The following is a 129,554-nucleotide window of genomic DNA, read 5'->3' as shown; positions in this document are numbered from 1 at the left end:
TTCCTTCCTTCCTTCCTTCCTTCCTTCCTTCCTTCCTTCCTTCCTTCCTTCCTTCCTTCCTTCCTTCCTTCCTTTTCCTTCTCAAATTTTAGACAGATGTTGCCGATAAACCTGGCTTTCACACTGCTAAGAAGAAAGAATGTATGCCTGTCTAAAGCAGTGCTGCTGAGTAGTAAGAAAAGTAGCACAGTTACCACCTGAGGATCTCCTCCTCCCCACACCCCCATAAATGTTGTATTCTTTCAGGACAGGAGACATCTTGGCAGACCACTTTGGGCATATACCCTAGGAAGCAAACTTGCTTGCATTTGTGATTTAGGAAGGAAAATCTATGGTGTCAGCTTCAGTATTGATTTGATCTTTTCTCGTCTCAGGCTTGGAAATGTGTTATTTTCCTGCTTGGGAAAAAAAATGCCTGCATTTCTATCTGTTGTCTTACGGTGAGAAACTTCCCTAAGGACCACTGGAACTGTGCAAACCACTCCCAAACAAAACCTCTTGTGATATTCTGCTCATTTGGGCTGTCTGTTTTTAAAATAGCTATGTTGTTACAGGTAAAGGAGAAAATTGCCACAGGAATAAGTTGTTCTAACAGCAAAATTTTATTATAATGTAATGGTTTACATCAATAGGTTAAAAGAAAAAAAAAAAAGAAAAAAGAAAAAAGAAAAAAGAAAAAGAAAAAAAAAAAAGAAGAGAAGGGAGTCTGCACCAATCTGGTTGTAAAAACCAAAGCATTGTCATAGTCTGCTATCAAAAGATTAATTATAAAAAAGGGACAATCAAAATACATTGAGGTACTTACCCTATTAAAGCGAGAACTAGTAGTATAAGCAGGCATAACAGAGATCTCCAAAACAAAGTGTAATTTCTTTGCAAAATTCTGTATAGAAACACAACTACATTGACATGCCAATGAGGAAAATGTGATCTAAAAAAAGGTCTTCACATCATTTTAACCATTTAACACAGGGGCACTCTTCACCTAAGTGATTCATTTAGGTTAGGATTACGGTTGTCCCACGCTGTTATCAAGTGTATGTAATTCACCCCATCAAAAATTGACACATCCCAGGTCAGAAGAATTAGTTAAGAGAACCAAACTGAATGAAGTGAATCTGATTAAGGTGCTTGGTCTAGAAAGTAAAGTTTCCTTGGAGAAAGAGACAAAGCTGAGTTCACCTGTCTACAAAAACAAGGAGAAAAGGCTGTCAGGCACTTGCAGGGAATGGTTTGGCCATATAACAATAGTTTATTTTTTGTGTTACTTCCTCCCTGAAAAGAATCATTTTCAGAATGAAATATCTTTCAAATCTTTCAAAATATATTCTGTGGTGCTACACAAATATCTCTGGAAGAGTCCCTGTGGAATCAGAAGACTGTGAACACAGGAAATCCAAATCTGATTAAGGGAGATAATATGTTCTTTACTTCTGTATGCAGAAGAGTTTTACTTATCATTCCTTTGTGATTACATATGTCCTATCCTTACAAAATAAGGTAGCATGATCCCTGACAGCATCAGAGGAAGATGAATCATGTCTGCAGAGAGGGTTTACTCTATATTCCAGTTCTATCAAAGGATGCAAAATGATAAAATTGTATTACATTGAAAGGTCAGTTCTTTCTCCTTTAGGAAGAAAATGTGGGATCTGATTAGCAGGTTGAAGACAGTTGTGATAAAGGAAAAGAAATATACTATTGACTGATGCATTCACTCAAAACAATGTGAAAGGTTAAATGAAGCATTTCTCAGAAACTGATAGTCTAGGGTTTTTACATTTGAGTTATCATAAATAAAGTAATACAGTAGTGACTTTGACCAGTGAAGAGTAGAAATATGGCAAAATTCACTGACTATGGCATTTACACACTTTTTATTTTTTCATCCATCTGTTCTCCTGAAGTGAGTTAGATACACATCAAAACTAATTCAATTATCTGAAGGACTCACCATACAGGGGACAAAGAGCATAAAGGACATGTATCGAGTATTAATTCAGTTAATTGGAAATGGCTGAAAAAAGCCTGTTTCCTCCCTTCTAGCCCCAGCAGTCTTAATTCTTTATTCAACATTGCTCCAAGATCACTAACTTAAAGCTCTGGCTGTTTGCTAGCTGAAATGAGATCTCAGGACACTTCACTTCCCAGTGTATAATGTCCACTTTACAGTCATAAACATACCCAAAAAGTGCCTGTCAGAAATACTTCGTATGCAAATTCCATTAGTGCAGCAGAGAAATATATTATTTTTTTGGCCATTAGACATGCAAATAGGGCTAAGTATGAAATATCCTGCTCATGTAAGAGCAACACATTGGGTGAGGGTTGGAGTGAACAGAGGGCAGAGGATTTTCACATTTCTGGAGTATTAAACAGGATGAGTTAAAATACAAGTCTTAAAAGAAGGTGCAGATTTTGTCAACAATGTTTTTTCTGAGGAAAGTTATAGGATATCAGTATTGAAAACTGCATTTCCTCTACCATTGGAAATACAGTGCATTTAATTACAATTAAATGAATGAACTAGTACAAATTGCTCTAAATTCCTTTGACTTCCATAGAAGAGAAATGATGATTTACACCAGCTAGGGTCCTAGTGCAAATAATCTGTTATATGCATGCTACAGACTGCTATGCACTCTCTCTGGACAAAGAAGTGATAGGAAACATGTTTTATCTCTAGCTGAAGGGTTTAGAACACACTTTCAGTTCAAAAGTTCAATGCTAAAGTATTATTGGATTACCTGTGCATTCAGGATGTTTTATGGGGAAAAAAAAAAAAAGGAGAGCGGACAGCATGAAAAAAAAAAAAAGAGTAAAAATGGCATGAAGATGCGAGGAAAAATGGCATGAAGATGTGAGGCAAGGCAAAGAGGCACAGGGAGACTGTTCCTGTTGTTTAGTGCCTGTTTGTGCTAAAGCACAAAATCCTTTTTCTTTTCTCTCTCTATCTCACTGGAAAAATCCCAAGTAAATGCAAGTAAAACCCCCCAAAACAACTGCTGTTGCAGTTAAAAGGCACTTTTTAATCATGATTTATCATGCACACTGATCATCAACATTGGTAAAGAGGAAAATCTCCATGAGGAACTCTCTCACCTCCAAGAGATTACAAAATACAAATCACACCATTTATTGTTGCAGCCCTCAGGACCTAAAACACAGAACAAGTATTTGTGCCTGGTTATGGAAAAGACTTCATACTTTGCTGCAGTGGATTTTGCTGCAACAAATACATCTACTGAATCAGCCTTCTCTATGCAGGTCTGGTGTCCTCTGCTAGGACCTTGGTGTCCTCCTAGGCATCTGTTATGGTTGGATGCGGGACATCAGGCTACCTTAATCTGTAGGCTGCTCCGGTGTTGACAGTCTTACCTTCTAACACCTTAGAATGGCAATGGGGAACATCAGTTGTAACATGGCATGGGAGAAAATTTACAACTGCAATGAAATGTAGATTCTTAAGTTTTCACTGTCTCTCACATATGCAAGAATTTGACAGTAGCCAAAGAAATGACCAGTGAAAGTTTTTATTGCTTTCCTGTGTCAATGAAGAGAATGGCTGTTTGATGCACAGCTTTTTGAACAAGTCTGCAAGAGGGGAGACACTTTGACTTCCTCTTGTTTCACAAGGCGGAGGTCCCAGTCTTAGCATTCAATCCATTTCATGTTCCTTCCCTCTTAGTACATGGTCAAACAGCTGGGAAATTAGTAGACAGAAAGTTAAAAATTGTAATTATTATAGGAAGAGCATGTTAGAAAAATGGAAGGGATCTGTCCTTGTGACAGTTCATTATGAGACTTACTACTGCTTAGATACTGTAAAAGGTTTCACAATTTCATACAAAATGGGGAGATAAATCATAACCACAACTAGAATCCAGAAAAAGAATACACATTGAATTGCAACATCTTTAGCAGTAGTTTTTATGCCAGAAAATAACAGTCTCCATTTAACTGTAATTTCAAATGCAAATACCAGTGTCCTTAGAATGAAGCAGATGTTGGGCTTTTTTTTTTTTTCTTTTTTTTTTTTCTTTTTTTTTTTCAGTGGAATGAGCAGTTGTTCATCTCTGAATCCTTGTGCTCTGGGGAAATATTTGAATGCCTTCGTGAAAGAACCACAGTCGTCGCTGGGTTTTGCAGAACATTCCCAGGCAGGCTAATTTTAGCTCCATGTTTGGAGCAATTATTGAGAAGTAGTAGACTGTTACTGTGATAATTCCAGATTTGGGTCAAGTTAGGGGAGTTTTATTTATTGTTCTGGGAGAACATTTTTCTACACTTGACTGTAATTTTTTCCAACAGTGAACAGAGGACAGATGCTTCTACACATAAGTTAGAAGTTACTTTGACAACTAGATGAAAACCAAAATACTCTGGGGGTGAATATCATACTTCATTAATCTAACTGTAAAGGTAGCTACAACTGGTTTGGTTTCAGGTGTCACTGGAGAAAACAATACACAGCCAAGAGAACATCCTACTGTCCTCTAGATCTAGATTTTGTCTTTCTTCCTCACTCACCCCACAATACATGTTTGTGTATCATACATACATATATTTTAAGCTATTACATTTTCATTTTCTTTCCTCCCTCACTGCACAGCACATATATGTGTGTGCAGAAAAAGGCTATGTCCCCACCAACCTAACCTTCCCACCATCCCTGGTGGCGCTGAGGTGGTGGTAGTGACGGGCTTCATGCGAGCGATACCTGAAAATACACAAGAATTTGACTAACACAGAGGGCCTGACCTTCTGTTCTATTTGGGATTCTGGCATTTAATCATCTGTCTTTGTGTGTATGCGTTATAATGCTGCCTTGTTTGCTAAACCATATTTCAAAGCATAGCACATTCAGAAGGTCTCTTTACTGCTCCAGCCAGCACTCTGGGGCGAACACTGCTGGGTTTGGCTCTAGGAGCCGGTGCCAGTAGCATCTCGTGACTGACACAGTGGCTAGTGAAGGTGAGCACTGTTCTGGGAGAGGGATGTGCCCTCTGGGTGGCCTGGAGCAGCTGGAGCAGGTCTCGCTGCCTGGGATGAAGAAGACAAAAAGAGATGAAGAATGAAATGGCTAGAGCATGAACAAACAGAGGAGAGCCATTCATTAAGCACATGTGAGTAGTTATTTCTAAAGACTTAGGGACCACACATGAAGAGAGACTATGGACTCTGTTGTAGAAACATAGGTGTTTCAAAGATCATTTGGACCTTGCATGGGAGGAGCATGACCTCTCACTGAAGAAACACAGCACAAAACAGTGCAGTTACACAACTATTCAGGGCTAAATCTGCCCCTGAACAGAAATGATTTTGTCGTCTTAATTAGAACTGAGATTTAGTCTTTGATGTTAAATTAATTTTTTTTTCCCCACCCTTTATTTTGATCATTTAGAGAAATAGCATAGGAAAAAAATTGGCTTGATTTCCTTCTGGCCAAATTCTCTCCTGAAATAAATTGGCAGAACTTCACATGAACCAATGATTCTTTGTCTGTTTGAACCATCACAGAAATTGGATCGGTAGGTTTTATGAGATTTCAAAGGAAAGTTAAAATTATTTATGATGATGAAGATATACATAATAAGAAATCAAAACACCAAGTTATGCTTAAGGGAAAAACTATATTATAAAATGATGTTTAGTGACATAAAATGTCATGCAAAATCCTGTTAGATACAAAGAAAGGACACATTATTCATTTTGTATTTTATAGATGCTGAAAGCTGGCCAAATGTACATTTTATGATTTTTTTAATACAACATATAAACTATTTTTGTATTATATGTCATAATCCAAAGCTAAATGAACATAAAATGAAATAAAATAAAACAACTTGTACCTTTTCCCTCTGCTATTAACACTGAGTATTTATTCCTGATTATTAAATATGAGAATCCAGATCCTCAGCAGCCATTTGGCAGAGTCCATTTCACTTCTGTAAAGTGACAACAACATTGGCTCAGGACAGGGGACAGAGGCTGAGCCCAAGATTTGGAATAGACTTTGTTCTAGGCTACACATGCTGGGTTTGAAATCTGAATCACATTTAGGTCTCAAGAATTCAAGAAAACACATTTCCTTTGCAGGATTACATGCTGAACAATGTACAATTGTGTTTTTGTAACACATGTCCTGGAGTTATACAGTGAAGATGAATATGCACATATGAGGTTTCCATCACTGGATAAACCACTAACTCATGTGCTTGCCATACCCAGTTTATAAACCAGCATTTTGATACTCAACCAGTAGCAGATAAAAAAATGTTTTATAAGACAAACATTAATGTTACACAATTTAAAAACAAACAAACAGACAAACAAACAAAACCGAGGGCAATCTTCTGAGGGTTTCCGTACAATAAAACTATTTTAAGGCACTGGTGGACAAAGGATTTTAACTGAAAATCTACTTTTAAAACTCAATTCACAGCAGTTATTTCAGCTAACCTTGATATACTAAAAGAGTTTTTTTTGTTGTTTATTTATTTATTTATTTTGCCCGATTATTTAACTATAACATTTTCTTCAACTCTGTGATGTCTTGTAGCTGGTGTTTTTAATGAAAAATCCTTGAAACTGACTACCTTTTTTCCTCACACACTGCAAATGCATGATTGACAACCCCCCTGGAAAGATAGGACTTCACAAGATATAAAATGCAATACAACATAAATAAAATACATAAGTCAAGAGTGCATTTCATCTCATTATGGCTAGGATAAACTTAAATATAGAAAGCAAGGACTCTGCATCGTTCATTTATGCAACAGCCTAACTTCAGACTGGCTAGTCTTGATTTTCCTTCCTGGGAGAGGAAATCTCATAACCCAAACGAAAAGCCATGTTCATTTCTTTGATACAGGCATTTTCTCTGTGTCTGGGCTCTTGGAAATGTCATTTACAGTTTCCAAAGAGGATGAGTTTGCTGCTCAGACTGAGTGTGTGTGCAGTGGGACATAGGATCAGAGCTGCATGCACAGCGTCTGTCTGCTTTTCTTAATTGTATCAGAAAGTGGAACAGAGGACTCTTGGCTTAACGTTAGTGTGACAAAAAAAGGTTAGTGTATTTAATGTCAATTTTGTACAATGAGACCACTGTGTTCATTTATTTTTGTTTGTTTTTGTTTGTTTTGTTTTGTTTTTGTCACAATACTGACTGGCATGACACATAAACAGAATTTAAAATTAAATAAATAAATAAAAGGAAAAAACTCCAACAAAAAAAAAATCAAAATAACCCTCAAAACTTGAGTGGATAAATGTCACTGCAAAAAATAAATAATAAAAATAAAATAAAATAAAATAAAATAATAAATAAAATAAAATAAAATAAAATAAAATAAAATAAAATAAAATAAAATAAAACAAAACAAAATAAAATAAAATAAAATAAAATAAAATAAAATAAAATAAAATAAAATAAATAAAATAAAATAAAATAATTAAATTAAAATTGCTGTGTTCACATAGTTTAACCAAAGCAGGATCATTTTTAACATTGTTTTTGTACACTGCCACTCTCTATTCCCATATACCTCACAATTTCTTAAACTAATTATATCAACTTGTATAACAGACAACACAGAGTCATGGTCTTGAGGGCACTGTGGAGCAAACAATTTCACTGTGTTTTGGTAACAGTGTGTTTAACCAGCATTGTTGGAGATTTAGCTGCCTTTTTCCTGCACATGTTATTTTCCAGACCCACCCTAGGCTGACACTTACCTTGTTTCATAACTACAAAAGGCACTTGCCTTACCTCTCCCCCGCAGTCCAGTGGCTCCTTCTCCTGCTCTATCTGTGCTTGAGGCATGAATACTTGCATTTCCATACTGAGCTGCTGCATTGTATAGCACTGTACATTCTTTAACAAATCATTTGTGCTGCCTTCCAAATCAAAAACTGCTGTAGTGGTGGCATCAGATGATTTTTGTTCTAATCAAAATTTTAGTTTCATTGCTTACACACCAGCTAGCATGACAGCTGCACTTAATGACTTTTTTTTTTTTTTGGTGTGTGTGTGTAATTTTATTACAACTTGGGCCTGAAGGTTTCCCATCTGGTTTCTATATGGACGTCTTCTAAAACACTGAGAGTACTTGGCAGCTGTTTTGCTTTTCATAAAATCCCCTAGCCTTTCATTCTTATCACAAATGATCTATTTTTATGATTTTGACATCATGCTACAATATTATTCCTTACTGTAGTGTTGTTAAACTTAATTTGAATAATATATTAACTCTGAATGCCCATATATATCTCACCTCCTCCTCTTCCTCGCAATGATGATGCCCAGGACTTTTTAACATCAGTCTTCTTAACCACTGTTTTAGGATCACAATATACCTTAAATTTGATCCAGGCTTTCTTGCTCAATATTGCCCTATCAAGCTACCTCCTAAGGCTAACTAAAGCTACAGTTACTAATTTTTTTTCCCCTAATCGCATTTCCTTTTGCCACTATTGATTGCTTCTGCTATACTGCAAAATTATTCCTGATTTATTCTTGGTGCTTAATTCTGTGGTGTTGGCAGCTCTTGTACTTAGTGAAATTTTACCTCCTTTGCATGATTCCCACACTAAACTTGTATCTTGCAGAAATAATCTGAGTCAGACAGTTCCAGCTTTTGTACTGGAGATGGTGGTGATGGTTCCTCTTGGTTTCTTTGGCTTCAGATTCAGTCATCTGAAGACAGCAGCACTGCTCCATTCAGCCATGGTGTAGGACTGTTCAGCCCTCAGTCCAGGGGAAAGCTGAAGGTGGTGGTCTTCCTGGCCTCGGCACACTCAGCCACCTCCTGTAAACATCTGTCTTGCTTTGTAACCAGTCACACATTCCTTCAGTTGCCAATTCTCTTCCTCCCATTTCATAATTGCCTCCTCCCCACCTCTGAAAGAGCGGTTGCTAATTACTGAGCACAAACTGAGTTTTCTTCACTTTAGCTAATTCAGAACACAGTTTCCCCCCATCATTGAATATCAGTCCTCTCTGGTCCTTGTCCCAAAGACTAGGATTATGGATTTTCACAGCTACTTCTGCCAATTTGTACCTTGGTTGGGACTAGTAGAAAGTAAGGGTTGACCCTTTATTTCCTCCTGCCTCAATCTTCTATCCAGGGCCATTCTACTAAAGCTCCAGAAGCACCAGTAACACATCTATACACATCTATTTATTTATCTATTTTTATTTTCAAATTACTGACCCAGAAGCCAGCAAGTTCACTACCCAAACCTTGATTGAGTTAGTCGAATAGACTGCCTATGTTCTCTACCAAAATTGTATCACAGAAAATTCTGCTCAGTTTTCATAGCTTAACCAATACAGGACTGAAGTGGTTTATTGTTTTATTAATTACTCAAAATTAGCTGGCAGTCAGTGAAGTGCAATTTATGAAATGCTAATCAACACCTACAACCTTCAAAACACCCTTCTAGAACCAATCACAAAAACCTCTAATCCCACATGTGTGCACATGTTCACACCCCACACCTGCACACACCTACACCCATAGCAGATGTCTGCACACCTACACTCCCATCCCCTGTCTGGGGACAGTGGGTTGCCCCATTTACCCCTGCTCCCATGGTCAATGGGGACTCTCCAGCCCCATATGTGCCCCTGCTGCTCCCTACTGCCTACCAACAAATGCAGAGCTGGTGAGAAAACATTGTTCCCTAAAGGAAAAAAAATGCACAAAAACCTCTAATGATACCAGCCCCACATAGTTGCAAACATTTAAGTACATTGCAACAATGCCAAATTTTTGGTCTACCATGTGTCTGACCTGAATCTTACGCAGATGTAAAACTCAATTTTGTCCTCTGATGCCAAGGAACATTAGTTATTGGTGCTCATCAAGTCACTCAGGAAAAGTTTCCATTCTGTATTTCAAAAGAATTTTCTGTATCATTACCAGGACTTTGGCAGCTATGGACCTTAGTTAAGAGTCACTGGAAAAGCATTTTAACTTTTGTTTTCTTTTGGTGAGGAGGGATCCACTGTCTCAAGAGTGTAGAAAACTGGGGCCAAATATTGAATATCCTCCTTGTCTGTAATCCTCAATGAAGTAAAAAACAAACAAACAACAACAACAAACAGGATAGACAATTCTGCTGGGGATAAAATAGAAATGACTAAAGATGCCAGCTGTCATTCTGACAAGCAACAATTTCTCAATTCCTGGACATTGGTTTATTTCTCTTGGTCACAGAAATTTTTTTTTGTTTTGTCTGATTACTCATGTCTGTTTATGCTGCTGTAGCACCTGTCTGATTATTGCACTTAGGAATCTACCTTGAAATATTAGCTCTGGCAGATTCCATACTTATGCATTTTGTTGGATAAACCTGCAAAGCCAGAATAAAATGCACTTTGAAAGATACAGACAATGGAATTTTCCTAATTTCTTCTCTCTCTCTCTTTTTTTTTTTTTCTTCTTTTTTTATTGTAGGGAAATTGCCTGTTGCTTCTGCTAGCAAACACATCATAGTGATAACCTTAAAAGGTGAGTTCTCTCATCACTGTGAACATGACCACTAAAAGGACAATTTTTAAACATTTTCTCAGGGACCTGGAGCTCCTATGCTTGTTTACTTATTTATTCAATATCCTGAGTTCCACTGGGAATTCAGTACTGAAGGCGTCCATATGGCTAGGGACAGAAGAAAGCATTGTTTCAGGATGTAATCAGGTATTGATTGGCAGGAGGGTAGAAATTCCATTTCTTATTAGCTGAGAACTATTTTCATGGAGAATAAAATCTACTTTAATTTTGTGTTACCTCAAATTCAAAATCATCGATGATATTTAAGAAGCAGAATTATAGTGAAATGCATACAGATCAAAGCCCAGACTTCTCAATTCAGAAATGTCTATGAGCTGTTCTACAGCCTGCTGGATAGGGACATGAACCCAGTTCAGCTTTGTATTCTACCTGATTCAGGCAAAAAATTTGAAATTGGATCTTTACTTATTACCCGAGGTGCAACACTGTAAAACATGAACTCTCTCTCAGATTTTGTAGTCTCTCCTTGTAAGGCAGTTGCTCCATTTTCTTTATCATTTGGTTGTCCTTTCTGCACCTTCTCTTTTTTGTCTCCTTGTGACTTTGCAGTACTAAAGAGTACGTGCCTAGAGGTGCACCTCTAGTGGCAAAATAGTGGCAAAATGATGGTCATTTTCTTTTTTTCTCCTTCTTCCTAAAGATGCCCAGAATTTTGTTGGCTGTCTCAGTTACCATTACACAGTATGCTGAGGATTTCAGAGAACTGCCAATGACAACTCCAATAACCTGAGGTAAAACCACCAGGACCAGCTTCAGCCCCAGGTAGGTAGAGCTTAGATTATTTTCCCTTTGCCTTACATTTGGCATCAATTAATTTTTTTTTGTTTTTTAACTATTATTTTTTATTTTTATTACTGATGGAATCAAGATCTCTACATTATCTAAGATGTTGAGATTTCATTGTTGGATTATTTTCCAAGTCATTTATGATGTTATTGAATAAAATCACTTCCAGCACTGATCCTTAGGGGACCCGATTGCTGATTTTTCCCCCATCAAGGAAGATGATCATTAAGACATAATTTTTGCTTCCTACCCATTAATAAACTTCAGTCAATAAAACAATCTTTCTTCTAGTCCCATGGCAATTTTGTTTCTTTAATAACCTTTAACTTAAAAAAAAAATTAAAAAAAAAATTCAAAGGCTTTCTGAATAGACAGATATATTAACTCCACCAGATCAACTTTTGCCTGCTAGGGAAGAGAAGGAGGGAATCACCTGGGACTGTGACAGTATCCTCCTGGGACTCCTGCAGGTCCTTAAGGCAGTGTTTCTGTACAGAAGCCTTTTGGACTCTTTCTTGACATACCATGCTTATCGATCATGTCAGCTCTTGGAGATAAACTCCATCTTCATACCAGAGATGGAAATCAGGCTCACGCAGAACACCCGGCTTCTGTATATCAAGTTTAATCCTTGACTTTCAAAAATGCTCACAAAATAAGCTGTCAATTTGATTTGAGTCCACTCTAATGTGCCTTTATCTGCATGACAAACAAGACAATTTTTTCCTAAATATAGGGGAAAAGCAATCACCTTGGGCATCTTCCAGAGACAGTGTGACATGCCCAGAAGAGAGTTTCTCAAGCTGTGCTTGAAGTTTGGTCTTTCTTCTCCCCCTCTCTTTGCTAACGCCATCCCTTTTGATTTGAGGTTGCCAGAAGTGCAATGCCATCACTTTTATCTGATCATTTTAGGATTATCTTTCTTACATTTTCTCATGCTTATGTTCTAGAAATTGTGGCCAGGCATGTTTTTCAGTGACAATCACTGTAAAGTCGATCCTTCCTGGGTTTTTTCTTTAGCATCAATTTATAGCTAGGGGCTATAACTCATGATGAGGTAAAATAACTTCCTATACAGCCTGCTTGAGTTAACCTGCAAAAACAGGCCATCCCCAAATGCTGGGGGGAAAAAAAAAAAAAAATCCAGATTTGTGTTTTTTCTCATGTTGATACTTTGAAAAAAAAAATAAGTCAATCTACAAATTCTGAACATTGACAATCCTGATGCTTGATTTGCTGACTCTGTGTCTGCGAGATGTGTTTGGTGTGTTTCTCCCACCAAGTGTGCCCAGAACCATGAAAGCATCATTGCTACAGCCTTGTCATCCTGCATTTCTGAATGTTATAAAAACTGTTTGCATCCAGGCTGACTTCCCAGAGCTTAGAAGATGGTTTTCCATCCTTCTACAACTGTATTTCCAATTATATCAGAAAACCACAAAGTGAGGCTGGAGGCTCAGATGTAAAGTAAAATGTATCAGAAATTTGTAAGAATCACTTGAAAGTGATGAAAATTCATGGCAGTTTAGTTACTGAATGAACTATCCTTACTGGCATATATTCCCAAGCTTCTGGCTGTTAAATTGTTCCTGTGACTTCCTGAGCTTAAGATCACAGACTGCTTTGCCATGTCTCCTTACCTGACTGGGTTGTATGGTTTTCTTTACAACCTCATATTTGGGCATATTTGGGCAGAAAAAAAAGTAATTAAATAAAAATAAATTTAAATAAATGTCTCTCCCTTTGATGGGACCTTTTTCAAAGGCTTGGGTAGCAGACACATGAAGGATAAATGCCATTTGTATCCTTGAAAGTCTTCTGTCATGCCTTCATTCATAAAGTCTGATGTGTCCTAGCAGTATCTGGTTTCTAACTGTGCATCTTTTCATGTTGAATACCAAGCTTCTTACTCATAACTATTTCATGAGGTTACAGTCCTACATTTTTTGTGTTTGCATTAACTTTTTTTTTTTTTTGTCTTTTTTTCCCATATGAGGGATTCAGCTTCTAATATATTTAAAACATACTAGCGTGATTTGGTTGCATCAAAGAATGAGACAATTTTATTTTACAGCTTTTCTTTCTAAGTGTAGCCACTTTGGGATAATCAAAATCTACAGAAAGCATTTATCTTGCTGCTGTCTTCCTATTTTTATTTCCAAATTTCTTGACATCTTCACAAAAAATCTTTCACTCTCAAGCTGCTTTGTAGTTCATTTGCGACTCCAAAATTCTGTTGCAAGCTCTTATATATCATAAAGAAAATTTCATTGTAAAAATACCTGAGGCAATGAAAGGTAATGTAGTGATACATACAAGTAATCCACACATTCTTTCTTCTTCTGCAATAAAACTGATGGGTAGGGGTTCAATTGCTCTACTGCATCCCAGAGATGGAGTATGAGAACATACAAAACTCCAAAAAGAATGGAGCAAAGTCTGTGTTTCAGGGGAAAACAACCAGTTTCAGTTAGCATCAAATACTTCAGACAGCCACAGGCACAAATGTGCTTGTTTGTTTTGTTTCTTTTTCTTTCCAAACTGCCAAGAAAATATTATTATCCACCCCTATTTCAGTGCCTGTTTTATTGATTGTATTGTTCTGGCCAGGCATATTATAGATTTTACAGAGCAAAGGCAAAGTATTACCTTTAAGAAAGTCTCCTCCAAAAGCAAAAAAAAAATAAAATCTGTTATTCTGACTGCTGGGCATGCTGAGAGAGCCAAAATAAGAAATGACAGAAGGGTGATACACAATCTTGTGAAAAAATTGGAAAATAACCTCTTTTTTTTTTTTTTTTTTAGACAGAACAATATCGTAACATGCCTAGTGCTGCTTTAACCCAAAACAGAGTAATCATGAGTGAAATATACCAAAAGATTCTACTGCAGAGTGATGTTGAACTTGTTGTAACTTATACCTTAGTAACTTGCACCTGAAGTGGGTTACTCTGTGACCCTAAGCAATTTCATATATTTCCCAGACTAGATTATGTTTCCATATAATTGAAATAAAAATTAATGTAGTGAATCTCTTTAATTTAACTGTCATTTTCATATCACTTAGAGTTTGATGTATCATTTTAGCTCTGGAAATCCGGCAGCCAGACAAAAATGTCCCTAAAAATGTCCAAAGAGAAAAAAAGAAAAAAAAAAAAGAAAGAAAAAAAAAATGTTCTCAAACAAGTATTTGTGTCATAAGAATCATAAGAATGCTTTATCAGTCTTATGTGAAAAAAATCCTGCTCTCATATATTAAAACAGCTCACAAAGAGTATTGCTATTACCTTGATTGGCATCTATACAATTTGCTGATACAAACCCCATTTATGGGATTATGTTTTCATATGGATGAACTATAGCTGAAAAATTTATCCAGCAAATATGCAACTTCTTTTCTGCCTTGCCAAGAGATACTAACATACATTTTGTGCAAGTTCTTTTTTCAATACCCATAGGGTGGACATGCAGGTGATTCAGAGTGAGTTTTTTGTTTTTTTGGTTAAATCCAGTAAAAAGCTGAGATTTTTGCATGCAGACCATTTAGTATCTTCTTAAATACAGTTGTATAATTGCACACATTATTTATCAAAAATAGTCTGAGAAGTTTTTAGAATGACCATTCTGAAGGCCATGAGGGACCCCTCATGGCTTCAGTGGAATAGAAGTCCACTAGAAGCCCAATAGAAGCTCTTAACCACAAGCCCTGGAGTAGATAACACAGGTCGTTTGACTAACACCAGTTAGAAATAGGACCAAGGTTGTGCTCTACAATTATTCACTGTCCTGTTCTTGGAAGGCCTCTGCCTCTGTTTTCCTGTTCCTGCCAGTGAGAGCTCGAGAAAGGGGAAATTTGTTGGTTATAGACTTCCAACATCGCTCAGACTCCCCACTCAAAACCAGCTTCTCCTTGACTCCTTTTTTCTAATGATGAAACACAAAAATACCCTCCTCTTGCTTTATATCTTTTGCCATTCTGTTACTGTTGTAGTATTTGATCACATTTCTCATAGCTAGATTTCAGCTGAGATGAAAAATGATGTTTTTAAATGTCTGGAACATGAAGAATGTGAAAAGCAATAAAATATTGGCTATGGTTTTTGTTGCTAATTTGTGCTTATAAGGAAGCGAGAATGTGAGAGAAAAGTTTTTGCTTTACTTAAAGAGTTAATGGGTTGACTTTTTACCTGAGAAAAAAATACTGAACTCAAGATTTTGTTTAACCAGTATCTATATCATGCCACTGTCCAGCTGCTAGATATGTAACAGTTATTCAGAAAATTCCCAATGATTTGGTCTGATTCCTCTTTAGTGCTCTAAAGAAAGATTTCGAAAGTAGTCCCTACGCATCTCCCATAAACCAGACACATTTCTGACTACAGGCAAGCATGTTTCTAGAAGCAGAAATACCTGGGAGCTTTGATCTCTTTTAAAACGAGTGAAGGTGGTTTATCTCAAGTTGAACAAATATGGATAATCTTCCTGGCTTTAAATATGTTCCAGCTGAGATCCTTCTCATGTCTTTAATGGATGCTGGTAAGTCTTTAATAGTTGATGACTTAGTCCCCGAGTAACACATCCAAAAGATCAAGTAGCTCTGTAGTGCAGCTAAAACTGTGTACACGGTGGAAATAACCTTATACCATGAACATCAGCTAAGGAACAGCACTAACAGCAGCTCTGCTGTGCTGCCTTGCATTTTAATATGCGTGAGGAGAAAAGAAACAAATGTTTCCTATAGCATGGAAATTCATGAACATATTTTAAGCACTTCTGTATCTTCAAGACTGCTCCCTTCACAAGCTGTTCTTGGTAGTTTTGAAACTATTTATTCCAAGCAGGCTCTTAGATGGCACATTCCACAAAGTCATCTGTTGCAATAAGAACATCTGCAGGGACAAATACAACTTGTCCTGAATAATGCTAGGAGAAATTGACCAGTGAGGTGAATCACACCTTCTGTGTAAAGCCTTGCAGGTTCCTCCGTGGACACGATCACCTGTGCTATTTCAGTAAGCTGCTCCATAGTTTCAAGTGTCAAATGAGATTGTGCTTTCCTGTACTGAGGTTGTGTTCTCTTGTATGGGTAGAAGAGACCAACTTTGGAGAAGAATGTGAAAATAATCTGCCACAAACCTAATACATTATTTACTGTATTTGGGTCTTTGTTGCTCACCGCTGTTGTATCTAAGCACTATAACAAATATGTCCTCGCAACATCTCTGTATTATTTATGGTTCCCTTCTTTCTCCTCCCTCCTATTCAACCATGAGGAAAATCAATGGACTGCAAACTTAAAGGGTCACTTTCTGCTGAAATGTAATAGAATGCACGCTGTGAGAGAGAAGACCACAGAGAACCTGCAACATTTTTCTTTGAGAAGTCTACATAAGGCCAGGCAGTGTTTCAGTCCCCAAATGTGTTGGTAATTTTCCTGTTACTCTTCCCTGCTAACACACCTTCAGAGGAGTGGGGCAGGCAGCAGGCACCAGCTCTGCCTTTCCTCACCCCCTAGGGTTTGCCAGACAGGCAGCACGGCGTGAACATCATGCATGAGGCTTTACAGATCGTGGAAACTCCACGTGGGCCTAAACTAAGGAAAACAAGAAAAAAAAATCAAAAATTCAAAAATTCCCAAAGTCGTTGGAGAGCTGTGCAGTATGGAGCTCAGCTCCTCAGGATGAGGTACTGGGCTGGCATTTGTGGTGCCACAGCTATGTGTAGGCAAAAATAAAAAATAAAAAGAAGGAAATGGTGGCCCTTGCAGTGGATTTAAATGCCTCTCAAAGATGCCTAGTCCTGACTGACCAGGAACATAGATATGCATTATATTATAATTTGTAAAGGTTGGAAGGTAGGTATATAACCTACATTAAAACAAGAAGTTATGCTTGTAAGCATGACACCTCAGAAGCAGCGCCACTTTGTATGCATGTGCTCTCACTGCCATGCCCAGAGCAGGGTCAGGGACACAGCACTGCAATTTTCAGGTTGGTGTCTCTGAACCTCTCTGAGACTGGAAACAGCAGAAGCAATTCTGGAAAGAATTCTTATGGAGAACTTCTCTCCATAACAACAAAAATTAAACAACTTTGCATGTCCAGCCAAGCCCTCACAAAGCAAATCTGCCAGGGGACTCCATAGGATATTGTACAATAAAAATAAATTTCCTGTATGACTTCTGCTTTTTGTAAATGCTCATGTTTGTATGGAATTTCATACCACTCCCAAATGCACTGAAGGAACAATCTCCCTATGCTCCTTCACAACTCTTTCTGTAATAGATATATCTGAAGCAAACTAATTCATAGCATCCTCTTAAAATGCATTGCAGTCCAAAAGAAAAACATCTCGGAAAAAAAATCATTGCAGATCACATGATTTAACAAATAGACTGTGTAGCACCTCACTGCTGAGCTCTGTAAAAAAACTCAGTGTCACAAATAATTCTCTATGATGACCAAAAGGAGGAAGAAAATCTCAGACAATCAAGACCACCTCTACTTTTTCTGTGAAACTCCTGTTAGCTTTTTAGTGAAGCAGTAGCTGAGGCATCTGGATTTTCCCTTTATTTCTTCCCTTTCACCAGTCTTTTCTGTTTTTCTCTTGGCACCAAATTCTCCTGAAAATGCTTCTCCACATTGAGTTCCCTATAATTTCTCTGCAAAATGCTTCCTCCCAAATAGATATGTTTCCCTTTCTCTAAACCTCTGGGAAGGAAAATGCATATCATCCTGGGGCAGCCTCTTATGCCCTCTTAAGGAACCCCTACCTCTCTCTACAGACAGTCTAAATTTTTCTAGCTGAAAATTAAAATTATTTCTGCATGCTATTTAAAGACGTGTGAACTACTTTCTTATTAAAATTTGCCATATGGCTACGAATGTTACTAGGCCTCTGACTTTTGATTCTTTTGGTTCTGAGAATCTTATATATGACATACACAAAACTATGTCAATGTGAATTAATCAACAGAGAGATTTGATTTTCGGGAATTCCCACATTGTGCTCATGTAGTGTAGTAATTAGAAGTGTCTGATCATTACTTGAAAAGCATACAGAATTGTTATTGTTACATTTGACACGTATTATTTGAGTAGCTGACTGAATAATAAAAGAAACATGAACTAGCACATTCAAAGAAAATTCATTCTCCAAATGCATTATTCAAGAAATATTTTTCAGCCAGTGTTAGAGGTGATATTTGGAAAAGAGCAGGACAAAATATTGTTCATTGTCGAGACATATTTTGGTATTTTTTCTGTTTTGCAAATTTGTCATTCTGCAGAATATTTGAAAAGTTCTGTGAATGTGGCCTCAGGCTGTCAAACTTAGTTCTTTTAGAGCTGCTCATTTTTCATCCAGTCTGAAGATGGTTTTATAATTCCAAAAAATCCCAAGAATATTACAGTTCCAAAAAGGGTATTTGCACACCAGCTGCAGAAATGCTGTGCATTTTGTTTGTTTCTGAAAATACTTTCAATGTCAGCTAACAAACAAATAAACAAAAAAAACCCTAACAGTTTGTGTTCAAGCTGGTGTAAAATGTCAGAGCAAAAGTCAAGAATTGCAAGGTGCTCCCCTAACACATTCTGACATTAACATTTTTTGATTTTATGAATATGTGCCCTATAGCTTATAGTTGTTTTTTTAATCTTTTTTTTTCTTGTACTTCTTTTTTTCACCATTTTATTTAGCACTCACTCGCGTTGAGGATTATGTTTCTAGTCAATTTTATGGGCTGTTTTCACCAGAGAACCTGACTCTTGAGAGTTATAAGCTGGCATTTTTTCGGCAGTGGTTGGAAGTGCATGGTGTCAGGCCCCCTGAAGATATGAGCTTGAACATCTTCTCCAAATGCCTATAACTTGCATGTTCCTAACTCAGGTGCTGGCAGACACAGCTCAGGGCTGACATTTTGCTACTTCATGAGCTGACAGTCTTAGACCTAAGACACCCTAGCTATGGGTGGTGGAGCTGAGACAGAAAAGCAGGAGGCAGTCTTGTCACTCTGACCACATTTAGGGGCATAATCAAACTGAGGGACAGTAGGTGGAATGACCCTGCCCTAACAGGTACCACTGACATAAACAGCCCTCCTACACCCTTTCAGAAGCAATAGCCATAGCCAGCCTGAGCATCCTAGTTTTTGATGAAATAGGTGTCAGGACCACAGATGATTTTCAGTGATGATGGAGATAATGAATATTAAGAAGTAGTACTGTTCAGAGCTCGGACTGAAATATCTGGTCTGAAAGAAATGCTTTCTTTTCCTGAACCTTCTCTGCCTTTGATAGCAATTAATCATCATGGATAGTTTTGATCTTCTTCCCTGAATCTATACGCATATTCCACATACCATCTATTCCTGGCAGCCTTTGTTCCTTGATATATTAACAGCTATATTGAATATCACTGATGTACCAAGTCTCAGGTTGTACTAGCAAACCCTTTGAAAACATAATCAAAGTGATTAAGTGTAAACAAGTGCACGTGGAAAATAAAGACATGATTGGCGATAGCCAACATTGCTTCACTAAGGGCAGATCATGCCTCACAAATCTGGTGGCTTTCTTTGATGGGGTTACAAAATTGGTGGAGAGGGGAAGAGCAGCTGACATCATCTACCTGGACTTGTGCAAAGCACACTGTCCCCCATGATGTCCTTGTCTCTAAATTTCAGAGACGTATTTGGCAAATGGACCACTTGGTGGGTAAGGAATTGGCTGGATGCTTGCACTCAAAGAGTTGCGGTCAACGGCTCCAGTTGGAGATCAGTAATGAGTGGTGTTCCTCAGGGGTCAGAATTGGGACTGGCACTGTTTAACATTTGTTGGTGACATGGACAGTGAGACTGAGTGCATCCTCAGCAAGTTTGCAGATGACATCAAGCTGTGTGGTGCAGGTGTGGTCCCTCCACACTGGAGGTAAGGGATGCCATCCAGAGAAACCTGTACAGGCTTGAGAGGTGGGCCTGTGTGGACCTCATGAAGTTCACCAAGGCCAAGTGCAAGGTCCTGCACCTGGGCTGGGGCAATCCCGAGCACACATACAGGCTGGGCAGAGAATGGATTGAAAGCAACCCTGAGGAGAAGGACCTGGGGGTGCTGGTTGATGAGAAGCTCACTGTGAGCTGGCAATGTGCACTTGCAGCCCAGAAAGTCAAACATATCCTGGGCTGCATCAAAAGAAGCGTGGCCAGCAGGTCAAGGGAGGTGACTCTCCCTCTCTGCTCTGCTCTTCTGAGACCCCACCTGGAGTACTGTGTTCAGCTCTGGGCCCCTCAGCACAAGAAGGACGTGGAAGTATTAGAACGAGTCCAAAAGAAGGCCATGAGATCAAAGGGCTGGAGCACCTCTCCCATGAAGACAGGCTGAGAGAGTTGGGGTGCTTCTGCCTGGAGAAGGCTCCAGGTAGACCTTACAGTGGCCTTCCAGTACCTAAAAGGGGCCAACAGGAAAGCTGGGGAAGGACTCTTTGTCAGGGAGTGTAGTGACAGGACAAGGAGTAATGGCTTTAAAGTAAAGGAAGGTAGATTTAGATTAGATATAAGGAGGAAATTCTTCACTCAGAGGGTGGTGAGGCACTGGAACAGGAAGCTGTGGATGCCCCATCCCTGTGGATGTTAAAGGCCAGGTTGGATGGGGCTTTGAGCAACCTGGTCTGCTGGGAGGTGTCCCTGCCCATGGCAGGGGGGTTGGAATTAGATGATCTTTAAGGTCCCTTCCAACCCAAACTATTTCAAGATTCTATGATTCTATGACTGAGGAAGACACAGACATTGAAAATAAGTGCTCAGCAGATGATACTTGTTCTTTCTGACAAATTATTTAATGGTTGTCTGTGTATTCATCAGCCTGATTTACCTTGGTCATTTCCCTGTCCCAATCTTCACCTCCTTTATGTTAATCTGATAGCTAATACTGTACAAAGGAGGACTTCTCTCTAAGGTTTGAGTTTTTTCACAAGGCAGAGTTATCACTTGTGGATATTATAGGAAGTAACAGTATTGTTACGGGAAGCATCCTTTAGATGACTGCGGATATAGAGGGATGCCTTTGTGCATCTGTTGTTCCCAGCTGGAATGATTCTGAAACAGCAAAACCGATCTACCCTCTGGCTCTTTGTGAAGTGCAAGTTAAAGAGATCCATCCCACTTGTTCTGCTCATGCAAACATACTTGCTTGTAAACCAGTCTTTTTTCTTTTTCTTTTTTTTTTTTTTTTTCTGCTAATATTGGTTTAAATCTAGGGGTTGAAATACAGTGGAGCCAAACATCCACTTTTCCATGGATTTTAATATACTCAACCATTTCTCAGTTAGAATATAATCAATCAGTAGTAACATAGTACATTGGCAGAAATCCCATATATTATCAATATTAAGAGGACCCTTTTATATTACAGGCTGCATTATGTGTAGCAGTTTTGTCAGCAGCAACCGGAATTGTAACTGGTTGATTTGATGACATGATAATCTGGAGATGATATGAAATATAGGTTCAGATTTCATGCAAGCATATATAAATCTATCAGCTTTGATAGATTTGTGATATTTTACATCACAGTTCGTTTTGCCTTATATGTTCAGTTAAACAAAACCCAAAATATTTCCTTGCTGATGCCATAAAATAAATCATGAGCTGTAAATAGGACAGATTATACTTACAGTTGGATGGTAGTAACATTTTGATTTTGATTTTGCTGATGTTCAGCAGGTCTCTACTTTGAATAAGTTAAGCCAAAACAGAATATTTAAGTTTCTCACACTCTACAGTACCTAAGGTAAATTTACAATGATTCTCAGTACACTTCCTTTTATGTAAGTACAAACATTATTGCAACCATCAAAAATACATGAAGACTTTCATATTATCCCTTTTCCATTAATTTTCTGGTAATTCAAGTATGGATATTAATTATTTAAGGCAATTTTTGGATCTCTGAAGTTAGAAAATTATTGTGAACAGCACTGGCAATTGTAAACCAAGTCCAGTCCAACAATACTTAACACTTGGTTTGAAGTGTCAGCTTCTTCAGTCACAGTTGTGCATGAAGATTTTCATATTTTAAATAAATACTTCATGTAACTCTGGTTTTAAAGAAAAATAAAGAATATGTAAGATAAAAATTAAATAAATATGAGCTTACAACTCATACCTTTTTAAAATTATAATTCATGAAATTTGAATGCAATGCTTGAGATAACACACAGAACATGTATTCCTAGTAAAGCCACATTTTCACTAAATTTGTACATATTTAATAGAATTTTTGAAACCATCTATGTGACAAACACACAAAAAAACAACCCACATATTCTTCTTTCAGTATAAACTAGCTTGTTTCATTATTATAGTATGTTTTGCGCATCTCTAAAAATGACCAAATCAGACTTCATTACAGTGCATGAAACACCTTCACATTTGTTTTTCTTTCCCTTCCCTTTAACTGCAAAACAACCCTGTATCATCAGTATGCCTGCATGTGACAGCTCAGCACTGTTCAAAAATTATTTGAAGATTGTTAAAAAAAATGAGTAACACAGGACACTTTCCTCAAAAATTTACTCCATCAGTTTTCCTGGGATGATAACTCTTGTTATGGATTTATGACTCTTGTGAAGAATTTTCTTGTTCAGGAGATAAAAAACAAGCAGTTCAAATGTTTTAATTACCTACTCCACTGACACAGGCATAGGTAAAATACATGATGAACCTTCAATGGTAAATTACAGCCACCTATGGGTTTTATACATGAACATGAAAGTTTAACAATGCAGAAATGGTGGGAAGTGTCAGACATGCTGCCACCTCTGGAAAATGCAATATAAAAAACAGGTTTGATCAAGTCAATGTTCCAAAGCATAGGTACTTACTGGTATGGATGCTGCCATGTAGTAACATCTTGAATTTTCAGATACTCATTTTGTACATTTTATAAATGAAGCTATCATGGAGTGCTCTGGAACATATTTCCTTTTCTCCCATAGCATGTAAGGATAAACATTTGCAGAGGTACTGGTTATCCTGGTCTGAAGAATTTCTCAAAATAACTGTTTTGGTTGTTTGGTTGGTTATTTTCTTGGTTAAACAAAACTAGCCAATTTAAGAGAATGCACCTGGTCTGGAAAGCTGTAATGCCATTAAATGCCTTATGTCTCGACACAGTGTACGACAAATTGGCATGAGTTTCTTGTCCCATACTTGGGTGTATTTCATGCCCATCTGCTTATTTTCTTTGATGTTCCAAGTAATAACTGACAGTCACTTGGGTCTCTTAGCTATCATCTGCACAAATAAAACCTGACATTGCTTTCATAAAATAATGTCAATAGTATATCAAATTCTCCAACATATTCCCTGCACAGCTGCACCAAATGACAGAAACAAAAACTGCTTTCAAACATAATTTATAAAATCATAAAAGGAGTGAACTGTTCTCCCTTTTAAAAGCAAAGCTTAGCTAACTTGTAAACAAGATGACAAATCACCAGCAGGTGGGTTTAGGGTTTTTTCCAGAACAGACATGGTCACTGTGATTTATTTTTTTTTTTCTCATCTAGTACCTCCTTACCTGAGGCAGCAATATAAACACAAGTATAATCAGTAAAAAGACTCATCATTATAAAGAAAAAGAAGTTGTTATGTCTCTCCCAACTTAGGGGGAAAAAACATGCAGAAGAAGAGAGATCCTAGTGCTTTACAAACACAATAGGTTCTATTCTCTTCTATATTTTAGGTAAACCACCGGAAATATGAAAAAAAATCAAAGTTTTTTGAAAGTAATATGTGCAAGTTTGTCTTGGAACATATATGTAGTTGTGTAGGCACATAGTTTTGTAAAAAATTATGCAGTCATTGGGCAGGTACTCTTTCCTTTCAAGGGATGATTGCTGAATAGCTATTTAGCATTGTCCTGCACGTGTACTGTATGCTACATCTATAACTAGATTTTATTTATTTAATAGAAAACTGCATTGCAATTTACTTTACGATGCAACAGTTTCTTAAAGGACAGGAAAGGTTATAGGCAAATGGAGGAATGTAGAGTAATTGCTACATGTGGTCTCCCCACAGGCTCACAAAGCTAGCTAGGGGCTGAGGGCCTAGGTGTGTTGGCCTCTCCTAAGGATCTGAACATGGCACTCACGTCTCTGGTACCTCCCAGAACTTCCCCGATTCACAGCAGTCCTGAACTGCCTCTGTTTGCCTCTCAGTACGATTTTGCTCATTGCAGTGAGACCCTGATCTTAGTCTGAGTCTCCATAGACCTTTGTAATGTAAATAATTAATAGTAGCAATAATAAAAAACTTGCTTACTGCTACTCATGACAAAGATAAGATTTGAATTCAGATGAAAAAATAATATGCCAGCACGTAGTTCTGAGCCTTATAGAGTAAGACAGATCTTGCCTTTGATTTGTAAGACATGATACTTGCACTGTAACGTACAAACTTCTAAATTCAACTGTTAGGTAGCATTTACCATGAATAATGGAGGAGTATACAAAGAACCCTTGTTTGTAGAAGTGTCTTGCAATGTTAAGATTTACCAACAATTTGACATTGTGAACATGGGGGAATTTAGTTAGCAGCCCTGATGAACTGTTTCTGTATGGACTGACAATTACAGGGGTCAGACTACAGCAGATGCTCCTTAGTTCTGAAGCTGTATTTTATTAAGTAGCAGTGTGCCTTATACATCACTCTGGGGTTGGCTCTTCCCTGTTATCTTTTTCCAAAACAGGGCACAATACTCTTCACAAATCACACAAGTTTTTCAACTATAAACATAGCATGTTCTTACTTTCTCAGTACAAGTCAGTTGGTAGAATTACAATTATAATTTACCTAGGAATAATCTACGTCTTCAAGCACAGCAAATATTAATTATCTTAATTAGCTGGCTGCACTGGGCTTGCGTGGCAGGGGGTTGGGATCAGGGAGGCTGCAGTGGTGGCCTCTGTGGGAGGAGTCTGGTGGCTTCCCCATGTTTTTTGGGGCCCAGGTTCAGCTGGCTCTGAGGTGGGACTGCCTGCTGGCCAGAGCCAAACCAGTGAGCAACCCTGGTCGGGCCTCTAGGAGAGCAGGTTGAAGAAAGGGGAAAAACAAACAAACAAACAAATAAAAAACTATGCTGTGCAACTGCAGCTGGGAGAGAGGAGTGAGAAAATGTGAGAGAAGCAGCCCTGCAGACCCCAAGGTCAGTGCAGCAGGAGGTGCTCCAGGCATGGAGCAGCAGTTCCCCTGCGGCCTGTGGAGAGGCCCCTGGTGGAGCAGGCTGTCCCCCTGCAGCCCATGGGTCCCACACGGAGCAGATCTCCACGCTGCAGCCCGTGGAGGAGCCCACGTGGAGCAGGTGGATGTGGCCTGGAGGAGGCTGCGGCCCATGGAGAGCCCCCGCAGGAGCAGGCCCCGGGCCGGAGCTGCAGCCCGTGGAGAGGAGCCCACGCAGGAGCAGGGGGGCTGGGGGGAGCTGCCGCCCGTGGAGGACCTGTGCTGGAGCAGTTTGCTCCTGGGGGATGGATGGACCCCGTGGTACGGAGCCGTGTGGGAGCAGTTCTTGAAGCAGGGGCAGCCTGTTGGCAGGCTGTGGGCAGCCCCCGCAGGCTCAGTTTGGGAAGGACGGCATCCCGTGGGAGGGACCCCACGTGGAGCAGGGGCAGGGAGTGACCGAGAAGGAGCAGCAGAGACGAAGGGTCAGGGACTGACCGCAGCCCCCATTCCCTGTTCCCCTGCACTGTTCAAGGGAAGGAATTGGAAGAGGGTGGATGGGGGGGAAGGTGTTTGTAGTTTGCTTTTAAGTTTCTCACTGCTCTAATCTGCTAGTGACAGGCAATAAATTATATTAATATCCTTATGCTGAGTCTGTTTTGCCCATGATGATTGTTAGTGAGTGATCTGCCTGTACTTGTCTCAAACCTTGAGCCTTTTCCATCTGGTTTTCCATCCTATTTTTTCCATCCTTTTTTTTGTTTGAGGAGGGGGAGTAAGAGAGCAATTGTGCTGGAGTTCAGCTGTGTAGCTGAGTAAAACTACCATAATTCCTCAGCTAGGAACTGTGACACCAATATATAATACCTTCCCTCCCACCAAGGGATGAAGTAATTTTGCATCAGTTTTGAGCTGGTGACATATTTTCCCTTTATCTAGTGAGTTCTGGGCATCAGTCTCTGCTTTCTTCCTCTTCTCTTGTGGAAGAACAGCTGTTAAAACAGCCATATAATTAATATAGAACATACCAAAGAAGCCGGGGACTATACCTTTGACTTAAGAAAGCAAAATATATTTCTATAAAAAGTTCAAAATGATGCAGTTTGGGCTTTAAAATCTTTGTTTCTGAGGTGTAACCCTTCCAGTTACAATTGGATGGTCTATATGGCAGCTAAATATACAACGCTGATGTTGCTACACAGTGGATAAGTTGCACAAATATTTCTTCATCTCTATAGTTCTTTTCCAGCTTCAGCATCCTAACAAGCCAGCATATGGCATCAATGAGATAATATCTTAAAAATGTAAAGGATGGTAAGGGAGGGTCTTCTGGGCAGTAGGGTCATTGTGCTTGGAGATATCTAAAGATAGGACAGACAAGTTTCTGTCACGCATGGCATGAAATATTAATAGCAGATCCTGCCTACAAGCAGAGGATGAAGACTGAATGATCCTCCTTTCTGTCAGTCTCTGACTTGTAAGACTTTGTTGCTAATGTGGTATGATCTGCATTTGGTATTTAATTTACAACATTTTCCTTAGGCTTTTGATAATAACTGCCAATGGAACCTTCTAAATGATATTTGCTATGTCTTCCTTCCTCAAGAAAGCAATAGTATCTCTCATTAATGCAAGGAGAATCAGAAGGAAAAACTGAAAATTTATTCTAGGTGAACCATCATTACACATAAGATGGTTCATGAAAGTAAGACAAAGTTTAGAGATCAGAAAAAGAAACGTCAGAGTACAACAGATTCACAGGTTAGGTAGCAACTGGTGTGCATTTAATTAATACCTACCTGCTGAAACTGGCCATGGGTAGATGAATTAAAGTCCATCACACTAAAATTGTTCATTTAGCTTTCAATATCCTTTTGTACAATCATTCTGCCAATGCCTTTGAGTTGTGATGGTTCCTGTCACAATTGTTCCTTTACTACATGAGATCTCCAGCTAGTCTTAAAAGGATTTTTGGAATAATTGCTAATTTAATGCATCTCATCATTATTATTTCTTTCATTGTAAGGTCTAGCATAAAAGTCACATACAGAGCTGCTTTATTGGTTTTTATTTGAGCTTTTTATTTTTTTCCTTTTTGTTCCATAGCTTCTCAAATGTGGCCTGATAACGTAAAAAGCTGAATGACACAGGCAGACCCGCAGCATTAAAATTCCTTCTAGGCATCCAGTTGCATTCTACAGAACGTGACTTAGCCAGTTACAGACCTAGCTATAAGCAAATCATTATAAATCATATAGTATCTATTGAAGAAGTATATTGATAGATGCATAGTTGTAAAACAGCACCTAAGGTACATTACTTATATGTGTGTGTATATATATATATATATATGTGTGATATATGTATATATATATATGACACTTGGCTAGTGTCCCTATAGAATCAGAAGAAAACGAGAAAAATAATAGGGATCCAGGACACTTTAGTCAGGCAATAAGAATATCCTCTGTACATTTATCAAACAATTAATGATCTGTATCCCCTTGTAAAACAATTAAGTATCCAGGATGAGTTGTAGCACAATCGTCTATCCCATACTCATATTTAGATTTACCCTGATCCATTACCCCACTAAAGATTATGTAGGCGTGTAGGCGTTCTGGAATGCTTCATTTCACCTCATACTTGTAGGCTATCATTACTGCATCCTTTTTTTTTTTTTTTTTTTCCTCTTTATTACAATCAACTCCTGCTCCTGGAGCCTAAGCATCAAGTACTAGCTGCCTGAGATGGAGCTTTTCAAAATACTGCATAAATACATATGCCTAGGCTTAAAATACATCAGTTATTTCATGAATGCCAGTGGTATAACAAAGACCCATTACTTATCTTGAACTCAAATTTTAGTATACCTGTGGAATATTTGCTGGAGGTGACTTAGTGAGACTAAAGATATGTCCACATCTTAAGAGAAGGTACAGCTTTGAGGAAAGATATGCAGATATGCAAGGAATCTCTTCCATGATAGTCCCCTTGGCAACATAACCTGCAACCTTAGGTATTGACACCACCAGAGGAGCCTGGTGTGCTGACTCGAAGATAAATAGCATGGAGCGTGGAGCGAAGTGAAGACACCACAACCAGGCTCTGTGATATCACCACAGGAATGGAGAACCTGATGGTTCTCTAATGGAGAACCTATGGAACTGATAGACTGCATGGCCAACCCTGAGCTGTATTGATAACAAAATCATGTCCTCTGGGTGAACTTTGCTCATTATAATTTCATTATAATGCCAAAACACACCTCCATCCCAAAGGGTACCTGTCTCCAAGGTGCAACCACCCCTCTCTGAGCATGGCACTGTGAATTTCTCTATATGAGCCTATACCTATAAAGCAAAAACAAGAAAAAATTATACCAATTAAAATGAAGTACATATGACTAGAGTAACTCAAGCTCCACCTGAACGTAAGAAAATAGTATAAGAATGTCTCAGGAGAGGAAAAATGCTTGGGAAGATATCATCGCAGACAAGTCAGGAGGACATTACTGACTTCTGGGATCAGTCAACAGGGTGAACGTCTCCCCCACAGGGATGCCTGCTGGGTAAGATCTGAACCCTCAGTTATACTGAGTGCTTCCCCAGGAAACCTAACGTTCTCTGTAGAGTTGTTTCATAAGTTAACTTATATGTAGTGGGTTGTGCTAGTCATATTCTTGGTATTTGCATGTGCTTTGCAGACAGTGTGTTTATCACTGGCAATACAAAAGGACCTGCACTCCTGTTGCTTCAGTAAACTACACCAGTCATTGATCTACTAGACTGAAGCTGTATCGTGCTGTTTTTGCATCCGTGATCATGGTAACTCGACTGACAGCAGCAGTGGGGGCTGGGGCTGTCCTCCTCTGTGCCACTGGCCAGATGGGCTCTCTGCACCTTGTGGAACTGCAGAGCGATGTGCCAGTATGCTGGGATACAGGCTGTCATCCCTGATTGCTCTTTCATACGATCTCTGTCTCATTCAGTGCCTGATACAAAGAGGGTTCTCTGCACTTTTTCTTCCCCCCTCCTATTATTCTGTATGTAGCTCCAGCCTTAGTTCAAGCTTTCCCCTGGAGACAGAAACAATTGTTTAAGATTAGGCTTTTCTATGGCATTCAACACTACACCGTATGCTAACAGCAGCTTTGAGGCAATCCTTAGGAATAAGCACGTCTACAGCTTTTGTGCACTGTTCAACTCCACACTGTGCATTAAATCCCCCTGTGAGACAGTCCTTTAGAATAAATGTGTATATTATCCTATATAAATGGATAATAGACATGTAGATTTTTCAATGAATGAGCTGTGCCTTCCACAGGCTGGTGAGACTGCTATATACCATCTATGCAGAGGAAGAGAGGTGCCCTCCAGCTCTACACCCCACATTGCCAGCCTCCTGTTTGTCCCCGCTATTTTCAAGGAGGCTAGTACATCCCTTTCACCTCCTCACCCTCTCACCTGGGCACTATGATGTTTAGTCCCTTAGAAAACCAGCCCTTCTATATACCAGACAGGAAAAAAGGACTCCTTTCTTGTCTTTTCTCAGACATCGTGGAAAAACATAGGGGAAAAGGGAACTTTAATGTAGGAACCAATCTATCCAATTCCTTGCAGTTACAGTTAAGGGTTTTATACGTATCCTAGTGACTTGATCATATAACACAAGCCTAAAAGCATTTTTCTTAACTGCCACAGTTCAATTTCATTACATACGAGTACTCAGAAATCTCTAGGTAATTTTCTTACTAGAAAGCTGAAAAGTCTTCAATCATTATCCCATATTGCAGCATGCTATTTTACAATTCTAAAACTATAACTTTAAAATATTGGCCTACGGGCTCTGTCACTAACACTTGTAAGTCCTGCTGGAAACTCTGAAAGGAACAACACTTTCATGAGTAAAAAACATGTTAACAAAAGGATGTATCTTTATAATACTTTTTAACCAGTTTAGGAGTTGATTGATGTCGGAATAACTGTGCACCATAGCATATCTCTTGCCTTTGGCGGTTGGAGAGGGAGAGACAGGTTCAGAGCTTGAATTTCTGCATCAAAGAGTGGAATCTCAAAAGATTTGGTTATGCTTGGATAATGATCATCTTAACAATTCAGTAGCTACTGTACTTCAGGCATGGCCATGCAGCCGGATTCCTTTATTCTACCCAGTGCTATCACTTTTTCAGAAAGTGAGTTGAAAGAACTGCTTCCCTCCCCTTTACAGAGTTCCAGTGTTTTGTTTTTTTTTCTTTGTTTGTTTTATTATTATTATTTTATTTTTATTTTTTGGGGGTGGCTGGTGGAAAAACAACAAGCTTATTGGTAACCTGTTGATTTTCAGCTAAGCTTTTATGAACTATATAAAAGAGTTGTGGTGAATGGAGCCAAATCCAGTTGGAGGCCGGTTACTAGTGGAGTCCCCCAGGGCTCAGTGCTGGGGCCAGTTCTCTTTAATATCTTTATTGATGACCTGGATGAGGGGATCGAGTGCACCCTCAGTAAGTTTGCAGACGACACCAAGTTAGGTGCGTGTGTCGATCTGCTCGAGGGAAGGAAGACTCTGCAGGAGGATCTGGATAGGCTGGAGCGATGGGCTGAGGTCAACTGTATGAAGTTCAACAAGGCCAAGTGCCGGGTCCTGCATCTGGGGCGCACCAACCCCAAGCAGCGCTACAGGCTGGGAGATGAGTGGCTGGAAAGCTGCCTGGCAGAGAAGGACCTGGGAGTATTGGTTGGTAGTCGGCTGAATGTGAGCCAGCAGTGTGCTCAGGTGGCCAAGAAGGCCAACAGCATCCTGGCTTGTATAAGAAGCAGTGTGGCCAGCAGGTCTAGGGAGGTGATTGTCCCCCTGTACTCGGCTCTGGTGAGGCCGCACCTCGAGTACTGTGTTCAGTTTTGGGCCCCTCGCTACAGGAAGGACATGGACGTGCTCGAGCGAGTCCAGAGAAGGGCGACCAAGCTGGTGAGGGGTCTGGAGAACAAGTCTTACGAGGAGCAGCTGAGGGAGCTGGGGTTGTTTAGCCTGGAGAAGAGGAGGCTCAGGGGAGACCTCATCGCTCTCTATAGGTACCTTAAAGGAGGCTGTAGAGAGGTGGGGGTTGGTCTATTCTCCCACGTGCCTGGTGACAGGACGAGGGGGAATGGGCTAAAGTTGTGCCAGGGGAGGTTTAGGTTGGATGTTAGGAAGAACTTCTTTACTGAAAGGGTTGTTAGGCATTGGAATGGGCTGCCCAGGGAGGTGGTTGAGTCGCCATCCCTGGAGGTCTTTAAGAGACGTTTAGATGTAGCCCTTAGTGATATGGTTTAGTGGAGGTCTTGTTAGTGTTAGGACAGAGGTTGGACTAGAAGATCTTGGAGGTCTTTTCCAACCTAGACAATTCTGTGATTCTGTGATATTTCCCTAAACAGTTATGTAAGAATTTGCTGGAAGTAAACTGCATGTCTGCACATCAGAAAACAAATAAGCCCTGAGTTAACACTTTCTTGTGATAATCAAAGTAAGCATTTTTACAATGCAGCTATTGTTGTCTTTCTTCCGTTTGGTAAGACAAGATTACTTTAAGGACCTCATCTTGGGAAGAAGCAATTCTTACAAAAGTCTGTTCATATCTATTTCAGAAAGTCATTTTTTCAGCTAGGGTTACTCTAACTGACATTTAAAAAGTGTTGGTCTATTGTTAAACATGAGTTCTATAAAATTACACCAATTGTACACCAGTGCTATTGCCATGTTGCTAAAACAATTTAGCTTTGCAAGTATCTTGGATCATGTACAGAGACACCCAGAGTGTCCAGTCTGTATGCATGCCAACATAGGAAGCCACCATATTTACATTTTCTAGTCATTGATTAACAGAAAACTATATTAATGTCTCTAGGTCAAGGTTAAAATACCATATATCTTATACATGTGCAATACACATAGCAAAGTGCATGAATTACACATGATCTACGTAGCACGTATGACTTACAGCATGACTGGGTATGCCTCTCCTTACCACAATTCAGGAAATAGACTGGAAGATATTCCAGAAGTATCTGGAGGATACTCCAGAAACATCTTTCTGGCCCACACATTTCTTTTCATGATCACTGTCTGCTATTGTGAGCTTGTATGTGAGGGGAGAAATGAGACGAAGACCTGCGTGCATCAGTGGTCTCATCCCAGGAAGAATCTGTCTCTTGCCTGAAATTCAGGAATTTGAGAGCATTCTGCTGAGAGTTAGGACGTATGTCCTACCTCTGGTTTAGCCTTTAAATGAAGAAAAAGCTTCTGCTTAATCTCAGGCTTCTCAGAACTTCTGATTGTATTACTTAAAAAGATATCAAACTAATTTCCTGACTGGGGGGGACTATGTAAGGTTTAGTTGTGTTTTGATCTCATCCACAAATTTAAATGTTCGCCTCAGTTTGAAATCGGGTGAAAGATGAAGAGAATTTTTCTAATTAGACAGTGTAAATTCTGAAAAGTCTTTCCTGGGGATATTTCCCAAGAAACTTGTTCAGATATAATTATGTCCAGACCATTTGGAGTTTTAAACACACACCAAAAAAAAAAAAAAAAAAAAGGAAGATGACCTGCTGTTTTTTTGTTGTTGTTTTCTTTCAAAGCAAAACTAAAATGCATAATTGTAAGAACAGATCTGCAAGGGATGAGGTTCATGACTGTTGAGTTGTTATTGAATATATAGCAATGGAAAATAACAGAATGAAAAAAAAAAACATTTGCATATAACATCAAATAGATCAAGGGTTGGGAAACTTTTGCAGAACCCAAAGACCTTTCAAATAAGGATAAAAATGTGCAATGTGATTGAACCAAAAGCTAAATACTGTTGTAGATCCTCTGCCTAGAGTTATTAGACCTAATGAGCCAAAAATGCTAATAGGTCAAGGTCTAGTTTGGTCTAAAAGCCCTAAGCAATTTACTAAATGAAACAGCTAACAACCTGTAGACTTACAGTACAGTTGATGATGTGTCTGGCTCAAAATTTCAGGTGAAACCCACATATAAGGCAACCCACAAAAAAGCTGAGCTAAGAGAAAATGGCAGTTAGCATCTGATAGATGCAGAACATTTTTGGGGAAAAAAAAATCTACTTCAAAAGAAGGTCATCAGCGTTCAGAAAATGAGTAACAGGTTTTCTGCCCTGATTGTTCTGTGGGCTGTTGATGAGGTGAGACTTGTTCCTGTGTTTCAGATGACAAGATACTATGGAGCAAGTCTCTCTAATCTTACAGTTTTAAATTCGTATCTGAACTTCTCATCAATGTTCTCAAGATGCTCTCGTCTTGCCCCCTGCACATCTTCAAAAGACAGGAATGAAAACCCACTTGTTCGGTCAACCCCCACAGAATTCTCCATGCCCTACGAAGCTTTCTCCATCAGATGTCCAGAAGGCCATGTCTGTGCACATTGTAGAGGACAACTGGTAGGACTGAAAAAGAATTCCATTGTCTCTTCCATTTTTTTTTTCTTTCAGCCAAAGCTTCAAAGTAGCACAGGTTATTGCAGACTGTGTCCACAAGGACTTCTGCAGCCTTCCCTCCCCTACAGGAACACCAGTAGCCCTGACGCTCCATCCTGTAAAATAGTTCCTTGAGCTAGTTACTAAGGTAAATCAAGAACAAGAGAAGGACCACAGAGAGAATTAAAGTTGCTTACATAACACATATTTCTATTCAGTAATCATTGATATTCTACTCCTTACATAACAAAACACAGGGTTTGGTCCCTATTTATGTGTACAGCTGCATTTTATTTCAGAACAAGACAGAATAATTTGATTCAGTTTCTTATTTTCCTATTTCTCAACTGGCAATAATTCAAGAAGCTATCCTATTTGCTTTTTAACATGCACAATGTATATTTCTTTAGCTCTTTTTTTTTGGATATACTCGTCAACTATAGTCCCAAAGAAAGCGTATCACTTAAGTGAAGATAATTTAGGTCACTTGAATTAGGTCAATGAGTTTTACGACAGCTTGAACTTTTGCAGCTATTGTTCATCTCTGCTTCTTCCCTCATCCATCACAACTAGCAAGGAAAGGATTATTAGAGAAATACATGGTTGCATGTAGTCAGATTTAATTTATAACTTCCCTTATTAGCTTTAACAGGAACTGAATTATATCTTACAATCACTAGTATATTTTTATATAATCGTACCACTGTTTCACATGCACACTGCATTCCATTTTTGTATTTTTTTATTATAATTATTATTTTTGGAACACAACAACACAAATATAGTTAAATTAAAATTTATGTACTACCATCATCTAATTCCTTACAGACATTAAAAGCAGGAGTATAAAACAAATAAACAAACAATAACACCCCCCGCCCCCCCCCCCCCCCCACACACACACCCCTTAAAGTATATTTAACATCCCTGCTCTGGTCAGAGATGAAAATTCAAAATTTGTCAATGACTGCCAAACTAGGGATAGAATATCTCCTTTTTCAAACCTTATGCAGGTGACAAAACAACACACAGCTCTTCAGAATCCACTACTATTCTTAATTAGATAGATAGATAGATAGACGGACAGACAGACAGACAGATAGATTCCTTCATACAATCAACAGCAACACTTAGAGATGTCAAGAGGGAAAGTCTTCCTTTCATGTATTTCTTGAAAGGCAGCTTACAGTCATTAATGCCTGAAAACTACAAATGCCAGTTATTAGCTTTCAGCTGACATTATTTTAACAGGTAAGGTTATTCTGGTCCTACAGTTTTCACAACAGCAGGCGAAAAGTGTTTAGTGAAAGAACATCCTGTCTCTGATCCCTGCAAGCAAACCCTAAGGGGAAAAAAAAGTGACACCAAAAACGTAGCACTAAATGCACTGAGAATGACATTTTTTTCATCAAACGCTTCTATATCTGCTCTAATATTGCTATGGTGAAGAAATAAAGTTTATTAAGAAAAATATATTAAACATTCTATTTATTTTTATTTAAGAAAGCTATTGATATTTCTTTGTCACCTGTCAGCACAGGGAACTGCCAATGACAGTTCTGCATTGCAGTCACTTCCTGGCTTGTTTTCTATTCCAGGAAGCCAAAGCAGAACATAAAAAAATAATAATAAAAAAAAATCTATCAAGACTATCAAGAAATAATTTCAGTACTCCTAAGGTAATTTTTCTCTGTGGAAAAACTAAATGTGTTCCAATTAACACTGCACTTCTTTGAAGGGAAGCTGGTGTTAGCAGGCATGAAGAAAAGGTCAACAGAAACCTCTGATCCAGCAAAATCAAAGGGACTGCAATTTGAAATGAATTAGGCCATGTAAAGACCAAAAAACATAGGCTACCAGAGTCATAGTCCTCACCTCTAGTTTTGTTTTTGTCCATAGAGAAATAACTTAATTGATTGTTTCTTTTTCTCCACTGATTCAGTTGCATGGTACTACTGTCACCTGCATAAAGGAGGAAAAATTCACCTTATTCATCTAGCTTATATTTTGTCACAACATCCAGTAATCAGATGGCCTAAGAATTATGACAATTACTTATTTCAGCAGATCTGAAAGAACAGTCTAGAGGACCCAATAAGGCCTGAAGCTGGGGATCTTCTAAAAGCAGCCATGAGAAATACTAGTCAAATACTTAAACAGAATTTTTGTGATCTGAATCTATCGCAATAGATCACAATGTTTGCAAAGCTGACTTTGGCTCTTCTGTGCTTTTCTTAGACTTGTGCATCTGTGAATATTTAAAAGATGGTTTAAGTAGAAGTTTGAGAGTTTGAATTTGTCTTAAATATTTTGTTGATTAGTAAGTTTTAATACATGAGCAGTGGCAATGTTGAATTTTGCATGATATCATTTCTGTAACTCCAAGATAGACAGGACTTATTTGAAGTTGAAAAGACTGTTATTTCATTTGGGGAAAGATAAATACCCAAGAAAATGCTGAGCTATCAAAACAATTCTGAGATACAAATTACATCCTGAACTAATCATTCGCATTCACTGCCAAAAGCATCTTCCTTCCTTGCTTACAGTATTAGAAGTAGCAGCTGCTGTTGAAATCTCCCCTGGAGATTGTTAGGATCTGCACGAGAGAAGCTGTGTGCTGGAGGCCAATTTTGAAAAATAACAACTGTAACTTTGTTGTACATAGATAACGATGCAAAAAGGCAGTACCTACCTTCAGACATGTCAGCTGATGGTGGTCTTTTTAATAATGATTTATCTAGCCACCCATCTAGACAAACCATTTTACAAAGTGCTTCTGCAGCAACAGGAGACTCCATTTCCCTGCTCCCATACGTTAGTACATAAGGCATTCACTGCAAGACATAAAGTATTAACTGTAAAAAATTACCCTTACATTGCTCCTCTTGCTGAGGTCGCATTTCCTTCTAGATGACTTTAGAGACCTAGTTTGGTTCCCAAAGTCAATGAAGAACTCTTTTAATTTGGGTCCATTGATGTGACTGTTTATGAACACACATTTTTTTTCCCGAGGCCACAAACACTGCAGACGTATGTTCACGTGAGGAACCCTCTGATAGGCAGAATTCCACAATATACAGTATAAGCCTTGGACTGCAGGGGTTGAAGCAATGTTTTTTATTGCTGTAAGATTTTTCATCCAATCTTCAATGACAGTTACAGGGGAACTTCATTTTAGACACCTTAATAGTCGGGAAAAAAGGGAATGAGGTTTCCACTCAAATTATGTTGCTTCATGGTATCTTAGTTTACCACCTAAAACCAGACACTTGAACAACAATTGTTTTGCAAAATACAGTTCATGTTAGCTTTGGTGTAATTAAGGTCAGAGCTAATTTAATCATTGTTTATTTTGAGATGAACATCCAAATAAATTTCTGTGGGATAAATTAAATATTGATAAAGAATAAGGTATTTCAGAGTAGGAATCAGTAACAATAAGAAAAGTCTGTTTAAAAAATAAAATTCAGAAGATATCAAAAAAATAAATAAATTGAGAAAGAGTGCTTTCTTTTAAAACCACATTATTTATCAAAGTTCTTGTGCCTTCTCTACTCACTCTTATTTCCATATACTGACAGATTTAGTGAAGGCTAATGCTCAGTTTAAGTTTTCATTATGCTACTGATTTAAAATAAAATAATAATAATAATAAACATCAGATTTTTTGTCTATCTCCATACTGTTATATGTGGAAGCCACACTGGATTCTGAGAAAAGCAGATCATAGCTTCAGTGATTTTTTTGTGCAGTAAGTAATTAGTAGTATACTGCTCATGTTCCTTGCTTTGGACTTTGATTATTATGTATTCTTTATGGTGATCAATTCTTGAATTAGAGTATTGAGAAGAGGTAATAAAAATCTCTGAATCAGAGAGTATATGGTAAAATGCGTAATAATAATAATAATCCCAAGTATTTACAGCATCAAATCTTACTCCCAGTTTGGAATATTATTTCATGGAGAAATAGGATTTTTTCCTCTTTTGTATTTTTTCCTCAATACTGTATTTTGTAATAAAAAGAAAAAAAAAATAATCCGAATTACCTAAGTGTGAATGTAATTGCAACGAAACATCTTTACAAAAACAAATACAGTTAATTACTGAAACCTTAATATAAAAGCACTGGAGAATCTACCATGAGGGGGTCAGGGGAAGATGAAGAAGGCTACTATTTTTTTTCCTTCTCCAATTACCATATGCTTTCTATTACATAAATCCAAATCTTCGGAGGAGATGATGATCTTCATAAATTTCTCCTGCAGTATGACTGCAGTTTGGCTCAGTTAATGTTGCCCTCGTAAGCCATGGCTCTCATGAGGGAGACTAGAAATGCTGGTCTGGGAGTTAAGCTATTTGGATCTCTGTCTATTGGCATTGAAAATAATCTACTCTACTTTCACTGCCTCTAGTATGAGTATGTGCTGCTTGAAAACTGTAGTGACAGGAGTCAGGGTTTGCAGAAGGAAAAAAACAGCGCTTTGTCTGCCTGTGCCTTACTTAGTGCAGGTTCCTAAAATACTCCATATCCAGCACAATAGCTGCTTACCTGTAAACATAGTCTTCCCCATATTAATAACATCTAGTGTGAGCTTGCTAGTCATTTCACGTTAATCAAAGCCTGGAATACAGCCAAATGAAGTTAACAGATTTACTCTGGTGTAAATACAGTGTAACAGAAATTACTTTTGCATGCAGGTTGACTTGTCCTGTTTTCCAAATTTCTTTGCCCATGCATGTAGTGAACCACTTGATATGCTACTCATAGCTAAAACCTATCGTGCAGAAATTGAAATTTGAATCCATTTTCTCTTACCCAGTTGCTCCCATGTGTCAAAGGAGGTTAGACATATGCTGCTGGTATTTCTTCCCAGACATATCTTTTCAGTTGTACATTTGTCTATGTCCAAAACTATTTCTATCTACTTCTCTGTATGTCAACTCACTAGAAATTTTAGCTATACCCTTGTTACAAACATAACACTGTATCATGCAGAACTATAGGTAACCTTTCCTGCTTTTTTTTTTTTTTCCAAGTTCTGCTTTCACAGCAAATAATGCTCTCTGCCAGAAGAAATTAAGATAAAACAAATGCTAAATGTTATACTTATCCAGCTGTGCAAAGTTCCTATAACAGAAACAATTACATACATTAACCAAAACCATTCAAGTAAACTATTTGAACTGAACTGCTGATATTTTAAGTCAGTGGAATTAACAGTGTTTGTTTGTTTGTTTGTTTGTTTTTTCTGCTTATAAAAAATGGGGACAATGTCAACAAGTAAATGATATTTTCATAGTATCTGAGAAAAGTTATGTTTTATATTGTAAATGGCTGTTCTGATGGTGAAAAAAATACAAATAAAAAAAAAAGTCAATGTCAAGTCATTAGAACAATAAAAAACTAGAAATTCAATATAAGTCCTCTAAAGAAAAATATTAAATAATTAAAAAATTAATTTGACAAACACTATTTCCACAGGATATTTACCCAGAGGAGATAATGAATATTTAATTTAACATACATTTTTATGGAATAAAAGAATAGCAAGGTAATTCCTTTATTATCAAAAATTAGGATGAATGAATCTCAAAAGTAGCGAGTGATACACAGTTGGGAACCCAGTGCTTAAAAATGATATTGCTAAGAAGGTCATTATGTTAATCTCATGGTGCTTCCGAAATGAAAATGACTGGGTTCAACACAGCATTGTGTAATTAACAATTTAGTAACCCAGTGGCTACTGTATCACTGGTTTCATATCAAACATTTTCTTAACCCATATAATGCTTTCTGTGCCCATACATGAAAGTACTAGATTTTTACCATGCACAAAAACACTGGAAAGAAATCATGCCTGACAACAGCTGAAATTGCAACACTGACAGTGCCCTTCTCCAGTTCTGATGGATACTCTGAAATATAAGAAAAGCTATCTGGAGAGAATCTACCATCATTAAAAACCTCGTACTAGATATTAAATAAGAAAAGCAAGACAACTGTTGTCATAGTTTCAACGTGAACTTCTCACGGACTTAAGTGTATTTAAGATTTCACTATAAGTAGCTCAGTACAGAAATGGCTCAAGTTAGAAGGAAGACAGTGAGAAATCTGTTTAAAATAGATGGTTTGAGAAATGAAAGAATGCAATAAAGGGAATGTTCAGATCATTACATATTTACTCACTGGACTGTAAAAAAATAAAATCTAATGACATATAGTCAGAAGAATTCTATGCAATTAATAAAGTGAGACTAATCCTCAGATGACACATGTTACAAATTGATTGTGGTTATGAGTTATATGGAGATTCACTGATTTATGGCAACTTAGCTTAATTAACATACATTTCCAAATAGAAATTATTCCTACCAAATTATCTACAGTATTCCGAATTTTCAGGTCCGATGCTTCCAAAAATGGAGAGTTTGTAACTCTGTTCATTATTTCATGCATGCTTCAGAAATTTTAGATAGCAAAGGATGAGTTAACTTTAAAGAAATGCCATAATAATAGCAGTCTGAAGAGAGAAGTTCCTTAAAAATGACTCATAGGTACCTAGATGCAGAAAAAGGCCATTGATCATAAATGAATGGAAGATACCATTATGTATGACTTAAAAGTTCCCTATTACAAAGGTGGTGTTTCTTAGATGAGGGTGAGTCTTGTTAAACTCAGATTAATGAGGTGACAAATACACAACCATTACTATATCCAGAGACTTGTAACTGGAAAGGTTTAAGACATCCACAGACTTCTCTTAAAAGGAGACAGGGAAAAATCAAACAAACAATCAAAAAGCCCACCACCAAAACCAACAAAACAGATCTGGGGGAAGGTCAAGAACATTTAATAAGCATGTCCTTGTTTTTCTGCCAGTAGCAGATTTACTTAAAATCATGCTATAAAATATAAAGGAAAGTAAAGAGTGAAAAATAAAATAAAATAAAGTTGGAAGTTGGAAGAGTTAGAAACAAAAGGAAGAAAGGAGGGAGACAAAGGTGGAAGTGACAAGCCCTTATGAATTAGAACTGAAAAATCAGAGTATTGGTCTCCTAGTGTCAGTTTCCACTAACTGGTTTTACATATTTACTTATGTAAGACAGGTGCCACAATACTTATGTAGTTTGTACAGTCATTTTAAAATATCATGAGAAAGCTATTTTCACCAAGTGATGCTTCCAGTTATCCTTTCCCTTATGGCAATACCTGCTTATGCTACTGCACTGAATGGTCACATTTGTTCTTTCTCCCCAGTATCAGGCACCCACCATTTTACTGGTGCTTTCATATTTGCTGCAGAAAATCAACAGTACTGTGCAACATGACTGCTAATTAAGCCTGCTTAACATAAAATAAAATGAAGTTATTTGTAGTCCAGATCAGTTCTTCTGTTAAACTTCTGGTGCGTCACCATAAAACAAACAAACAAAGAAACAAACAAACAAAAACCCAACTGGAATGAGAAAAAAAAGAGATGGGGTTGGGGTGGCAGCAAATGACAGGTGCGAAGTACTTTAATCTGGAATCACTTTAAAGGAAGCAATTCTCTTAGGCTGCAAGGAACAGTAAATGACACAGAAGCAGCTCTGAAGCCTAATGAGAGAAAAAAAGCCAAGTGTGGGGAGATCAGACTGCATTTTTAAACAGAGATAGTAAGTTACATGGAGAGGTAAAATAAGCATAAGTGTAGACAGCACTGCTCAGGTACCGTCCTCCTGCAGTGCGTGACACACAGTGTGCAGCGATGTCCTCAGCCCTCCTGAGAAGGAGCACAGGATGAGTAAGCAGCTTACACAACTCAGAGCAGCAGAAGCAAATTAACAAATCTGAGGGACACACAAAGAAGCAGCTAGTCAAAAATCATAACCATAAAGCATGGGGCAAGCTAAGGACTATAGGGTTAGTGGCTAGAATCAAATTCAACACACTGTGTAAAGGCAATAAAGCAAGGCAAATGAAATTCCAGGAAGTGAGAAGAGAAACGCTGAGTGACCAGCTAGATATCTTTTTCCTGGTGCTCAACAAGGGCACTAATGAGGCCATATTTGAAATGTTGCATTGATTTTCTGTCTGATTCATTATCCTACAGATAAATATGACTTTATGGAAAAGCTACAGATTTGGCAGACAGCTGACTACATACATATCTGTAAAGTAAGCAAGACCAGGAAAGGGGCTGTAGGGCTAGCATGTGATTGTCCACACTTTAACCCTTAGCTTGCTTTCCAGGCACTGCAATGTTGAGGAGTTCAGCTAAATAAACTCAGGGCCCAGTTTGATGCAGCACAGTTGTGTAACTTTGCCTCTGTTTCACTAAGGAAACCATTACAGACCTTCAAGAGATGTGTAAGTTAAAACAGTACAAGAAAAGGGAAAATACAAAAGTGAAATTTTGTAGGTGGCAAGCTTTATAGCCTCTTCTAAGAATGGGTTTCATTTTCCATCCATGCCAATTTATTTACTCTCTCTCAGTCAATGTACCTCCTGGATCTTCTGGTCAGCCTTCTACTTACGCACAAGTTCCTTTCTTCACTCTGGGGTCCCAAATTCCTGTCAGCCCTTTACAAACCTGGTAAACATCTCTGTAGGGAGGATGGAGTTTGCCTTCATGCAGAGAAAGACAAGTATTGCTTCAGCATCTGGTAACTGGGTTGTGAATTCCAGCACAAATTCCTGAGCCAGCGGTCCCCTAGCCAACAATGAACAATTGCAAAACATACAGATAGACGTTTAGATTTAGAGATGTTCTTGAACAGATGCATTTGAAAAATTATAGGAATATGTCATGGTCTTTGTAAGGATGTTCTATACTTGTACCAGGTATAAGAAGATTAACAGAAACAAAGTAGAAGAAACTTTGAAAGTATATAATTGAAAGACTATAAGAATAGTTTGGTTTTAAGGTTTAGACCAGATATAAAAAGACATATAACAGTTTAAGAGGAGACAATAAAATATCAGTTCTCAACCAATACATGTGAATATTTCTTTATACTATTCAAGATAAGAAAACTGTTTTCAAAACGTGACAGTCTCTGTGGTAGTTCTTTAATGTAGTTCTTAAGTGGGTGAAATGTGATAGATATCGTAAAAGAGAAATGCATTTAATATTTGTCCCTGGACCACTCAAAAGTGGACAGGCGTTTTTAAATGCCATGTTAAGCTGAAGATAAGACTAATAAATTAGAAATAGCTTGAAACTGCACTCCAGGAAGTCTGTTTAGGAATTTCTTTAGCACAAAATAAAGAGCGGTGAGATTCACCCCTATGGAAGGTGCCTTCATGAAGGCAATTACACGTCACATAAGTTCTAATTAATCTCCATCCACACATGGGTGACTTTTGTCCAAGAGTGACTATAGGAAAATGTATTCTGATTAGCCCATGGCTAGACTGATGGGTTTTCTATGACTTTACTGCCCATATGTGAATGATCCATATCTGAATTATTTCTGGCCTTGGTTAGTGGGAGAATTGATTTAATACGAATACTAGTAATTTCCAGAACAGTAAAGCTAACCTAACAAACATTTTCTTGGATTTAAAATGTCTTAAAACAATTTGAGATTTCTTTCTTTTAAAACACATCAGCTTCTCCAGTAGTTTTATAAAAATCTTGTTAATCCTCAATAAGCTGACATAGCATGAAATTCATCTTTATTACCATAGTAAAGCCATGAAATCCTTCATCTGCTGCCATGATCTATACAAGCCAGTATATGGAAGAACTAACTAATGTTAGACTTTTCTGCAGGTACGAGTAGAAGAAGAGCAAGATTATCCGCATCATCCACCCAGCTAGCATGTCACGGAGTCACTGGACCTAGCTCTTATCTGATTTTCTCCCGTTGTGGTCAGTGCTGCAAACAGTCAGCCTGTTAGTTTCAGTCAAGCCCCATCTGGGGTTCCTGGATCAGATGAACATTTTGAAGCTGCCACCTACCTCCTTGCCCTTCATATGCTGGGCATAGTAATATTTCTGGCATGCTGTTTGAGTATAACTTACAAATCACGTATCAAATGAGTTCTGACAGTCAGTTACAATGCAAGGCATGCTGCCTTTTGAGAAGTTTATCCAAGGAGGAACTCAGCTTCAGAGTTTTGGCTTTTGGTTCTCTGTTAGCTCCCCTGCTGCAACCTGTGCAGTACCAGAAGCAGTGGGATGGTGCAAGTTATATTATGACTTACTCCCAGCACCTGTACTTTTAAACAGTCACTTAATACAAGTTTAAAAGTATAGATTCTCCCATTTTTCCACCAGTGTGTGGAAGAAAAATAAAATCTATTCAAGAAAAAATAATAAACAATTTTAAAAATGTGACCTTATGGTGAAATTTATACAGCAACACATCTGTAAAAGAAAAGATTTCAGCTGCAGTTCCTCAACAATGAATGACCTAGTCTCAGCTTCTGTAGTTCTTTCTTTTTCACACAAGAAACCCTACCTATTTATTAAATCCTAGACAAGATTTTCTTTGAGACTCTAACAAATCCTGAAAGCTTCATGACCTTTCTGCAGAAGTTTGATTTTCACCTATGATATTCATGAGCAAATACAGGCCCTTGCTCTAAAAGAGATATAAACAAAGCTGACCTGCAATGTTTATCAGCATTTTTCTGTTAATGAGAACAATGAATAAAACAACTACTTATTATTTTAAAATAATAGATATCATAGATTCCTTTTCGAGAGGAATAGAGGGGTTCTTTGTCAGAAAAAAAAAAAAGTTAAATGAAGGTAAAGGTATTTTAGACTTTAATTCATTAATGCCTGTAAAAGTATTTATATCTCCACTTGGAATGTGCTGCAGGGACATAAAGCATTATTACTAAGCATATTACAACAGCTAAAAGTCCCATACACATTTTTAACATCACAAACTAAAACAGCTGCATATAATGTTTATCTGTTAGAAATAAAAACACCACCTGGTTCTTCCTCACTGTTAAAAAGATTGCAGAGATATACCATAGAATATATGACAGATTCATTTTTAGAGCTTTTGAATTTATTGTTTGGTGTCCTTTATTCCATTAAGCAGTGGTTTAAAGGCATATGATTAACATAAAGCATTTTTATGAAATATTTTAGGGAAGATAGCACTGTCTCAGCCCAGAACAATGCAGAGGCTTCATCACAGACATTTGCTGGCCTGAACTGCAGTACCTCAGTTACCAGGTGATAGTGAAGACCTGCTCTGACATGAGAGTGGATGATCCTCAGGGTTTCTTGCAAGCTTCTGCCTGTGTGCAGTTGTCCTTCCTCTCTTACTAACTACCAACAGCCTCACTCCTTTACCTCAGTCCGTTCGTGACCCCAAAACTGGCCACCAGCCCCAAACTGACTATCACCCTTTGGTCCCCTAATGCTACTCTCTAGCTCCCCATGAACAATTGGATTTTCTAGTGCTTGGTGTGCTTGTCAGAATCAAATAAATAAATAATAAGGCTGGGTGCTGTTCAATAGGATTAGCATGCAACAGGAAGAAGCCCATAAGTAATCAGTTTTCAAAAAAAAAAAAAGAAAAGGCACCAAATGACCCCACCTAGTAATTTCAGGACCAACTTCCTAGTACTGAATCCAGATCTCTGTCAGCCAGAGGTGCTGGTGGTGCTGAGAATACCTTAAAAAGGAAAAACTAGCTCATTTTGTAAAATTGATATCTTACAAATATGGATAGATACTTAGATTAACTCTGTTTTAATAGAATTTACGAATAATAGCGGAAATTCTAAACCAAGCACATCTCTGCAGCTCCAAGTGATTAAAAATTAGTCATGAAATGCCAGAATGAGTAATTTAACAGTACAACTACTTCAGCCATACTACAACAGCTAATGCTTTTTTAATATGCTATTGCTGTTATAAAAATGCAAGCCACTCATTAACTGTCTGTAACGATTTTTATGGATTTATTGCTTAATTAGATTTGCACCTTTATTTGACAGGGGTTATTGAATATAGCGTGTACTCCTCTCAAGTCGGTGTAAAAGTCTAAGCCAGTTTTTACAGGAGCCTATATTAAAAAGTGATTCAATGATAAAATATAATGTACTAACTCACTTCAGGGAGTTTTAGTACAGACTATTTTAACAAGTAGCTATTTACATGTTTTCATCACTTTCCCAGACATTTTTCTGATGAAAAGAATACATTTTTAAATACTATATGAGGAGTTTTTCTCCCTCAAAATAAATAAATAAATAAATAAATAAATAAATAAATAAATAAATAAAAATCTGCTCCTCCTCTGTGATGCTGCGTTTAAGTCAAAATGTTGAATTTACAGTTCCTTCCACAAAGAGAGACAATGGGTGCCATGAATGTAACAATCCCACAGCTCTTCTGGGCCAGGCAGAAAGGGAACATGCTTTATCAGATGACTTCTAACTTCTAACTTAGCCTCTGATTTTAGAGGTTACCCACAATGGAGGGAAATAAATATTTTTACAAATACCTGTGAATTGCAGAGAGAAACATCCAGACCAATATCTGGAGTAGGACAACATAATCCCTAATTAGTTGCACTGACTTTTTCTCATGTGGACTTTGATAATTGGATGCCAACCATAATCAATAGACATTGAGCCCAATTCTGATTGTCATGCTCATTGCTTGTATTGCTGTGTTGAAGTAAACAGGATGCAGATTTAACCTCTGGTGATAGCACTCTCCCACCTGTGCTAATTCTCTCTTGCTACCCCATTATTCAATCTCCCTACAGGTCCTGCAGTGAATTTAGCATCAGCCCAGTATATTGCCATTCGGCAGTAACTAGCATTTGTCAGTCAGCAGACATGCCTGCAGTGTGAGCATATAAATATGGGCCTCATAAGCATTTCCAAGTCTCATGGAATTATTCTAGTCAGTGTGATATTTCTGGCTTGTGAAGTACTGTAATTCTCACATGAATTTTATTGACTCTGGCACAGATAAGGAGAAATACAGATAATAAAATTACAGAGGATATGAAAACTATGAGGTAGAAACACAAGGATTAATGACACAAACTGTGGCAAGTCTTCAAAGTGGTCTGAGGTCTCTGGTGCTTAGAATGAAATCCCATTTTGCTGAGGGCACAACAAAATGCCTATGCCTCACGGCAACTGTGTTTGGAAAGCTTAAAATATTTTTTTTATGCTTCCCTTAGCATGGGCATGAACCTCCAACTTTGATTCATAGTCTAAAAAGATATTCTTTTTTAAAGCTGGGTGAGAAAAAAAAATTAATTAATTTTACATTTAAAAAAAAAAAGTGCTTTGAAATTTCCAGACTAAAAGAAAAGATTTATATAAAGTTAACAGAAGTAATCAGAAGTTTGAATGCAAAACAAGTGGGAGTAGTTTTCAACACAAATGTAATATTTGGTTATAGGAATGGCTGAAAAAATGAAAGAAGGGTTATAAATACATTCAAACAAATATTTGTGTGAATAAATTTGTGGGCCAAAAAAAAGGTAACCAGGATGAAAATTGATAAAATTTTAAACAGATTGTTTCTTAAGTTTCTTCAGGTAGAGAGAGATCCTTGGGAAGCAGAAACACTTAGAAAATAGCCATCAAAATTGCTACAAACACTGGGGCGTGCACAGCACTAGGGAAGCAAGAGTGAAAAATGTCATGCATTTCACATCAGAAGCTCTAAACAATTGAAAAGCCTGTATGAGAAAGACTTGCAGGTAACAAGTATTTCATCAGAACCTACAATAGGATAATGGTAGGCAATCTTGCCTACAATAGGACAAAATTATTTCCATCGTCATCCTACTGGACTGACTGTTATGACATGCCATTTGACTGAATTTGTGGAACTAGGCTAGACTATCTCTCCCTTGGAAACCAGGTTTGAGCAACAATATTTTCAATAATCTTCTGGTAACATTTTTTCGAAAAGTAAACCAGAGTGATATAACAACAACCTGTTAGGTCCTAGACTATATTTCTGTATTCATATTGAGAAGCTCTTGAAATGATGAATGCAAAGATCTGGCTGTCTGGCTCCCTTGTAAACTCCCCTCCCAGCAACTCCTAGTTCTCTTCTCCTAGGGCCATACATAACGGTTAAGATATTTTTTTCTCCTAGCCTCTACCATACTCTGTTTACTAGACCCACCCCAGACACTAACAAGTCAGCACAAAGAAGGCAGAGATGTTGGCTAATGCATGGGCAGTGTCCCTCTGGGCACAGATTTGAGGGACAGAGGTCGTAGCCTACCATCTCTCCCTCCACACAGGGTCTGCTGTGACATAGATTGATGTTTGTGTTCAGTGAGATTATTCAGGTGAATGAATTTATTTACAGTGATGACCAACTGTAGCCTTGAATGTATGACCATGTTGCAGAAAATAACAGGCCATTTTAGTATAATGACTGTACAAAACGGTGAGCTGGGTGTTGTTACTGCTAGAGGGGACCAACAGTTCCTTCGGTTTCATTTTTATCTTTTTTTTTTTTCTTTTTTTTTTTTTTTCCAGTTATACAATCTGGTATTCAGGACGCTTTATCATTGTGTGTGGAACCCTTTTGAAAAGCAATAGATTTCAGAACCTCAAACTGCACCATTTCAGTTATGGTTACATTTATGAAAATAAACTTTTGAAGGATCTTTTTTTCTTTCTTAATAACTTTAGCTTCATTAGCAACTTTGCAGTTGGCACTGATGTTTGATAATTATAAATGTTTTTACAAAGAGGTGGCCTACATAAGGGCATTAGAAAGAAATCATATCTGTAGCTTACCTTTGCCAGAACTGTCCACTGACAAAGCACAGACTTGCAAATTTATTGCCATAGGACATGATCACATCAAAAATACCATCCTAATAAAATAACATTTAAAAATTTTTAAACATCATGGACAACAAACACCTTTAAAGAGAGAACAGATGCAATTTAAAATATATGGGGCCTACCCAGTACCCATTCAAACACAGAAACACTGCAAAGCTTTCAAATCACATCTCAGTCACTTAAGCAGACATTCCTCATATTATTTGCAGAAAAGATGAAAAAATAATGTATGTGTGACTAATTAGAGAGGCTAGCATATGATTTCTAATGATGGAATGTCCATGAACAAGTAGGTATTCCTCAGAATTATATATGGCCTCTGTCAGTCACAATTACTCAGGTAGATAGATAAAGTCATGTGATATTACTTCTAGTTCTTAACTGGATAAGTGCAATTATAGAGCTGATGAAACTCAATCTCTTAAATGGAGAAAACAGATATTTGGCATTAGAAGTTAAAAACTATATATATATCTTTCCCATTGTGGTGCTTGCTTGAGGCACGTTTCCTTGAAAAATTAGACTATTGCAAAATTTATTGACTACGTTAGAAGTTTAAATTTAATTTTGTCTCATCGTATTCATATAAAGTAATTCTTCATGTCTGGTTTTAACTGCAACAATGAGGCCAGACGCTTTTCTGATTTATTTGGTTGTCTAAACTCTGGCATAGAGAACAAGTGCTTTGGAGCCCCTGTGCCCCACAAGTATTATATCGTTTCAGCATGCATGAATTTAAAATACACTATCAGTTGCACATGAAAGTTTAAAATCTACCTTCTATAACCACATATTTATACAAACTTTATTGGAAATCACATATAAAATTGGAACAAATATAACTAAAGCACATGGATCATTTGTGTGAGTATTCCCAGACACGATTTTATTTTAGAAGCTCGACATTAATTTATTCTTTAAGGGATACTCTTTCTGACCTGCCAGGCCCCAGCATTCTGCTTTCAAAACTCCCTCAGGATCTATCCTACACACTTGACCTAGCTTATGTGGGAAGCCATAATCTTTTATGCTCCGCTCCTAGATCTCTTTAGGCCAGAAGGGACCTCTCTGGCTGTTTCATCTGTCTTCCCACATAACACGAGCACAGAAGACTCTACCAGTAATTTCTGCTTCAGCCCATCACTTTCATTTGAATGGTAGCTTCTCTTTTATAGAAGACACAAAATCCTGAAAGCCAAAACAGACTGCAAAAGTGGCCATTTGTCAATGCTGGCTAAAGCTCCTGGCTCCTTTAAGCCTCAAGCAAATTACTTAATCAGAAGATCCCAGCACTACAGCTGCTCTCTAGGAATAACCTTATTTTCTGTCACTTACTACATAATTCAGAATTTGATGTTCTTTCTTCCACACTGCTTGAGTCTTTTCCACTGGCCACTTCTTAAGTGACCTCACAGCAAGGAGTAAATGCTTCTGTACCACCTCTCATGGTGGGCTCTGTCAGTCGTGGTTGGAAGTAATACATGAGAAAAACCTTCTTTCCACAGCATCTGGCATTTTCTCACAGGGCAGAAAGCTCTTCCTGATCTTCAAATATTTGGTGTCAGGGTGTGAATGGCTGGATAAGTAGCAGAGTCGTACTGTATATTTCTGTGGAGTGTCTCCTCATTGTATATTTATGGGGCTACTTTTTGTTTCTCTCACTGACAGGGACCTTTGTTTGCCTTAAAGATTATCTCAGAATGAGTGGAAGGAGAAATGTCACCAGGGAAAGGGGCTGGAATTGGAAGCAAGATAAGTGTAGTTGATTTGTCTACACTGTTAGTTACTGCTGGAAGAGAAAATAGAGGTTTTATTCTGCCATGTGTTGAATGCTCTGGCTATTATTCAGCAGAACACTTAACGCCCAGGCTTACTTTTAGACATGCTAAGTGTCATCATGGCCTTTGAAAGGATAATGACTGTCCTAAATCCTCACCTCCTTATTTTTCCACTCATGAAGTTATTTACATGATTATGGCATTTAGCAGTTGAGCCAGTATATACTGAAGGTACATGTCTTTGCTGCATAACAGGAACAGAGAGAAACCAGAGCAGTCTAGAGAATGATTTCATACTAGCAAAACAGAGCATGGGCAAGCCCGGTAGCATGACTCATAGTTACCCCACAGTATGGGTTTATCTCACAGCATTTCTGCATTGTACTTCATACACATCTGTGACTCCATACACCATCCCTACAGACTTGAAAAGTACCAAAAGCAGTATTATGTAAAATATTTCCCTTTCTTCAGTTTGCATTTCTCATTCACACCATGCACAAACTTTCCTTCTAGAAAGGACATTTGCTGTCTATAATCTCATTTATACGAGTCACCCTTTATGTCACCTATTAAGGCCATCTGTAATTCAAAAAAACTGTACAAAATTCCAATAAGAATCAAGACCTATCTGTACCAAGTTCCTTAAAAGTATATAACCAGCCTGTACCTCCAAAGAGCTCATGGATAGGAGGGGATAAAAATCTAGAGATAGAGTACATAAAAATAAACAGCTATGAAATAGGGGATCATCAGGTTAAACAGTGAAGTGTACTTGTAATACATTCACAAGTAGATGTGATATCAGGCATCATTAATTAATGACAGGATTTCAAAACCAATTTCATTTCATTTCATTTTCAGAATTTCATTTCTAGATTCTTATATGAAATGTTCTCTGTCTTTAAAGTACATGTTCATGATTAAGTGTTAAAAACCTTTAAGCAACAAAAATAGTACAGTCTACGAATTAAGCAGGTTCATCACTAATTAAAGGCAATGTAAGTATAGCTATAAGAGTCTGTTTTATTCTATGGCTTAGAAAAGAGCATCTGACAAAACACAGAACTGGGAAAACTGTATCTTACTGTTTACATTGCTTGTTATAAATACAACATTGATATTATCATTCCTTGCTTGGTTGTTGACATGTTGGCATAGTTCATTGTGATGTTCTGGAAAATATCTGAAAAAGCAAACTGAAGAGCTTAAACAAATACACATCAAGGAAATTGTGAGAATATTTTGTAGCATGTTTTGGGGGTTTGGGGGTTATTTTACTGCAGGAGAAATCATCTGCTCTCTCTCAGATATTTAATGAACAGATTCACAGTAAAAATTAAGATTAAAATCTTTCTAATCTAACAACTGAAGAATACCCCTGATAACTGAACAACTGTTAATGAATTCATTAGCATAGAACAAAAGAAAATAATAGCCTCATTTAGCAATTTCACACACTATTCTGTGTTTTCAGCAACCTTTTAAAATGTATAAAAGTGAAAAGAAGAAAATCTTGAATTTTAAACAATATATGAATAAACAGCATGACATTAAAAAGTTTTAAAATACAACCTTATTCAAAGATGCATCCAACTAGTCTCTCAGTGTGTTACTGAATAAATCAATAGTGATGGAAAAAGAGAGAACCCTGCGCTTGACATTTGGAATACTTTAAAAAATAATCAGTTCTGTAGTTGAAATATTTTGTTTAGGTTATAGCGTGGACAGTATAGTATCTAAGATTTTCTAATGATGTGATGTGAGATTAGCTTTCTTGCAACTGAAATACAGAATCTGTTGATGGCGGAGTGGTAGCTCTCTGAAGAAATTCAGCTAATCTAGACCAAATAATGCTGCATTTTTTTTATAGGTGCCACACAAATTTGTCTGAGTAGAGAACTACAAAATCCCATTTCACTTAATTCACATAGCAATGATATATGGGTGGAGGATGGCTATGATCATGCCCACTTTTCTCTCTTTCTTCTGCCCTTTGTATTTCACAGAAAACTGCATTTCATATACACTTACTTTATCTTTCTCAGATTCTGTCCAATGTATCTACTTCACTGTTGCTGCTTATAATGTAGTATCTGAAGGAAGTATGGTACCTGTTATCTTGAATAACTAATGAAGGTGATTTTGATCTGAATTATCTTGAAAGATGCAATTTTGTTGATGTTATTAAGGCAGTTCCAGTTTGTTCTTATGTCATTAGCAGCATCCTATCAGTAGACACCATTATTTGGGATCTTTCTCCAGCCCTCAAATAGGAAGCATCAACATCAGGACTTTCCTAAATGCAGCAGCCTACCATCATGATCAATAAAGAATGATGTAAATACAACTATTTGTGAATGGCATTTCTAAGCAATCTATGCCAAGATTTAGAAGGTAAACAGAAGATAAATAGCATGATCCTGCCAAAGAATACTAGAAAATATCTATACTTCACCTATTCAAATTCATGAGCTATAAAAGGTCAGCAGCCCATTTGTACATGAGAAGCACTTCTGTTTTGGGAGTACCTATTAAATATTTCAGGCTCTTAAGGTGCCTCTTTCCTATCAGTAAGCTGCTATTTTCCTTCTCCATTAAAAACTGAGGACATAATATGAACGTTTAATTATCATGTAAACCCTAGGGAAAAATATACTTCTCCTCCTAAATGTATTCTAATTAGGTATGACATTTTCAATTGAGGTTACAAATGTATTTGTATATATACACATGTATATATATAAATATACACACATGCACTCCGTATACAGGTGCTGCACAAGTCAAATGACATTGTCTTATAAATATAAATATATGCAGATGTACATGCCGGTATTATGGACATGAGGGTGTAAAGAGTGAAAGGGGGTGCCTAGTCATCTGTAGCCAGCATATAGCAATCTTTCCTGTAATTCAAAGAGAGTAATGGATCTGGGTCACTTTTATGAATCCCTGTTCCCACCTATGCTGAACTGAAACTATGATGAAGAAAGCTTACTATGGAAAGGTATTAGCCTCTTGTAACCTTTTGTTATCTTCAAGCATGTTTTAGAAAAGATGAATCTGAAAGGCAAGTTTCTATTATCATACTGCAAAACCTGTGCTACGTTTGACCATGAGATAAGGATTGTGAAAGGTGAATAAAAGAAAACCCAAACACGGAATACTGCTCCCACAGAAATGCACAGCAGTTTTACTTCCAACAGCATAATTGAAAAGCCAGACTGCTTCTCCTGCTTTTGGGAAACTTTACCCAAACTGCAGAATCCTGTAAAACAAGCCTGCAGCCAAATAAGTCAGAAGGAAAATACTGAATGGCTACAGTAGAATTCTGTAGCACAGTGCTACTAGTGAATCGGGTAGACTAATTATATGTGCATATAAGCACAGAGTTTATGGAATGTAGAAAAAGAATGAACAAATTATTTGAAGCATATTCTTTTGCTTTGTATCTGTGTAAAATACCATTCTTCACAGAATTATAGTTTTGGATGTAAACAGACAGAATTCCTCACATAAATTATTAATCGTTGATGATAATAAAATGATAATTTGACCAGCTCTGATACCAAGAACAGATGACACATTTTAAATACCCTGCAGCCCAATATGAGCCACAATGGTAGCACTTCCAGCAATAAAATCACTTTCTCCTAAAGACAGTTTGGCTAGGCCCCTAATGCTATTCCCACCAGTACATCTTCTGAGAATATGATGCTTTTGACTGGACAATGCACCTGGTTGACAACAAATCATCACATCTCAGACCAACTTGCAGATTTTTATCAACTCAGCCTTGTTCAGAAGGCTATCTGGAGCTGTCATCCAACATGTGCAAACAAACAAATGATAAAAATATTGCATATTGACCAGACTGAGTGAAGAGTAGAGGGCAATTTGTACTAGTGGGCAGTATTTGTGGCTGATGCTGGGAGCTTGTTGCCATACCCCAGTAAATCAGAAGATATTGTTGGAGGAACAACATTTTGATTCTCAACACAAAGTTCCTGGAAACAGTGAAAATGTCAATCTTCTCCATTACCTACTTTTTCTGTATTTCCTCCAGTCCCTAATATTTCAGTTCAGATGCATCATTTTCCTAGTCCTTTCATATTTCCAGAAGTTTGACTTGCTACATGCTTCTGACATGATTTGAGCTCTCACTATCATTAGTAAGAACAGAAGTGTTTCAGCTAACAAAAGGGCTGCTCATTTGCAGACACATCTTAGTAGAGGCCCCAAATGTTGTTTTTATTTGTTTGTTTGTTCATTTTGTTTTGTTTTATTTTGGGCCAGAGAAGGTTTTTTTTGACTGTTTGTGTGTTTTCTTGTTTTGTTTCATTTTGTTTTTAATTATTATTATTATTATTTCCCAAAACACAGTGTACTTCATGTCCAGAATAAAAGGCTATTGTAGATGCTTCAAGATGAGTTCTTTTGGTGAAGTAAAATCATATCATAGAATCATAGAATGGCTTGGGTTGGAAGGGACCTTAAAGATCACCCAGTTCCAACCCCCTACCATGGGCAGGGACACCTCCCAGTAGACCAGGTTGCTCAAAGCCCCATCCGACCTGGCCTTGAACACTTCCAGGCATCTTGGAACACTTGAGCATCCACAACCTGTTCCAGTGCCTAACCACCCTCACAGTAAAGAATTTCCTCCTAAAATATAATCTAAATCTCCCCTCTTCTATTTTAAAACTGTTTTCCCTTTTCTTATCATTATCTGCCAAGTTAAAAGTCACTCTCCACCTTTGTTATAAGCATCCTTTAAGTACTGAAAGGCTGCAATACAGTCTTCCAGGAGCCTCCTCTTCTCCAGGCTGAACATCCCCAGCTCTCTCAGCCTGTCTTCATAGGAGAGGTGCTCCAGCCCTCTGATCATCCTCATGGCCCGCCTCTGGACCTGCTCTTACAGCCCCACATCCTTCTTGTGCTGGGGGCCCCAGACCTGGATGCAGCACTCCAAGTGGGGCCTCACAAGGGCACAGTAGAGGGGGACAATCACCTCCCTTGACCTGCTGGCCACACCTGAAGTGTCCAGCAGGTCAAGGTAAAATCCTGAATTCAGTAACAAAGCTCACACTTATTCCAATGAGAGTGGGATTTTACCGGCAATGAACGCTGAAAGATTCATCAGTAAATATTTTCTTCTAAGATTTCCCATCAACTCATCAGCACAGAAGGGTTAAGCAGCTCAGATAAATATTCAAAAGGTAATGGCTGCCTAGCTGGATGAAATCTACATGTGAAATCTCTGCATGGAAAAATATAATAAGTGAAGTTCACACACTTCTGTCTAGATTGAATTAGCTACAATATTACTATGAGGTGATATATAGTGATTGAAACTCTACTCATATGAGGTGCAAGGATAACAAAGATTGATGAAGTAGCATGGTATTAAGCATTAATCAGGTTAATAAGACTGTTTCCACTGTAGAGACACAAATGATAAAGAAATTTAGGTGGAACGTATTTTCTTCTTATTAAAGCTTACATTAATCTCTGCATTTGGGGAAGAAAAAAAAAAACAACACCAACAGCTTGTGGATATCAATAAACTAACTGTATAAAAATGAAGCAGAAGCAACTGTTCAGTGAACTTTCAAGAATGTTTTGCACGGTATTTATGCTTGGTAGATCACCAGATAGCTGCAGCCATCAGCAAACACTGAGAAGCTGCCAAGCTAAAGCTTAAAGCATTCAGTAGCCTGAATGCACCAAACTTTGTACTTTGAGGGTTTATTAAACTTTAAATAAGTTCACTGGAAATTAGAAATCCCATTTATTTTGGTACTGTCTGTGTCGTGCTCCCAGATATATAAAACTTCTTCTAAAGACAGGTTGTCTAAACAGCCCTGCTCCACAAATTTAGTTGCACAAATTTCATTCTATAATGCATCTATGCATCAATCTTGACTGGCTTTGCTCCTGAAGAGCCAGCCTATTCCTAACTGCAGCTGCACATCAGGGAGGCTGGACATGCTCTTCATCTCACAGCATCAGTCCTTCTCTCTCTCTCTCTTTCTGGCTCAACTTTTTCTAGAGCTATGTAAGCTTCCTCAGTGAATTAGATAATCTCAAATAATAATTAATATCCTCTGTTGCCTTGTGTGTGTATATTTATGTTGTGATGTCCTGTGTTCCTCTCGCCTTGAGAAGAAAAACTATGAAGCCCGACTGGTACATAAATTGTGTGCTGAAATGAAACCTGTCATGTGAGGACGCATCATAAAAAGCTGATCCCACTAACGTCAGTGGAAGTGTGGTGTGCACTGCTCTGAGAAAATCCTAAAAGACATTCGGGTTTGTACAGGCAACATTTTCCCATTTTCTGTTGATTTAAAGCTGGGTTTAGCTTAAGGCTGGGCTATCTGTAGGAAAACTGTATTCAGTCTGATAAGGTCCCAGCAATAAATTACTCTGACATTGCTGAAGAACATTCTGAATTTCTGATTCTTCCTGTGATCTGTTGGACTGCAGTTGCTGGTCACTTTTTGTTTCATGGATGAAAAGAGAGCATACAGAACTAAACTTGGCAGCACTGGAGGTGGCATCTTGCTTCCTAACGATCAGACTTTAGTAAAATTACCAGATCTCCATCAAATTGCTCTGTGCCCTCAGTTAAAGTTAATTGCAAACCCTTGTCCAAGAATGCAGATTATGCCCCAATGCTATCATAATGGACTTGTACCAGCATCTAAAATTAATGATAATATATCATGTTTAGTGCCAGGAAATTTTAATATTACTATGTTAACAGTTAGTGGCCTTCTCAGAACCATTATTTGCTACATTTACTTGGGTTATTATCTATTCTCTTGAATTTAATTCTTTTTATTTTTTTAGCACCTCGTATACAGATCCTGAGATCTGATTTCTGCATGCGCAATCATTGAGAAATCCCTTCTTTCATTCCATATGAAATTTGTCTCTGTATGAGTCAGTGCCAAAATTAATGTTAAGTTAAAGTCATGAATGACAAGACTTTGGATTGCGGAAAAGATAAAATGCACAATATTTGAAAGGAAATGCAGTGCTTTTGGAAGTTTATTTATTTGGTCACAATAGCCCAGAAGTTTATTTCATCACTTGTAGCTTAATATTGGCTGGTTGTGCTAAAAATAAATAAATAAATAAACAAATAAACAAATTAAACTATTTGGCTGCTTTTCACATGAAGGGGGAATGTTCCAACATTCATTTTCAATCAGTTTGGTCTGGGTCTCTTGGAGGTATAATGGTTATCCAGGAATGTAAAATCTGTTTTTAGTGAAGTATTATTTGTGTTTAATGAAATTCAGTCCAAACTGAAAATAACTTTTAAAATGTCCCCAGGATAGCATGAATTCCAGTAATGGCAAAGTAACACTGAAAAATTCCCTTAAGAAAAAGCTAGGTTTGATGTCATTAGCAAAGTAAAGACTGTATTAAGGAGCATCTCAATAGTTTAAGCACTATATAGTCTATATTACTAGATACATGAACAACTTGAGCTTAAAAAAAAAATACTTTACAAGATGCAGCCCCCCAAAGCAGTTCAGTTGTATGAACTTACTGGAAATATAAGACCTGTTGGCTTTAAACCATCTCTTATTTTCAATAAATTGGATAGAAACATAAGGCAGTTTCACCTTTCACTAACCTTCTACATTTCTTGCCTTCTCTTGCAACTTAAGACAGTGAACCTTCTGCTAGCTACCATAAATCATCCAACCTTCCGCATTCATTTTCAGAAGAACTCTTTTAAGACTGTATCTTTCATCAACCACTGCATCATCACACATGTTATTTCAGTGATTAAGTACCCTTATGAACCAGAACATGTTACTAAAAGCCACTAGAGCATTTCAAAAGTGAGTAATTCGAAGGAAAGGTATAATAAGATAGACACTCAACAAAGGATTTTATTCATTAAATTGGGCAATTTCCTCATTATGCATGTTATTGGGGTACAGAAGTCAAATTCAGTTTGGGAACTGAGTTATAATGCAAGTAAAGTGATAAAGTAATAATGAAAACAAAACGTTTCAAGTCTCAGTATATAAAAGCATTTTATCAGGTGTTTAGACAGATCTGTGGATTTTATTACAGGTTAGTTTTCTAACTGTCATTTATTTTTGGAAGTGAGGCAGGCTTGCTTCATGCTTCTATATTCCAGATATATTTGTTTCCTCTTTGTTTGTTTATTTTATTTTGTTCTGAGATAGAGTTAGTTTTATTCCTAGTAGCTGGTATGGTGCTGTGTTTTGGATGTAGGATGAGAATAATGTTGTTAACACAGTGATGTTTTAGTTGTTGCAGAACGGTGTTTACCCAGAGCCAAGGCCTTTTCAGCTCCTCGTGCTGCTCTGCCAGAGATGAGGCTGGGGGTGCACCAGGAGCTGGGAGGGGACACAGCCAGGACAGGTGACCCAGGCTGCCCAGAGGGATGCCCCATACCTTACAATGTCATGTGGAACAATAAAACTCGGGGGTGTTGGCCCCGGGGAGGTGGCAGGGGGCGGCTGCTGCTCAGGGTCTGACTGGGCATCAGTCAGCAAGTGGTGAGCAATTATATCATGTATCGCTTGTTTTGCATATTATTTTATAATTATTATCATTATTTTCGCATTCCTTTCTGTCATATTAAACTGTCGCTTTATCTCAACACCCAAGTTTTACCTTTTTTTTTTTTTTTTTTCCAATAGTCTTCCCCATCCAACTGTGGGGAGTGAGCAAACAGAAGTTTGGTACGTAGCTGCCTACAGGGTTAAATATATTTTTAACATATTCTCAGTTTTTTACTGATATGGATACAATGGATGCAAAGGCCCTCTTGATTTAATATCTAGTACTTTTTTTCTAGTGACTTCCATGACAGCTATATGTGGCTTTCTGTAAATCTTAAACTTTTTAATTAGAGTCACATTTAGAAAACACTTCAGGGCTGATTGATCAGGATTTTCACCTTTATAACAGTGCTGTGATTTGATAAAGACAGAACATGTTGATGCAGAAATAAGAAATGGAAATTAGCCCCTATCTGTCAAAGAGAAGATACCTTTTATACATATCAAATATTTAGCTTATCCTCACATTCTCATTAGATATTCAGCATTTTCTTGTGTTAAATTTTTTGTAAGTACTTAGCAAATAAGTATCTTTCATGCTTTATAACTCTGAATTTTCTACAAATGATTAAAATGTCTCTATATTATTTAATCAATTAAGTATTAATAAAACAGCTATTGTGAGATGATCATTGGACAGATGAGACTGGAAGTGAGAAAACACATAAAAAATAAATGAAACATATGAACCATCCCTTGAAGTACACATGGAATCAAAAAGCATGATAAATAAAGCTATGTTAGAAAGGTGAGTAAATTCAAGGCAGTCACCTACAGGTAAGAATAGACACTGTATTAGACATATGAAAACAAGAAAGACTGTAGGTAGAATTAGAAAAAGAGATATAGTTTCTGAAAGGACTTTCTTCAATTCCTAGAAGGTGCTGCTGAGAGACTAGTACTTATCTGTGATTGGAAATACTGTTGAGAAACTACAATTTAACATTGCTGTCTCCACTCTGTCTCATGTGTTTCTGCCTGTTGGTTCATACAACTTCAGCAGAATTCCTTTTGGTCTTGAAAGCATTGATTAAAGCAGATTCTTCAAAAAGGGGCATATAGCACTAGACATTGCAATAAAATTACAATTAATCTTAATCTTTCCCTGCTTACAACTGCACCCAGCATCCTGGCCATTCAGTAATATAGTCTATCACCCTAGTGTGCATGGAGGTTATGGATAACATATTTTATTTGGTATACAAAAATCACTAAATGTCCTGTCCAAACAACAACTAGTCAAACCTATTTCTTATGAATTTGCAACTGTTGGCTTTCGGTCTCCTATCAAGGAGTGGACAAGTCCATGTTACACTTACGAGGCATCTTCCAATTCCAAGGGGAAAAAAAATAATATTGTCTTAGAAATATGGTCATCGTGATTTCCCAGCTGTCTTATGTCAAACGCCAGTGTGATCACTGATTTCTGCCCATCTTCTCTCCAGCAGAAGAGTAGGTCTCTTCTGCTTGCCCATGAATTTACACAGAGTTGTAAGATCCTTCCTTCAAATTTGACAGAAACTAAGAAATAGGTCCTAAAGATTACAGAAACAGAGGAAAAATTAATGAAACAGGTGGATGGATGAATGGACATCCAGGCAGCAGTACCACAATGAACCTTACTCTATTAGGAAATAAAGCCCAAAATATAAAGGGGCATATAACATTTCAGAGGACGAAATCTCCCCGGCATTTTCTTGCATCTGCTTTAAGGCTGTTCTTACTTTGCTGAATGGGTGAGGAATGTGGAGCTGAAGAAAAACACTCCTCACACACAGAATTATCAGTCAGAATAACCTTAATGCTGAGTATGGGGTTTTTTCATTACAGCTGCAATTTGTATTCCTGTTGGGTTAATTTCTTGTTTGGAAATGTTTTTTGCATGACCGAGCATTGTGCTAGCAGAGAATGATTGTGCCCTAGAGCTCTGCCTCTCTGCATTTCGTCATATTACATAACTACTTCATGTCTATAAAAGCTATCTTCTCGTTCCATGTCTACATACCTCTGCCCCTGAGAACTCAGCTCACTCCATGGCTGACAGATTTTTACAAATTCCCCCATGTTTCCTTCCCTCTTTTCCATTTAAGCTGGGAATAAGACTTATATTTTCCTTCTAGCCCTGTCTTCATTTCAGAATGTGAGCAGGCCTACTCAGGAAATTTCCTTGAATTCATTTAGTAGTTTTGTTGCTTGTGCCTTCTTATTAAGTGAGAGAGATTTTCTTGGCGAGAAAAGTATTTTGAGGACAGGAGCCGAGTCATGAAGTTAATGAACAAAGACAGCATTAAGTCCAGCACTTATAATAAGGCATTGCAAATAAAACAATGTTAATCCTTGAAAACTTCTAGCAAACAGAAAAATTGTGTCCTTCTTTCAAACAGAGAAACCAGCAAGGGAGAAAAGGACATGTAAGAAGTTAATAAAATCTACCATTCAAAAGTAAGTGGAGATGCATATTCATTAAGAAAACAGTATTGCCTAAAACATTCTAGGAACTAAACTATTATTCACTTGACAGTGCTGTCTCACAGATGCATAAAGACATCTAATGAATGGATTTAGCTGTCTGGTTGCAGGACATTTTTAACCACTAAATATTTGCTAATAACTCAGTGCTAGAAGAGATTGCATTGCTGGTGGCATAAATCAAAGTCTTGTTATGAAGCATATTTCCAATAAGCTACCCTTTCTGTGAAATCAAAATTATTAACCTGCTTTCCTTGGAATAAATGCTAGTATGCAGCCATGAAGTAGAAACACTACCCAAAAACTAAATTTTAAAATGTATTGGGCTGCTAACTTCCTACTTGTGAGGACAACTTTGATGGACAGAATGAGAGGAAGCACACAAGCAGTGTGACAGCACCAGGGGCTTTGTCACAGTTAGATTCCCCTCCAGCCAAGGGGGAAAAAGATGGAAGAGAAAGCAGTATTCATGGCTGAGTAAAATTCTTATATGTTAGTTTTCATCTTCACAAACGGGGTTGGCAATTGGATGAGAAAAGTAGTTTGAAGTAGCAGACTGCCAACATACGGCTGATACAGCATCTCCTTTGAGAAGCTGGAGGTGGCAGTGCAGTTTTAGCAGGTTGTCACAGGTGAAGCTGGGAAGGGGGATTTGGTCAATCTGAAACACAGATCTGACTCCTCCGTTCAATAGCACTTTTCAGGGAATGGAGCAGGGGTGCAGACTGATGTTTTTCCATATTTGCTCATTAAGACAGCAAATGTGCTGATTTCCCTCTTTCCCCTGCACAGCCACAGCTGGGTCCCAGTTTGAGGAGAATGTGCTAGGGTGTGAAGACAGGCACTTATGTGAGATTTTTACCTCAGCGGGGCAAACATCTGAGCTTTATCTAATCTGTTCTGGGGCAAAAGACCAGAAGCTTTATGAGTAACATTTATGAAGTAATCCAAAATTCGATGTATAAGGTGGAAATTTTGTAACACTGTCTCTGCAGAAAAACTTTGGCATGAAAGCACAACCACCTATGTGAAAATGCAAGTTCAGAGGGAAGAGGTTGATGAAAATGGAGACAGGCATACCCCAGCTATCAAACTAGATCAGGACTGTAACTAGTCCTTTAACATGCCTACAGGAGGAATCAGTATGAGTGGCCTCCCGTAAGTCCCCCTCCAACCATCCCTTGAAAATGCTATTTCTTGGCAATGTGCAACAGTTCAAGTTAGTCCTAGGACCTAACTGATTTTATTTTTGGAGATAAAAATAAATCTTGCAGAGAATCTTGGCCTGAGTCCAGCTGCAGATTATATTTGTCAACTTGTGATACTCTTTTCCAAGCTAGTTGAAGTGACTTCTTCCATGATAGTCCCATAATACTGATCTGTGACCTCTGATAATCCTTCTAGATGAAGCTAAAGAAGGTCTTTAGACCCTTTCCAATGCTTGTCTGTGAAAATGAACTTCTAAAGCACTAGCTCTGGACTGATTCATAGTCTAATGCAATTAATGTGCTGCTCTGTGAATGCATTAGTGAAAGCGGCACAAACAGAAATGCATCCTGAAATCTTGTGAATTATCAGTCAGATTTGTTCAAGTTCCTCACTTTCATTGCACTTGAAATTGTCGTGTTTTACTCAGGCGTGGTAAAAGCAAAGAGTTGTGCTGTGATGTCTTGAATAGCTGACATGAGTAATGGCCTTCAATATAAAGGCATGAGATAAAGAACTCACAGCATATGATGTTGTGGTATTGCTCTGCATCTCTTATCTGCAACTAGCCACACTATTTAAGGGGTACTACACTGTTGGCTCTTGACAACAGCACCTCCCAGGAGTGAATTGGCTTGTCTATAAGCTTTTGTCTACATTAGAAGAGAATACATAAAATATTGGTCAGAGGATTGCACCTAGTGAAATTCCTGTTCTATTTCTTGTTTTATTTTATTAAATGGATTAATTAGAAGCTCATCTTCATAAATTCAGGTAAGCTAAATGTACATCTTTCTTGATTTACAGAAAAGAAATAGCATCCTAACATGGATCCTTCAATCTCACCATCAGATAAACAATGTTTAGCATATCTGATCATTGCAGGCATTCACAGCCATGACTGGAAACATGAGAGCCTTGGTGGAAAATTCCCACTTGAACTCTCGATTTTTAATTAGTTTTCACAAAGCTTGTTTGTGAGGCATTGCATATGTTCAGGGATTAAGAGGAGCATTCAGTAGTAGGCAATACACACCAGTCAAAGGTATGAGAAGAAAACTGGGGTCTTGAAAATGATCCTATCTAGCCCAGTATTAAGTTTCAGAAGTTGATGTTCAAGTAAAATTTTAAAGGCAGGACATTTTTTAGACTGTCTAAGAAAATACTAGGAGGCCGAAATGTTTTGTAAATATAAATCTCTTGTAAAATCAGTGACTTTGAGAAAGGTTTAAGACTGGAGCCAAATTAAAGTTTCATGACCAGCCTTCACAACGGCAAATTAAAATCCAGGTCCCACTATAACAGAGGGGAAGAAACTAGGATAATGATATGAGGGTTATATATATATATATATAGAGAGAGAGAGAGAGAGAGAGAGAGAGCGCCTGGATTTTAAATATGATGACTCATGCCTGATTTCCATGTTACAGTGCTGTTGTACAGTGTATTGCTGTCTTGGACTTCCGGAGGGCTGACTTTGAGCTGTTCAGGACACTGGTTGGCAGAGTCCCTTGGGAGGAGGTTCTGAAGGGCAAAGGAGTCCAGGAAGGCTGGGTACTCTTCAAGAAGGAAATCTTAATGGCTCAGGAGCGGTCTGTCCTCACGTGCCCAAAGACGAGCCAACGCGGAACTAGACCGGCCTGGCTGAGCAGAGAGTTGTGGCTCGAGCTTAGGAGAAAAAGGAGGGTTTATAATCTTTGGAAAAGAGGGCAGGCTACTCAAGAGGACTATAAGGATGTTGCGAGGCTGTGCAGGAACAAAATTAGAAAGACCAAAGCTCATCTGGAGCTCAATCTGGCTACTGCCGTTAAAGATAACAAAAAACATTTTTACAAATACATCAACACAAAAAGGAGGACTAAGGAGAATCTCCATCCTTTACTGGATGCAGGGGGAAACTTAGTTACAAGAGATGAGGAAAAGGCTGAGGTGCTCGATGCCTTCTTTGCTTCAGTCTTTAGCGGCAAGACCGGTTGTTCTCTGGATACCTGGTACCCTGAGATGGTGGAAGGGGATGGGGAGCAGGATGTGGCCCTCGCTATCCATGAGGAAATGGTTGGCGACCTGCTACAGCACTTGGATGTACGCAAGTCGATGGGGTCGGATGGGATCCACCCGAGGGTACTGAGCGAACTGGCGGAGGAGCTGGCCAAGCCGCTTTCCATCATTTATCGGCAGTCCTGGCTATCAGGGGAGGTCCCAGTCGACTGGCGGCTACCAAACGTGACGCCCATCTACAAGAAGGGCCGGAGAGTAGACCTGGGGAACTATAGGCCTGTTAGCTTGACATCAGTGCCAGGGAAGCTCATGGAGCAGATTATCTTGAATGTCGTCACGCGGCACTTGCAGGGCAACCAGGTGATCAGGCCCAGTCAGCATGGGTTTATGAAAGGCAGGTCCTGCTTGACGAACCAGATCTCCTTCTATGACCAAGTGACGCGCTTAGTGGATGAGGGGAAGGCTGTGGATGTGATCTACCTTGACTTCAGTAAGGCTTTTGACACCGTTTCCCACAACATTCTCCTCAAGAAACTGGCTGCTCGTGGCTTGGACTGGCATACGCTTTGTTGGGTTAAAAACTGGCTGGATGGCCGGGCCCTGAGAGTTGTGGTGAATGGAGCCAAATCCAGTTGGAGGCCGGTCACTAGTGGCTTCCCCCAGGGCTCAGTGCTGGGGCCAGTCCTCTTTAATATCTTTATCGATGACCTGGATGAGGGGATCGAGTGCACCCTCAGTAAGTTTGCAGATGACACCAAGTTAGGTGCATGTGTCGATCTGCTCAAGGGAAGGAAGGCTCTGCAGGAGGATCTGGATAGGCTGGACCGATGGGCTGAGGTCAACTGTATGAAGTTCAACAAGGCCAAGTGCCGAGTCCTGCATCTGGGGCGTAGCAACCCCAAGCAGCGCTACAGGCTGGGAGATGAGTGGTTGGAAAGCTGCCTGGCCGAGAAGGACCTGGGAATACTGGTTGATAGGCAGCTGAATATGAGCCAGCAGTGTGCTCAGGTGGCCAAGAAGGCCAACAGCATCCTGGCCTGTATAAGAAGCAGTGTGGCCAGCAGGTCTAGGGAGGTGATTGTCCCCCTGTACTCGGCTCTGGTGAGGCCGCACCTCGAGTACTGTGTTCAGTTTTGGGCCCCTTGCTACAAGAAGGACATGGAGGTGCTCGAGAGAGTCCAGAGAAGGGCAACGAAGCTGGTGAGGGGTCTGGAGAACAAGTCTTACGAGGAGCGGCTGAGGGAGCTGGGGTTGTTCAGCCTGGAGAAGAGGAGGCTCAGGGGAGACCTCATCACTCTCTATAGGTACCTTAAAGGAGGCTGTAGAGAGGTGGGGGTTGGTCTATTCTCCCACGTGCCTGGTGACAGGACGAGGGGGAATGGGCGAAAGTTGCGTCAGGGGAGGTTTAGGTTGGATGTTAGGAAGAACTTCTTTACTGAAAGGGTTGTTAGGCATTGGAATGGGCTGCCCAGGGAGGTGGTTGAGTCGCCATCCCTGGAGGTCTTTAAGAGACGTTTAGATGTAGCCCTTAGTGATATGGTTTAGTGGAGGACTTGTTATTGTTAGGACAGAGGTTGGACTAGATGATCTTGGAGGTCTCTTCCAACCTAGATGATTCTGTGATTCTGTGATTCTGTGATTCTGTAATCACCAATAGCTTGTCTCTGCTGCATTTTTTTCACTTTTTTTTTCTAATTATAATTCATACATTAAGTTGGATTCCTCTTTTTTCTTATCCAACACCTATTCAATGTGTGATCATAGACTTCCATATAGCTTACACTTAAATATTTTACCTGATGTGCTTGCCAGTTGTTTTGTGTTTAGTTAAATATCCCTTGTATTAATTGTTCATGATTATATTATGTTGCTTTTATTTTTGTATTTCCAAAAGAAGCTGTAATACTATGAATAAATGTCCATCTCATGCATTTCTTAAGCCTTTAAATACTGGTATTCTTAATAAGAAACTTTATATTATTTAATATAATAATAACCTCTTTTATTTAACAGTATCACTGACCCATTGGTCATAGGGTAGAATTCTGCAGCTTTAAATAATACATAGAAAAATTAAATCAATAACTTAATCCAACAACTCTACTAAAATATGAACCTAATAGAAACTGAAAGTTAAATGCAAGAAGAATGCCACAGAATAGAACTCAACACTGTTTAGGAGAGGGAGGTTTTTTGAATATCTCTGAGATTTCTTTCTTTCTTATTCATTTTGCATTGTGATCCAACCAACATTAAAATATATGTATTTACCTTCTCACATCACAACTAGCCTTTTCCAAAAATTAACATTTTCCAAAGATTAACACCTAAATTCTTAAATAATCTAAATTATTAAAAATAAAATGCAACAGTTTCAACTATGATACTCATTTAATATGAAAAAGGATCAGTTTTAAATCCTCCCTCTATCTGGAGCAGATACCACAGACTCAAAGTTAGTTATTCCATATGCCAAGTAAGTGCAAATGCCACTCAAACATTTTTCTCCTTAGATTTGGACCAGAGACTGCACTCTAGATCTTAGGAACCTTTCTCCATCAAATGGATACATTTTTGTGGCATGTTTGGTTTTCAATAAATCAGCATTCAATGAAAAAGTGGCTAAAATTTCCAACTAGAGGATTTATTAGTAATGCAAGGGGTCAAAGTGGGTGTTTCTTTGTTTTGTTTTTTTTTTTAAATGTCCTTTGATTGAACTTCGTGGTCATATGCATGGTGTCTCATAATGATATTTTGTTGATTTGTTTTTTCCAATAATTATCTAAAAAATGTTACCTAATACAAAGCTGGTTTGACTTTTTGTTGTATCATGGATCTACTTCAGAAATCTTTAATTCCTGAAGTACGCGTATACATCAGGCATAGCTTTTCAGTTTCTGAAATGTAACAGGACCACAGCTAAGGTAGATGCAGGGATTTAAAGGCATTCTTTGAAGGTGAAAGTATTTTCCATCTCATATATGGAGCAGACATTTTGTTAACAACCTTGAAATCAAAGATCACATTATTCCTTTGACTTTTTGGACAGGTATTATCCGATCTTGCATCCTGAAATGAAGCATAGCACATGACTCTTTAATCTATTTTTTTGATATTCACATATATGACAAATGTAACTTGTGGAATATAAGTGTCAACTGGATCCAAGAATTTTAAATAAATGATTGCTTCTACAAACACACATGTATATCTTTAAAAATATAAAGTCAAAAAAGGAAACAAACAAACAAACAAAAAACCCACATTTTCTGAATATTTATTCAGATTCCGGCTAGTAGGACTTACCCGAAAGAAGATTTTGCGGGTGTATTTGCTTGTTTTCTTGTTTTGGAAGCTACTGCCTCATACTGAAACTTTTCATTAAACTTTCATCATGCAGTTTTCTCAGATGGAAAATAAAATTTCTGGTCAAATAAAAGGACAGTGCTTGCTCTACCTATATCCTAGCAGGGAGTCCAGCTCAGTTCTCCAGAATCCCAGTTAGGAGCTGTAGTCAATGTGCTGTAGAATTAGTTTTCTTTAGTGTTCTCTGTTGGAGTAGCTCCTCTTCAGGTAAAGAATTAAATATACATTGATTGGAGTTTCAGTCTTCGAAGAAAATCTTAACCTGCTTCTCACTCAGCACACGGAAGTAACCTAATTTCTTGGTGTCTAGTTATTCTATAGTATGGAAGAGGCTTTGTCTGTGTTTTTTGTTGAGGAAAAAACAGAAAAGTCTCATTTACAGATTGATGTGGAGCCAAAATTAACAAAGAACCACTAAGACTTTTGCACATGGAATTTGGGGGCTGTTTGGCTTTGGCTTTTACTAGAGTAGAAAACAACAATAATAGCAAACAAATAGGCAAAATAAACTACAAACAAACAAAAATCCACTTAGTTTCTGCCAAAGCAAAAAGGAAGAGAATATCTAGCTTAAATTTCCTTACACATCCTTACACATCTCGACTTTGCATGTTCATGTATAAAGACTTTATATTTTACCAAATTCTCCCCTAACAACTAATTACATAATGTTGTGTTTGTGCCACTGTTAAAACTGTAGAAACAATGTAGATACAGACAGTTTGCTTCCCTGAAGCTTGCATTTCTACAGGTCATTTGCTGATGATTTAATTTATCAAATATTCCTCTGAAGATATAAAAACATCCCAAGAACAATGTAGTGTTTCAACATGTTGTTATACGTGTTTCCAAATGTCATAAAATTTCCCAATAGTCAGATAGGCTTCCCCTATCTCTATTACCATTCCTTGACGTGCTTTGGCATCCTGACCTTGCAATCTTTTGTCTGATAATTTTCAACTCTTCTCTCTTTTGATCTTAATTGCCTCTCCTCTGTAAGTTTGCTTGCACACCACTTCTTATAACACTCGAGGCAGAACTGGCAGACATGTCACTGCTACACAATGGGGGTTTCAGCTGCTTCTAATTTGCTCCCACAAATACAGAAGTGTTTTCCAGAGGCACTATTTTGTGTGATTATGTAAAAATATGATTGTCTAGTGGAAATAAGGGAATGACAGGCATAACTACCTTCCAACACTGGAGTAGATAAATTATTCCCAAAATAATGAATCCCTGCATACTATTAAAATGTTAAATAGAAAAACTAAGACAGACAAACTAAGTCTCTCCCTCTAATTTTCCATTTATAAAAATAACAATGCAAATATTGTGGGATTTTCATGTCTTGATGTGATTGTTTTTGACCTGCTTTTTTCCTTATGCAACTAATCTTCTGTGATTTTCATTATTACAGTCTGTATATTCAGCTGTAGTGTAACTTGAATCTTTTGCAGAAAGTTTGCAGTCCACAACAAGAACTGAGATTTTTGTGCCTTCTCAGTAATGATGACCAACCAAAATTCAGACTTAGGTCATATAGCTGAAATCAGGACAGGCCAAGACTTGTAATGAGAATACTGAATATTTTATTCAAAGTGGTTGATTAGAATCACAGAATCATAAATCATAGAATGGTTTGGGTTGGAAGTGACCTTAAAGATCATACAATTACAACCCCCTGCCATGGGCAGGGATGCCACCCTCTAGACCAGGTCCCATATCCTTCTTGTGCTGGGGGCCCCAGAGCTGAACACAGTACTCCAGGTGGGGTCTCACAAGAGCAGAGCAGAGGGGGAGAATGACCTCCCTCGACCTGCTGGGCATGCTTCCCTTGATGCAGCCAATGATACGGTCGGCTTTCTGGGCTGTAAGCACACTTGGGATGTAATCAGACCTGGACTCCAGGAAAACTGAGTCTACATGAACTACTGAAGGGATTAGATGAAGATGAATACCAGGTCAGGTTGAAGGTCAAAGAGACAGGAAAGCTAAATAGTAGGGCATACTTCCAGATGAAGAATAGGGCCAAAGACAATAGCCATCACAGTGCCTGGGCAGGTCTGAACATACAAATAGCTAAAATAAGGTCAGATCTGAGGGCCAAGGTAAGACCAGGGTGGGGGAACAACAAACAGCAGGAATCTGACAAAACCACAGCTTTCAAACTATCAAATTACATCATGAAATTGGTACATTCCTTAAGTTCTAACTGATGAAGGAAGAGACATGTTTCTGTATTAGGAAAAATTGCTGTAGAAAGACATTGGAATATCATTGCCAAGGTGGACCTAACTGGGGCTGACAATCATGGTTCTATAGTCTTTACCTCAAATAAATAAATAAATAAATAAATAAATAAATAAATAAATAAACAAACAAACAAATAAATAAAAATAAAAAATAGGGACCAGCCATTCTGTTTTATTTTGAAATTATAATCTTCTGCTTCTGTATTCCTTGCCACTCAGTGAGCAAATACTCTTCAAATTACCTGTGTCAGTTACTGGAAGTTATCATTTTTCTATGCACAGGCATTCCCTCTGATAGAAATGATGTCTTCTCTTATTTTTCATAGTAATTGAGAGTTTCAAAGTTCAGAAACCATCAGCAAAACACACAAAACAGCAAACAATGAAATGATGAGACATACATAGTCTCGGTTAACTGCTGCGATTCCTACCTTCTGGAAGATGGGCAGAGACCATCCTCCTTTATACTCAGATGCAGAAAGGACATTTGTAGTTCAGATTCTCCCAAGAAGTTCTGAAAAGCATACTAAAGCAAAAGAAAACAATGAGCATCAAAATAATTGAAGTTTGGTTGCCTACTGGCTTTTGTTTTATTTTGCTGTTGTCGTCATTGTCTTTTACCCTCTGCAGGCATTGCTGTGCTAATTCCAGCTGTCTGAACACCTTCCAAGCCTCACTATATTACTAACATGTCCCAGAGTCAAGAGCAAGCCAGGGGGGATGAGGTGGCATGTGTTGTGATCAGCTTGGAAATGTATATGAATTAATTAGCCAGCTAGTATATACATGCTAGTTGCTAGGCCAAATAGATCAGATAATGGTTGGTTTCACCATATTGCCTGTATGTCAGGGGGCTGCAGTGATGCTAATCTCTCTCCTTTATTCACCACCAATTTTCTGCGATCTTAAGGAATTCAATGCCTTTGATCTTGGTTGAACTTGGCCAGCAGACATAAACATCCCTTCAGGAAAAAAAGTCTGAAAAGCTGGCAGATGGGTAGTACAATTCCATATGCCTCATTTCCTTAGAAAATCAGGCCAAAAAGTATTCCAAACCCACATCTTAAACACTAATTTTGCAAATAAAATTTGTTCTTAAGAAGCTGAATGTAGTTCATTGTACAGCTGACTAAACAAAATAAAATGGAGGGTCTGTAGGAGGACTGTATGTAAACATGAAAGAAGCAAAGGATAACAGTAACAGGTTGGAAGGCCCAGAGGGAAAAATATCTTTTCATTTAAGAAAAAAAAAATGTCACCACAAACTGTGTAGTCACCGTTTTATATGGAGAAGATAGAACAACTATATGGGTGCTAACAGAAGGTAAAATGTGCGAATGATCAGAAGCAAAATATGTTGACACACAAATCTCAGAAACAGACCTCAGCCTCAGTGGCATGTAAAGCTCCTGCTTTGGTTGACATGCATGTTCATTATTTCTTCGCTGACTCACATGCCAATTCCTTCCTCACAGGACCTCTGCCCAGTGACATTGCTTTGTGCACACAGTACTCTTCTGCGTTTAGCACAACCTTGGGGCACTCAGAATTATCTTATCCCTATACGTTTTAGACTTACTGATGGCAATTAAAACTCAAAGATGTGAAATTTTAAAACTGTCACAAAAGATTGCTATAGTCACACTCAGCCAGATAACAGAAAAGAGACATTAATATCTACTTTCTTATCATTATCTATAAATAATGTTAGGGCACATACATGGGTATTTAGTGTGCAGAGAGGAAGGGAAAATATCAACAATTGCTCCCATGTTACGCAATACTGTAGTATACTGTCAACATCAATATGCTGGCTACAAAGAAGACTGCTGTTTATTGTTTTTTTTTGTGAGTGTGTGTGTTTTTGTGTTTGTTTATTTTTACATAAAAAATACAATGTTACAGCATCTGTAACATGTCTAATAGTGACTGCACAACAGGAAAACAGTGATCAGCTAGAAAACAAAACAAAACAAACAAAAAAAGGCAACCACAGAATGTGTGTGCCTCTATTCAGCATTGTATACAAGACCTGTGTCATATGCAGTACCATTCATGTACTTAGCCTGCTGATTCCATCCTTCTGATGATAGCCCCTTCAACAATCCTTACAGCCTTGTAACCATCCTATTTGTCCTAGTCTATGATTAGTAATGGTATTATGTGCTTCTTTTATGGAGAGTTCAGGTTCATATGGGCCAAAAAGGTTTGTCATGTCCATGCAAAAAAAGATCAACCATTTGTTTATAAACAGTAGTGGTATAAGATAGAATTGTTTATACTATTCATGGTGATAGCTCCTTATCTAAACTCAGAGAAACATGAAGGGGGAGTTCAATTCTTGTGTCAGCAAAAAGTTTACTTTCATTTGTTAACAAATCTAAGTAGTATTCTCAATGTCTGCCTGCAGCACCAGATGATTTCTGTAACTGTTAAAGCAGACCTGTGATTCAGTCCTGAGCTGCGGAAACATCACCAGAAGCAGACAGACATAATATGTCCGATACTGTCCTCATCTGTTATTTGCTCAAAGGGTGCTGCAGGTATGGGGATATGGGCTAATCTGACAGATTTAAGGACATCACTGCCACAAACAATTTCAAAGATATTATAGTTTACAACTGTCAAGTTCAATATTTTCTTTCAGAGAGTAAATAATACTTTGTTTATGATGGAGGGAAAAAGTTAAATATATTGACAATCTATTGACAAAATATACTGAAAATGAGTAGTTTCGAGGCAGTTTGTGAAAACAAAAAGAAGAAAAAAAAACCCTTCTCTTAAAAAAAAAAAAAAAAGCTTGAACATTCCTTTGGACAGCAAATGCATTCTTCTAGAAGTCACTATCTAGAAAAAGGGTCAAATGCAGATGTGTTAAAAATGCTATGATAAGAAACTGTCACTAGCATTGTAATCTACAGAAATGCCAGTAGGGATACCATTCCAGGATGTTGTTCTAAGTTACCTATTTCTAGCCTTACAAGCAGAAAGCCATACTGCCAGGTAGGGCTTGTTTATGTTTGTTATATAGGGGAGCTATGGCACGCTAAACAAGAGCACAAACTTTAAGCATGCTGGCTGCTCTCAGTCTTCATGGACATGGGCATACTCAATGGGCAACCTACAGATCTTCTGTACTAAATCGCACTCATGTGCTTTGAAATGTGGAATCACTGGTGTGCTGTAAAGCTCATCTACCTGCTTGCTGAGTTATGACTTCCTCAGGCAGAAAAGCTGATTTGGTATGATCACCTGCATGACAGTGCTCTGCAGCCAGCACATGGTATAGAGGCTGTGCAACCACTATTTAAAGGAGCATGAGGCAAATATACCTAAATGCATAGTACTATTGGGAAGACAGGAAAAGGGGGAAGTGGACCCTAGCCTCCTTTAGTGCTGCTGAATAGTATCCATATCTGCAGGTGTCAGTAAGTTCATGAAATCCTTCCTTAAATATTTTACTGTTGGGATAGGTACCACTTGGAAGTATCCCCGTCAGACACCACTATTTCATAAACTGGCTAGCATTTTGTAAAGGCAGCAGCAGCATTTTTGGGGGTGCTGGTATGTGTGCAGTATGTATTTTGCATATGAAGAGCAGCAGACTGTTCAAAGAGATGGCTGAGATTTGGCCCATGTATGGCTTCTGTCTCCATGCTATTTACCTGTCACCGTGGTCTGCACAGAGAGGCCCATTTCTAATCTGTGACACCAGTTCATGCTCTTCCTTTGGACATAGGCTCAATCTGCAAAGGCTGGATCTGCCCAAAATCCAAGGGTATGTTCCCATAACGTAAATTAAAAAAAAAAAAAAAAAGTCAGTTTATTGGCCAATGGCTTCCTGACACTTTCAAGAAACGTTTAATTATGGGTACTATAATCAGACAGTTGTTTATCTCCATATTCAGCATACGTTGATCATTTCCTCACAATGTGAAACATAGCTGGTACAGTTGATTTAGCCTCTGACTGGCTGACAAAACATCACCAACTCATGGCTAAAACCTGTTGTTTATCAAATAGTTCTCCACAGGCATTTGTGTATCTCAGCGTTTTGTTTCACCTCAAGGCAGGTGATCCCATACCCTTTTTAGAAATACCAATATCTAGAGTTCCTAGGTTTAATGTTCACTTTAAAAAAGGATTGTAGGCTGAAGTGGGACATGATAAAGACTTTGTGATGAATACATCCCATCTAAATTTTCACTCATCCAAAAGCAGAGAAGTCACCCTGACTTCATGAGGTGTTTGCTTGGCTGGAGAAATGCAGTTAGTCTTTCAAAGTCTCAGAACTTTTTTGTTAAGCCCAAACAAGCTTTCACAAGTCACTTAACTAAATTACTAGGATTACACTCTCTTACTGAACATGATTAAAGGTCAACAATGTAGCTGCAGAGTGCTATAAGGGAGTAGGTTAAAAGGGCTTTTAATAGGACAGGGGCTGTCATTGTTAAACAAAATCAGTTTGAAGTCATTTTACATCTAGTAATTGTCTCTGCAATTAGAAAGATTACTTCTGTCTGTTGGGATAAGCCTCATAGTACCGAGGAGATGTGTGCTTATCTTTTGTTTTGCTCACTTTCTCATCTCTTTTTAAAATTTATCCAGATTTCATGTAAAACAGATGTAATAACAAAATAAGAGTAGGTATAGACTCTCTCTCCTCTTCAAAAACAAACTGGCCCCTCATACTATCAATGTTTGCCCGTATGAACTTACCAGTTTTTTCCTCGCTCTGCTGTCAAGCACTTTGTTTGACTCCTCTTCCCTTGCAGTTCCTTATGGACACTACCTCCTAGCTGACAGGGGTTTCATTTCTCTCCTAGAATAAAGGCAAAACAAGAAGCATTTGTGAAGAACTGGGCTGAATATGCTGTTCTAGCTAGGGGAAAAATAAAAGGAAAACAAAACAACAGCAAAACATATAAAACTTATGACCTCACAGGTCAAAAAAAATAATAACAACAACAACAAAAAAAAAAACACCTTTGGTGAAGTTTCCTGGACTTAGGAGGAGAGTTGCTAAAACACATACTCCCTAAATTTGGAAAATCTGTTCACAAAAATACTTACAAATGCAATTTGCACGAAACTATCCAAAGTAATTAAAGCAAAATGAAATTATTAACTAATGACCAACAAGCACTTTAAACAACAGAGCACATGTTGTCTGTCTGATGCAATTCATTATCGTTTAGCACACATACAATGTGCAGATGTCATATAATGAAGGTTGGTGAAAGATTTAAATCATGATGAGGAAAGAGTCTTAGGATATCCACATTTCTTTGTTTGCAATTTGCTTTTATTACATAAGTGATAACAGGTAAGAGGAGATACCTGGTTATTTGAAAACAGGTGTATCTGCAAATATCTAAAAGGCATCCACTAAACTTGTGTTTTGGTAACTGCTAGTAATAAATTATATTAACTACTCAGCTTCCTTTAGTAGTCCTGAGAAATTCACAGTCATGGGATTGAGCTTTTAGAAATCTACATTTATAAAGTGCTTGCACACTCCTGGAGCAATTAGGGTTAGCTATGCAAATGTCTCACTAAAACCCTGGTTTTCTCTCAGACAGAGCCCTACATAGCTGCATGTGAGCTCTAAAGATGGTCATGTTCAATTTGTTGAATTCAATGCTCACCAAACTTTGAAGTTTCCAGGAGACAATATATTTGTTGAATCAGCCTCCTGATCTTCCACTGGCTGTAACCAGGGCTTTGTCAACAACTAGGAAAACTAGCATCATAGCCAGGTTTAGTATTTCTGTTGTTATCACTCACTCTGTAACTGAGAGTAAATCACCCCAGGAATCCCCCACAAAATAAATAAATAAATAAATAAATAAATAAATAAATAAGAATTAACACAGCATATGCAGATAATCAGGCCCCTGTGTTTTAACAACCTTTAACTTCTAACATTGTCATAAATACTATGGTAGATGAGTTTAGTGTTTTCCTGGTCAGAGTGACCAAATCAAAAGGTTTGGATGATGAACAAATACAAAAATAGTAAGTCATCAAGAGCTCTCACAGGTAATTTCCACGGCTTTACAGGTCTGTAAGCAACAGTGTGATACAGAAGATAGTCTTAAGCTGGAAATCAAGCTACAAAATAGAAATGTCACATATGTCCCTACATGTTTTATCTTAAATATTTACAATAAAAACATGCTGTCTGAGGCATCAGAGTCAAAACTATCCTGCCAATTTACCACCTACTCAAACAGGATTATGAAACGGTATCACTGTTTGGCTCATTCCCCTGTGTAGCTCACTTCATACTCTATAAACATACAAGCAGCTTCCACTTTCTTTTAAGAATGCAAGAAGAGTTTTCCCCCTCCTTTTTTCTTTTTTTTTTTTTAAGTTAAAAAACTTATGTTTAGAGTGCTCATTAAGGAAAACTGAGACTGGTTTCAATCATCCTGAAGAAACCATCCTCAGCTCTTTTCTCTACCTACAAAGAGGCAAATTGACATCTGCTCCAGCCCAGCAGGGTGAAATAATCATTAAATTAAAGGTTGCACTCCATTTTGTGGAACTTTCTACACACCAACATCCTTCCAAGATGTTACAAAAAAATTGAAAACTCTTAACGAGGAAGACAATGCAACAGGGGACAGCTGAGAGTTCCTGCTTTTCCTTAAATGCACAGTTTCTGTAGGTTATCTTGTGACCATCTATCTATACATTGTTCATACCACCTTCCTGCAGAAGAAGCAGAATAAAACTTCCTTTACCACTTCCTGATTCAACGCTGTAACTTGTAGACTACAGCATACCAACAGAAGCGGAGAAAACCTTCCTACTCCAATGTTCATGGTCACCAATTAGTGGTTCAAGCCCCAGAAAAGAAGAAAATAAGAATATAACTTCAGAAGTGATTTCAGGACCATGGTAGTGTTAATAGTAATTTCCTTTATAAGTCTCCAGAGGGACAATATTGAAAGATAAATCCTGAGTCATAGGATTTCAGGCTTCATCTTATATTACATATCTGTATACCAAGTAAGCTGACGAGATGATCTGCTGAGTGTACTGCCTTTGGTGATCCCATTCAGAGTCAGCTAATTCTCCCTTTATATAGGAGGCCTAGGCAATAACTGATGGGTTTGGATTCTTCTGTCTTATCAGGCATTTGAAAGAGTGATGTTGCTTTATCTGGCTTATAGATTTTGTAGTCCCCTCGAAGCCTGACCCAAAGTCCACAGGGTGCCTATTCTTTCAGTGGTTCAGGTTCCAAGTCAATCCCAATGACATCAGCAGGTGCAAAGGCAGCAGAGTTATCCTCTCATTCTGCTACACCTCCTAAAATCTTGCCAGCATTTGGACAAAGATGCAACCATCCAGAGTTTTCAGTCAAATAAAAAATAAACTATATCTCTGCTTTTTAGGCACATAGGCTTGTAAAGTTATGCTGACTCAAGCTGGCTGTGAGAGAGAAAAACAACAGAGGGCTCTCTAAAAGCATAAAGTTACTCTCTCTGCTATTATATGGAAAATAAAAGGGCTAATGACTTCTGAGCTGAAATACTTGTATTGATGATTATTTTCTGGCTAGGTCACTGGTCTCTGCTAACAAAAAATTGCACAGATAACCATATGTGAAATATCTTAGATTAATCTGTTAAATAAGAACCAGTAAGCCCCATAGAATAAAGAAACGATGATTCTTAAGTGTTAGGAAATGTTCAAATGTAACTCATGATGCTTGTAGCAAATACATTCTTAAATATAGTTGGAGAGATTCTGACAATTCCTTTTTCTCTTGGTAGGCATTAATGAAGCTCCAGGACAGCCCCTCAATAGATCAGAATTAACTGTCTAAAAGAAAAATAAAATGTTTCATATCAAATTGCTTTGGTGAACATTTCTGAGCTGCTCTAGTTATGATACTGAAGAGGTCAGTCTAGATATGACACTGAAGAGGTCACCAGAGATGAGAAATTATGCTGCCAAACATAATTCTTTGAGAGTTCAAGAAGGCAAAAGAACAAACATTAAATATGCAAGTATTTCCAGAAAGACATAGCTTTGACAGTGCTGTCTAAATGAGTAAACAAAAGCAAGTAAAATTGGAACAAGCTGATAAACTAGCCTTTTTCTTTCTTTCTTTCTTTCTTTCTCTTTCTTTCTTTCTTTCTCTCTTTCTCTCTTTCTTTCTCTCTTTCTTTCTTTTTCTTAATTTCTTCCTTCCTTCCTTCTGTCCTTCCTTCCTTCCTTCCTTTCTTCCTTTCTCTTTCTTTCTTTCCTTCCTTCCTTCCTTCCTTCTTTCCTTCTTTCCTTCTCTTTCTTTTTTCCTTCTTTCTTTCTTTCTTTCTTTCTTTCTTTCTTTCTTTCTTTCTTTCTTTCTTTCTTTCTTTCTTTCTTTCTTTCTTTCTGTCTTTCTTTCTTTCCTTCCTTCCTTCTTTCTTTCCTTCTTTCTTTCCTTCTTTCTTTCCTTCTTTCTTTCCTTCTTTCTTTCCTTCCTTCTTTCTTTCTTTCTTTCTCTTTTCTTTTTCTTTTTTCTTCTTTTATGTCTCTCTGGTTGTATCAACAGGACTATCAAAACTGCCACTCAACAAGCAATTTTCTCTAGAGAAAATGAGAGCCAAGACATAATATTAAACAGGTGGCTGGAACCTGTGTTTTCACCATTCATCAGCTGAAGAGAGGCTGCTCGCTTCCTAAAGTGAGGCTGTGCCTTTCTCTTTACAAGCAACCACATAGATTCTGGGATTCCATGGAAGGTAAAAGTGAATAAAAATGAAGTCTTTTCTGTTCAAATCCCAAAGTTAACCTAAGATAAACCCTGAGGATTAGCGAACAGCCCTCTGCTACAATAGTTTTGTTGGTGGTGAGTTTTTTTCTCCTGCTAGAAGAAATAACACAGACCATCCGAAGATCTGAAAATGCTGGGCTGAATATGTATAATAGACAATCCCATAAGAATGCCAGCTGTGCATTTATGGATGGATGAAAAGTACAGGCTGTTAGCTGTGCAGTCATTTTCTTACAGATATTAAGATCTGCTGCTAAAAAGCAGGAAAACAGTCACACAGTCTGCAGCTGACAAGCTCTATTGATGAAGGGATGTTTTGTTGTTGTTTTCAGAAGCTTGTTTTCTTGACATCTGAGGAAACAGGAAGGAGACAAGGGATTGACATGACTGGTGAGTTAGACTGAAATAAATTCATATCAATTATATATATATATATTTATGGGGGATGACAAAAAAGACTCTAGGCTGGTGATCCTGAGGAGAGCATGAATCAGTAAAACTGCCTGTGTTCCTTCTGGGTCAGCATGGGAGATTGTGCAGGATGCGTGTTACAACAGTTTCAAGACAAAATGCTGATAGACATGTCTATGACGATGAAACAAAGCAGTTTTGGTGTTTTGATACAAATGGAGGGGGAGGCAAAACACCATGGTGGGTTTTATTTCCCCCTTCCATCCGTCCGTCCATCCATTCATCCATCCATCCACATAGGCTCGGTGGGGCAATCACACAGCACGTAGGTGGCTGACTGCCAGCACAGTGTAACATCATGCTCCCTGGGTAATGTAGTGCCAAAAATAAGGCCTAGGAGAAACAGCAACGAGTTTGACCAGGCTGTTAGATCTATTCCAGTCCTGTCAAAAATGTTTCCTTTGATACTTCAAAAACACAGTAGGAGAGACACTGATCAGGTACTAGGTAAGCACACCTCTGTCTTGGTGGTGGGACTGAAGGAAACTCTAACCTTTGAGGGCATTGAAGCTGCCAGAGAGCTTCCCCATGCATTCCACATGTTTTGTCTTCTCCAAAGCGAATTGATTCACTTCACTCTTCTGCTCAGTGTCTGTCAGAAGTTTATATTTAATTTAGTCTTTAATAGATCAAGGAAGGCTTCAGAATATTTGTGAAGCTTTCATTGATTAATCTGAAAACAAAATGTCACAATCTTTAAGACATAATTCTAGGACAGATCTGTCTGTTACTGATGTAATTTAAATTTTCATTTAGTGTGACAGCACTCGGTCATAGTCTTGTTTAATTTACCTTCAGTTAAAGTGTTGTTATATTCCACCAGAAACATTGGATTATATCAGAGCTGAGTACATTGAGGATTTATACAACCTTATTTATCCAAAAGGAAAAGGAAAAGACATATATATCAACAGAGGAAAAGGTTCTCTTCACTTCTTTAAAAAATTAGTGCACAAATAACTTTGGCGCAGGCACACAACAAAGCTTCCTTCCATGAAGTGCACATGCACACAGAAATCATCGTTCTTCATTGACTAAGGCTGCTGACAGTTCAGAAGGTACTGGCTGAATCTTGTTTGATGTCGTATCATCTGCCTCAGCTTCCTCCTCAGGTTTAACACTTTGGGGTAGCTTTTCAGCAGAGAGGTAAGCTGAGAAGGTTTGTTAACATATGCCTGCTGGCCTATGCCTGTTTTGCCTGATGAACTACTTAGCTGAAGAACTGAAAAGTGCTGAAGTTGGCTGTCACTCAGGAACAAAAACATTACTTGGTCTTTTACCATTTCATCTTGATTATGACATTCTTTCTGTGTACGTTTTTTCTTAATCATTAACGACCTTCTGAGACAAATTCTCCTCATTAATATCTAGGAAGTTCAGGAATTATTATAATCAGGCAACTTGTGCAGAGACAGGTGATCTGATGAGCTGGAGAGAATCTCACCACTGCAGAATCATCACAGATTATGTTCTTGTAAATTTAGCAGGGATTTTCAACCACTCTCTCACATTATTAGCTAAATTCAATGAATACTCACCATTTTACTACTATGGGATTCAAAGCAAGGTGTCTTTAAGCCCCAGGATATGCAATCCCAGTAAACTGAAGCCTGCTTAAGACCTTCAGCAGATTTCAGTAAGCAGCTCCCTTATGGCCTTGTAACATCCACACCTTGTTCTTATACATTGGGACTGATTTACCAAGCTGTAATGGGAATACTACTGTAAAATGAACCGTACACAAATGTTCCTGCTACAACTGAATTGTAACTACAGAATTCCAGCAAAATAGTATTTTAAACAGGATCAATTAATAAGACTATGCAACTGTTAACAAAATTTCTAATTCACTAAAGGACAAATGACAAAAGACCTTTTCAGATGAGCATTTAAATTTAATGCATATGTTATCTATGGAAACTGAATTGATTAACTGGGAAAAACAAAAGTCACAAACTGCAAGGAGAGTCATGTGGCAAACAGTGAGTGCTAACAATATATATATATAACCTCCCATTAATCTGAGCTGTAAGTGTTTTCATGTCCTAGTGGAAACTTTAAGGGTTAGAGTTTTATGTGAAAGAAGTAAAAATATTTTTCTCTTCTCACACCTAGTTATGTTCCATCATTAATTCAATTTTCTGAATTTGGCCCAAGAAGAGGTTTCACTAAACAAAGTGAATAGTGGTGATGTTGACTTTAGAGAGGCTTATTTTTCTATTCTTTACAGAAACATGCTTCTTAAGCATGTAAGAATTAGTCTTGACAAGTGTGTTTATTAGGTGAACTGAATGGTGGGTCTACTACTGTGTGGAAGCTAACCATTACTCAAAAAGTTTGTATTGCTCGTTTATTGGGTAGGAAACAAAGATACAATAGGATAGAACATTCTGGTTGTTTGCAAGAATTTCTTTGTTAGTAATCTATAACACCAAGTTTTAATAAAATTATTTCTGTGCACTTATGGTAAATGACTGTTTGGGTAAATCTGATCTAAATATAAATACTGATTTTATAGAAAATAAACTCCAAATCACAAAGCTATGAACATGTACAGCAGATTAAGTATAGAAGGTGCATTTAAGGTTATGACTCTGGATTTTTTCCTGAGGTGACATAAATTGACAAAACAATGCCTTAATCACCAGAACACAAAGAAAAGTACAGATTGTATCAGCCAAGCAAAGTTTTTTATTCTCTCTTTTTTTTTTTACTAGTTAAGATCTCAGAATTGACTTTTGTTTTACAAACTTCTAGTATTATTTTAGAACAAGAGATCAGAGAATAATGGAATAAAGAATATGAATATTTGCTTGGTCCTGGTTAAATCAAGCTCATCTGTTAGATGTGGACCTGTGCATACCTATTGCATGTAGCAACGAGAAACCTGAAGTCTTTCAGGCAGCCCCCACTTTGGTAATGCTACCAGAAAATACAGACCAATTTCAAAACCACTTATGTGTCACGTGGTGCAGCCCTTCTATCATGACAGAAATAGCAGACTATCTCTAAACTTCTTGGAAAAGGCTCAGATATGTTCCTTTTTGCTCCAAAGCCTAAGAACTCTTTCTCACACTAGTTTTGAAATCAGCAGGGGGCAATCTGAAAGAGGAAAGAAACCACACTTGGGTCATACATCAATTTGTTTTTCCTAATTCAAAAGAGTTCAGTTATCATTTTAGTGTGATTTATCAGAATAAGGTTCTGTAATATGTGGCATATTGATCTATTAAGTTAATATTAGAGTTTAACAGCCACAAAATGTCACACCCACTATTGGCAATCTTTATTATATATTCTGATATTATTTCTTTGATATCCAAGTGATAACTACCTTTGTTTACTTTGTAGTATGGACTTTCCTCTGGAGGCTAGCTTTGAGTAACACATTCTTTTCATTACTTGCAGCAAAATGTGGACATTTGATCAGACTTCTTTTTCTGTATCTAAAGAATTTGTATTGGGATATACAATGTGCCAAAGATAATTTGATACCATTCATATTTGATTGCTTTGTCAGCTTGAGTTTGAAAGGAAAACAACATCTGCCTGTTGCCAAAGTCCATTTCCCTTTGAACCATGCTTGGATAAAACTCACAGCTGAAGCAATTTACAGCATGAAAAAAATCATTGTTTCATGTATAAAGCAGTTTTTTGTACCTTTCACAGTTTGTAGTGTGCTTTAAATAGTGGAGAAAATACTAGATTTCTATCAGAATATCAAGCTCCTTCGGTTTTAAAAGTCATTTTGTAATTCTAAGTTCGTATGTAATATGTTTGTACTTCTTCACCAAGTCCAAATAGGATAAATAAGTGAGCACTGGTGTCTGAAGGCATCACAGTCAACCCTCTCCAAATGGAGGAAAACAAACAAACAAACCATAAGAGCAGCAAAACCTGCATGGGGGAGACACCCTTTCAGTAAGAACTCAACAGTTAATGTTCTGCTCAGGTGTCAAGAGCGCTTAAGAGCATGGAAGCATGGGACTGTTTGTTTCTCTTCTTCATTAACAAATTCATGGTCTTTATTACTGTGCAGTGCATATGACACTCAGTTGACTGCTATTTCCCCAACTCACATCTCTCTGAACAATGATTATAACTGCCTGACCCAAACCTTAATGGCTTTAACATCCTGAATGATCAACAAAATATCACAGAATACCATACTGTCAATGAATCTAAAGGAAAGGCACTATAAAGAACATATAAAAAGAAATATATTCCATTATTCATTACTGAGATTCCATTTGATAAACAGTGAGTGAGTGTGAACTGATAGAAAAAGTATCCTATTTTGTTAAATCAGCTTTATCCATTGGGAATTAAATGTATTTTAATTCTATTGGGGTCATAATTTCCATCTATGAACAAGATAGACCTTTGAGTTGATATTGAATTTGGACCTGCATAAACTCATTATGACCGTTCATCAATGGTGATGAATATAGGTCATAATAGCATCGTCATACGTTAATATATATATATATAGAGAGAGAAAATTAGTGAAAATGCTAAAACAAATGATAAGTAGACTAAAAAAAGACTGTGACTTCTTTAAAACATCTCCTAGTAGTGGAAATTGTAATTTATTTCAAATTAATTTCACATACAATATTAAAAACATTTATCCCACTTCTTTATGAATGACAATTTGAATATTTTTTAAACCTCAATACAGTTATTTACACTACTGTGCAGTCAAGGTGAGATAACAATGTTAAGATAGAATAGTTCAGTTGGAAGGACCTGCAAAGATCATATAGGCCAACTGTACTTTAGTGCTAAACAAAAGTTAAAATGTATTTCTGAGGACATTATCCAAATGCCTCTTGAACACTGACAGGCATGGGGCATCAACCACCTCTCTAGGAAGCCTGTTACAGTGTTTGACCACCCTCATAGAGAAGAAATTTTTCCTCAAGCCCAGTCTGAATCTCCCATAGCGTAGCTTTGTGCCATTCCCTCACATTCAAATGTACATTTACTCTTCCAGTCTTATTCCACCTTGTATATTAGTGTATTAATGTTGTCCAATCTCATCAGCACAATAACAGAAATAATTGCTGGATATCTCACAGTTTCAACTTTTGTAAAATACTGTTTCTAGCAGAGTTAACAAAACTGGAGACAAATGCAGGGAGTGAACCTTCCTTTAGAAAACTGCTGATGGTGACAACCGCCCCCCCCAAAACAAACAAACAAACAAACAAACAAACAAATATATATATATATATATATATACACACACGTGCTGTTCTTATTCATAAAATGAAAGAAAAAAAAAGCATCCTACAAGTGATGGTAAAGAAAGAAAAATGTCTGCATGTATGTCAGTGTATTTCCTTGGGATCCACACCCTCATATGACTTTAGACACAAGGGCTGAAACACAATGTACTAGATTTTGACACTGGTATTTGTTTCTTAGATGTGGCTAGGATAGTTTAATTTACTACCTCCTCTTTTGTATGTTTATTTCATGAAGAAACAAGAGACCTTCTGATAGTTGTTTTTTTGTTGTTGTTGTTTATTTGTTTTTCTCTGGTACATGGTGAAAGTACATTTTGTCTTTAGGGGAGGCCTTTCTCTGTTTGTACTTCTAATAACGTCTCAAAAACAATTCCATACAATACAATTACAGTTTTCCCTGACCTAACTTGCACTTGAGCCGTTCTCCTTGTATTTAGGAAAGCCAGTATCAGTTATCCGTCGTAATATTTTATATATTTAGCCAAGAACACTTACTCGACTCTGTGAAGCACTGATGTCACTTAGTCATATTAAACTTAATATTATATTGATGTATTTCATGAAATAATGAAATAATACTTTCAGAGTACACAGTTTCACTTCTTTTCTAATACTATGTTTTCATAGATCTGTTTCCAATAAAGATGGCTACAGACAGCAGCTAAATTAGACTAAAGAGATTAATACAATATAGAGTTTCTCACCTTTAAATAATTCAGGTACTTCTGACTGTGACCAAAATTCATTGCCATCTGTTAGTAAGTAGATATAATTTAGTTAAATATGGCATTCCTTTCTTACTGGACAGCTGTCCACTTAAACCATGGCAACCCGTGTTGAAAAAATCAGCACAAACACCAGTAAATGGATGAACATGGAGTTTTATCCCTATCCAGAATCTATCAAGAACATAAATAGTTACACATATATTTAACAGAAACTATTTTCTCATATTTTTAGAAATGTATGTCATAGAAAAAAATGTAGTTAAATAATTATGACCTAGCTTGCTTTATACCAGTATCTCAAACTGCAGACTTTACACATTGCTAGGTGAACTTTAATCTCAAAATTTCTCATTTCCCTAAGATTATCAGATCTTTTTTATTTTTAATTCTAAACCAAGTTATTTAAATAGCATTATTGGACCTTCAGAAACTCTACGTGACATTCACAAACCCATTGGTGGAATTTCAGGCACTAGAGTATCACATTCACTTCACGTTCTCTTTTCACAGTTTAACTAAGCATGAATGAGGATGACCCTGTTCTGCAGTGGGTGGAATATGCCATCACAAGGGGCTGATCAAAACTGTTAGAACCCAAGTATGTTTGACTCGGTGGATACAACAGAAATATTGAATAAGGACTTCTTGATCCTAACAAACTTTCCCAATATTACTCAAAAATATATTTTATTATCACTCTTCTTGTGCCTCAGCACCTTGGATCTGCAGGAGCAGAGTAATCCACATTCAATGGATGGAATTAAGGTATTTTACTGAATGCAAAAACATACACATTTAAAACAGAGAGCAGAAAATCTCTTGCTGCTGGTAGCTGAGGAGGAGAGAGACTTATGTCACTACTGTAATCCACCATGATCACCTGAGCAACCGCTTCTCTTTAGCAATACCAGCTTCATATTTACATTAAGGGATTTGACTGGTAACTGTTTAACTTGAAAAAAAATTGCTCTTTAGCCGCTTAAAAAAAAAAAGTCATAGAAGCACTATTATAACTATACTATGCCTCATGCATGTGCTTCTCAACTTCAGGGACTTTGCTCTGAAACTAGAGCTAGCCAGGAGGCCTATGCGTGATCACTGCCAATTAAAAACATTCCCATTACTTCCCATGAATCATTACAACATCACTCATTGAAGCCTGGAGTTTTCAACAGTTACATGCATTATCTGTAAGCTTTCTCCTACTAGTAGCTTTTCTATATTCATCCCTAATGAAGATTTTTCATGTGGTAGAAAAACTTGCATTTCAGTTTCCAGCATAACAATGCATATTAAATGCAGCCAGAACCTATAAGGCAAAAGTGTAAAACCTTTTTGGTAAAATATTAGTGAAGATAAAGTTTGCTGGTTTAGGTCTTCCTTCTAATTTGTCTGCTGCTGCTACTCTTCTATGAAGTTAATGTCACTTGTCCATTTTTAGTTTTATACATTGTCCATCATTCTTTGCATATTAAGTAATGTTAGGATCACAAGAATCAGTTCTCCCATGGGAATAGCTTGGCTTTGCTGCTGCCACTACTAAAAATACTGTTCCATACCAAGTACATACTCATCCCTGCTCTGATTATTCTTCTAATCCTACTTAAGATCTAATTAATCCTCCTCACTTGTACAAAAGGGACAAGAAAATGGATCTCTGGAGCTGTAGAATGATAGTTCAGGTATAGTGCATATATAGTGCATATATAGTGCATATAATTACTGTGCAAAGTTAAAAATAATAAAAATAAAAATCAACGCATTTTAAAGATTTAAGCAATCTGTTAAGGACTATCATTTTAATGATTATTTTGATAAACAGGAAAAGGAGTGAGGATAACAACAAAAAGCAGCATACAATAAATGATCAGCCTTACCACAAAAGCAACACAAACAAGCCTTTTCAGAAAAGGGACATTTTATTTCATTTTATTGGTTTTACTACCAAATTTCAATTTCTCGTTTAAGAAAATGTCTTTACTATTTTAAATGTAGAGACATAACAAAACGTATCCAATATGATTTTGGAGTTTATTTTTTTTACTTGAGATTACTTATTCAAAGCTGCTTAAGATCCTCCAACTGAAATAGATTATAGAGACTTTTGGTTTTATTGTTGTTATAAATTCTGTCATAATATAGGTCTGTCAGCTTTATTGTTTATACATGTTATGATTCAGAAATTATAACTCAGCAGTTCTTGTGTACTTTGATTTCTATTTCATGGACTTTGTCGGGGAATTGAGCTGATTGGCTAAGTTTGAAAGTTTAAATAGGAATCTCTGCTAAGAAATTGCTGGTCAATTAAAATTAATTCTGGACATAAATTGTATGATGCATGGCTTCTTTTTTCAGCACTTTTCACCAGAGCAGTCCTAGTCATAGTGTAACAGAAATATTTACCACTAAGAGAGGTATAAAATAATAACATGCAAACAATTTCTGTCATGGAACAAATGTGTGGTAAAATAAGTTATCCATTATTTGCAAATGAAATCTCAATCATAGAATAAGAGAACGTTGTAATCATAAATTTTAAGCTGCTTTGATATACTCTTGTACATGTAAATGATCATGCAAATAATTGTTTTCATTACTTCATAGCACTATGCTATACAATATTACTGGTAACATTGTTTTCTTCTTTCAACCTGTGGTCCAAAAGTCTTAAAACCTTCAAAGAAATCTTATTATTATGCAATAAATAAAATAATGTGATCTTCCATTTGACCAGATCTTTTTTTTTATTATTTTTTTTTAAAAAGTGCTTAGATCCCTGAAATGCAAGGTTTGACACAATTTTTTATAACTATACTGCATGCAGAAGTCCTGAAATCTATTTAGGTGACTCCTAACTCTGATGAAATGCACTTCCCCTCCTCCTCCTCTCCCTTGTTCCTCATTTGTAATTTCCCAAAGTACCTGTGCTTGACTTTAATGTGTATTCAGCAGTGCAACAAATATAATCTCTCAACTATCTTGCAACACATCTTTTTCAATATCCAACATCTATCTCTACATTCACGAAAGCTCCTGAGGCATTTGACCCATGGAGCATGCTTAGCACCTTTGTCACATAAACTGTAGGACTGGGTTTTCAAAAAACTTTATATTTGCAGGTCCCTTTTAGATTATTCACAATATACTTTTTTGCAAGGATGAGTAAAATGGCGAGGAATTGTCACTAAAATTAAAGATATGCAAGAGTGGAGATATAGTTTAAGTCTCATAACATAAAACAATGGCACATTAAGATCATAGTCATTAGAAGGTATATTAGGTGAAAACCAGCAAATTGGGAATGCTGACAGGTAACAGATTATGGCATGTATGTCTGAAACTGAACTTTTGAATTCTTATGCTGAAGGCTGCTGCTAACTAGCTTCTATAACTAGGTTGTTTGTTGGCTGCAAACATTCATAATACCTGGATGAAACAAAACTGGCATGTCCCCAACCCTCCAGTTGATGGAGAAAAATACCACCAATTAGGATGTCACGTGTTTCTGCACTGGGACTATTCAGGCTTGGAAGGAAGAGCAGGTGTGAAAAAGAAGGGTTCCCAAAAAGAGGAAGTGGTCTTGGGAAGACGAAAATGCAGACTCTGCCTACAGGAAAGAGAGGTGGATGAAGATCCTGGCGATCAGGGTATTAAGTGCAAATGCATGGCAGGGAATGTTCAGGGTCCTCAACAACTAATGCCCAGGATGGGTGACTGTGAGCAGCAGCACAACATGAACTGACATGACTCTCTGTGTGACCTTCCCAGAGCAGCAGTTACCTCCCTCTGGGGAAGGAAATACAAGAGAAGTGAATATAACCTTGGCAGAAATCAAGGGAGTAAGCCTCTGGGACAAATGAGCAAAATAAAAGCTCGACTCCCACTGGTTCTTAAATAAACTCCAGTATGCAGATCTGCTATAGGTTGTCATTTACTCTGTCTCCTCGTGACAGAAGAAAAATAAAATATTTTTTGTAATTTATTTCTGGAAATGGCTTTTCATTATTGCAAGATGGAAAAACAATTGCAGATATAACTTTGCAGAAAATGTTATGCTTCAAGAATGACCCTCCCCTTCCTGTCTCCTAAGTGGCAAAATAGTTGATTTAACAGGAAGAGACAATGGAATAGAATTGTAGGAGGTCTGAAAACGAACTTGCATTGATCTACTTTGTAAAATTTTTATTACACATTTTTGACAATGAGAAATTGGTTTGGCTGATTGGGCTTCAAATGCTTTGGGGAATAACACTGATCACTAAAGAGAAAATTAATAAATAAATGTGCACAATAGACTCCCATTATTGGTTACAACCAAAATTTGCATTGCTTGTGGAGCAAACCCGGGAGCCCCTATGACCCCAAACAGGTCTCTGAGCAGTGTATATACTGCCAGCACGTAGCCGTCTAACTTATGGGTCTGAATCATCTTTAAGAGGCACCTGTTCTCTCCATTTACCTCATAAGCAATGAATTATATCAGAGTTATATAACTAATGTAACCTAACATAGATAGCTTGGAAAACTCTGTGCTTCCTCCCTATCCCTTAGAAAGAGTAAGACACACTTCACCTTTATACCATGACTGAAGTCCCAAACCCATGTCGTCCAGCAGAAGATGGAAGCTGGAAGAGCTTCTCTTTTCAGTCTGACTCCCTTGCACATATGACAGTTCAAGAAACAACGCAGTCCACATAAAGAGTACATTAAAAGATTTATTTAGCCCTCTCAGCCCATCTGTACTGATTTTTAAGCTTGGGAAATCAACAGAATACCTCATATGAAATATTTTGGCTACAGAAATATATCAAGAGTACATTCGATATACACTCTCTGGCTTTTTTCCTCCTTACACATGCAGAATATAAAGTTATGACCTGTAACCATAACTGCTGTATGACCAAACCCAGCAAAATGAAATAAGGAAAGAAATCACATTTTTCCTCAGCATTTATCTCCCAAAAGAGGAGATAACGTGCTCTGAAATACTCTGTGAGGATACAAGATTTTGACAGTCAAGCTTTGCTGAAGGTAATTCCTGACGCTGTTGAAATAACATGAATTTGTTCACGGATAAATAGAAAAAACATCATTCGTTTGCTAAATTATTTTGATCAACCTTTTAATTCAATTAATTCTCTGAAACTGGTAAACATAAAAAGGCAAGAGCTAGATGTAAGAGTCATAGCTTGAGAGGGAAAAATTGCTGTGTCACTCTGCCAGTTATTTAAGTAGCCTGGGGCAGTCTTATGTACACCAACAAATAGCTATAAATGTTCTCACCTGCCCACACTCTCTAGAATTAGGCTGTAGAATTATGGAGCTGAGGAAGGTGGTTATGTTTTAGAAATACTGCACTTGGAGTATGAAGAACAGAGTAGGTTCAGTGCTTTGTGGAAATTTCACTAAGCAAAACAGGGTAAGAAAATTCTGGGTGACCTTCTGCAGCTTGCTGAATCTCTTCTCAACACATCGCTTTAGGCAATACAGGCAACCTGGCGGGTTGCTGGTGACATTACTGAATCCCTTCCAAGCAGGAGCAACAGGAACAAAAAAACTAGCCAGTGCTCAAACAGAGCAATTTCTGAAGTGATTGTACGGGGTAAAAAGGGGCCAGAAAAATATAAGTCTCTTCAAGTCCTGTTCAAGCATCATAGCAATAAAAAATTAAAAAAAAAAAAAAAGACAGAACAAAAAGATACTTAATTTTAATATACAGTGATGTCTGAGACCACCTTTTCACTGCTCTATTGATGCAATATTGCCATTTCAGGATCGTGGTTTGGTTTGACTCAGCCAATGTGTACCACTTCCAGGTAAGTGCACTTGACATTTTTTTCTAAATTAGCCAGGTTAAGTTCATAGGACATAAACAGAAAAGCTGTGTGTTCAGGCTTCACCACAAGACAAAAAAAAAAAAAAAAGTAAAGAATTAATCAGTGATAAAATTCCAGCTAAATCCCCTTGTTTTGGCTTTGGTTTTCTTTAGAAGCAAAAGAAAATGTTCAAAGATATATATATATATATATATATATATATATAAAAGTGGTTTCAATAGATATTCACTTCTTCTGAAACTCTGTAGTAATTCCTGTCAACCTTTTTTCTTAAGCTTCTTCAGCTCTCAGTATGTAAAGCTAGTCATAGACTCGGAAAATAAATTTCAATATGTATACAGGCTCTTTGTATAAAATGGAGATAAATAACAGTATTTTTGCAGCTGTATGCCTATTTTTGCTTACAAAAAAAAAAATAATCTCCAAAATGCTTTAGCATTAGCCAGACTATTCACATATTAATGCAATATGAGATTGTGTTATGTATTAAAAACAAACAAACAAAAAAAACCCTTCATTTATAATGTTGGTACTGAAATAGACATAGAAAGTCTATATTACACTGATGAAACACTAAACTGAGAGTCTTAAATATGTTTTTCATTTAGCATTAGAGATGGAAAAAATAATATTATAAAAGTTATTACATGCATATTTTATTACAGATATGAATAAATTAACTTGGTAGCATTACCTACCAAGAATGAGTAGTCTTATTAAAAAATAAATAAAAAATCTTCCCCTCCATTTTGATTAACCTAAGCAACAAGAGAAATATTTATGTAGTTGCAGTGATCTTGAACAGAGCTTGCTGAGCTGGGGCTTTAATAAATTTGAATTCTAAAACACAATGGTTGTATTTGGGTAAGAATAAATGAATAACCAGAATTACATTACTTATCAGAACTTGATGAGTAAGTCTTCTCTCTCCTTTGGGGTAAAGGCCAGTCCTGGGAAACAACAGAGTAGGGATGTAGGTCACACATTTTTTAGGCTTCCTGAAGAAATTCAGCAAATTATCATTTCTCTGGACATTGGTTTAGGTTTAAGTTATAGGCTTAAGTTTTAAGGGAAGGTAAACTGATGGTAATTGAAAACTTCCCTGCAGGACACAAACAAGGAAGACACCTATTAAACAGAGAGCTTAGGAGTTCCAAAGAGAACATGAAGTATGGACCTCCAAGTGAAAAGACCTCAGGCCTTGCTTCTCAACAGCATTGCCAATGCTGCCTCATAGTGTTGTGCTAGGAACACGACTCTCTCTTACTCCTAACATTAGACTTATGATGTAACCAGGCAGGGCTATCAGTCATTTCTGGAAATGAGTCACATTGAATGTATTCTTCATTTTATATGCTTATCAAGGGTGAGGTTACTTCATTGAAAAACAAAAACAAATTTAAAAAAACAACAACAACAAAAACAGACAAACAAAAACCATCAATGCTCTTTTGCACTGGAATGCAATAACTGTGAGGTGTACAGGTCTGAGTCAAATCAAGGTTCAGGTCAAACACTCAAGTTTTCCGTAAAAATCCCCGTCTACAGCACTAGGAATTTCTACTGAAAAAAAATAAATAAATAAATGAAAAAAATCAATGCTCGACTATAGCCCCAGGTTCTACTGAGTAACACGTGCACAGTACTGTAACATAAGACACTATTATTAAGAAAATGTGGCTTTTGCTTTCACAGGTTAAAGATCCCCTCAGAGAAGAAATAAGACAGAGGCCAATAGGTCAGAGAAGTAGAAAAATTGAAAAAAAAAAAAAAAAAAAAGAAGCACCATGCTTTTAGAAATTCACTACTGTGAATGGCAGGCATCTGACTGGTATAAACTTACAAAACTCCACTGGCTGGACCTGACAACAACTGAGGCTTGAAGGATTGAAAAGGAGAGATTTTTATTCTTATTGTGGCCAGCTGAAATAGTATTCCCACCATGTCTATCACTCTTACTACCACGTAATGTTCATGTACTGATGCTGCAGCATAAAATGGAATGGCTTTTTAACTACAAAATTAATAGGACTTTCATTTCACATTTTACATCCTCATTAATACTAAATAGGTTAATTATGATAAAAATATTACCATAAATAGTACGAGGATTAATAATTTAACAGCTATAAAAGTATTGTCATTTTTCATAAAATCTTACATATCAAGCTCAACAAATCACCATTTGGATTGCCTAGAAAACCAGATGCTGCCATTGTTTTGAACAATTAAAGATCCTGTTATGCTAATTTAGGTCCTATGAACATGACCAGATCTGTTTGGCACAGCCCTGCACCTGCTGATGACATGAAAATCAGGTAGTTCTTGTTTTAGGAATTGTCTTTAAAGTCTAAGTAAATGCTGTGTCTCCAAGGGAGAATACAGGATTAAATCCTGAATAAGCCAAGCTATCTAGTCCAAGTAAAACCATACGAGAGACTTTAAGCACAACATCTGTTTTTTCTACATGAATATCAGATTTTCTCTGACAGGGATAGTTTACTGCTTCTTGGGCAAGACCTAAGAGAGATGGTTCAGTTATTGGTTTGGATGTCTAGGTGAAGTTATCCATCTGCTTGTTCATTATTTTGTCACTGCCTGTGAAAAAATAATGGTGATGAATTGTCCTTCCAGCCATCATCTGTGCTCTCCGTTCAGAACATAAACTCATATCTGAGAAGATAATGGGGAAGGATCTATGTATGTCCTGTACCTATGCCCTTCCCTAAACATCCTCCGTTGTCTGCTATCCTAGGGTGCAAGGTGTAGCTCTAGACTACCTAATCCAAGGTGTAGCTTTAGACTACCTAATAAAGCTGCACAGCTGAAAAACAAAGTAAATATTGCCCTTCCATGCAAAGAAACAACTCAAGAATAAAAAGATCCACATTTTCAAAAATGAAGGATCTTGTGTCACCTGGAATAAGAGGAAAACAAAACAAAGAAAATCAGGAAAAAAAAAAAAATTACCAATCATACACAAGACATAGAGCTATTAGCTGTAACAACATAGTTTTCCAGAAGTACATGCACACAAAAACAGCAGTATTGGAGCTTGAGATAACACATGCACAAAATCCATTAACAATTTGTAAGAACTGAACCATGCTGACAGACTAATTCCTCTCGACAGCAGTTCTGGGATGAGGTGTACAGCACCAGCCACTGTGTTTCAAGTAAGAGGCACTGGCAGGCTTGGCAGAACCTGCAACAAACACCTCCAGAAATGTCAGTAAATAACACTATTTTTTTTCTGCTGCTGGTGACAGAAGTGCCCAAAGAGCTCAGACAGGAATAGGTTCTGCTTGTGTTAGACAGGCATATGTTAACTTTAAGAAGGCATGCCATTTAACATGAAAAACGGTGAAAGAGGTGGAGACTAATGTCTGTGTATATGCACCACAGCTGACTCCCTGTTCTACATTCACAAGAGATCAAACTTACCAAGTGCCAGAAACATCCTAGGGATCACACTGTAGTGCTAATTATGTGACCTTCTGTGCTGTCCTGTGTGACCCTGGCCAAGTTCCTGTGGCTCCATCCTCTTTGCCTGCATCTCTCAGGAGGGAATAGCCCTATCCCCATGCTCTCACCCCACTGTAGGGAAGGAGCAAGGCTGAAAGCATGTGGCAACCTTGTCCTATACTGTAGCCAGCAGTGCTGCCCTCCCTGCTCTGCTGCCTGCTGGAGCAAGGGGACAAAAGCTATACTGTGTGTTCAATGATCTCCAGAAAGGAAGACTGAAGGCCTTATGAAGCAATATCACACGAATACTGAACACTGTTAAAGTCTCCTTTCTATCTACAAACCTCCCACTATGCAGATATCTGTCCAAAAAAATCCAATCTCACCACATATTTGGTGTACAAGATACTATTTCACCTCCACATTATGGAAAATTCAGATGGTAGTACCCATCCTTACTGTAATGAGACACTAATTTTGGTATGCTAACAGAAATATCAGTAAAACCTTTCTCAGTGTTAGGTTTTTGACTAAAGAAAAATCTCACAGAAAAAAAAATGTATATATATATATATAGTTCCTGTAAATGTTCTAACTTTCAAAACAAGCAAACAAGCAAGCAAGCAAGCAAACAAACAAACAAACAAAAAACACATTAATTTTGTGCTATTGATTGAAACCCAACAAAATTTTCAACATAAAAATAACATACATGAAATAGACTGGTGAAATACACTGGTCTGTAACATCTCTGTAGATATAAAATACAGAAAGAGGCTAAAGAAAGTGTAGGTGCCTGCATCTTAACTAAACTGCACCAAGTAATGGGTCTGAGTGAAGGTCTTCAGATATCAGGCACATGGGAAAATTCTGGCCATCACTTCCAAACCTAAGGACTTTTTGTGTTCATCACTATCAGACAGTCAAGTTGTGATAAGAGATTTGATTTCGCAAAGTGTTGAGCATGTCTGAAAATCAAGCCCCTTCATGGTATGCCAAGACAGGCAATAAAACTCAGAGGACCCTGAAGGCAATCTAACTAGAATTTATTCCACAATTTCCCATTTTTAACCTATTTCTTAGTTAATTTATACAACTATCACATTGAGAAGCAAGAAAAATGAATTTAAAATGCAACAGTATAGTCTTCCTTCCTTTCCTTTATGAGTCTCATAAAGTAATACTAATTTTTTAGTATATATAAAACATCCAGAGGCTTTCTGGCTTTACAAATTGAACTGGCTTTTCAAATTACAGATTTATATCCCAATTAATTTGAAATTATTATGTTGCAGTAAAATATGGAATGATGCAGTGATACGCAATATGCAATAAAATAAAATATCCTTATTTAAAGAATAAAAACAATAACATGTACAACATGTCACAATATTTTTCATTATTCTAAATCTGTTTTCAGCTGTTTTTTTCAATGTTTAAAGTAAAACTTCAGAGGCAGGAAATGAGAATGTGACTGCAGTTACACTGATCTCATTTGTGCGTGCACATTAATTCATTACTGTGCAGTTGTTGAGGACTGATGAGTTTGTGGCATTACTTATTTGCTTTCAATAAGGAAGTATCGGAACATTTTGTTTAAGTGTCATACACACACAAATAATTTTTCAAGTATTATGACAATATACAAGTCCTCATATAGGTTCTAAGAAAGGAAAGTAATATTTTAAAGGTTAACAGACTTCTAAACCTTTCTGTGACTTTGATATCACTATAATAAAACCTTCAGTGAAAGATACAGTTACAGTGAAAGGCAAATGGTAGAATAAAGATCTTATCTTCGAGTGCATGACTTGAAAAAAAATATATGAGTGCCCGCCTACATTACAGGGGTATATCCAAGTCCTTAGCAGTATTTATATCAATTTTTTGTTGTTGTTTTTGGCTTTTTTTGTTTCTTTGTGTTTTTTTTTTTTTCCAAAATTTCAACTATGTAATATTTAAATATGAAATTTTCAAAATTTCAAACTATGTTTTGTGCATCCAGGGTCCAATGCATGAACAGAAGATGGAGGTTGGAAGCAGACACATAAAATGTTCATTCTCTCACATATTATTTAAGATTTGGAAACAAATATTTCTGACAACAATAATAGATAAAGGGCTATATTAAAAGAAAAAGCTAAGTTACATTACATTTTCGTTTTTATAACTCTTAAGAAAAAAAAAAAGGTTTTTTGATTGTCAATTTGCATGTTTTGAACATTGAATAAATGAATTATAAGTGTCAAAAAGATATTTCATTCAGCAGTTTTGATTATTTTGCTTCATTAAAGAACAGTAAGTAGCTTAAGATCAGGACAACACAAAATGTCCTGAATCTTTTTTACACTTAATCTTACATTAATTTCATTGTTTATTTTTCTCTCACTGTTGACTTGCTGGTTTCTTCATTTGTTTTCTTTCTCTTTCCCTCTCTTTTGAGTAAAACTTCATTTCTATATATCAAACATTTATCCAGGATGGGAAAACAGCTTCTAGAGCTTACTGTATTTGTTATTGAAAATACTTGTCCAACTACTAGTTTAGGGTGCATAGAAAAAGCAGGAAATAAACCTGTATACATATATACTAAAAAAAAAAAAAAAAAAAAAAAAAAAAAAAAAAGTCAGTTTTCCCCACTATTTTCTTATTTCTCTAAGAAAAATAATTTCTAATTTTTCTAAGAAGATCCTATTAGCTCAGTCCTAACTAATGTAGTGGAAAAGAAGGGTACCTGTGTTTAGACTAGGACTTTGAAGCCATTTTCTCACCATTTCACAACTTATTGCCAATATTCCTAAGGAAAACACTGCTGCATATAAGGCGAACCAGAGGAGCTGCAGTTTTTTCTCTAGTAATTCAAGGATATACATATCAACTGTTAAAGATACAGGTGGCATTCTGAAGCCCTCAAAATTCAGAATACAACCCCAGAAGAAGCAGCAGGCTATAGGCAGGGATCCACTGCACAACTTTTGCAGTACAGTCAGTAACAACAGGTCCCAACCATTAACACCTGCATACACTTTCTGAAAGGGGTGCCAAAAGGGAGGATCTGTGCAAGGGACCTAGCTTCCGCAAGGGAAGCAGCAGGGGCTGCTTCAACTCAGGAAACAAGGAAAAGTGCTGCAAGGTGAGGCTGTAGGATTGAAGCCACCCTGTCCTGACACTATGGGCCTGGGAAAGATTTATTTTCAGAGTTTCATTTAGTCTCCCTGTTACTAGAATAATTTTGTTCCAGTAATGTGCTTGAGTCTTAATAAACCAACCTTTAACAGTTGGTAGCATTTTGACAGGTTTGGTGGGCTCACTTAAAAAATAAATAAATAAATAAATAAATAAATAAATATGAAAAAAAAAAACAACGCAGCAACACAAAATAGAGCTGAAGTTTCACCTCAGGACCACAGACTTCTGGCCCCATTAATTAAACACCCAAGCAGCTCAGTCCACCTCCAGGGACACAGATATACACTAAGGAGGGCTTCATGATTTTTTAGAACAAAAGTGGAAATGAATGGAATATGTTACCTAGGCAACAAAACATCTGCAGCAGTGGTAAATGATACAGAAAGCCAGACAGCAGGGAATGAATCTTGTGACAATGTCAGAATGAGGAAGCACAGCTTCCCCTGGAGTGTAAAGAGAATTAAACAGAATATTCCAGAATTCAGCAAACAACAATTCAGAAACAAACCCCAGCTAATTTTATCTGTAGATAAAAAGGTATAAAACTTACCTCATAGCACTGTTGTACAGGGAGCTTGGTCTATTAATAACGCAGGACTACTTTCAAAGGACAGCCCTCCCTGTATACTTTATAATCATTTAGCTGTCCTTTCAGGATGCACCAGCAGCGTTAGACACAGCTTCCAATAATACTGGGGAAGGGGTATGCAGAAATAGTAATTGTAAGTAATTATTTTTAAACTATGGTACCATTAAAGTCAATATCAAAACTCCCACTAACTTGAGAAAGGTGAAGATATCAGCAGACTGAGACCAAATTCTAAGACACCAAGCTCTTGTGAAGACTTACCTCAACTTTTCCAGTATTGTCTTAGGCCATGTCTGAGAATAAATTTCTTTCTGTAATATTCTTTTGTAATATCAGGTGGAGTTACATTAACACTACTTTCAACTTTGAGTATTTTCTAACGTCACGCCTTTCAGATGAGTTCAGAAAAGCAGTTTTAAAAAGCAACAACAAAACATGTCATTACAGGGGAAAAAAAGAGTTTCTATGACTAAGGAATGAAAAGATTTCATACTTAAGTCACTTGCACATATAATGAGACTGGGGAAATAAAAAAGCAGAAATTATTTTATCTTGGTATTGAAGCTAAAGAACTATTTGAATAGAGGAGCTGTGACATTTTCAGTGTCATTTCTGTTTATCATGGTAATCTGAGGGGCTTGTCAGTGCTATGTGTCAAGACTTTATATATGTACGTGGGTGTGGGGGGGAGATGAGTGTGTATATATGCAATAAAAATGATAAGTGGAACAAAAGAAGAGAATTGAAGGGCTTTGGATGCATAATGTAAATAAAGTGATTGACAAAGAATAAGATAAACAGAGAACAGAGAAATCAAATTGACATCATTTTTCTATTTACCACATTCAAAACCAACCCATTTTCATGTGAGAATGAGATTGTAGAAATGGAGACAGATAAAAAACAGGCTGACAGCTGGTGACATAGCCAGGTAAGTTAAGACCTTATGAATTTTAATGTGTGTTGGCCCTGTACAAATTCTTTTTAAGATAGTGACAAACTTTCTGAAAGGAAATGAGATGACATTTTTCATACTGATTATATTTCTCAGAATTAGGTTTATGCCAATCCTCCCTTTCTCCTCCACAGAACCCCACTGAAAACAAACCCAAATCTGGCATTATCTTGCATATAAAGCATATTCATTATTAGCAGGTAGGCACAGATCACAGATGACTCTTTTGTCCTTAACGTCCACTTATTGTACTTGTTGGACTAAAGAGACCATTTTGAGGTGGTGTACAATAAGGCAACTAAGAGGCTGTTATTCACACTGAGCTCTTCAGCTGAATTTTTTGCTATAGCAGGATGGAAGCAAAATTGGTGCTGTGTCAGCCCACTGAATGCAAATCAAGCTGAAAGAAGGAAGATGTTGTTATAACGCAACCTTTGGGAATCAAGAACATAAGGTCAGTGATGAAGCACGAAAAAGTTCTAACAACTATGTGATGAGCAAACTTTCAAACCTTGCACAATCTAAATCTACCCTTGCTGCTTTGTGGATCCTTCTGTATTTCATCATCCTTGAAGAAATCCATCTGACCTGACACTGCAGTCAGCAAGGATGTTTAGCTCCTGGGGACCCTCCTCATTCATTTCTGACTTTTCTGACAGAGGGATTGGGATTGGAGTTGGTGGAGAGGAGGGGTTTGACCAACTGTAGCAAAATCACAAAGGTCAACCTTTCTTCTTTAATATTTTAGTTGGGCAGATGCTGTCTCTGGGAAAGAATTTACCTGTTACTTTTTGACCCATGGACAGAAGACTAAGTGGACTCCTTAGCCATCTCCAATCCTACACATGCCCATTCAATAGCTCTGCAACTGAGAGCCAAAATCTGGCTCACATCAAAGCTTGTTGAATTCAGCATAGGACTTTCTATTGACTCATTGTTCTCTCCATCTGCCCCAACATGAATATAACAACTACATGAATATTAAAAACTATAAACAAAAATTATTACTAAAATTGCAGCTGTGTAAATATCTACTTAATTACTTATGAATGCTATGTCTTTCATAAGGTCCTGACCTTACTGGGTGACCTGTTTTCAAGGAGATGTGTGTACAAAAGATATTGAATGAAGTGATTGTAAATGCATTATTCATTTCTAGTCATTACTGATGACCTTATATATAACTTGTGAGTGACAGAGCACAGCACAGCTATGAATGATTGCTGTGACATCATCAGTCATGAATGGAAATGAATTCTGCATCTGTATGTGCCTCATTGAAAATTTTATTTAGTATAACAACACTGGTTCAGCAATTATGTTTTTTGTATTTCAGTCCTTTTCTAAATTTAAGTATATTGCTTTGTGCAATGTCAGATGAAAAATGTATCCACAAGGTTTTCCTCTAATCACGTGCCTTTTACCCAGAACACTGAGACATCAGAGTTTTGATGGTCTTTATATTCTGGGAAGGGACAGATAATTCCTATGAAAACTGTATTTATATTAATAGGGACTGTGTCATTGAATTTTCAGTATAGATAGTGGCTTTGAATTTGGAGTAATCCATATACTTGAAAGTAACATTTAAGAACATATATACCAAAAAAGATCTATTTTTAAATTTTCATAGAAACAATTTAAAAAGAATTAAGAATTATTATAGTATTTCATCATGTTTAATAACCTGATGTAAATACTTTCTCAGTGTACAGCAGCAAATGAATTTCATATTAAGAAATAATCTTTAGTATATTAAGAAAAAAAGCTGATAATATTAATGGTGAATTCCTGATAGTACAAAACTTTTGCCCTTGAAAACTGCCTTAACCACAGATGAAGGTATGTTTGCACTAAAAATTCATGAAAATTATTCAAAATTAAGAAAGCTTAGTTCTTTGGACAGATGGATGAATGGAGGGATGGATGGATGGATGGATGGATGGATGGATGGATGGATGGTAGATAGATAGATAGATAGATAGATAGATAGATAGATAGATAGATAGATAGATACAAAATTAAGGAAATAAGTTATCACTATGAGAGTAAGTTGAAATGCCTCCATATAGAAGCACTTTAAAAACTAAAAAAAGACATACCACTAAGCATGTTAAAGAACATTATTTTCCTCATTGCACATGTGCATGAATGCTTTGAGTAAGAATTAAAGTAGCTGATGACAATTTATTGAAGCCTAGTTCTGTCTTAAATGCTTATAGAGGAATTAAATATAAAGTAGCTAATCAAGTAGAAAAATATTTTCAATATATTTTACTGAGACTCCTCATGATGAGAAGTTTCCAGCTAAACCGTAGTGTGGTATTTTTAGCTCTAAAAAAAAAAAAAAAGTCATTTCCAACATTCAATAATTTACCTTTGGAATTACTCAGATGAACTTATTTCAATAATATTATATAAACAAATACTTAGAAAACCTTCCAAAAAAAACTTGTAGTTAAAAATGAATTGCTCGAGTTTTCCTTAAAATGAAATTAGTGTCCTCTATAATTTAGATTTATCTGGACAGTACAGAAAAAAAGTATATATATATATATATTAAAAATCTCTTTTCCAGACTGAGGTATTCTGCAGTCCTCTTTCTCCTGCAGTTGTTCCTCTAATGCCATAATGGAATTTATGAAAGTCTCAGGAGTAAAATCAGCTGAAGTCATGGATTTAAATGGCTCAAAACACGCTGTACAAACTTCAGGTTACAAAATCCCAAATCATGAAGAACTCAGACCAGCTGAGGCTTTATCGGGAAACTTGGAATTGAGAACAGATTACCAGGAGACCTTTCAGATGAACTTAAGCCCAGTGCTGAAGAGACATAGAAGCATTAAAGATCCATAGTGAGATCTGTGAAAAGCATGGCTTATCTGGAAAGCCATTGTTCATGGCTTGCTTAGAGATAAACATTCCAAAAATCATAACTAGATAAATACTCACACCAGCAATGGCAAAAAGAAGCTACTCCATACCAACAACTTGGACTTAGCAGCTGCAGACCCAGTCTGCTACATTTCAGCATGAAAAACAAACTGCCCCTCTGCCTCTATAGGAGCAAGGTTAGACACATAATGACTAATACTAAGACTATTAACAACTATCAAAATTTGACTATATCTAGGCATTTTTATTAAAAAATAGAAGCACATCAAGAAATGAAGAAGCTGCCCCATCCTTCTCACCGTAGTTTGAAAAGCCACACCAAACACATAAGTACAAAATGTTCTCTCTTCCTACAGTAGCTCTGGCATATATCATATCACCAAGTGTTTGGACACACAAAGTAAGTCTCACAGAGTAGCAAGTTAGCCCATACCAGAGCACTGAAGGTTCTGTCATTCAAGCACAGGCTTGCTCTGTGGCTTCCACAGAAAACACAAGGTACATGGAGGCAGTTTTACCTTCTAGTGAAAGATTGATACATTTTCTCAGAGGTTTAGCAGGATGCTGCTGGACAAGAACGTGCGCTCAGTTAGGTTTTGTAGAGCAAATGTGGAGCCAATGTCAGGTAATTTGTAACACCTAGCTACAGATTATACAGGAACCTGCATATGCACCAAAGCTCTGAAGTCTCTGAAACAGATTTCATTTATTGCTGAAAAATCAAAATTAATTTAAATTCAAGCTTAAATTCAATTTTTCATTCAGTTGAAGAATATGGGTGCGACCTTGGGAAGATGCATAATTTGTGTGTCCTGAAGCACAGGGAATTCATATGAATATAAATGTATAAGTAGTCATTACAGATTTATAGACAGACTATATGCAGACCTTGATTTAAAATCCAAGAGTAGATATCCCACCAACTTCACTGGACTTTGTACTTTCAAGACATTGTAATTTTAAATACATTTACTAACTGTTATGGTAAAAAAAGTCAAATAAGGCTTCTATCAGTACATTTATATAAGCATAAAAAATGCAACAATAGATGATGAGATCTCATAGGAGACTTAGTTATATAAAACAGTAATTTAAAAACCCATTCTTTTTCAAACAAGAAGATAAAAGAAATTAAAATACATATTTTAAAAAAGAGTAGAAAATACTCAGATCAGAGTGTGCAGAAGGTGTGAAATAATTACAGGAGTAGCATTTAAACCACAAGATTAAGCAGGATTCCAGGTAAAATCAGATTTAATTTTTTCAAATAGCTTTAAATATTTGTTCAAAAAAATTTAACCTGATTCTTGCATAATTCCCTTTTATTATTTGTGGGCCAGCCCTTCTCTGCTTAATACTAGTAACTAGAACGACTGAGGTAGCTCAGTTTGCCAAATAGAATTGCGATTAGGATTACAGTCAGAAGAGCTGTCTGGAAATTTTTCATCAGAATTTGGTTAATTACCTATATATGGGGGGGGGGGGGGAGGGATATGACATAAAACAGCATTATCTAAAATAAATATTTCAAATTAGGGAAAAAAAAAAATGAAATAGTAAAATTCCCCAAAAAACAAACCACCCAACTGTAACAGTGAGCAAGAATATTTACTGAAACCCCCTTCTCATTGGTATATCCTTTTCAATCTCCCTCTCTTTCAAGTTTTGTTTGTTCGTTTGTTTTTTAAGGTTTAAATATATATAGTGTTTTCTATATATCTGGCATTTAGATAAGTGGTTTTGTTTCTCTGTTTACAGAAAGAGGAGCTTCCATTCAAATTCAAAGCTTGGTGCATGTTATTAACATCCTGCAAATGCATATCGTTCTGCATCTCTCAATAGATACACTTCTCAGTGTCAATTCAAAGTGATGTTTGTGGCCTTTCCACACTGAAACCCTAATGGGAAAAATCTTTATATGCAACTGTAACAGTTGCAGCAACAACAGCAGTGAAGATGTGCATTCATCTAAATCCCACCTTAGAAACTCTGAGATTTCGATTGTTCAGAAGCTTCACAAAATGTCCTTGTGTTTGGATTAATCTGCAGACACTGGCTCTGTGGATAAAAAGCAATCTCATATTGAAATACAGTGGGTACCAACAACAACAAAGAGAAAACAAACAACTAAATTGAAATCAGAGTTAAAAGAATAAAAGACATACACTTCCAGAGAAAAATCTGGTTTTACACAAAAGGAGGTGAAATGTGAAAAATAGACTGTGCATAACAGTTTTAGCACAAAACAGATCGACATAGCAAAATGGAGATTGATTCTTTTAGGCATTTCCTCACCTTTTAGATTGTATATGCTTCCTGGGGAAAAGAGGAAGCAACGGGGAACCTCTTCTTGCTCTTCTGCTGCACTGAAGATTGTCTATGTAATATTTGAATAAAAAATGGTCAGGGCCTTCATACAGCTCTCACTCTCTCAATACAACACACATATGCTCAAAATATGAAAATACAGTTTTCTTGTAGTCTCAGCAGATGTAAATATATGCTAAGAAAAAAATACATATATCCAGCTAGTCAAACTATTTAGCATCTCCATCGAAGTCAATGTGAGAATAGCTAGGGAACTGTTCTTGGAGTTTAATAGGATCAGAAGCTGGGAGTAACAAGGGGATCCACTGTAGCGATCCTCATGCCTATGGACTAGTGCCCATCTCTTGATTATGCATTTGCAACATTATGCATAATATTATATAGTTCAATATTTTCCTGTTTTTGTTTGTTTGTTTGTTTTTAAATAAATAACTTTTAGAAAGAAAGATGGTTTGGGTTCCAAAAAAGAACAGAAGCACCTGAGGTTTCACGAAGTAATTCAAGCTTTCTCTCTAGAGAAAACCATTGTCCGGCACCCTTATCTGAGACAGCAATTTCTTTTTAATGCAAAAGGGATGTCCTAGTTTCAGTTAGGACAGGATGCAGGATGTTTCCTCCTAGTAGCTGGTAGGATGCTATGTTTTGGATTAGGATGAGAAGAGTGCTGATAACATGCTGATGTTTTAACTGTTGCAGAGCAGTGCTTACACCAAGCCAAGGACTTTTTAGCTTCTCGCTCTGTCCTGCCAGCGGGCAGGCTAGAGGTGCAGCAAGAGCTGGGAGGGAGCAGACCCAGGACAGCTGACCCAAACTGGCCAAAGGGGTATTCCATACCATCTGATGTCATGCTAAACAATATATAGGGGTGGCTGGCCGGGGTGGGGGGGCCGGCTGCTCGGGGATAGGCTGGGCATCGGTCAGCGGGTGGTGAGCAATTGCGTTGTGCATCACTTGTTTTCTTACACATTATTATTGTTAATACTATTATCATTATCACTATTATTATTATTATTGTTATTATTATATTCCTGTCTTAATAAACTGTCTTTATCTCAACTCACAGGCTTCATTTTCCCGTTTCTCTCCCTCGTCCCAGGGAGGGAGGGGGGAGGGTGAGTGAACGGCTGTGTGGTGTTTAGCTGCCGGCCGGGTTAAACCACAACAAGGGGTTATGAACTTGAGCTCTTGCATTTTCTGTAGTGAAAATCTGAAGCAGCTGTATTAGAAAATGCAACAACTACTTACCCAGGTACTCGCACACGTTCTCTCTCTAATATGCATGGGCACACCAAAGGTTGCATATGAAACTATGGCAGATAAAAGCCTTCTTTGGCTTATTTAGAAAGATAGGCAAATTGCTTAGAGTACAAGTTTGATTTGGAAATCAATGGTCTATGAGAGAACACAATAGCCATGACTTTATAACGCTATGGAATAGCCAATGTAGACAGCTGTAAAGTTCAGGAAAACACCTTTTACCTGACATTCTTCTGCTTAATATAAATATACCAGAATATTACCTTTTTATTGACTGTGTTTCAGATAACACTATAACAATGGTCCCACACATATCACAGTAACTTTCAACTTGTTAGTTCCTAAAATGCTTGAGAAATCCCGTCACTAAAGTGCAGCTCCATCTAGCCATATATCTGAGTTGAACTGAGTTAATATTTCACTAAAAGTCAAATTATTTATAACAAATTTTGGTTTATGTATTGCATCTGCTTCCCTTTTGTGATCACTTCTCCCTAAATATTCTTTTGGACTTTCATATATCCTATAAGTCCCTTACGTATAGATGATAACATTTTTTTTGTTTTGTTTTGGTTTGTTTTTTTCCTAGAGGTAGGTGGCACAGAGTGCAGATCTGTTAGAATGAAAACCAGTCTAGTGATTCAGCTGATGGGTTGAAAAAAATTTGAAAAGACAATAAGACACCCTTCTTATGTTACATTTACACTACAGTGACAGGATTTTTCTTTAAGGGCAACAGACAGAATGTTCATACTCTACTTAGTTATTACTATAAAAGTTAATAACTTAATTCTTTAAAATACAATAGGTTAGGCACTACCAGATAAGGCTTATAAAAACTTCAAGTCAATGAAAATACAGAAAATTTATTTAGTGTCACTCACGAGAGCCTAAATTACTAAAATATAAATATAAATTAAACAACTAAACAGAAACCCAGCTAAAGGAGTTTCAGTTAACAACAGATCATGTTAAATGTATATATTTGCCTTGTGAAGACTACATTTACAAATTTTAACTAAACATTTTCCCAGAATCAAGAAGATGACAACATTGTTTTTACTAGTTTATGTTTTCATCAATGGGTAGTGTGAGATCTACCTTGACATTATATATCATTTTTAATATTTTCATGTGTAACCTGTCAATTTAGTCTTCTGCATTGATTAGAGTGCTGGCAATACTTATTAAAATGACAAGTATGAAAGCATCATGATAACTTTCTAAGCTCTTTTTTTTTTTTTTTTTCATTAGACAGATGCAAAAATAGAAAAACAAACATAACCCTTAGGAAAGACGATTCAGTGATTACAGGTCAAGAACCATGATTAGGTATTCAGTTGCTCAGTATTTGGTTCTAATCCTACAATCACAGTCTCTCCTTTCACTCTCTGTGATCCAGTGCATTTTTAGTATAAAATAATCACCCCAAAGTGTTCATACAATTAGAAACTTTTAACTTTATATTACTGATGGAATTTGGACTAATTAATAATTCCAAAATGAACACTTAGCATAATCTACATTTTGACAATACAGCATGAAAATTAAAAGAACAAATGTATGTGCATTTCCAGCTGTCTTTGAATTATGACAGCAATATTATTAATTTGTCATATTCATTGTTCAACATTTATTTAAACTGCTCATAAAGCATCATAAACATAATTGAAATGAATGAAACCTAAAGTATACACGGAGGAACAGATGTCAATGTCAATTGTATTTGCTGCTTAAAAAGAAGTCTGAAGTTAGAAATTTGCATTTAATATTTAATTTGTGATAGTTGGCTTGCATACGATTAATTTATAGTACAAGTTTTCTTTCTTATCATACTGCTACTGAAATGTTAGTATGAAGTTACCAAAATGAGGGCAATTATTTGCAAAACAATTCTGTGGGAACTAAGTTACTCCAAAATAGTTCTAGTAATAATTGAGCTTATAAAACTTTAAGATCTTACAATGAAATTTTCCTGACTATTCTGACAATGTTGTGGCTTCAGTTTTAGTAAAAAGCAGATGAGCTGGTACGTATTGAAAACATGCTCATTTTAGCTATATGCTTAATATGTGGTCTGCATCTAAAATCAAATTTAGATCCCTGTCTCAGATAGCTCAAAGGACTTTTTCTGAATTACATTTTGTAACTTCAGTAAATGTTTCTTTGCATACAGACTTTGAAATCCCAAGTTTGGAATAGTAAGCTTGTTCTTTAACCTTGTGCTTTGTCCATAATTAGGAAGAAGACCTTTTCCAAGGGTTTGCAGCACAATAAAATTTCCCCAGGTTATAAAAGGCATCACAGGGCTTTGGCTTCACTTGAACTAGGCCTTTCCAACGACTGGCTAATCAGGTGCTATGGAAACCTCATACTGTTTACTAGTAAAACTTAAACTTATGGAAAATGTTAGCTGCAAATAATACATGGTAAGGTTTAAACTGAATCATGCAGTTGAGATATGTCAGATCACTCCAGCTAAGGGTGTGGCTTGAACTCATTACTGGAGATGAGGAATTAGGGCTGCCAGCATTTCACTACCAGTCCTAAACTTGCCAGTTTTAATCCTGTCCTTTGGCCATTGCTTTGTAGCTACCCACTGTCTGGATGAGCAGATAAGTTGTTACCTAAAACACACCTTAGTGAATACGAGAAATTCATTGGCGATGTTAAAAGGTTAACTTTCTCCTCTATTTTAATTGTGAGGTCCTCAACTAATAATAAAGGAATAAATAGAGGTGAGAAAGGTCATGTTAATCTTCTAGCCCATAAAGTGGTTAATTGTACATGTTTCTGCACAAAGCAAGTCTGCGCAATTCTTTAGTTTGTATGGACTGTTAAGACTACTCATGGATATTGAGTTGGGGGGATTGCTTAGTGGACCTATGTTCACTTACCCCTCACAAGGAGCTTTAAGTTCTGAATTTCTCTCATTCATTTCTTTTGTTGTAATTACAAAGAGCTAATAATATTGGATAAATAAATAGACAGCATATTCATAAGTTTATCTGCAATCAGAAGCTAAAATGATGTATATTTAGTAGTTTTCATTTTGTTTTCCCCTCATAACTGTCTGGCTATTTCTGGATTCCTAGAAATAAACAACACAAGAAAAATTAAGCTACAATAATTTTTTCTTAACTGACCTCAGCAGTGAAGAGGAAGATTGGTGTTTCCTTGCTAATAAAACTAACAAATCTCTAGTATACCAAACCAGCTAACAGTTGGAGACTTTGGTAATGGAGGATACCAACACATACCATCTTGTCTACTTTGCACTTAACACTTGCTTAAACACTTGCTTTTTAGACTCCTGTTAACCTGTAGTTCTGATACATCATGCCGAGCCTAATTTATACCTGGCCTAAGCTCTGCCAACCCTGCATGATTCCAAGCCAACACGTCCTTTTCTATCTCCACCATAACACTATGCTGCTGAAGGCATTATGTGACTAAAGCAGTCACTGGAGCTAGCAGCTTCCCTAGTTTAGCAATGAAGGCAGTGATCCTGTACTTGTTGAAATGCAACTAAAAATGCGTTTTCATAGCCTACACAACTATTTCAAATGTACTGTAGATGTCACCAAATTGCCTTTATTTTTTTATTTTTTTATTTTTTTTTGTGATCTCATCTATCACTTTTTCAGTCATTAAGGCACATTAAGGCACATATACTAATTTTGCTCCTCAGTGAAGCTAGGTCAGGATGCAGCGATATATGATTGGCTGTTTCTCTTCTAACCCATCCAGTTCAAAATGTCTTCAGAATTTATTTCTCTATTTCTAAGCCATTTCCCTGCCCAGGCTGTGGAGTGGGACATTTAGTTAACTTCCTGGGCTAGTGGCTTAACAAGCAATAATTCATCACTCACTCCATCTCCATGCTGGTTCGGTGCAGCTTGTTGCATTTGCGTGATATATTCAACAATTTTTCCAATTCCCTTCCATTTCTTTGTGTTTTTCCCACTACCTCTCACAGATTCATCACCTCTGCTTTATTTATTTATACAGAAATATATTTATTTATCATTATTTTCACTTGGGACACTTTCCTTTGTATTCTTCTACAACTGTCTTTCCTTTGCAAGCAAAAATACACAGACTTTCCTGGAAAGATTGCTCATGTGCTGAATGACCATTAACCTTTTATTTTGCTCTACTTGGTAAATGTTTGTGTTCATAATTAAAACATCCTTGTGTTTGAAAACCCAGGTAAGAAGAAATAGATGTTCTGGAAGTTAACAATATTCCTTTCATTCTGAATTTACTGAGTAATTCTGTTCAATTTTCCTTTCTACACTCAGATAATTTCAACCACCAGGATTCATAAGTTCCCATTTCTGAATTAAGAACCTAAATAACAAATACAGTAAGAGAAGAGGGCAATAGGATTCTCCTAATGGAGAAGAGTTCCTCTCTTGAATGACTATGTGGGCAGCCTATTCTGCTAACCAAAGATGCTTCGATGCATAAAACTATGTGAATGTGTCCAGTATTTCCCTTTGTCTATATTGCTTACATTACATAGAACTTAAGTAATTAATCCAGACAGTAAGAAAACTCACTTCTTAGACTTGGGCATCAACTAGTCCCAGACTGCACAACTGAAATCCAGAATGAAATGTGAAATCTCTCCAAAGGTTGAAGCTGCTACTTGAGGCAGGAGAGATTAATAAAAGCTGTTGCTGCATCTCAACACAAAATTTTGGCATAGAAGGTTGTACTTGGGCTTTGTTTCTCCATACTCTGTCTTCTTCAAAGCATTGCCAAATTTACATGCAGCTACTGAAATGCAGATAAAACTGGTGAATTAAACCCAGATATTAAAAACTGAAGATAAAATATAGAATAACTCCACCAGGCACTTCAAGAGGTCTAGAAGATCTATTTGTAAATGAGCTCATTACAAAGTACTCCAGACTTCTATTTGAGAATAATTTCAGTTTGGTTCATTTACAGCTTATGAAGAAAGTGGAGGGACAGGATCACTGTGGTTCTGTTTTGAAAGGTGAGACAAGGACTATAAAATTAAACATAGACAGGCAATGCTTTGGGAGGTAGAAAACAAGGATGCTAAGGAGGAGTTGTATTTGTACATCAGAGACTTGCTTTTTATCTCCTTTTTTTTCATATTTCTCTTCTGGGATGTCCTCAAACCATTTCATCTGCCCAATATATGTGTATGGCAGAATTTTACATAACCGTTACAAAAAATGATGATGAAATCAGAAAAAAGTGGTTCCAAAAATAATCCACAAGTGGCTCCAAAAAAAGATCATCTTCCCATTTAGGAAATGAATACAGTAAGTACCATTAAAAGTATGGTCTATTATTAAATTCAACCTTCAACTGAAGATTTTGAATACTTTTATTAGCAACTTTTGAAAGTACAATTCTGTGTACTAAACTGCATCTGCAGAGAACGTGCTCTTTCATTTTTTAATAATCCGTATCCTAAAGCGGAGTGTAAATCAAACATATTTTTCACCCATATTCTGTCCTTTTTTTTTTTTGTATGTGTGAATAAGCAACAACAGTGTATGCAAAAAAATCCAGAAGCTGCACACTTGTAAAATTGTAACATTTGGCTCTAAAGTACAAGCAAGGTAACACACTGATCTACAAAAATACTGTATTTCTTGAATGAACTGAGTTGTTTGTTGCTATTGCCTGTTTTAATTGCCACAGATTTATCAGATAGAACTTTGCAAGAACAAGACTTACTCTTCTAATTATGTAAACACTAAATGATGTTTCAAAACATGCTGACATGCAGTCTTATGAGGTCTCTGAGGTTCATGGCAGGCATCATTCTTAACACGAACGGCAGTGGCGGTATATAGATCATAACTTCAACTTTAATTTACTGTGCACCAAGATGTCCTGCAGATTTAATAGAGATCAACATATTTCAGATCTCTGAATAAATGGAGTTTAATTTTTTGATTTTACAGTTTCATGCAATTCATTTATTATTTGTTATTTTACCTGGACTTAAATATTCAAAAATTGCTTTGCTCAGAAGCCCAGTGTAAAGAAATCACTCCATATTGCTACCTTTACTAAATAAAAACTTGATTATTTTTTTTCCCTAAAAATGCTAATGCTGTGTAATTCCAGATTTCAGTTAAACTGAAATTCTGGAAGGTGTTTGTTTATATTCTCAAGCCAATTAAGAGGCTAATCACTCTGCCTTATTAATTGTACATGTCCACAAATGATTTTGCAAACCCTCATGTTGACAAGTTTGCTTTTCAAAGTACTTGCCTAACACTGTGTTAGAAAAAGAATTTTTGTGGATAAAACTCTTGGGACAACACCCTCCTTTTGGAGATGACATTCTGTTTGTTTGTCTGAGATGACATCATCTATTTGTTTTTAAATACTCTGTGAGAACCTATACTACTGTGCACATTAGAATTGCATTTCATTAATTAGTGATTTAAATGTGCCAAAATGCCAAGATGCACATAGGAGAATACAGACAGTATGTCCCCTGACAAAGTGGTCACAGATAGACAGATGTTTTTCCTGATGTTTTACTGTCAGCCAATAATGAACTAACTATCAGTGTTTTCTGGAGCACGCTTGAATGCATATAAAGCCACTTACACAGATATAGAAAGAACTTTTAGTTCTGAATTAGATCATTTGTTTGTTTGTTTTCTCTTCCATAGTGTCAAAGCAGCATTAGTTGGTATGTCTCATGGAAGCTTCGTGAGATACATGAAAGTTTTACATGCTAAGAAGTATGACCACTTTTGCTTTAAACTAGTATCACTACATAAAAGCACACAATGCATGTTCAACAATTAATGGTACCATAAAGCAAAATCAGCAAAGACTTCAACATTTTCTGCATGTTTGTTTTTCAATAAAAAGTGCAATTTTCTGTGACAATCAAATACTTCCAGAAAGAAAATAACTATTTAAAGAGTCAAAACATGACTTGATACAGTCCTGGACAATCTGATGTAAGGATGGACAATCTGAATAAGGATTGGACGAAATGATCTCCAAAGATGTTTTCCAACCTCAACTATTCCATGAGTCTATAAATCTATCTTCTATTTTGAAATAACTTTTATAGAAACAATCTAATAAACTCTACTTGGGCCAGTCTATCACCACCAATAGAAGAAGCTGAAGTTCACCAACAGAAGAAGATCTATCATTAGATCTTGTTTCAGGCATCCGAACTGCACATAGTTTAAAGAGAAACCAGAAATGACTAGCAACATTTTGTCTACTGGCTATAACAACAACAAAGATGTTTAAACATAAAACTACAACAGCAAGGAAAAACTGTACCAGGACAACTGAAGAGGATTTGGGTCCATGTTTTGGCTATATGTAAAGTTCAAGATTTAGTTTACCACCTCAAACTATCTCCCAATGTACTCTGTGATAGGACTTTTCTCACAAATTGGCTGGGAAGAAATCAAGAGGAAATTTCAAAAATATACTCAGTTTTCTTTCAGATAGAATTATGTTGTCTCCAAATCCTCTCACTTCGGAAAGACATTCTTGCAACTGTTACTGTTATCAAAAGAAGAGGACTGGACTTGTGTCATTTAAGTCTGTCCAGTGTGAAGCAAGACTATCGTAACCTGAACATCCCATGACCATGAAAGTTCAACAGTATCAAGTGAACCAGCTATGAAAGCTATGATGCAAGGTCAGGAATCAATCTAAATTAAATACTTTGCTTTATTCAAGCTGTCAACAGAAGTCAAGTTTTCACATAAAACTCTTTATCTCACCTTTATAAGCAACAGAGGACTTGAAATACATTGATTATTTTTTTTTAATCTGTATCATGTGATATCAGTGATAAAATCAGTCATTCCTTAGAAGATGTATGCTTCAACAGCAGTGTGAATATGAGTTGCTACTTAGTAGTAGAATATATCGTGTAGTTTAACTCACTGCTTTTTTTCCGAATTTTATAGTACAATCTCATCACTGCAGTATGAGCATCAATACTATAGTGAACTTAGGATCCAGAAAATTGCTATAAATGAATCAGTAGGTATTAAGAATATTATGAATGAATAAGCTGTTTAGATATATTTATTTAATCCATATATTTTAATCATTTAATTTTCACTGGACATAGAGTATAGCATAAGTAACTTAGAAGGAGCCATAATTTAACTAATAGTTCCTATCTTGTGGAAATAGGAAACTAAATGCTCCACAAAAATAATACAAGCATGCAGAATAATTAAAAGAAACTGCTTAACAAAATTGTTCCTTTTTTAATCTGATTATATTCACAGGAGAAGTATAACTTTATTAAAGACTGAGTGAATTCATGTGCATATGTGTGTTTGTGTGTCTGTGTACTTGAGAGAGGAATATTGACTAAAATAATCGCTACCTTGGGAAAGGCATTTGATTAATTAACATACAAGTAATTATAATAAATTGTCTAAATTATTTCACATTTCTGACTTAAGAGCTAGTGTTTGATTAGACTGTCATAGAAACTGTCAGGTGTGATCTGATTAGTATTTAACAATGACTTGCTTTAAGAATACATAGTCTCAATATGATAACAAAATCATAGCCCCAGAGGACAGAATTAGAGATAATTATCTCATTTTTTGATGAAGGTGAATTGAATTATTAGGCATTAAGTCTTCCTGAAAAAAATCATGACTACTTCGTTTTAAATTCATACAGCTAACATTATTATTACTGCCATCCAGTCTTACACTGATTACTCTAGTAGAATGACAGACTGCCAAAGTTAATTTCCAGAGGTCGTGTTAAATAAGAGTCTTGAAGTTTGGCTCATTTCCTGTTGCTAAATGCATAAAACTTAAATATTTGACCCTTTGCCCTCCCATCAGACGCCTATTACAGACACAGTGCTCTCTCAAAACTAGATTACTTACTAAGCATAGTACTAGCTCTGGGGTCAGGGGGTGATACAAGGGTCATTGAAGTGTAAGTGGGTACTGAGGAAAGGGCAGACTGCCTGCAGCCAGAATCGGCCTGCTCCACAAAAGGTCTTCCTAGGTCCATGCAAAGCACTTTGAACTCACTAATGCTGCTGTCCTTTTAGTGGCAGAAGGCTAAATGGGGAGGGAGACTAAGGACACCATACACTTCTGTGTACAGAAGCAGCACCCCATCATTGAGTGGTTGGGAATGGCAGGTCTCAGACTTCCCTGCCACTGCTCTTCAGCTAGACAGAGATGGGTCAGGCAGGAAAACTGCCCTTGGACAGCTGTAGAAAAAGAATTAACAATTCTCAGTCCCATTGCATAGTACTGCCAACTACAGCACAGCTCTACCACAGCAGTGTTAGCAGACCCTAAGGAGGGACTAGGCAGCCAGTCCTCCAGCACTGAACCCTTACCTGCGGTGGTAGCAGCAGTGACCCCAGCAGGGGCTGATTAAAGTCTAATCTGCCAGTTGGACAGACTCCAGACTGGCCTTCAAGAAAAATGCATCATGTAGAAGGAAGGCAGACTTACCCCAGTAGAGACCAGCATGGTCTCCCTAACAGCACAGCTATGCTGCTGCAAATGTACTTTGTCAAAGCCATCACCACTTACTGCAGTTATCCAGCTCATAAGAAAAAAGCAGACAAGAAGTCTTAAAGGGAGATAGACTCAGGGAAATAGGAAGAACTCTTTCAAACTAGAATATGCTTATTGACAGCTTGCAAACAATAAAGAACAACCATGCCCATGTTCTGTAGAGGTGCAGTGTTCTACCTACTAAGTGGGAAAAATAAAGCTACAGAGTGAATGAGCCTCATGTTAAAGCACAGTGGATTTTGTTTAGCAACAAAACCAGGAAACAAAACAGGAGTCCCTGGACTTGAATATTTTCCAGGAAAAGAATTTATCCAGTGAATTTCGTTGCCTTAAAATCAACACTACCTCAAACAAAAGACATCTGAAAGAACTGAAATTCAGTTTGTTCTGTCACTGACCTGCTGGATGAATATCATTAAGTCACTCTTTTAATGTTCTTCCTTATCTTCATGGTTGCAGTATTGGCAAAATGATGCCTGTCCTTTGTTTTGAGCAAATTCCCATATTTAAAGGACTTTTTGTTATTAGCTCTATCTTTTATCAATCTCCATTTTTTTTTAATGTGTACATTTCTCTCTCTTCTTTGTTGCTTGTGTGATCCTGATTTATAAACTTTGTAGGTCAATTTAAAGCAAACATTCTGATTTCCTGAGATCTCTCTGAAAATGAAATGGTTGTTTTCTGGAGTAAAATAGAAGAGAAATAAGTGGAGCACGTATAAATAAATATGTCCTTGTCATAGGAAAATGATGATGAGAGTTATAAGAAGTAGATATGACCTTTATTCTTTCTGCTTGTGACAATCTCTGGAAACCAGAAAGCTTTGCTGTAATTACAGCTGAAAACCCAAAGGCACCTCTAGAATGTATAATATTTTCATAGTGAGATGTTCTAAAGCTAGAAAAGTCTTTATTAAACTGAAAATTTAGAATTAAAAAATTTTAAAAATGCACCTGAATTCTGAAGAATATCTTTAAAAGCATAATAAGTATTAACAATTAATAAAGTTGAGGCAGCTTAGGCAAGTCCTATCCTTATTGGCAGGTATAGATTGGCAGGATAGATCAATCAACTATTCTGATTGTGAGATGTCTCATAATAAATAATAATTGTGGTATTATGTTCCATTAGAAAAGAATGCACACAATGATCATTTTAATAACCTGCTGGGCCAGTAGGATATCATCTGAGTCTTTCTGACCTTTCTGACCTCAAATGTTTCACAGTTCCTCCAGCAATTTCCTCTAAAATTTTTACTAGTTTTATTTTCACCTTCAGTTAGGTCATTCTAATAATAATAAAAAAAAAAAAAAACTTAAAACACTCATTCTAAGCAGCTTCTAACATATTTTAAATATTATTTTGAAGAAGGGAAGACAGTAAAACCAGACTACATACAGTGATCTTCCATCAGCCTTTGTTTTCCATGTCATTGCAAAAATGAGTGTTATCTTAGATGACTTGGAAATTATCTTTAATAGAACTTATTTTAAAGGACCGTATTCTTTGCTATGAATCATTGATCTATTAATTGTAGATCTCCTTCTTTAATGTTGAACTGCAGCATATTCTGGGGCATAAAATTTTTAAAAGGTGAAGATAATGCTTAGATTCATTTATTTTGTGGCTATGTTGCTGCTGTACTAATTCAGATACTCAACAGAGATTTTATGTTTGAATTTCCTAAGCAGAGAAGAAAATTTGTGGGTAGATAACGAAGTTCTCCACCACCACTTATGTTCTCCATTCCACAGGATACTATAACTAGTAAGGGAAAAGGGAGAGAAAACACCTTCATGCTCTCTCCTCTAAAACACCATAAATGTAGTATATAAAACAAAATTTTGTGACCTGCACTGCTGTGGCTCAATTACTATCTTCTGAGAGAAGAAACTAAAAATCAGCCAGAATTCATCTTACTACATTTAGACAGAATTACATTAAATATGGAGAGACCAATGAATATTTTAGTAATGAATTATTGAAAAACTACCTCAGCCTTAATCAGTCAGTTACCTTTGTGAATCAAATGCCTTTATCTGATACCAGAAATCACTCCAAAAGGCCAGGTGTTATTGCATTCTTTCATTATATTACACCAGTTGATGATAAACTCTCATAAGAAGCTCAAAAACTTTTGATGGCTAAACTTCATACAAGCTATCTCTACACAAAATCAGTATTGTCTCTTGGCACCAAGTGATTTCACACTATATCAGATATCTCCTATTTTCTTCCAATGATTTGAAACAAAAAGAAAATTATACAGGCAGTATGCTACATTTAACCAAAAATAAAAGTAAAATGAAATATGTGCCATGTCTAGTTAGAACAAATTAGTACTACTGAATGGTCTAGCACAGGTTTAGTATTAATTATCCTGAAGTCACAGCATCAGGAAAAAATACTGGTAAGTGCTAAAAGAAAGAATAAACAAACTGGACTTTATCCGTAATAGTGCTTATGGAGCTGTGATATTCCTAGTACCATCTGGGTGAATTACCTGTTGAATGTAAAGCTTACTTTACTTACACAAAGCAGTAAGAAAGGGTTTGGAGGAAATCAGATGGAAACACCCAACCTGTGTTGCAAAAAACAGAAAATTATGCAGCAAGAGGTTAAACAATGAAAACCAAGAAAGAAGGTAAGCTTTCTAAATTGTATAAGCTGCAGCAATAAAACACTGCAGACATGAACCATGGGAAGATGTCTTTCACAGTGCAACATAAGCAAAACTCAGCAGCGTCACCAAAGACTAAAAAAAGGCAACAAAGAGTTAACAGCTAATCACTGAAGACCTAGATAAAACAAAGTCCCAACAGCTCTACTGTGAATCCAAATGATTCTAGTTTTATATAAACAGACTTAGAAAAAGACAGAATGCTTGTTGTTGCCAGCTGGCAACATCCTTTCATCAAATGGCAAGCATCCTTTCATCAAATTAGAATTCTTACCATTGATTTGCTGGCTTTCTCCTCATATTGTTTCACCTTTGAAAATATAAATTGGTGGGTTTTGGTAAATTTCTAAAAATTGTCCTGGGTTAGCATCCATCACACAATTCTTTGTAGGTATGAGAAATGTAAGAACTTAAGTAGAGGTGTTTCTCACTATATTGTCAAGTTTACTCTGAATATGAAGAATAGATCAAATATTCTGAATATATATTTTGAATACAAGTATTCTGAATATGCTTTGATTCAATCTTAATGAAAACCGTGCTGTGATGGCTTTGTTTAGAAAGTTTACATAGCTATTTAAAGGAGCAAGTAGTACAAAAATGTCAAAAGGTTCCCTTTTTCTTGTCTGTATCTCACAACTGGTGCTGACAACTATAATTCCTTATCATAACAGCATTTCTTTAGAGGGCCACCCTGTCAAACAGAAAAAGAAAAATTAGATAGAGATAGTTCATCACAGGAACACTATTTAGCAGAAAGTATAATTCACTCCGTTGCTGCATATGCTTATCTATTTGTTTGTAGTCTTCTCGTGATTTGGCAAGGAGTGAGGTTGAAATCGTTTCTGATTGAACTGTGTAAAAACAGAATTAAGCATCACATTTCAATGGGAAGTAGCAATATTTCACAGAGGATAACAAAAACTCCTATGTTTTTGTGGTCTTTTAGCAATATTAAGTGAAGTAACCCTCTAAGGCAATTAAGTTCAGAACACGATAGTCTATTTAAAATATAATAAGCTGCAAATCAGACTGTTCTTGTAGTCACAGAACAGGCAAAGCAATATAGTTTCTGAATTGTTATTATTCTAAACATATCCAGGCACTAGACTGGGGGATTTAGAATTACCAGGTTCAAACCCCATCTCTTCTATTATATTTGACAAATCATTTACCTCCTCGATTAAGCATCCACACCTCTAAAATGAACCTAGTAATTACATACTTCACCTATTCATTGTCCTGTTATTACCGTAGTAAATACAAAGGAGCTAGCTGCAGTAGGACGTAAGGGAGAATTATAAATTGTGTTTTATGTCTTCTCCAAAGAAAACGTTTACTTAAAAGTATAATCTTGTAGCAAAAATCATCCTCCTATTAGGTGTTTATGAAATGCTTAAGACAATGTTGCCATCTTTCTAGAAAGCGTCATCAGGTACAGCCACAGTACACATGCTCAAAAAAAAGAATTTATTTTTATCTCAAGTAAATAGGCATCTGCCTTGCTTTCCCTTTCCACATAAGGGTCAGAATACCCTTATAAAAAAAATCCATGGAACACTTATTCACATGTTTCTTAAGTGCTAGAAGTATCTGGTACTGTAGATGAAAATTAGGTAATCTGAGTAATTGTCCAAGTCAATAGTTTTCTATCAAGGTTTCTTCAGATGACTTGTGGATGAGGTAGATGAAAGGTAATTAATGACATCAACATATGCTGCCATTTCTTATGCATGTGTATTCTGTACTACTCCTGAAATTAGCCAGGGGATGGCAAATCAAAAGAGTAAGATTTGTTGGTAAATGCTGCCTGCAGGTTGAGAGCATATTTTTGCCAAATCAAATAAAATATTCCCTGAGAATCTATGCACCCACTTTTTAAGAGTTTTTCTTTTTCTCTTTTTTTTTTTTTCTTCCCAGAAAATTATGGTTCTAAACATAACACTGATGATAGTGATTTCAGTACTTAATAACATCTCTAATGCAAATCTTCTCATGGCTTTTGCCCTAGCAAATGGTATTACCTTCTTGTTACCAATAACTGCATTCTCATAGAGTCTAGACTAGAATTCAGATTTCCTAATGACTAGCTAACATATTCACTTCTATTCTTCTGTTTTCTGATGTGTTTTTAAGTTATTAATGAAAAATTAGCAATAAATAGTCAAATTGCCTGTGTTATTTAAACTTCTTTGTGGTGTGTAAAAAAAAAAAAAAAGGAAAGAGGATAATGTTGAGAGTTAATCAATGACAGAGCAGACAGAGCAGTGGTATTTACATTTTTCTCCAACTGCATAGATCATTATTCTGAACATATTTTCCCTTTGAAGTTGACAGGATTTTGTGAGGAAACATAAATAACACCTGTGCAAATTAAATGCATTTAATTTTCTTGTTAAATGTAGAATGAATAATCAAACACAAATTCTATGTGTTTTACAGTAAAAATTTAGCAAACAATCTGTAGAAAACTTCAAGGAAACAGAAAATACACAGAGATAAACAATGTTTTATCTTGTATCTGCAGATATTAATGTGATCTTGGCACCATCTGAGCTCCAGAGCTCCACCTGTTTTTCACATCAGTCCTATATTTCTGTGAGAAAGATTCTCACATTTCATTACTAAACAGTGCAGTAAAATATAAAAGGGAAAAAGTGAATACCCTTTACCACTGGTTCCACTGTACGGGGAAAAAAAAAAAAAAAAACATTGCAGAATACCATGCTGTTTACATCCTACCATGCACCATACAAATTTCCCTAAGTAAATGATGTGGTTCTCTCAATGAGCTGGGGGAGTGGGGAAGCATAGGACAGTACACATACTTGGAAGCAACATCCTTAAAAAAAACCACACTGGGAGATGATCAAGGAAACTGTCTATAAAAGAAGAAAAAAGAACAAAAGGGAAGCTTCTCCCTACAAATAGAGTCCAGCATTCACAGAGTCTGTAGCAATCTGGCCCTTTGGGCACATGAGAGCTGATGAGCTAGCCTACTTCCCTTTAGGCAGAGAGAATCACTCTTGCTCCATATTGCAGATCAAAACACACAAAAGCATATGTGGGCCATACTGAAGATTAAAAACATACAGTGTTGAAAGGAAACAGAAGTAATTAGTCTATTAAAAATAATTATGCATATTAATTATACTGCTGTAACTGGCATTCATCTTTTCAGTTTGAGGAAGGCTTCTGCAATCCCAGTGGAATCTGTCAATCTTTCTTTCCCAAACCTCTGGGTAATAGCCTAGGCATTTGTGGGGGCTTGATCTCTATTGAGTAAAATCCACCCTTTTCATTCATTCAGTTTAAAGAGAACAGAATTATTTTTTTCTTAGTGGCACAGAATTATGCAACAAAAAAATTGTGCAACGACAAAAACTAGGCTAAAATTTTGTATATTGAATATTTTTCAATTCATGATGATAATTTGGGAGACATATTTTAGGATGCTAAGTGTGGGTGTGAGGACAAGCAGGACTATAGAACATCAGGTTGTAAAGGAGAAAATGCAACTAGGAGGAGGCATCATTAGCTACTTCTTTTTCTCAAAGAAAAGTTTCTTCTTTTGTATAAGCTTTCTCCATCTGTATCAACACCTCAACTTCTAAACAACCAAAATTAAAAGCAGCTAAGCTTTAGTTCTGTTTTATTTTACCCTCATGCAACTTCTACCGAGCTCAATTTGATACAAACAAAATTGACTTTCCCTTTTTATGAGGGTGAAACTGAGCCTCTGTACCTTCAACTACCCCTTTACCTGTAGCACAGCCTCACAAGACATCAAAAATACAACAAAATGCAATTTCCTCTGAACAGCAGCCTATGAAGAAAAAAGAAAAGGATTGGATTAGGGGAGACAAAGAGATGAGGTGTCAGTTTCCATTTTGAAATGAGCTATCAAGAGACACCACTTGCAGAGAGAGATTGAATGAACATGTTTCAGTTCTAACAGGTTTACTCCCTGCGATGCCACTAAACAATATTTATATCATATTGCAAGTGATCCAGGGAGTGCCTGTATAAATAGGAAAAGCACATTTTAAGAGGGAAAGGAGCTAACATCTCCTTCAGTGACTGTAATTTGTGTTAGTAGAAGGCTATAAAGAAATATATTATTTTCCCACTACCATCATAACTGATTTGTTACGTGGATCAGACACCTGAAAATTAAACCCTGTGTTCAAACAGGATTAGACCATGCCATATTTACTTTATAAATTCCCCTCCTTTGCTTTGCCTCAGTGATGACCACATTTAAAAAAAAAAAAAAAATGCATTGGCTTTCTTTTGCCACTTTGCTGTACAGTGCTTATAGTGACAGGTGTGCCACTTTGCAAGCTGCAAACATTGCTCAGCACTTTTACCACAAAGACACATTTCAAAGGGTTTGTGACCTAGCCTGGAATTTAAAACCACTCTGTATACGGGCATCAGTCTCAAATGAAGAAGAGTAAACAAATGTTAACAAACCACAACAGCAAAAGAAGACAAAATACTAATCTTTCCTTCAAGCTTTCATATCTACATTGTATACAACTGAGTGAAAGGTAGTTTTCTCTGTCCTGTGAAATCAGGAAAGATTTCAAAATGTTCTGTTTCCTCAGCTGTCATGAAATCAAAACCCTCTGAGCAAGAGAAAAACTGCCCCTCCAGTGATTTTCTCTTGAACACATCGGCTGGAGTCCTGTGTTTATTACAGAATACACATCCACAGGTATAAAGATGTGTCCTTTGTCTCCAGCTAGTAACCCAACAAATGAGTTAAACAGTTAGTTTTCTTCCCCCTTTCTCCTTCCTGCTCAGAACAGTACTTCTTTCATCTGTAATTTATGGGAGAGTACAATGACCAATTTCGGTAATGATTGGAATTGTCATTTATTAAATATGCACAACACATTCAGTGAAAAACAGTTGAAAATTTCCAGTGCACCATTGCAAGATAGGACACTCCAGGAGATTTTCTGTGCTCATTCATGTGTCCCATTTTGATTCATATGTCTCATTTTGTGCTTTTAAACAGTCACATACATTTCAAAAGATCAGTCATTTTACTGTGATACCTTGTAATTTCCCTGTCATGCACAGGCAAAGCATTCCAAGTGGTGGGATTACTCACACACTTTAAGAGCTTTACTTGATCAAACAACTAATAAGCTACCACTCCTTCAGCAATTTATGTTCTAGATAAAACCTTATTATCCTAGAATCATAGAATCATTCAGGTTGGAAAAGACCTCTAAGATCATCTAGTCCAACCTTTAACCTAGTACTAAAGTCCACCAATAAACCATGCTATTATGTTCCAAACCTACATGTTTCTTGAAAATCTCCAGGGATGGTGACACAACCACTTCCCTGGGCAGCCTATTCCAATGCAGTGCAACCCTTTCAGTAAAGAATTTTCACCTCATATCCAACCTAAACCTCCCCTGGTGCAACTTGAGTTACTTTTACTAGGATTTTTAAGATATTTTGTATTCCTTTTCTTTGTATTCTCTTTCTGTGAGCCTTCAAGAATTTTTCACACTTTTATTTGCAAGAATGAAAGCCCTGATATCACAATATTCACTTACACATGCTGGCAACAATAACAGATCATTGTATGAGAAGCATAAATAGTCACCATGCAATCACATGCTCTTAGTTAGGTCAAAAATTCGGACATGGCAGTACATCTGTTTACTTTTCTACACTCAGCTCCAGACAGGACTTTTCAGAGGACCACTAGTTCATGAAACTGCTACAGATATAAGCATTTAGAGCTACAATTAATTTTATTTTTCTTCTTGATATTTCCAGTTTATTATGCTGACCTGATGATTTATTTTCTGCAAACCTTTGTCAACTTACAGTTAGGTCCCACACTGAACATTTATAAAACTAAATTATGACATAGACAATGTTATTTAAACATTACAACAGGATCAGGGATTTTATTATTTGAAACATGGCCATTGATGTTTTGGAGGCACTTTCTAGAAATCACATGTAATTGAAAAACGATAACAGATTAAAGAACATCATAGTGTCTGAGGCTTGCTTGCTTTCTGTAGACTCCAGACTGGAAGGAAATCTCAGTAACAATATACTCTTTTATACAACACTTACAACTAACTCTCAGCATGAAATTTTCCACTTTTCCCTTGTGTTTCTTTTTGCTTAAGTACTTCAAGAGTCTCATCAAATGCACTGCATGGCTTTATTTTGAGAACAGGAACAAAAATGATGTAACTATAAACAATTCATGCATGTATATCCACTTTATAGGATGGAACTTTCCATCATAAAGATATTCTCGTTTAGCATTTGTGAGATCACTTCACTCTCTTTTTTATGCAGTTGTTTGTTCAGATTTATTCATCTTAATATGGAAAACAAATTGGTTAAACAAATAGAATAGTGCCAATGTGGTATTCAGAGAACAATTTGCTATTCTGTTTAAAACACAGGACAATTGCCTCCAACACTGCTCTATGCTAGTCTTTCATCAGTTATGGGAAGGTTATTGCCAAACCAGCAGTTGTGCAATGAAGTAGTAGCTAAGAACAGGGACTCAGGGATGTTTCTGATCTAGACGTCTATGCACCTGAGGAGGGAGAAAAAGTTTGAATTTGCTATTTGCTGCCAGTGAATTTGATAGCTTGTCCGTGCATCTTACTAGTTGTGGGCGAACTTGAGAAGAAAAAAAATGGAAGGACCTAGAATTGAACCTGCCCACACAGACATTACTTTCTGGACAAAGCAAATCTCCAAAATGGGTGAGGCTAGTTGACGCCCTCCAAAGGCAAAGCTTTGCCTTTGTTGAAAAAGTTCTTTAAGATTTCAGATATCAGATTTAAGAGGTAAAAAGCAGGAATTATCTGACTATCAGGGGAAAGAGCAAAAAAACTAAGAAGAGAATGTCAGAAAAAAATTAGAATTACTTTTTTTTTTTTTTAATAGAAATACACTAGTAGCAAGAAGGCCTGGATAAGAAAAGTTATTGTCAGTTGGCCCAAGAAGGCCATGATATTTAATGTCCTTTTTTGTCTTTATAATAAAGGTAAAAATGGTAACTTGTATTTAGCACAGTTTATAACTCCAGGAACAGGGATAAATTCTCAACTTAAAACTGGTGAACAAGAGAGTTAGAGAGAATATGATGGAGGGGAGATTTAAATTGGATGTGATGTGAGGAAGAAATTCTTCAGAGCACAAAGTGCACATTGGAGTTAGGGCTGAAGATGCACCTTGCTTCTGTTCTTTTCTGTAAAGAATAGAATGAAATTACCTAAAAAACAGTGTTAAAAATAAACCCAGGGCACAGGATGGGAGGTGCAGGGCAGTCCTTGTGGTCAAGGGGCAACCTTTCTCTCTGGCAAGCGAAATGGCCTGGGGGATCCAGCCCCACAAAAGGGGCCCTCAGCTCCCCCAACCCTCCTCCTTCTTCCATGAGAGGGTATCTTCCAGGCCGCTCCCAACACAGCCGCCTTTGGCCACGCATGGTCCACTCCATCACAGAGGCTTGCTGAGGTCACAGTGGCCACCACTGCCCTGCCTTTGCTGCGGGCCCTATAAAACAGGACCCCTGCAGCTGACCCACCATTCGCTGAGCTTCTAGGCACTCGGACAGCCGGCTTGTGTGGCAGGAAGAAGACCAGAAGCAGCAAGGTGAGTGGCAGGCATCCTCAGTGTGAGAGGACAGCAATGCAGTCCAAGGAAGCACCGAGAAGGAATGTACTTAATAAAAAGGAGATGTGTCATGGGCAGAGGAATAGCGCCTGCAGCACAACAGACACCAGTGCCCAAGGTACCTCTGGCGCGCAGCCCACAGACACAAATAGGAGGTACCACTGGCACTGCAACGACACAGGGAACAGGCCGCCCCCTCAAACACACAGCGATAGGGGGCCTGGGCCTAACCATTGGCACAATGGTGGCATGGGGCAAAAGCAGGAGCATCAGGCAGACAGTTGCAGGGAGCAGAGGTGTGCCCATAGTCCGGAACACAGTGTGGGACCCAGGCATGGCCATAAAACAGATGGCAGCGTCGAAACCATGCATGAAAATCAACCCAACAGTGGCATGGGACCTAGGGGTGGAACTGGATGACCCCCTGGTTTGGCACCCTGGCCTGGAAACATTCTGGACGGAAGGCATCCCATTTGGGCCGTCCCGGGCAAAGAGTGGCTTAACCTTCTGCCCAACACCATGGAGCCCATTTAGCTGGATCCACCAGAAGATGTGGAGGAAGCAATGGAAGTGGATCAACCTCCGCCAGAACAGACCTGGGACTACCACGGCATGTTGTCGCTCTCTGCCATCCGAGAGCACCAACAGTGTCACAGGAGTGCCCGGCCAGCTCCCTACTCATTCGTTGCTCAGGCTCCATCCCAAGCATTAGCTTGGAGCCGCCAAACACCACGGACATCCCGCAGGCTCACCTGCAATATATCCCAGCAATAAAGAACTCTGTTGCCAATTCTCAGGGGTTTTGTGAGTGTTTTTTTCCCATCCCCCAGCCCTTGTGCCAGAGGGGGCATCCCTTCTGCACAGAGCCTCGAGGAAGAGCACGAGAGGACCCAGCTTCCTTCGGGCTGCTGTGCTGGGGTGACAGGAGGAGTCCCCGAGGGCCACCATGCACCTTTAACATTTGTGCAAATAGACTGAGGCGTGAAAATAGTGTGTAAGCGATTATAGGTGGCTAATTTCTTATATTAGGAGTGAGTTTCTGTATCTGAGTAATTGGTAACAACAGACATGGAGAAGGCTGAGGTACTCAACAACTTCTTTGCCTCCGTCTGCACTGGTAGACAGGCTTCGCAAGTCTTCCAATTCCGTGAACCCATAGATCGAGTCTGGGGGATTAAAGTCCCACCCACTGTAGTTGAAGAGCAGGTTCAACACCACCTGATGAATCTAAACAGGTACAAGTCTATGGGACCTGATGACATGAATCCCAGGGTCCTGAGGGAACTGGCTGATGTAGTTGCCAAGCCTCTCTCCATCATAGCACTCAGACGATATCCCTGGTGAGTGGAAAAATGGAAACGTCATGCCCCTACACTTCAACAATTAAAACAAAGAGTTGAACAAAGAGCACTACTCTTCAACAATTAAAACAATTAGGAGACATTTCTTCTCAGAAGGAGCAGTCAGGCATTGGAACTCTCAGGGTTGCCCAGAGAGGTGGTGGAGTCACCGTCCCTGGTGGTGTTCAAGGAAAGCTTGGACCTGTTGCGTAGGGACATGGTTTAGTGGGTGACATTGGTGGTAGGGGGATGGTTGGACCAGATGATCTTGGAGGTCTTTTCCAACCTTAATTTTCCTATGATTCTGTGATATGAATTTTTTTTTTTTTTTTTAGTATCATCTGCATTTCATGATAGGGTAATTAGGAACTATCTGTTAGAAGCGACCTCAGGATTGCTAACAGTCCTCTTTAAGAGCATTTACATGGTTGGAGAAGTGCAAGAAAGAGAAGAAAAAAGTAAAAGGGAAGTAATTGAGATGTCATCAAATTGGCTGCAAGGATTCTGGAACAAACAGTTTGTGTCCAGTAGGAAAACACAAAGAAACGTGTGATAACTAACACAAAAGTACTCATGTCAAGCCAATCTGTCTACTTCTACTACAGAGTATCAGATTTTGCAGATAGGGCAGAAGCCATAAATATTAACTAAAGCTTTTAGAAACATTTCAAAGTGGCTTTCTAAAAAATTATTTGGTTGGTGAAATTTCTAGGATATAGGAACAAACTTTTAAACAGAAGCCAAAGACCAGTTACAAATGGTTTACCACCAGCTGTAGCAAGTGGGTTTCTGCATGAGTCTGCACTGCTACTTTGATGGGTAACCTGGATGATGGAATGTAGCCTACACAAAACTTACATACATCACATTTGCACATGGCAGGAAATTGAGAGGGATCACAATTACACTGGAATTTATAGAGAGCAAGTTTCTGCAGGCAACTAGTGTCACTACGTAGGGATAACCGTCTGTATATATAGAACAGGGCACACCTGGTTAAGACAGCAGGTCTTTAGAGAGGGATTTGAAGACTGCAAGCTGAACACAAGTCAACAGTGTAAGGCAAGTCAGGCAAACGGACTGAGGCAGAAGACATTTTGGACAGATAAAAATAAGTACTCCTTTATACAACAGGCAGTGACCTTCCAGAGCTTGCTGCAACAGGAGATTGAAGAGGAAGATATTAGCTGCATGTTCAATAAAGGATGAGAGAAATACATGGGCAACAGGTCCATAAGCAGATAGCAAAAGGACAGAGTCCTTTAAGGGACTACAGAGTTCAGCATGTAAACTCTAACTGGTCTGGAAGTACAAGGGCAGATAGCAGCTAGTGATGTGCTGCTCTTCCTAAACAGAGTTTCTCTAATGCAGTGAGTCATTTCTTATGTTCTCAAGGTATGTGGGACAAGAGGAACTTACATTAAAACATTTCCTCCTCCCAATTACATACTGTTACAGTAAAATCAGTAAATCAATAAAACACACTGCTTTGATAGGTAGAGAAATTATATTTGTAAAATGACACGGGTGTATTTGATTATGCTCTAGGCCAGTTATATGGACTGTTTGATCTCTCTAGGTGCATTCCAAATCTGTGATTCAGGACTATTAGTACCTTAGATTGCATTGGACCCAGAAGGCCCCCAAGGTGACAACTTATACTGTTGAGAAGTCAGTTTAGCAATCAGCTTACCATTTCAGGATCTTTTACTTCATAAAACATCAGTTAGGATTTTTGATCTTCCATTATCTAGATGGTCAGAATTTTTGCTAATATAAAATTTACATTGGCTTAAATCACAGCTTTGCAGGTATTATAAATAAGAGTGTAGTTATATTCTAAAACATATTTAAGATTTGAAAGGGAAATATAACTACAGAGTACCCCAGAGATACATATCATGAATTTGAGCACTCTTTTCAGTTCACGCTATGAATTCACTGAAGACTGCAAAAGGTAGGTAAAGATTACCCTGACATCTTGAAGGAAAACTAGGGACACTAGACAAACATGATGCTAGTCA

General features: G+C 37.3%; 1 long non-coding RNA gene across 3 annotated transcripts; it reads right to left on the bottom strand.

Moving 5' to 3' along the window:
• Nucleotides 1–31,563: 31,563 nt before the first annotated feature.
• Nucleotides 31,564–105,141, bottom strand: LOC308190467. 3 transcript variants are annotated; one of them, XR_013947217.1, is made up of 8 exons: nucleotides 104,674–105,141; nucleotides 75,263–75,365; nucleotides 74,209–74,304; nucleotides 70,975–71,069; nucleotides 38,609–38,680; nucleotides 36,750–36,891; nucleotides 35,930–36,016; nucleotides 31,564–34,170 (listed from the first exon to the last, which is right to left on the bottom strand). It is a non-coding gene; the product is annotated as an uncharacterized lncRNA (long non-coding RNA). The 3 variants fall into 3 exon arrangements; XR_013947218.1 differs by lacking the exon at nucleotides 74,209–74,304; XR_013947219.1 differs by lacking the exons at nucleotides 38,609–38,680; nucleotides 74,209–74,304.
• Between the last annotated feature and the right edge of the window lie 24,413 nt (nucleotides 105,142–129,554).

This window comes from Anser brachyrhynchus (genome assembly GCF_964034855.1).
Source record: "Anser brachyrhynchus genome assembly, chromosome: 2".
NCBI lineage: Eukaryota > Metazoa > Chordata > Aves > Anseriformes > Anatidae > Anser > Anser brachyrhynchus.
The sequence above is the reverse complement of the archived record's forward strand: the minus strand, read 5'-3'. Positions and strand labels throughout refer to the sequence as shown.